Source organism: Cynocephalus volans, chromosome 13, assembly GCF_027409185.1.
Source record: "Cynocephalus volans isolate mCynVol1 chromosome 13, mCynVol1.pri, whole genome shotgun sequence".
NCBI classification, from domain to species: Eukaryota; Metazoa; Chordata; class Mammalia; order Dermoptera; family Cynocephalidae; genus Cynocephalus; species Cynocephalus volans.
Genome location: NC_084472.1, coordinates 73,311,757 through 73,455,935, shown reverse-complemented (window position 1 = coordinate 73,455,935; position 144,179 = coordinate 73,311,757). Strand labels below are relative to the sequence as shown.

General features: G+C 47.0%; 1 protein-coding gene, 1 long non-coding RNA gene and 1 pseudogene across 6 annotated transcripts; 1 reads left to right on the top strand and 2 right to left on the bottom strand.

Moving 5' to 3' along the window:
* Positions 1–41,035: 41,035 nt before the first annotated feature.
* On the bottom strand, positions 41,036–131,731 carry CTDP1 (CTD phosphatase subunit 1). Of its 5 annotated transcripts, none has more exons than XM_063076984.1 (13): positions 131,359–131,731; positions 114,374–114,457; positions 113,766–113,859; positions 111,487–111,615; positions 108,141–108,291; positions 106,694–106,784; positions 104,750–104,916; positions 102,505–103,530; positions 99,963–100,104; positions 98,864–99,073; positions 85,889–86,048; positions 66,109–66,296; positions 41,036–41,755 (listed from the first exon to the last, which is right to left on the bottom strand). In XM_063076984.1, exons 1-13 carry the CDS (start codon positions 131,670–131,672, stop codon positions 41,614–41,616), a joined length of 2,898 nt encoding a protein of 965 aa, XP_062933054.1. In that variant the 5' UTR covers positions 131,673–131,731; the 3' UTR covers positions 41,036–41,613. The 5 variants fall into 5 exon arrangements, with proteins under 5 accessions (XP_062933054.1, XP_062933056.1, XP_062933058.1 ...); XM_063076986.1 differs by having other exon boundaries at positions 131,610–131,693; XM_063076988.1 differs by lacking the exon at positions 113,766–113,859 and having other exon boundaries at positions 131,610–131,699.
* Positions 122,138–122,943, bottom strand: LOC134362117 (heterogeneous nuclear ribonucleoproteins C1/C2-like; annotated as a pseudogene).
* A 345-nt stretch (positions 131,732–132,076) lies between the features above and the next one.
* Positions 132,077–136,995, top strand: LOC134362034 (uncharacterized). The gene is made up of 3 exons (XR_010021515.1): positions 132,077–132,931; positions 135,700–135,844; positions 135,928–136,995. It is a non-coding gene; the product is annotated as an uncharacterized LOC134362034 (long non-coding RNA).
* The last annotated feature ends 7,184 nt before the right edge of the window (positions 136,996–144,179 follow it).

Sequence of the window (144,179 nt, the reverse complement as noted above, 5' to 3'; positions counted from 1 at the left end):
TGCGGCTCAGGTTCCTCATCTTAAACACATAGGGCTAGATTTCAGCTACCCGTAGGGTGGTCTGCTGATGGCAACACTCCATGGGGCCCTGTTAGAAATGCAGAATCTCCAGCCTCACCCAGACCCTGCAATCAGAACCTCCGTGTTAACTAGACCTTCGGGTGATTTGTGTGCAATTAAAGTTCGAGAAGCCTGGACTCAAAAATCTCTGAAGCACCTTCTGGCTCTGCAGTTATTGGATTCTGTGAAGGCAGCAGAGGCTTCTAAGAGGCTATAAAGGGACCGTGGAGCAGGTGAGTCTTCCACACAACGGTGCAGTGTTGATCAAGAGCTCGTTTGCTGATTTAATATTTGTATGGTGCAGATGCCCAGGTAGACAGGGACAGGGGTGTCCTAGGGCTGAATGTTCCAGCTGTGAGAGCCAATTGTTAAAATTTTGGGAGTTTTTGCAAGTGAGATAATATAGCCAGTATAAAAAATCAACATTCATAAACTTACGATTAAATAAATTACATTGAAGAAAAAAATTCATCAATTCCTAATTATTTTTCTACATGTTCTCATTATCTCTGCTCTTGAGGTTATCAGCATGAGTTGTATTTGAATAGAGGAGCTGCTGTGTGTGGACTCAGCCCCGGTGGGAGCGTTCACACCACAGCCCTCAGCGGGTGAGCGGATCAGCCCCAGTCAACCTTCCAGGCTCCCGGGCTGACAGTCCAGCCACAGCCCAGCCACTCCTACACCCTCTGCATGCTTGTGACCTCCAGGTGGAGGTTTCCACAAATGACCTGGCCAATTAAACTAAAGGAAGTGTTCTGGAAAGATTTAGGAACTCACAGACTCATCAGGAAGTGTAGCAGCGGCTATACCAGGGCACAAGAGAGGCCAAGAGGACAGCACGAGCTGCTGTGGCCTGAGCTACACAAACCCATGGATAACCTCGAAGACCCCAACCTCTGATGGATGATCTCGAGGACCCCGACCTCTGACGGACAACCTCAAAGACCTCGATCTCTGACGGATGACCTCAGAAGACCACTCCTGTGATGGATGAGGTCACAGGACTCCTCCTAGGATGGACGAGGTCACAGGACCCCTCCTTGGATGGATGAAGTCACACGGCCCCCTTCCACCTCTGATCCTGTCTCTGGTCTGTGGTTTTTGGATGTGAACATGCACCTGCCATGCGAAGGTCACAGGTCACAATCGGCCCCATTGCTGACACAAGGGAGGTAGGGGCCTGTGTCCCCAAAGGACAATCAGGGATGCCCCCCTCAGGAAGGCGAGCTGGTCTCTGTGCAGCCCGCCATGGGCAAGGACACGCCCTCTTCATTACTGAGTCTAGACAGACCAGCAAGCGACTCCTAACCCACATCCCCAGGTCTCCCTTCTGAGCACTTCCTGCAGAAGTCCAGATCCAACACACTTAGGATCAGCCTCAGAACTAACCCTATCACTTCACGCAGGCCTGTCCCGGGCTTGTCAGAAGCCGTGTCCCAGTGAGTCTTCCTTCCCTTGAAGCGTCCTGGTCCCCAGCGTCCCTTCTCTTGCTGCGGCACTGCGGAGAGGGGAGGTGGCCAGAGGGTGTTTATCAGAACCACACGGCGGAGCCGGACAGCTCTGATCGTGGGCCTTGGGGGCGCCTTTTCCACTTGGATGCAATTAGGACAACAAGTTTCCACCAGAATCCAGAAGAGGGCAAAACCTGCCCCAGCCGCAGGAGGACTCAGGCTCTGTGGAGCGCGGGGTCGAGGGCAGATGCCTCCAACACACTCTTACAGCTCCTTGTGTTCCCCAGCATGGCTGGTCACCTGTCGGGATGCTTGCTGAGGTGTCTGCTTCTCCCTATAGAACCATCTTCCTGAGACAGGCTGTGTGTCCAGAGCCAGTGACATGGACCAGCACCAAATGAACATTTGTTAAACACACACATGCATAAGAAAGCAACCTTCTTTAGTTGCTGAAAACTCTGCGTGTAGATTCTGAACTTACAGCAGTTACAGGGACTTCTTTTTAAGTGACGAGCAAGGATCCCAGGGCAGGAAGCCTCTGGCCCAGCACCGAATGACAGACACGTGGGGTAGGGTCAGCAGGACCCAGTAATGTAGGACACAATGTCCTGGCCAGACCAGAGCAGACGGTACCCCAGCCACACCTGGCCACACTGGAAGCTTCTACACAGTCCTAGTGTGTGCAGCATACAGAGATCTTCTGTCACTGAAAATATGTCAGCCATGCCAAGGGCAAGTGCTGGTCCTACAGGAAAGGGGTGGCTTAGGGCAAGAAAAACAATTGGTGCCTACTCTACATATGGGGCCCAGATTGGGGGTCAGAGGAGCCCCTGCAGGGGAAGAAGTCCTGGGGTGGGAGTCAGCCTGGCACAGAAGCGTGGATGGCTGGCCCCCGACCTGGCACCTGCCCTGGGCACCCAGGACGGCCAATCACAGACACCTGCTGCAGCATGCGGTGGCTCATCAGCTCAGGACACTGATGGAGCAGAAGATCAGGAGAGAGAGGGTAGATCCAGCCTCAGCAGGGAGGACACACAGTAGTCCTGGTGGGCTCTGGCTCCCCCAGCCATCTGGGCTCTGATCCCTTGACCTCCCCCCTGACCCCTGTGCTCGTCGGAGCTGAGGACCTGGGGACCAACTGACACGTGTCCTCCTGTTCTTCTGATGGCTTCGTGAAGGCTGGGCTTCTGCCTTCCTCTGTGGTGGGCTCATGGTGACGCTTGCTAGATGGATGACGGGTAAATGCCTGCTGGACTGGCGCAGCGCTGCGCTCTGCTGGAACACTGAGAGGGACTGCCTTCTACGGGGCATTGTCAAAGGAGAGTTTCATTGCTGCTGTAAGGGGCCGTGCTGCTCTCTCAACCCACCCACTGTATTTTTCTCAAGAGTTGGGGGAATTTCCGTAGAGAACTCAAAAGTAAGCCTCCTGCATATTTTCAGAGTCCATCACCAGAGATCTGCCGACCTTCCCCTGCGTGGCTGAGGGAATGGCTGGAGCAACTGAGAATGTCATTGATATTTAGTTCAAAACCATGGTGGACGACTAACACGTGGATCAATTAATAGACAGTATCTGCTCTGCTACTGCTGCATTCAGGTGGGGCTAGGGATGGTTTTTTTTTGCAAAATGCACATATGTATTTATAATGTCATATATGCAAACAAGATTTAAGTTCATATGTGTGTGAGTTTCATATTTATATCCTTTTCTGTTGCTGAAGTAGAAAACCACAGCTATGTATGTTTATATATACATGAATTATGTTATCTTTGGCCTATGTGCTTTTTATTTCTGGTCTCTTTAGGATACTTCAAATAACATGAATCTTTTCAAATGACAAACATTGGAACACAGACCCCTTCCTGCTGCTCCGGGGACGGTCGTTGGGTTTCCTTCATCCCCTGTGTCCTGTGGAGATGAAGAACGGCTCCTGAGAGGTGCAGCTCTGGGGAGTCCCCTGTGTCTGGACAACGAGCTGCGCTCAGAGCCGGGCACAGAGTCCCTGCCGTGGCTTCAGTGCTGCCCTACACCTCCTGGAGGTGCCCAGAGTGGGGACCTCTGTGGGACAAAAGCCACATGCAAAGTTAAGTGTTCAGTAAATTCCACCATCCTCATAGACGAGCCTTTAAGCAGGACTGGGTAACTCAGGCTCCACATCAAGGTAAGGGGGAAAAGCCCCTGGGCCACCATGCAGCTGTGTCATTGTCAGTAGAAACAATACACGCAAACACGGGTTCGTGCCATTGACGAACAGGAGCCCCTCCGTTTGCAGAGGCTCAGGATCCAGCAGCAGCGGGGGCGTGGAGGCAGCTCTGGGCTCCGGGCAGCAGAGATGCAGCCGGTTCCTGTCCAGAGAGTGCAGGGCTCAGCCTTGGCCATCAGCCCACTGTGCGTCCCGTGAGTAGCACAGACTTCAGGTCATTTTAAAAGACAAAGAATCAAGATCTGACAGGAGAAAGAGCTCACGAGATCCAGACCTTTTCCCCTTTGGGCAGATCTGGAGCCACCTGAGCCCTTCCTGGGAAGTGTCACCCGGACTTTGGCTGGGCCACAGGCAGGAAGGCAAGGGAGCTTCATGGCAGGCAAAGGCTGTGGAGAGGAAGAGAAATGAAAAGCATCTGGAGTGGGAGTCACCAAATGGAGCAGGGACAGGAAGAAGCAGAAAGACTAGCAGATCAGGCAGAAATGCCACCAGGGTGAGATCGACCCACGGATGCAGGAGCTGCGTCTTTTCTCCTGACAACAGTAACATTTTTCTTTCCCCAGGCCACACAACCCTGAGGACAGTTAAAGCTCGAATGTGAGAGACTGCGGTTTGGGGTTCACCCACTTCAATCCACTGTAGTGGATTGAATTATGTTCCCCCAAACACCCTGAAGCTTGAATTGTGTCCTCCAAGTCTTGCATATTAGAAACTTTTATGTACTAGAAACTGTGACTGTTAAAGAGAGTGGGAAATCCTATTATGATCATTGAAAGGTGGAGCCTTGAAGAGGTTCCTGGATTGTAGGACTGTGCAGTAGTGAATGGATTACAAACGGTGGTCAGGGGCGTGGTTCTGAGGGCTTTGAAAGAAGAGAGTCTGTCTCTTGCTCTCTCTGCTTCCACCATCTTGCAATGTGAGACACCTGAGTCACTGTCACCACCATCAGATGGACTTTGGACTTCCCAGCCTCAGAAACTGTAAGCAATAAATGTCGTTTTTCTTTATAATCACCCAGTTCATGTATTTTGTTATAAGCAACATAAACGGACTAATACACCCACCCCCACTGATCCCAACCCTGACCCCACAGACACTCCTTCACCCAGAAGTTCCAGGGCCCTCTCCATTCCCCGTGGCTGGTCTCATTTACTCCCAGCTACTGCCCTGCCCCATGGGTGCCAGTCACCATGGCTGCTGCCTTCATGCTCATGACAGACCCCAGCACGGCTGTCTCCGTCCTCGTGACAGACCCCACCACGGCTGTCTTCATCCTTCACTAAGGGCTGCTACCTTGGGCTGCCTGTTTCTAAGCTCCTCCATAACCCGGCCTGACGATGGGGCTCTTTCGGCCCCTAGAATAAGTCCCATTGTTGAAATCACTAAATATGCAGCCTCTAATTTAGTTTTACTTCAAGGAGTGTCAGGGAGAAGGATCGCACCCAGAGTTGCTCCTCTCCAGCAACGTTGGGCACCTGTCCTGGCTCTTCTGCTGGAGGCTCATGGGAGGCCAGGCTATGTCCTTTTCTCTGTGCCCACAATTGCTGGCCTAAGCCTTCTGCCCCGTCCATGGTGCCCCCGCCCGGATCACTGTCCAGGTCTTCTCATGTGCTGAGTACTCTTTTTCTTATTATAATGTCCTGGAATTCTCTAAGGGGCCTTGGTAGGACCTCCTCTTTGTCATATTACACAGATATTGTCACCACACCTACAGCCTGGGGCATGGGTGTGAAAATGTCTGTGTACTTTTTTTGTCATTGGGTGTCTTTAGATTTTTCACTGAAGAGTTATCCTCACAGCAATCCAAGCCTGTGCTTTGCCAAGAGCCAGCGAGGTGGGCTGGGCACCCACCCGAGCACACCACGCCTGCCTTGGCGTTGGAGATCCTGGCCTGATGTACAGGAAGTCCTGGAATGTAGAGACACGTGCTTATTACAGGTCTTCATCCATGCTGCTTTCCACGCACAATGGATTAAACACAAGAACAAGAATTAAAACTCTCATCTGTGTAATTCAGATATTGGGGGTGTAATTTTACCAAGCTCCAAGCAAATATGACGTTTATTTACTCACTTGGATAACATTTCTGAGGCTCTCCTAGGTGCTAAGGACTAATCCCGTTTCTTTCTCTCAGCCGACAATGTGCTCTTTGTCTCTGAATCCACCACCCTGTGTCACCAAGACCTCAGAGGACTGTTGCCAGTGGCCATGGACAGTGACTGAGTAGCAGGGACCCCCAAAATCCCCTTGCTCTGAGCAGAAGTTGTGCTGGCAGGAGACTGTGGCTCACGACCCCACTGGCCTGGTCAAGTTCTCTGAGGTCCTGTCTCCCCTTCCCTGTGAGGCCAATTCTGCCTGGCTCTCCAGCCACCGCCCCACCTGCCCCAGCCCCTCCTGTCATCCGGCCGGGTGCTGCCCTGAGAAATCTTTTCTTTGTCTCCTGGCAGGACCAAAATGAACACGTGTCTGCAGCAGTTTTGAAAGATGAATGTGCAACAGATCCACCTTCCGTCCCCCAGTCACCTGCTCTGCAGAGCAGAAGGAACCGCAGCCGGCGCCGGCGCCTGCCTCACAGCAAAGCACAGCCCCGCACATGGGGATCCACGCACTGCACCCCTGAAAAGCACTATCCTAGTCTCAGCATGTGTTCTAAAGAGCAAAGATTGTTTTCGATTGTTTGGTTGGAAAATAAAAGTTAAGGCCAATTATTATTACTACTAATACTATTATTATTACATACTATCACTACCATTATATATTTGTATAATTACAATATATTGATATTATATTGATACCATTAGTAATATTATAAGTAATTGCTGCTACTATTTGCTATTACTAGTATTAGTGGTCTTGTTAACAGGACATTAACTTGAGCACTAATATTTAGGAAGACTAATATTGGACGGCCACCTTAGGAGCTTTGTCAGAACTGACCACCGTGGCCTGAGGTGGCCAGCACTTTAACCAAAGGCTCAGGTGTGCGGAGTCATCTCGGCAGAAGCTGTGCACACCATGGAGAAGCTGGCGGAGAGGACCCCTGGAGCTCACGAGTTCCATGCTGGAGGGTGAGGGTCTTCTGCAGAGCAGAGCACGCTGCCTTCCCACAGAGGCAGCTTCTAGTTTTGTCAAGACAAGCATGTGCAAATCAAGGCACAGACCCAAGCTACACTATGGAAAATAGAGAGGGCCGACTCACAGCAATGATGACTTAGAATTCAGGACTCTGTGGTTGTGCTCTTCTGCTTTCTTATACACACATGCACACACCCCCTTAAACACACATACGCAGGTGCTGCAAAAAGTTTGTGGAAGAACAGAATTTAAAGATAATATGAATCCTTCCCTGAACTTTTTGAAGTACCTCATATACACAATATACATACAACACACACACACACACAAACCATACACATATACACAACATGCACGCAGGCACATATACATGCACACACACACACTCACATGCATACATACCACCGCACATGTGCCTATGGCATGTGTAGTGGCTTAGGATGTTCTGGAAGAACAGAAACAGTGTGCGTGCCACACACTCGGGTGAGTGAGCCTGCAGGGACTTTTTTCTACCCATTCAGCCAGCCAGTCCACGCCTGTCCTCCAGGCACCCAGCTGCTCTACTGCAGGTTTCCCAACCTCACAGTGCCAAGCTGTTGGGTGGGGTCTCTCTTTGTCGTGGGCATTCTGCAACTCGAGGGCCTCCAGCAGTACCCCTGGCCTTCCCCCACAAGGTGACACTTCCCAGCCCCAAGTAGAGGCCACTGGTGTCTCTAGACATTGCTGACAGCGCCTGAGGAGTATGCATGCGGGTCTACAGGAATGGCAAGAACTAGGCAACAGAAACACAGCCCCCGAGGGTGGGCAGAAGCCAAGTGGGGCAGGTGGTCCCAAGCACAGGGGTCCACTTATCTGAACAGAGCAGTACCATGATCACCTCTCCAGGCCTTGTGGGCTGCTCTGTGGAGGATGGACCACAGCAGAGTCGATGGAGAGGAACCAAGCACAGGGTACCGGGAGCTATCTGTGACAGGCAGCAGCAGCTCGGCCAGGGCAGTGGTGAGATGGTGAGAAGTGGATGGATGAGAACAACACGGGGTGGCCGGGAGGATGTCAAAGGACACAGAGATGACTCGGATGGGCTCACAGTGGCCAACACTGGGATGGTCGAGCAGCAAACTTCCAGGAGTTGTGGATTATGGTGCACAAAATAAAATTAGCACCACGAGTCTGTGCTAATATAAAAATAGTCACATTAATAAACAAAGGCAAGAGAAGAGACAGCTTTCTTTACGGTGGAATTTCAATTAATAAATATAGAGGGAATGATGAAAACAGAAAACCACCACTTGGCAGAAGCCATGGTCGCAGCAGGAATCCTCACCGGATGCTAGTTAGTGAGCCAGTGTGCAACGGGAAACGGGATTTGCAGAGTCTCAAATATCTCCTTCAACATACGTATTAATAACGAAGGGGAAATAGTAGGTTTGCAGGGGAGAAACCCGGCAGACCGACTCCGAGCAGGTCCACTCAGCAGCAGACGCGTGCAGACACCCATCCCTCCTGAGACCGTGCACAATGAAGGCGCTGGCACTTCCGTGGATTCTTGAAAAAGGACAAAACTATGACTCAAACCACGAGGAAACACGAGAAGAGCCCAAATCGAGGGACATTCTGAGCAGCACTTGTCAAGAGAGTCCAGGTGCTGACAAAGACAGACCGAGGATCTGGCTCGGATTGGAGGTGTGAGGACCAGGTGCAGCACAGACGCCGCCAGGTGGGGTCCCAGAGAAGGGCAAGGGCGCAGCGACCATGGGCGAGTGCCCGGTGCAGAGCCAAGCACAGCGTGTGTCGCTGCAGGGTACGTGCCCGAGGAAGACGCAGCGCGCTGCCCGTGTCCTGCATGCCACACAGGCGGCGCCTGGCCGAGACCGAGCAGCAGCCCCATCCAGAGCAGGCCAGCAGCTCGGCAGGTTGTCAGAAGCTGGCGTGCTGACTATGAGACACGATGCCCCCGAGAGTCTGACCCAACACCTCCCCTCCCTGGCTGGAATCTAGTCACCCAGCCAGGCAAGCTGGCTGGATGCCCGGCTCCTCACCCTTGCAAGGTGGAATTTTCGTTTCCTTCCTGGGATGCGTGTTTTAGAATCCGCTGGGACATGGGGCTTGCTGGGCTGAGGGGGTGGTTTTCTCCTTCATTCATTGAGTGCGTGTTGCAACGTCCTAGCAGATATGAACCGACTCGGTAACACCGTGTTTACCGCCAAGGCTTCAGGGTTGCCGACCGGGAATGTGGAGAGGAGCCCCTGCTGGAATGGGGCTGGTTTACTCCATTTGCATTTTCAAATCAATTGATTTTTCAGCAAAAAAGGAAGAGATAATGCCATGTTTTTGGTTTTTTATTTTATTTTTTTTAAGTGGTAGAAGTACCCAATGGGTTATTTAGGCCAGTGATTTCAAACACCACCATCCTCATCATTGTTATTACTTTTATCTGTCAGAGAAACGCCTTCTTCGAGCTGACCCCTGTGTGGCGGCCCAGCCCCTGAGCAGACAGAAGTGAATGGGGTATGTTTTGGGGGCTGAGCTTGAGGAGGGGCATCGATGGGGTCCCTCCTGCCCCGATCTGCCTCCTCCCCAGCATGCCTACAAAGGTCTCCTCTGAGGCCCTGGATCTTGGCTTAAATGCCACCTCTTCCAACATCCTCCTTTTATGACCCATTGTTATCTCCTGAAGCCACAGCACCCAGTCTGGTCATGGCTCCTACTCACGCATCCAGCAAATAGATAGTAAGTGCCTACTGTATGCCGGGTCCTGCAAGAGGTGGGCAGGGGAGGGACAGAGTGTGGGCGAATTGGGGTATTAGGGAAGTCGCCGGGTAAGCTCACGGAGCTCTGCGGTTTGAGCCTTGGCACAGGGGGAGGAACACCGGATAACACTTTAGGGCAGGGGCTGCAAAGCAACAGCTTGCTTCCAGCAAAGCTGCTAGATTTGGAACAAGGGTGGGTGGGGGCTCTCCTGGGTGTCGGGCCAGGTGCCTGGGCTGTGCCTTGGGGGGCCCATGTGGTCACCCTCAGCAGAGAGATGCAGCCGCTGCTCCTCGCAGAGCCTCCACCCGTGCCTCCCAAGGAGGAAGTGTCCTTCTTGTTCCCAGGTCTTGGGGTCCCTCCGTGACAGATCCTAAAGCGGGTGTCACGGTCAATGTCTGTCACGTCACCATGAGGAACACTGATCACTCACAGGGTGGGCTTTGGCCAGGGCTCCACTTTGTGGGAGTTGGGGTGTTTTCCCTAGTCTCCCCAAGTTTAGAAATAATTAATCTTAAGTACTCAGAACAGACCAGGCAGGTTCTAACCTGCTCTCAGTGACAGTTTTGGGCTTCCTGGATGTCTCTGGTGGGGTGGTGGAGAGTCAGTGTCACAGCAAGTGGAACCAGCTCCCCCATCCGTGGCTTTGCGGCCTGGGACAGGCACTGGTCTCACTGTGCCTCAGCTTTATAATATGTAAAATTAGGATTCTAGACTTGGATTTTGTCTAGGAGATAAGTCAGAGAGATGGTGGCACCCAACTGTGTTCCATGACGGTCGTTGTTATTGTTGTTATCATTAGGACTGGAAAGTAGGATGGAAAATTACAAATTTGGATTTGAGATAACTTCTTTTACTGGCACCCATAACTGTTCAGTTTCCCAGAGTAGCTAAATGAGGCACATTAGAACTGGCTGACCCTCTTGAAATAATCAGACTCACATCTCTGAACGTGAGAAGCTCTGCATGTGACCTGCACACAGGTGTGGGTACAAGCGACCGTGAGCTGCTTTTTTCCTCTCCTGAATTACTATTTGTTCCAGTAGGTTTGAGTTTCTGGGTATGTGTAAATGGACACACCAGAGAAACTGCATCTCTAGTGTAGAGAATGACTTACACTAATAAAAATGGCTCTGGATTAATTTCCCTCTTGTTCTTGCAGTCCACTGCCCGGGGACAGAATTCACAACACGTTCTCTGAGCAAACTCTGGCACACGGCAGGATCTGGTAGTCACTCACGCCAGCCCAGCGGGTTGCAATGACGCCCTCTGCACACACACTTACACCGTTGCCTGTGCCAGGGAGATGGACTGAAAATTAGGCAGCATCTTCATTCATGGGGACCCCTGGGAAAAAATCTAAAAACTGAAAATGCAGTTGAGCTGCAGTGTGTTTTTATCTGGTTTTCGTGACATCAGATGGCATGCAGGCTTTTGGTTTCATTGTTCTTGGTTGCCTCGGTTGGGCAGTTTTGGTGTCACCGGGAAGACTCAGCAGGAAGCGCACTCTCACCGCCACCATGTGTCTGCATGTAGTTCTGATCCGTAGTAATGAAACATTAGGTTTCTGGAAGTGCATTTAGGACCATACGGAGGAAAAAAAAGAAAACACTTGAAGCAGAAGCTGCAGTTTATGAATGTCTCGTTCTACGTTTCAGCTGTTCAGTGTGGGGGTCTCAACAACGGTGCTTCATTAAGATCCGGGAGGCAGTGAGTCGGGTCGCCTCACCGAGGTGACGGAAATGTGTTAGTACCTAACCCAGAGGCAGAACGAATGAGCCTGTGGCAAGGCAATCGCGTGCTCCCGAGTCTGTGACAACCGGTCTCACCTGCACTGTGACTGGCCAGTCGGCAGCAGCACCGAGTGAGCCCCGGGGAGGACGGACAGGAGCCGGGGCATCAGCGGCACCACATGCAGGCTGGGGTCCAGGCCGAAGACTCAGAGCAGGGCCTGGGGCAAAGGGAGCTGGAGCCCCCGCCCGGGTCCCCTGCCCACCGCCTCTCCCTCCTCAAATGTGCTCTGAGGAGGCAGATGTCCCCGCCGTCCCCTTAACCAACAGAGGAAGGGTCCCTGGAACATCACCAGGGAGACAGCACACCCCGAGCCACACCAGAGACGGGGACGCTGGGGCTTGCTGCTTCCAAGTCACTCCTCCCCAGGATGGCAATGACCGTTTTCACCCCTGGTTTGGCTTTGTATCTTCATTCTTAGTTGCTATTCGTTGCTGTTCTCATAAAAATTTTACCAAGTTGCAAACCTTAATTGCCACAGATGTGCTGCGGAGGCAACGTCCTCTGATTGACAGTAACGTCTAGTTCATGCAAATGTAGAGACCAGCAGACCCTGCAATGGTATCTGCACATCTAAAGTGGCCCAGAGCTGCAGTGAGAGGGTTGCTGGCTCTCAGAGCTCTGACCTTTGGGTAACTGTCGGGGTTGTCCTAGTGGCTGGGCTCTATCCGGGGACAGCAGAGTGAAGGGGAGGGTCTGAGAGGAGGGCAGGTCCATGATGACCAGAAAATTACCCCTGTCCACTGGGGATGAGGACAGGCTGGGAGCTGCTCCTTACCCAGGAGACAGGAAGGAGATGGCAGAGGCTGGGCTTGGGGTCTGGACCCTCACACAGGGTGCTCAGAGGTGACCCAGGAGATGCTCAGCAGGGGTTCGCAGCTCCATGCCTCCTGCATGCTCCCCACCTGATGAGGAGAAGGACGCAGCCTGTCGATCTACCCGAGTGGGCCTGTACCCACTATGCAACTTCCACAACAACCCCAAGAAGGGGACAGATGCGTGAGATGTTCATGGCAGGTCCAGGGAGCAGCCTGCCCTCACTGTCCCTTGTTCATTCTGGAAGCTGGCGGAGCTGAGCTCAGGAGCAGGTGGCTTTTACCCCCATGTGTCCAGTGTGCACATCCTGGGTTAGCAAGTCAGTGTCATAGGGAGAATTCTGCTCTGTGACAACAGGGGTCACCCGGGACCACCCCAGCCCAAAACACCCTCTGCTACTAATGACACAGGGCCAGGTGAGACTGCAGAACTGTCACTGCCAAAACTGAACAACAGCCCGAGAGCACAGATCCAGCCTGCCCTGAAACATGGCATATTCCAAGCCTTTCTTTTTATAGTTTTGGGAATTTTTATGTTGAGATCATTGTAGAGTCACATACGGTTGTAAGATGTAATACAGAGAGATCCTTTGTACCCTTCACCCAGTTTCCCCCAGTGACAATGTCTTGTAAAACTAGAATGCTCTCACAGTCAGGATATTGACACTGAGACCGTACAGACACCACAGGGACCCTCCCGTGCCCCTGGTACAGCCTCGTCCCTGCCTTCCCCCACTCTCCCCATCCCTCACCCCTGACAACCACCAATCCATTCTTCTCTGTAATTTTGTCATTTCAACAAGGCTGTACATGTGGAGTCATACGTATGATTATGAGACTGGCTTTTCTCACTCATCATAATTCCTTGGAGATGCTCAGGTCATTGTGTGTGTCAGTAACTCATTCCTTATCACTGCCGAGCAGTGTTCCATGAACAGACAGACCACCGCTGGCTTGACCACCCACCTACTGAGCGACATCCAAACAGTTTCCAGTTTTTGGCTGTTAGTAATAAAACTGCCAAGAATATTTGTGTTCAGGTTCTTGTATGAATAAATGTCCAGGACTGCACCTGCTGGGTCGTATGGTAGTTGCATGTTTTCTCGGGTGGCTGAGCCATTTCACAATGCCATCGGCAGGGTGGGTGACGCTGCTATCCCTCATCCTTGTCAGCACTTTGTGTCATCCCATTTTTATTCTAGTCATCCTGACAGATGTGTAGGGACACCATGGTTTTAATCTGCAGTCCCTAAAGGCTCATGATGTGAACAGTTTTTCACGTGCTTGTTTGCCTTCTGTTGTATGTCCTCTTCAGTGAGGGGTCTTTTGCCCATTTTCTAATTGCATTTTTTTTTAAACTATAAAGCTTTGAGAGTTCTTTATCGAGGTACTAGTCATTTGTCAGCTATGTGGTTTGCAAATATTTTGTCCCAGTCTGTAGCTTGTCTTTTCATCATCTTTTCAGGGTCTTTTATGGAGTAAAAGTATTACATTTTGATGAGATGCAATTTGTCAATTTTTTCTTTTATGATTCAGACTTTGGTATCAAGTATATTAACTCTTTTCCTAGTCCTAGACCTCAAAGATTTTTTCAATGTTTGTTTCTAAAACTTTTATAGTTTTACATTTTACATTTAAGTCCATGATTCATTTTGAGTTAATTCTTTTGTGAAGATGTTGTTTTGCCAACAGATGCCCAATTGCTCCAGCACTGCTTGAGGAAAAGCGATCCTTCCCCCTCAGCTTTTTTGCACCTTTGTCAAAAATCATTTGGACATATCTGTGGGGTCTATTTCTGGGTTCTCTATTGTATTCCATTGGTCTATGTGACTATCCCTCCACCAATACTACTTTCTTAATATGACAGCTAAATGATAAGCTTTGGTAGGAGGTAGAGTGATTCCTCCAACTTTACTCTCTTTTTAGCTATTTTAGGCCATGCATGTGCCTTTCTGTATGAGTTTTAGAATAAGCTTGTCTATGTCTTCAAAAAACCTTGCTGGGTTTTTCACAGGAATTCTATTAAACTTATGGATTGTTTGAGGAGAACTGACATTGTTACTATGTAGAGTCCTCAGATCCATAAACATAGTATGTCTCTGCAAGATCTGTAGTGATTTCTCCTGCTTTGCCCCTGATGGTGGCGATTTGTGTCTTCTCTCTATATTTTTGTCAGTCTCGCTAAAAGTCTATCAATCGTATTAACTTTTAAAAATTAGCTTTAGATTTTATGAATTTTCTATATTGTATTCACATTTTCTATTTCACTGATTCCTGCTCGTATCTTTCTGTCTTTCCTTCTGCTTGGTTTTGGTTTATTTTGCCCTTCTTTTTCTCATTTCTTGAGATAGGAACTTAGACTTTATTAATCTGAGACCTTTCCCCTTCACTAAGGTAAACAGTTAGTACTATGAAATTTCCTCTCAGCACTGCTTTAGCCAAGTTTCACATGTTTTAATATGCTGTATTTTCATTTCATTCCATTTTATGTATTTTTCTATTTCCTTTACACTGCCTCTTTGACTCCTGGATGAAGTTTTGTTTAATTAATTTTCCAATGTTTAGAGATTGCCTATTGTCTTTCTGTTATTGACTTCTAGCTTGATTCCATTAAGGTACCATTACAACACGGTTCCATGGCATTTGGGAAAAAAGTGTATTGTGGTGTTGGTTGATTGTGTTCACATTCTCTGCCCTTGATGATTTTCTGCCTAGTGGTTCTAGCAATTGCTGATGAGGACGGTGGGTGCTGAAGCTGTCAATTATAATTTTGAGTCAGTGTATTTCTCCTTTCAGCTTTATCAGTTTTTGCTTCCTGAATGTGAGGCTCTATGGCTTGGTACATATGCATGTAGGATTGTTACATCTTCCTGGTGGATTGATCCTTTTATCATTATGCAATGTTCTTCTTTGTCTTTGTAATTTTTTTTCTAAAGTCTACTTTTTCTAATATTTATATAGCCACTCCTTTTAAAAAAATGAATGTTTGTATGGCATATCTTTTTCATCTTTTTACTTTTTACCTTCCTATGTTGTTAAATTTGAAGTGAGTTTCTTGTAAACAGCATATAGTTGGGTTATGTTTCTAACCTACTCTGCCAATTTCTGTCTTTTGACTGGAGTATTTAGACTATTTTCATGTAAGGTGACTTCTGACATATGATTTCTGATATGCTTAAGTCTGACATTGTATTATTTGTTTTCTGTTTGATTCCTCTGTTTCTCATTCCTGTCTTTCTCTTTTCTTGCCCTCCTGTGGGTTAGTTGACCAGTTTTTAGGATTTCATCTTCATTTATTTATAGTGTTTTTGAGTGTATCACTTTCCATAGTTTTCTCAGTGGTTGCTCTGAGTGGTACTATATGCTGTACATAGACACATGTATGTGTATATGTGTGTATGTATATGTATATATACAAATATGTGTGAATATTCTATTTATATCCCTTTACTTTCCCCATTTTTAAATGTCATTGTCTTGAGTATCAGATGGTGTCATAATTCGTTCTTGAGTCATCAAATGTGACTTAGAAAACTCATGCTGAGAAACAGTCTATTGAATTTAGCCATATTAAGGCTTGCTTCATTGTTCTTTCTTCCTTGCCAGTGCCTCAAGATTCTTGTTTTTCTTATAATCATTCCTTTTCTGTTTGAAAAATCCCTTTAGCCATTCTTTAAAGATCGGTCTGCTAAGGACAAGGTCTTAGCTTTCTTCCATCTCGGAGTGTTTTTATTGCCCTTCATTCCTGAAGGATGGTTTTGTCGGCTGTCGGCTCTGTGGCTGGCAGTTTTCTTCCAGCACTTAACAAATGTCTGTCCACACTCTCTGGGCCTCTGTGATTTCAGAGGAAAACCCACTGTCATTTGAGGGATACATCCTTTCTTCCTGGCTGCTTTAAGAGTTTTTCTTCATCTTCAGTTTTCAGAAGCTTAATTTTAATCTGTCTTTTTGGGTCTATCCTATTTGGGGTTTGCTCAGTTTCTTGAATCTGTGGGTTTATGTACAGTCATTCTCTACATACAAACATTTTGGTCAATGACAAACTGCACATATGATATGGTTCTATAAGATTATAATGCAGCTGAAAAATTCCTACTGCCTAGTGACTTCACAGCCATCTTAACATCATAGCGTGACATGTCACTCACGTAGGAGGAACAGGCTGTACCATACAGCCCAGGCGCATGGCAGAGGCACCACCTAGGCTTGTCCCAGTACACTCTGTGATGTTTGCACAGTGACAAAATCGCCACACAACGCGTTTCTCAGAATGTATCCCCATTGTTGAGTGACTCATGACTATATTTTGCCAAATTTGGTAGGTCTTTGGCCGTTAGTTCTTTGACTACTCTTTCAGCCTATTTTCTTCTATCTTTCTGGACCTCTGAAGATACAAACATTGGGTATGAATATTTGTTCACTTTTATTCAGCTTGTTTTCTCTCTTGTTCAGACTGGGTAAATTCCACTGGCCTTTCACCTCCTCTCTCTTCTGAAACCCACGCTGTAAGGTGTTGTGTTGTGTTTTGCTTTGTTTTTTTCTGTGATTGTACTTTGCAGCTCTATAATTTTCATTTGGTTCTTTTTTTTTTTTTATAACTTCTTTCTTTACTGAGATTTAAAATTTTTTTCATTTATCTCAAGAGAATTTGGAGTTGCTTGTCAAATTCTTCTTATAGTGGTTGCTTTAAAGTCTTTGCAGAGTAGTTCCAGCCTCTGATTCATCTGAGTGGTGGCAGCTGGTTGTCTCTTCTCACTCAGGTTGTGATTTTCCTCCGTCTTATGATGACGCATGATTTTCAATTACATCCTGGACATTGGGGCCATTATAATGAGACATGGTGTTTCAAGTTTTTTATGTCAGCAGGTGGTCACCTGTTTAGGTTTGGCACCCAGGTCCTGCTCTACTTCTGTGGACTGTGTTCCGGTGACTGTCTGGTTTGCAGACTGTGTGATGTGCTACTTTGGCCTGCCAGGTGTGTCTCATTTGCTGGGGCTCCCACGGGTCCCTGTTGTGCCACCTGAGGGGGTGTTAGGAGCTTCCTGAGCCTCTAGTGTGGACGAAGAGGCTTGCGCTGTGGGGGACTCCCCCTGCCTATGGGGGATGGGCACCCCTGGCTGGTGTCACTGGCTGTGGGTGTTTCTGGTGGGGGTGGTGGGCATCTCAGGCTCAGTGGGAAAGGACAGCTCTTCCCCGACACTCACTTCTAGCAGGTTCTGCCAGACCAGCTGGCTCCTGGCTGTCACTAGGTTGGGGGTCTCAAGACGCCCTTACATGCTGCTCCTCCCATCCTGGGGTCCCGAGCCAGCCTGCCTTCCTCTTCCCATCCTCCAGAGCACCAGGGGTGGGCTGTGAGTGGATCTGAGTGGGGAGGGAGTTTGTCTGGCTCCTGCCTCTCCCTGGGAAGGGGGTGGATGGTAAAGGTCAGGGGAGTGAGTGGACCCGGTGAGAGAACCACCCACAGGTGTCTGTGCGCACGTGGGCAGCGAGGAGAGTGACTTCCGAGGGAGCCCCCTCCTGAGACACCCCTCCCGTTGAGGTCAGGCCAGCGGGGGAAGGGGCGTCAGAAAGGGGCAGACCCCGAGAGGTAACCACACAGCAAGCCGCAGGAGACACAGCCAGAGGCTCCGGCTCTAACACTGGGGTCTCTGCCCGCCTTGCCTCTGACGGTTAAACCATGACAGCGCTTCCAGCAACATCCTGCATCACGAGTCCAAGGAAAATACAGTACAACGGGTTAACCAAAACTGAAAAGACGGTCTTAACTGCAGGCTGTCAGTGAGGCTGAGGAGTGTATCAGGGAAGGGGGCTTGTCTCGGCTCTCACCTCGGCTGCACACCTCCCAGGATCTGCCCTGGCATTAGAAAAGCCACTGAATGGAACTGAAACCCACACAGTTTTTGAATCCAGTGCTTTTTGCCCAGAGGAGAGACAGAGTGTAAAGCCTGCAGGGCCCTGGGGAGGGAGGACAGGTCCCCTGTCCTGGGTGGCATCAGGGCAGGTGGATGGGGAACACAGCATGTCTTGGTGGCTGTGAGCCCCCAGCCTCTCTTCCTGCTGTCACTGGGGCTGGACAGGCAGTGTCCTTTGGGTTTCATTTGGGAGAGGGGTCCAGCATGGCCGTGGGAGGAGGGACGCCCCAGGCCCGCAGGCCTGGCCTTTGCACACCCTCACCTTGTGGCCCCTAGCTAGGCGGATGGCACTGCCTCTGCCACACCACAAGGTGCAGAGACTCTGGGGGGCTGAGGAGCGGGGGCAGGTCCTGCAGGGGACGGTGCTCCTCTGCCCTCCACTCCACGGCCACCCTGCCCAGTTTCTTCCTCCCATGTGCCTGCACAGCACCAGGCCTCTCTTCCTGCTGCTTTCCCGCCTGGGCAGGGTGGGCTGGTACCTGGGGTCTCTCTGGCCGCCTGGAGGCCACTTCCTGCTGATTCACCATTTTTTGTCCCAGCCCAGGACGATGCTCTCAAGTAGTGAGTGTGCAGCAGCTGCCGCAGGCTTCTCCCCTCTGCTCCCCAAGTAAATGCAGGGGGACAGGACCCCACTGTGGTGTGCGCCAGGGCAGGGTGTATCCCACCACCTAGCACCTACCTAGTGCTTGGTGGATCATCCTAATGGAGGCCTGGCCTCATCTGGAATGGAGACCACCTGTAGAGAAGCGGGGAGAGGCGGGGGGCTAAGGCGGGCAGACGCCCCCACCTTCTGCAGCTCTGAAGCAGGTGCCTAATTGGGGCCTCTCTGGTTCTGATGTAGACCCTGGCCTGTGAGTGCGCAGACATCTTGAGGGGATCCACAGACATCATCGAACCCCTTTGTGCCAGGCATGGCTTCAGGGCTGACTGGGCACATTGGGTGGCCTCCAGGAGGATGGCAGTGGCTGCCCTGGGTCCATCCTGACCCTCAGTCCCTGGGGCCACCTGCCCTGCCGTACAAGCACAAAGCCACGTCTTCCCATTTCTGAGTTCTCCAATCGCAAATCTGGACTGACTTTTCTGGAACACACTGTTGTCTCTGGGGAGATGGGAAAGTCAGGAAGCAGCAGTCCTAGAGAAATGTTGCAGAGCTCGTTCAAAGCCCTCTGCAGTGACTTGTCACATTATAACACCATCTGACTTGGGAGAATACACCTTGTCAGCTCTCATTGCACGGTACAGCTCAGGATTAAAATGGCATCCTAAGAGGACTTTCATTCTCATACAAATTATTCCATTCTGGGTTGGTGTGGGGTGCACCTCCCACCTGGCTCAGAGATGGGTTAGGACAGGGGTTATGGATGGGTTAGAGTTAGGGATGGGTTGGGGTTAGGGATGGGTTAAGATTAGGGTTGGTGTTAGGGACAGATTAGGGTATGGATGGGTTGGGGTTAGGTTTAGGGTTAGGTAGCCAGGTGGGTAACCAGCCAACTCCAGGGCAGAGTGTGTATGTGCACGTGTGTGCATGTGTGGAGGGGCATTCATACGACCCACAGGAGCTGAACAAATATTTCCATCATGTCCATAATTGGCTGTAGAACTAGAGATCAAATTCATGGCTCTGACCTCAGATGCTTGGGATCTGGGTGACTCTACACAGCAGAGAGGAGAGAATTGAACTGACTGTAGCATCATGGTGGTACCTGCTAAAACTGTGCTGTGGGTGCCGAGAGCCTTGGCCAGGGCTGGCCAGTCCCGGACAACCTGTGGGGGTTGCTGACCATCTGCCCCTGGCTCACTTCTGTAGAAGGACGGACATTTATAGAAAACACGTAACAGGTTTGCTGCAGCCTCTGCGACCAGGGTCAGGCCTTCTGCACTGAGCAGTGTCGACTGGCCTGGTACTCTGAGCTGGCCTGGTGAGCTGCTCATGGTGTGGGCAGCACGCTCCTCTCTGGCTGTGGAACCAATTCTGTGAACAGGCTTGAAAGTAAGAAAAAGCAAAACCTGGTCGTCACCATAGACTGAGAGACACGGGGAGCTTGGATACTTTGTGTTTATTCTTTGCTGCAAGAATAGTTACGTTTTTGTGTATTTTTATATATTTCACACCTACTCCTTGAGATTTTCAACCCCAGATGGAGACTATAACATGATAAATATGAGTTGTGTGTTGCTGGATTCCAGGAACAACATCCCACTAAATGTTTTCCAACCAAAAAACCAGAGACAGTCTTCATTGAAGTCAAACCACCATAGTGGGTGGGAATTTGTGGAGTGGCCAGGGTAGATCTGCAGATTAGTGCGTGCCATCAAGTGCTACGGGTGGTGTGGGTCAGGCAGGTGTGACCCCAGTCCTGGGAGTGTTGTCTGACTCGGGTCTGAGGCTCATGGGACTTCCCAGTGTTGGGACTGAGCTTTCCTCCCTCCCAGGCCACGTGCCCTCCTGTGGTCTGAGCTCTTCGTCGGGTGGAAAACAGGGCACGCACTTCCCTGGGGGATCAGACTCCCCGGCAGTCTCTCCTGACAGCAGTGCAAGGCAGTTCCGGAGTCTGGCATTCACGAGCAGAATTTGCCAGCCCCCAGCCGAGGCTCAGGCAGTCCCTGCTGTCCCTAGGGTGGTGGGTGTGAAAATGGCTCCCTCGTCTGCTGCCTGGGGGCTTTGTCCAGGGGTCTGGACAAGTGCAGGATGGTGTTTGCATCCCTTCTGTTTAGATGGCTTGGTGAGCAAAGGAGCGGGAGGCAGCTCCTCCTGATTAGGAGCTGCCGACCTTGTGAACGGATCAGCAAACTGAAGACATGTTTACGTGAAGGACAGAGCCATCGCCCCGCCCTGAAGCTGTCGAGTGCTCCACTGCACGGGCTTTCTTCCTAGCCTCTCCGTGCTCCTTGCACCATTAGCTTGGGCCGCATCGCCTGGCACTTATAGAAATGCAGATTCTCAGCCCCCACCCACCAGGTGAGTCAGAGCCTGAGTTTTAGTGAGAGCCCAGTGATTCACGCACATGCTGAAGTGCAGGAGCAATGCTCTAGAATCCACTCCTTTGAGCTGCTGAGACTGCAGTAAGCTAAGTGGAAAAGTAACTTTGTGGAGTTAATGTCAACTCTGAAGGCTCCTGGCTAGGGCAGTGGGTTGCTGCGACCCCTCCTACCGTAAGCATGCTGCCCATGCTGTGTGAAGGACCGTGTGTAAGTAAGCACACTGGCCTCACAAGGGCCAGGACATGCTGGTCCTGAGAACACTGCGGGCCCTGACAGTCTCACCCCCGACTGTGAAGTTCCAGTCTTGGCTGGTCTATCTCGGCTGGGCACCGACTCCGTCTCCTAGTGGCACTGCACATTGGGGTGTCAGGGACAGTGTTCTGATGCTGCGTGCCAGCTGTCTGGGGAGCATCCCTCCCACTCCCTCCTGCGGCCGCCCCAGCACTGGCCGTCCTGGAGTCGGCGGCAGCTCTGCACTTCACCATCAACTGGGCTTGTGAGCTTCTGTGTGTTCACCAGAACTCCCTAAATGAAGTGCTGCAGTTAACAGGGAAAAGCAAATGTCTCCCTGGGCACATCACAGATGCTGACGACACCAGCCCCCTGTCCAGATTCCGCAGGTTTTACTCAATAGGAAGCGCTCCGTGGAGGTGAAGTGTCTACCACCTGTCACTGGACAGCAGTGCCTGCCAGCCTGACTCCCCCCTGGGTGAGTCCTGAACTGTGTGTGCTCAGGAAACACCCCATGAGGGGCCAGTGGATACAGGAGGCAGAGCCCCACCTGGCGCCATGCGGGGGGACCATGCTCTGCCTCTCAGGTATGGAGTGTGAGGGGAGTTCTGTGTCCCCAGGAGACTGTCTCAGGCAACAACCTGTGGGGTCACCTCGAGGTCTCAGCACACTGTGGAGGAGGACCCAAGGCTGGGGAGCCTCCGACACTTGTGCCCAGCTGCTGCTCAGCCTGGCTGGCCCTTCACAGTGCATCTGTGTACGGGGGAGACTGTCCGAGGCTCCTCTGCTCCTTCCCTCGTCCTCATTCATCAGACCTACTCCCTTCCAAGGCCTGTGCTTACCGCTGGGCACACACAGCCTTCAGCTCCATGGTCCAGGCAGAAAGGCACAGGCTCAGGAGACACACCAGCTGGAAGTCAGTGGGTCAAAAGAGACAGGCACGACTTTTCCAGCCAGAGACAGAGAGAGCACCTACCTCATCCTGGGCAAACAGCACAAGAGTGAGTGTGACAGTGCGAAGGTGGACACGCACTGGGGAGCGGGCAGCCGGTGAGCCCTGGTGGGGTGGTGGTCCTGGAGTCTTTCATGTTCAGCTGGGACTTGTCTTCGTCCTCCCCAAGCGGAGTGCGGTGCCGAGGGTGGGTCACATACGTTAATCACAGGAGCAGATAACAGTTCTTGAGCACTTACAAGGAAGAAAATCTCATGAAGCATTTTTATCTCATTTGTTAGGACTGAGATGCACAGAATTAGATGACCCTTTTGGGTTAACTTTGTTCATGAATCATTCTCAGGGCTCCATGAATGGCCTCACTTCATGATCTCAATCCTTAAGCAACTCACTAACGTCAGTCTCATTACTATGTTCGTTAGGTAGGCAAGAAAATTTGGGCAGAATGTTGAAGAATGTGCTCCATGTCACGCAGCTGGAGAGAGCGGGACTGGGACCCAACCTCCTCCCCCTCTCCAGCCACAGGTGTGGGGGTGGCATCCCCCATGACCACTGCCGTGAACTCACCAGTGCCACAGGGCTCCGGGATCACCCCAGCCCCAGAGTCAGTGACAGCAGCGTGGAGTCATCTCATCCTCTCTCCTTTACTGACTACAAAGCCACCCTGAAGTGGAGTCCTTGAAGCACTCAGGAAGATGGCAGGAACGGCAGCACATAAGGCAGTTATCCCTTTCTCTCCCTCCTTTCCTGACTCTTCTAAAACATCCCAACTTTTCCGGAAAATTGTCCATTTAAAGAAAGCCTGTTAATTGCCCCTGACAAATACGTGACCCAACCCCAAGCATGTTTATCTTTGGCTAAGGTGGCTGACCTCTGAGCCACCACACCCCTGCCAGCCTGACCTCTGAGCCACCGCACCCGTGCCAGCCAGCCCTGTCCCAAAACTCGCACAGAAGCGTCAGCTGAGCGCTTGGCCTTCCGGCCGCGACAGCATCTCCCTCTGCCTGCTGGGGTCAGGCACTGACTGCTCCCTGACATCTTTCCTTCTTTCTTCACTGCACTGCAAAGTTTAAGATATGAAACTTTAGAAGCTAGCTGCAATAACAACAACAGAAATAATCCTTGGGCTAAAAGTGCCTGGTTTTCCTCTCTTCAGAAGCCCAGGACGTGGGAGAGCAACCTGCATTCTGGACACTGGGCTGTGCTGTCTCAGCCATCTTATTAATACCATTGTTTTTCCAAAGACGTAAGCTCACACCATTTGGGCAGTCCTGATTCAGAGAGCTCTGTGGTCCACCCCCACCTGTGCTTGGTGATGGGCTTCCTGGGTCCAGGACAATGACCCCACCCTCAAACGGTGGTGGCGGGGGGCCCTAGGGCTAATTGTGGGTGCATCTGTGGTCACTTGGTGACTGTCCATGTCTCCAACAGCTTTGTCTCTGGAAGATGGGCAGATGCACCCCCAGGTGTAGGAGCCTCTGGACAGATGAAAATCAGGGCCAGACGAGTGAGTCACAGAGCACACGTCAGGCGTGGTGTGCATGGAAGCTGCTTTCCAGCATTTTCCTGTGTTCTCAGCCATTCTGGTCTTGAGCGAGGGCCCCCAGAGCCCCCAGTGAGTGACAGGATCGTCCACACACGAGGACCTTTCCCTGTGCTGTGGTGGTCACTCTTAGAGAAAGGCAATAATTAAAATGTCATTCCATCTGCCATGGACATCAACTTGCCATGAGCTTCCAGGGAGGCTGGTGACAGTGCCTGGACCTCCACATATCTGTAGCTCTGTAGGGTTTCAGAGCATTCTCTCCACAAGGGTGAGTCCTGCCCTGCGCTGAGCAGTGCTCATTGCAAGGCTGCCCTTCACATCCCTCTGTAGCTGGACACACCAGTTCCAATTGTACTGAGCAGCCGGCTAATCACGTGAGGCTGCCCTGTTGCCCAGGCTTCCCGGGAAGGAGAGTGTCCCATCACACTGGTTTTGTACTCAACAACAGAGGAGGAGCTTCCGCTGAGAAGGAAGGAACTGTGGGGAGGAAGCCATGGGCCCCATCTCACCTTGCTGGAGGAAGAGTGGGTTAGAAGAACTAACTGGGAAAACTAGCATCATCTAGCAAGACTGGACTGATGCATACCCTAAATCCCAGTAATCCTACTCGTGGGTGTTTAGCCCTGGAGACTTACTCACGAGTGGACCAGGAGATACGTAAAGAACGTTCCACACAGCTTCACCTGTGCAGCAAGAGCAGGAAGCAACATAAATGTCCACCTAAAGAAGAATAAGATTTGGAATATTCCTGTAATATGGAATATTTGAAAGCAGAGGACATTAACGAACTACAGCTACATGCATTGACATGAATTTCAAACATGTAATGTTAAGTTAGAAAGAAAAAATTCCACTATATAAAGATCAAAAACAGGCAAAACTAAAACACACAGTGCTTAAGGAGGCACACATACATGGTAAAATTACAGAAAAGAAAATCAACGATTAACATAAAATTCAGGATTTGGCTGTCTGAGGGTGGGTGGGTGGGAGTGGCACACCAGACATTAGAAGCTTGGAGATCGCCCCATCTCCTGAACCAGGTATTGGGCCACCAGGGGGTTATTTACTTTAAATAATTCTTTCATTGAGAAATAATTCACATACTGTAAAATCCACCCCTTAAAATGTACAATTCAGTGGAACTTAAGTACATTAACAGAGTTGTTAATCATCACCACAACCTAATTCCAGAACATTCTTATCACCCCAAAAGAAACCCCACACCCACTTGCTGTTATTCCCGACCCACTCCTCCTGCCCTAAGCACCCACTAATCTGTTCCTATGGATCTGCATATTCTGGACACTTCCTATAAATGGGATCATACACTGTGTGGCCTTGGCTCCTTCCACCAAGCATGGTGTTTTCAGTGTTCTTCTGTGTTGTAGCATGTGTCAGAGCCTTGTTCCTACACTGGATAAAGAATATTCCATTGTTGGATATGCCATGAGTGAATCTACCCATTCACTCATTAATGGACATGGTTGTTTCCACGTTGGGGCTACTATGAGTAATGCTGCTGTAAACATTTGTGCACACGTTTCTGTGTGGATATGTTTTTGATTCTCTTGGGTATATGCCTAGGGGTGGAATTGATGGGTATGTTTAACTATTTGAGTAAATGCCAAACTGTTTTCCGTAGTGGCTGCACCTACATTCTAACCAGCAGTGTGTCCTCACCAACACTTATTGTCCTTTTAATTATATTTATAATAATCTAACTAGATTATTTATTTAAAAGATATAACTCACATACTTTAAATACTATATTTATAATAATGATACATAATTATAATCTATATATATAAAAATATGATAAATTAAAATACAAATTATACTATATATTATATAATTACCTATCGTCTGTTTTATTACAATGGGTGTGGCTTTGATTTGCATTTTCTTGATAACTAATGATGTTGAGCATCTTTGCATGTGCGTGTTGGCCATTTGTGTATCTCTGGAGAAATGTCTAAATCCCTTGCCCATTTTAATACTGGATTGTCTTTTTATTGTTGAGTTGTAAGAGTTCTTTATATATTCTAGACACTACTAAGCCCTAATCAGATATATAATTTGCAAATACTTTTTCCATTCTGTGCATTGTATTTTCATTTTCGTGACAGCATCCTTTGAAGCACAAAAGCTTGTGATGGTGAAGTCCAGTATATCTTGTTTTTTCTTTGATCATTTATGCCTTTGTTGTGACACCTAAGAAACCTGTGACCGATCCAAGGCACAAAGGTTTATATCTATGTGTTCCTCTGTAAGTTTTGTTGTTTTAGCTCTTAAATTTAGGCTTGTGGTCCATCCTGAGTTAGTTTTTGTCTCTGAGGTAGGGACCAATTTCTCTCTTCTGCATGTGGATGATATTCAGTTGTCCCAGCTCCCTCATCAAAAATCGCTTGGCTGTAATGTCAGGGTTTGTTTCTGGGCTCTCAATTCTATTCGATAAATTGTGTGTCTACTATAGCTTTGTAATACATTTGGAGGTCAGAAGTGGGAGTCCTCCAACTTAGTCACTGTTTTTCAAGATTGTTCTGGCCAATCTCGTCTTTCACATTTCCATGTGAGTTTTAGGATTAGTTTGTCAATTTCTGCAAAAAAGGCAGCTGGGATTTTGACCAAATTGCCTCAAATCTATAGATCGGTTTGCGGAATATTTGAAATACTAACAAAAACAATATTGTCTTCCAATCCATGAACACAGATGTCTTTCTACTTATTTAGTTCTCCTTTAATTTCTTTCAATGATGTAAATAGAGTTATTTTCTTAATTTCATTTTTGGATTGTTCATTGCTAGTATATAGAAATACAATTGATTTTTGTATATTGATCTTGTATCCTGCAACCTTGCCAAACTTATTATATAATAGGTTTTTAGTGGGTTCCTTAGGATTTTTTACATACAAGCGATGGAATCTGTGAACATAGTTTTACTTCTTCCTTTCCAATCTAGATGCTTTTACTTTCTTTTTCTTGCCTAGCTGCCCTATTTTACTTTTATTTTTTAATGAGCATGCACATTTTATATATTCTTTTATAAATATTATTATATTTGACATTTAATAAAGTAAAAAAGGTAAATATTCTTAAAAAGTTTTCTGGCTAACAGTCCCTGACACAGCCTCTCCAGTCTCCACCTAAAATAATTATGAAGACACAGAGGAAGAAATCAGAGTAACACCAAGACCTGCTGTCAGCACAGAAAGGGATTTCCATTAGCTACAGGTGCACCCATTCACCCTTCCTCCCCACTGCCTTCTACCTGGCGAGGACATCTGGGCAAGTGCGGTCTTGGTAAGTAAAGCACTGTTACTGGAGGCAGAGAAAGAAAGAACTTGGTGGGCAGCGTGGCATGAGAGCAACCTGAAGAAAACAGGGAGTCCTAGAGCGTTCTTGAGCTACGGAGGACAAATGCTGAGAGGCTCTGGGACTGAGAACCTTCATTTATTCATTCAACAAGTTTTTGTTGAATACAGATTATGAGTCAGGTTCCGTGTTGAGACAGAAGCTCCGTCAATCAGTCAAATGGTATCCCTGCTGTCCTGGAGCTTAGTGTAGAAGAGTCAGACAAAAAAGCAACAAAATGAAAGAGTGGAAAACAAACAAACCGAGACTTGGCAAGGGCTGTGATAAGGTGGGGAGGAGACAGGGTGGTCAGGAAAGTCCTCTCCAAGGGTGGTGTATGCTCATACGTGGCTGCTGAATCTGGGTCTGAGCAGCCACATGCTGGGAGGGGAAGACTTACAGGCAGAGCAAAGAGCATGAGGCAGGGAAGACCTTGGCTGCTCCGAGAACTGAGAGAGGGGCTGGAGCACAGTGGTGAGGGCTGTGCATGCAGCTCTTGCGGCAGCCAGGGCTGCGGCCCATACATGAGCCACAGCTGGGACCGTGGATCTCACCTAATGCAGCAGGCAGCAGTGAAGGAGCATCCAAAGCACTCTATCCTGAACCTGGATAGACCTCTCTTCCTCTGAGGATGAATAAATTTTTTAAAAAAGATAAATCTTAACATGGGGCTTTTGGAAAATATAGGATAAGAGAAACTGTTTTTAAAAATTATAAAATTCAAGGGGCTGGCCTGTGGCTCACTCGGGAGAGGGTGGTGCTGATAACACCAAGTCAAGGGTTAAGATCCCCTTACCGGTCATCTTTAAAAAAAAAAAAAAAAATTATATATATATATATATATATATATATATATATACACACACATATATATATAAAATTCAAGAACCTCCCTGAAGAAAATTTCAGAAGAGCGGTATTCTCAGTAAGGTGCAACAAAGCATGGAACAGAAGCAGAAAGTGTTGCAGAGAGCAGGTGCCGAGGGCAGTCAGGTGGAGCCGGAGTTCCTGTTCATCACCAGGCCGACCCTCAGGACAGACTCGCTGACCAGGGCCCAACCTGCGGGGAAGGGAATTCCCAACTCCAGCTCCTCCAGCCGTCCCCCAGGGGTGGAATCTGAGAGGCACTTGTGAAGTTCTCAGCCGAGGGCATGGACTCATGAGAGGCTGAGACCTAGTCACGGGACTGCGGAACACCTGCCCTGTCCCCAAACCTCACCACCACACACAAAGGTCTGTTCCTTTTACCTAGTCCATCATGTCTGGCTACCAAGAAAAAATGACAAGGGATACCAGACGTCAAAAGACACAGTCTAAAGAGACAGCAAGCATCAGAACCAGACTCAGATATGGCAGGAACACTGGGGTATCACACTGAAAACGTAACACAACTTTGATTAATATGCTAAGGCCTCTAATAAAGTAGGCAGCATGCAAGAACAGATGGGCAATGTAGGCAGAGAGATGGGAATTCTAAGAAAGAGTATGAAAGAAATACTAGAAAAAAAACCCCACTGTAACAGAAAGGAAGCATGCCTTTGATGGGCTCATTAGTAGACTAGACATGGGGAAAGAATCTCTGAGCTTGAAGACAGGACAATAGAAACCTCCAAAATTGAAGAGCGAAGAGAAAAAAGATGGAAAAAAAACCAGAAGAGAATGTCCAAAAACTGTGGGACAACTATAAAAAATATAACGTATGCATAATGGGAATACCAGAAGGAGAAAAAAGAGAAAGGAACAGAAGAAACATTTGAAACGACTTCAAATGAGAATTTCTACAAATTAATATCAGACACCAAACCACAGGATTCAGGAAGGTCAGAGAACACCAAACAGGACAAATGCCAAAAAGCTGCACCTGGGCACATCATAGTCAAACTACAGAAAATCAAAGATACAGAAAATACCTTGAAAGAAGCCAAAGGGAAAAAACACCTCATCTACAGGGCAGCAAAGACAGAATTACAACAATTTCTCCTCAGAATCATGTAAGCAAGGAGAGTGGAGTGAAATAGTGTTGAGACAAAACCCACCAACCTTGAGTTTTGTAACCTGTAAAATTATCCTTCAAAAGTGAAGAAGAAATAGACTTTCTCAGACAAACAAAACTGAGGGAATCTGCTGCCAGGAGACCTGCCATGCAAGACACTTTTAAGGAGGTTCTTCAGAGAGAAGGAAATGATACAGGTCTCAGACCGACACACAGAAAGAAAGATCACTGAAGAAGGGATAGGTAAAGTAAATTAAAACTTTTACTTTTCCTGTTCTTAGTTCATCTAACAGATAGCAGTTCATGCACAATGAACAATTTGTTAATGATAAAGGGGTCAGTTCTCCAAGAAGACATAACAGTTCTGGATGCGTGAGACCCCAACAACAGAGAGTCTAAATATGAGAGGCAAAAGCCTATAGAACCGCAAGGAGGAACGCACGAACCTGCTATTATATCTGGAGGCCTCAGCACTGCCTTTCTCGAAATGCACAGATCGAGCAGGCAGAAAATCAGTAAGGACAATGCTAAACTTACAAACCTCATCAATCAACTGGAGACAGGGGACATCTATGGGCCACTTCACCCAATAGCAGCAGAACACATATTCTTCTCAAGCTCACACGAAACACTCACCAAGACAGACCAAATTCTGAGCCATAAATCACACCTTAACAAATTTAATAGACTAGAAATCATGCAACCTCTGCTCTTAGACCACAATGGAATTAAACTAGAATTCATTAACAGAAAGAACACTGGAAAATCCAAAATATATGATTAAACAATACCCTTCTAAGTAACATAAAAGTCAAAGAAGAAATCTCAAGATAAATTAAAATATATTTGAACTAAATGAATAAACAACTTACAAAATTTGTAGGATGCAGCAAAAGCAGTGCTCAGAGGGAAATTTATGGCATTGAATGCATAAATTATAAAAGAAGAAAAATTTAAAACCAGTAATGTAAGCTTTCACCTTAGGAAACGAGAAAAAGAAGAGCAAATTAATCCCAAAGAAGCAGAAGAAACAATAAAAATTAGAGCAGAAATTGAGAACAAGAAATGAATAGAGAAAAACCAACAAAATCAAAAGCTAGTTCTTTGAAAAGATAAATACAATTGATAATCCTCTAGCCAGGCTAACTATGAAAAACTACAGATCCTCCTACAGCCATCAAAAGGATAACAGAGGCATATTAGGAACAACTCTGTGCCCCAGACTCGGTGACTTAGATGAAATGGATCCTTTCCTTGAAAGACACAATCTGTCACAACACACAAGAAGAAAGAGACAATCTGAGTAGATACTGAAGAAATGTAATCAATAATTAATAAACTTCTGAAACAGGAAGCACCAGGCCCAGATGATTCACTGGTGAACAAACATTTAAGGAAGAAATTACACCAACAGTCTGCAATCTCTTCCAGAAGATAGAAGCCGAGGGGACACAGAACACTTCCTAACTCATGCTACAAGGCCAGCATCACCCTAATACCTAAACAAAGACATTATAAAGGAGAGCCATCTCGCACAAACAGAGGTGTGAGATCCTTAATAAACATTAGCAGATCAGGTCCAGCAATGTATAAAGAGTTATATACCAATGCCAAGTGGGATATCTTAGTCAGGGTTCTCCAGAGAGTCATAACTGATAGGACATATACAGAGATACATGAAAAGGGATTTATTAGGGGAACTTGCTTATGTAATTATGGAGCTGAGAAGTCCCAGGACAAGCCAGGTGCAGCCTGTAGAACCAGGAAAGCTGGCAGTGTGGCTCAGTCTACATCTGAAGGCCTCAGAGCCAGGGAAGCTGATGGTGTAACTCCCAGTTTGAGGCCAAAGGCCCCAAAGCCAAGGCAGCTGCTGGTGTGAGTCCTCAAGTCCCAGGACCAGAGAGCCTGCAGTTGTGATGTCCAAGGGCAAGAGAAGGAAGATGTCCTGGTTATGCAAGAGAGAGGGGCAAGGATGCACTCTTCTCCCACCTTTTTGTTTTATTAGGGCCCCTAGCCAACTGGATGGTGTCCCCCCCACCCCAATTGAGGGGGGAATCTTCCCCACTCAGTCCACAGTTCATTTGCCAATCTCCTCTGGAAACATCCCACAGACATACCTGGGTCAACCCAATCATTCTACTCAAATGCCAAACCATATGGGCTTCCCTTTCAGTAGCAGATGGTCAGGTACAGTGCCTACTGAAGCACTGAGGATAAAAAAATGCTTTACCAGCTATCTGCTTAATCCAGTCATGCTGACACCCAAAATCAAACACCACATGGGATCTATCCCAGGTATGCAAGGCTCGATCAACATTCAGAACACAGTTAATGTAATATATCACATCAACTGGCTAAAGAAGAAAAATCACATAGTCATATCAATAGATGCAGAAAAAGCACTTCACAAAATCCAACACCCATTCATCATAAAAACTCTCAGCAAACTAAGAATCGAGAGGGGCTTCCTCAACCCGATAAAGAACATCTACAAAAACCTACAGCTAACATCACACTTAATGGTGAGAAATTGAAAGCTTTCCTGCTAAGATCAGGAACAAGGCAAAGGTGTCCCCTTTCATCAATGCTTTTCAACATTATAGGAAGTCCTAGCTAATGCAGTAAGAAAAGGAAATAAGAGGTACACTGATTGGGAAGGAAGAATAAAAAAACCGTGTTTGTAGATAACATGATCATTTATGTAGAAAATCAGAAAGAATTGATTTAAAAAACCAAAAAATAAACTCCTGGAATTAAAGAGTGTTTATACCAAGGTTTCAGGATATGAAGTTAATACATAAAAATTAATTGCTTTGCTTTTCATAAGCAACGAACAAGTGAAAATTGAAACTAAAAACATATTGTCATTAAAATTAGCACCCCCAAAAGTAAAATACTTAGGTATAAAATGAACAAAGTATGTACAAGATCTATAGGAAGAAAACTCCAAAGTTCTAATGATAGATATAAAAGAACAATTGCTCCACCAAGAAGCAGGCAAGAGAGCATGCCCAGGGTCCTACACAAAGAGCCAAGGGCTGCAGCATCCTCTGCCCAGAAGCAGGCAAGAGAGTACACCCAGGGTTCTAGGCAAGGAGCCACGCGCTACAGCCCCTTTCACTAGGAAGCTGGCAAGAGAGCATGCCCCTGGTCCCAGGCAAGGAGTAGCCCCCTCTGCCTGGAACCTGGCAAGACAGTATGCCTGGGGTCCTAGACAAGGAGCTGAGGGCCACAGTCCCTGCCCAAAAGCAGGCAAGAGAGCACATCAAAAACACCACTTCCAGGCAGGTGGCCCACCATAGCTACCGCCACAGTCACAGCTGCTGAAAAAGTGGCTCAGTGTCATAGCAACAGCCACAGCCACAGCCACTGTGCAGGTGGCCTGCTGAACACTCAACTGCATTGACACAAGGAGAGTCACCAGCAGAGACTGGAAAAAGAAGAGGTCATCTCTTTCCTCAAAGCCCACTCCCGAGTAACAGAAGAAGCAACTGCTCTACCAGATGACCGGACATCAACATAGAGATACTAGAAATATGAAAAAGCAAGAAAATATGACACCATCAAATGAATACAGTAATTCTCAAAAATCAGACACTTTAGAGCAGGAAACCCTTGAAATGCCTGAAAAGGAATTCTGAGCAACAATCTTAAGGAAACTCATTGAGATACAAGAAGACTCAGTTAGACAACATGATAAAGCAAGAAAAAAATATCCAGGTGTAGAGGGTTAGAAATCTTGATTATTTGATAGGGTTTTTAGGTCCTTGGATAGGAGGCAAGAGCCTACAACAGCTGGGGGGGCAAGAGCCCACCAAATCAATTTTAATCACTGTTTATGTAAGAGATTGTATACACTGATTGTTAATGTAACAGGTTCATTGGAAGATTTTGTGAGAAGGAAACCCACACAGGTCTAAAGCCTTTAATGTGAACAAGAGAACTGAAGCAAAACAGGAATTGTTCTGAGGGCAATAACCCTTAAATGATGGGAAAATATGTGAGTTAAGATTTCCAAGGATGTTCTGCTAGATTAGTTAGTACATGAGGGTTGTTCCACATTTTGATTTAAGCTGTTTCTTTGAGTTTCTCAAGAAGTCAGGCACTTTAATGATTATCTTATTGTTTCTTTTGCATGTCACATAGCTTAGATTTATGACTTTTTTGATGGTATATTGTTTAAACTATTTTGAACCATGCATGCTTGGATGAAAATTGTTACATAGCCAATTTCTTTACGTTCTTACTGTGATTGATTAACCACCTGTTCTTTTCCCGTAATTTCCTTGTCTTTACAATAAAAACCGAAGCCAAAACTGACTTGGGGCTGTACCCAGTTTCTCTTTCTAACAGATGAGTTGCTGAGGTGCAGTTCCTTTGGGCTTCTCATCGCATTCATGTTGCTTTGAGTAATCTTTTTGCATCTCTGTCACACAGCGAGAAGTGTAACATCCAGAATATGAAAGAGGAAATTTACAAAGAGATTAATACCTTAAAAAATAATGTAGCAGAACTCATGGAACTGAAAGGTTCACTCAATGAAATAAAAACCACAGCTGATAGCTTAAGAATCAGGCTAGAACAAGCAGATGAAAGAACTTCTGATCTTGAAGGTAGTCTTTTTGAAATAACCCAGGTGGACAAAAAAAAAAAAAAAAAAAAAAAAAGAGAGAAAAAATAATTTTATAAAATGAAGAAAATCTAAGAGAGCTAGCAGACAACCTTAAGTACACAAACATTTGAATCATGAGTGTTCTAGAAGGGGAGGAGAAAGGGAAAGTCATGGAAATCTTGTTCAATGAAATAATAATGGAAAATTTCCCAGGTATAGGGAGAGACATGGACCTTCAGGCCTGGAGGTTCAAAGATCCCCAAACAGATTGACCCAAGAAGATCCTCTCCAAGACACATTATAGTCAAACTGGCAAAGCACAAAGACAAAGAGAGACTCTTAAAAGAAGCAAGAGGAGAGCATCAAGTCACCTATAAGGGAACTCCTATCAGACTAACAGCAGGCTTCTCAACAGAAACTCTACAGGCCAGAAGAAAATGGGACAATATACTCACAATACTAAAAGAAAAAACTTGCCAGCCAAGAATACTATACCCAGCAAGGCTATCCTTCAGACATGAGGGAAAAATAGTTTATTTTCCAAAGAAACAAAAACTGCAGAGTTCATCACCACATGACCAGCCCTACAAGAAATCCTCAAGGAAGTCCTGCATCTGGAACCCCAAAACACAATAATTACTACCATGAATACACAAGAAAACAAAATCTACTGGTAGAAAAAAAGTGCAAGTGAGAAACTAAATCTAATATCCACAAAAAGCCATAGAGACAATGTAATAATGTCCCTGCTTTATTTCTGATTTTAGTAATTTCAATCTTCTTTTTTCTTGGTCAGTCTAGATAAAGTTTTGCAAATGTTGTTCATCTTTTTACAGATCAACTCTTGGTTTTGTTGATTTCCTCTATTGTTTTTTAATTCTCTATTTCATGTGTTTCTGTTGTAATCTTTGTTATTTCCTTATTTTTGCTTTTGGTTTAGTTTGCTCTTTTTCCATTTTCTTAAGGTAGAAGTGTATATTACTGATTTGAGATTTTTCTTATTGTTAATATGTGTTTACAAGTATAAATTTTCCTGTAACCACTGCATGAGGTCTGCATCCTATAAATTTTGATATGTATGTGACGTTTTGATCTTTATCTCAAAGTACTCTATAATTTCCCTGTGATTTTTCTTTTTACCCATGTTTATTTAGGAGAGTGTTGTTTAATTTGTGAGTTTTCTAAATTTCCTTCTGTTATTGTGGTCAGAGAACATATTTTGTATGATCTTTTTTTTTTTTTTTTTAAAGGAAAAATTTAAACAAAACAAAACAAAAAACATCATGGAAAGATTTCCATTTTCTTTCAATATTATTTTTCCATGAACTTTTTGAAGTGCCTGTGTGTTTATATTCTGTTTTATTGATTTTTTATGCAATTTATCTTGCTAAAATTAGATATTTAATTTCTGTTCTTGATTTCTTCTTAAGTGGACTTTTTGATATGCTTAGAAATTAATTTGCCTTTGAAAAGTTTGTTCACTCCTCTGTTGAAATGTATTTAATATCTGCATGCTTTTGGAAGACTTTTGAGAGCTATTTCAAATAATTGTAGAGATTATAAAATGAAATATGTAAATTTTAATATTTTCCATCTTCAGTTTTTGTGAAAAAGTGAAGTGCTACTTTCTATAGAGTATTTTATTATTCATCTGTTATTTAGTTTATGTATCTGTTATTTGAACAAATGTGCATATCCATAAGAAAAAGAAATATATATAATCAACTAAATAAATGGAGAGATATTCCATGTTCATGGACGGGATTCCATGTTCATGAATTGTCAAGATGTCAGTTCTTCCCAACTTTATCTACAGATTCAATATAATTGCAATAAAAATCCCATCAAGTTATTTGGTGGATACTGACAAAATGGTTCTAAAGTTTACACGGAGAGGCAAAAGTCCCTGAATAGCAAACTCAATCAATATTGAAGGAGAACAAAGTAGGAAGACTAACACTACCCAACTTACTATAGAGCTACAGTAATCAAGACAGGGTGGTACTGGTGAAAAAACACAAATAAATCAATGGAAGTGAAGAGAAAGCCCCAAAACAGACCCACATAAATACAGTCAACTGATCTTTGACAAAGGAGCAAAAGCAACACAGTAGGGCAAAGTAGTATTTTTAACAAATGGGGCTGCAATAATTGGTCATCCACATGCCAAAAAGTGAAACTAGATAACAGACCTTAAATCACTTACAAAAATTAACTCAAAATGGATCACAGTCCTAAATATAAAATGCAGAACTCTAAAACTCCTCGAAGACAACACACTGGAAAATCTTGATGGCTTAGGTATGGTGATGACTTTTTAGAAATAACACCAAAGGCACAATCCCTGAAAGAAATAATTGATAAGATGGACTTTATTTAAATTAAAAACTTCTGCTCTGTGAAATACACTGTCAAAAGACTAAGACAAGCCACACACTGGAAGAAAATATTTGCAAAAGGCATATCTGATGAAAAATTGTTATTAAAAAATACATCAAGAACTCTTAAAACTCAACAAGAAAATGAATAACTTGATTAAAAAGTGGGCAAAAGACCTGAATAGACACTTCACCAAAGACGACATACTGATGGCAAATAATCATACAAAAAGATGCTCCACATGATATGTCATCAGGGAAACGCATATTTAAACGACAATGAAATACCACGACACGCACATTAGAATGACCACAATCCAAATCCCTGACAACACCAAATGCTGGCAAGGATGTGCAGCTGCAGAACGCTCCTCCATTGCTGGTAGGAATGCAAAGTTTACAGCCATTTTGGAAGTCACTGTGGTGGTTTCTCACTAATCTACACACTCTCACCACAGATCCAGCAATCACGCTCCTTGGTATTTACTCAAAGGAGTTAAAAACTTATGTCTGCACAAAAATCTGCATGTGAATATTGATAGCAGCTTTATTCATACCAAGACGTCCTTCAGTGAATGGATGAAAAGAAAAGAGCTATCAAGTTATGACAAGACATGGAGGAGACTTAAAGGCATATTGCCTTAAGAAGAAGCCAATTGGAAAAGGCATCAGACAGACTGTGTGACTCCAGCTACATGAAATTCTGGAAAAGGCACCCTGGAAGCAGTAAGGAGATCAGTGGTTTTGGGGGTTAGGGAAGAGTGGGTGAAGCACAGAGGATTTTTAGGACAGTGGAATGATTCTGTATGGTACTGTGATGTGGATACATGTCTTATGTACCCGTATGAGGGTATAATAAACTTCAAAAAATTCCAGGAAAGATTCGTATTATCTTTCAATTCTATTTTTCCAGGAACTTTTTGAAGTACCCTTGTTTTGTCAAAACCAACGAAAACACCAAGAGTGAACCTGGGACAGGTCCCTGGTGGAGATGCCTCAGCCCCCCATGCTGCTGGGGTTCTGCACCAACAGAAAGTGCCCTCACAGGTTAGAGCTGCATGGTCGTTTTGAAAACTTACTATGAAAAACTCTGATTGGATACCTGTTTCTCAAAAAAGTAAAGGAAGAAAATTTCATTAAATTATAACTATTATAGATTTTTGAATGAGTATAAAGAAATGGTCTAAAATTTATTACCTTTTTATGCAAAGATGATTTCTCTTAGACTTCAATGAATTATCTCTTTAAATTCTTGATCACAAATTTCCTTATAGTCACTTTAAGTATAAAACCTGACATATGTATGGTAAACATCCCTGGTTCTCTGGTGCAGAACACACATCACCATTCTCGGGGATAGCCACAGGTGTGGAGGTGCTGCCCTCGGCAGCCTTTCCTGAAGGGAGCACCACTGCATGGGCAGGGCCAGGGCATCTGCTGGGTGGCTGAGCCTGGGAGCTACCCCAGCCAGGGCTATGAGAGGACACGGGCTAGCCAGACAGAGGCAGGAGCTGAGGAAGGACATGGGTCCTCAGCAACCTTGCAGTGGGTCCCCCACAATACCCAGCTCTCCCTCTGCACCGGTCCCTGGTTCCAGCACTGCTGTGCAAAGGTGGGCCAAAACGGAGGCAGGCAAGAGAAAGTCAGATTTTAAGCAACTGGTGTGGACGTGCTCCTGCATGAAGTCGAAGGTAAGACCATGAGCGCAGAGCCCCATGTACAGTACCACCCCTGCTCCAGGGCCTCAGGGATAATACATGACACAGCCCATTGCTCCTGCAGGAACTGAAGCCCCTCGCTCCTCTACCCCGCCTGCTCTTTCTCTCTGTGGGGAGAAGTGTTTGAGTCCTCTTTGCTAAAACAGACACACAGGGAAGGGGCAGCAATGCACCTTAGCATTGACACAAACGCCAGTTACCACATGACCAGGTGAGGAGACCACGCAGGAGGGGCCACACCCAGGAGATCCTGTGTGGTGACTGGGCAGTGGGGGTCACACTGGGCCACGGCCCCTCATGTCCCCAGGCCCTGCCTTGGCTGGCCCCTGCACCCACCTGTGTTTTTTTCCCTTAAAGAGCCCTCACAGCGTGAAACTGAACCTCCTACAGCCACAGCTCACTGCGATGGCCAGACCCTTACACATGCCGATGCTTGCGGACATGCTGCACATGGAATAAAGTCCAAGTCCTCCAAAGAGAAACAGCCACTGAGCAGAAAACTAGATACTCCCGAGCCGTTCCCAGGTTTTACAAAGAATGGAACCCTTATCCGGCCTCCTCTCCTAACCAGCAGGCACTTATTACTCCTCTTTTGTTCTTCATCCCTGGAACCTAATGGCAGAAAACTTGTTTTCTCTGGGATATCAATTGTAAACCTTTTATTTTTCTGCTCAATTCATCTTAGATTTTGGCCCTCTAGTGGCAAAACGAACATGCTTGAGTCAGCAGCTGGCTTCTTTCCTTGGACGAGGAGCTCCCTGGCCAGCTCTGGGCATCCATGTCCCCGGTGACTGTGGGCCCTGGAGAGGTTCACAGGAGGGAAGGGGCGAGGCTACTGCCTCACTCAGCTCTGCAGACAACCCAGTCTCTACCAGAAATGGTCACTCGGGGCTGGCAGGTTAGGGAGAACCGGCCTTTCCGTTGGTTTTTTTCCTTCCAAGTCCACTGCGTCATCTTGCTGTAACCTGACTAGTGCACTTGGGAAACCCTGGAGTCCTCTGACCACCGAGGAAGTCCCGCTCACTGACCTCCACTGGGACCCCATGGGAAAGGGCCCTTTGCCCCGAGATGGCTGGAGCCTTGAGGTCCCGCAAACAGGACGACTCCTGCCTCTCCACCTTTCACGATCAGGAGTCAGAGAGTAGAATGTGCCAAGAAGGCATAGCCCCCAACCCGCCAGGACCTGCAGTTCTCAGGGCCTCAGCATCCCACACAAACAATTTAAAAAATTAAGACAGACTAATACTGTGAGAGAGATTTAATTTTTAACACTTAATGTTTTCAGAAATATTGGACTAAGAGCCTGTTTCATGTTTTTTGTTTCTTTATGCTTGGTCACCTTGCTTCTGTCTTATATATTTAAATATGAAATCTTGAGAGTACTCATGTACTCAGTCGTGTTGCTTCCAAGTATGTCCTTCTAATACAGACCCATCGGTAGAGGCTTTTCCCCCTTCTGTTTCATAGGAAAATTCTAACTAAAAAACATGGAGATTATGAGTAGAGCCACTGTAGAGAGTGGCAAATGACCCCCACTGTGACTGTTAAGAGGGTTGGAAATCCTATTACGGTGATTGAAAGGTGGGGCCTTGAAGAAGTGATTGGCCTGTAGGACCATGCTGTAGTGAATGGATTAATAATGGTGGTCAGGGGCGTGGTTCTGAGGGCTCTGAAAGAAGAGGAGAGTCTCCCTGCTCCGCCACTTTCTACCATGTGAGACCCCTACGTTGCTCTAAAGCCTCCACCAAAGACGACCCTCACCGGATGTGTTCCCTGCAATGTGGACTTCCCAGCCTTCGAAACCGTAAGCAATAAATTTCATCTTCTTACAAATTACCCAGTTCCATGTATTTTGTTACAAACAGAAACAGACTAATGTAGCCACGTTGCTATTGTTTTATATGTTTAAAGATGAAATCTTGAGAAAATTTACATCCCACAATTCTGTTGATTCCATTTCTGTCCTAACAGACCCATCGTTAGAGGCTTCCCCCCTTCTGTTTCACAGGAAAATTTGTGAGTAAAAAATATGGAGATTATGAGTATAGCTGTTGTAGAGAATGGCAAATACATGTACTTAGACACTTACCTCAGTGAGGAGAATGAGGCATGGGCTTCACCTGGTCCTTGGACCTGTTAGCCTCCCAACACCTTTTCCCTGGGCCCACGTGATACCTCTGTCCTCTCTCTGTCCACATCATTAGGAGTGTGGATGGAGTTTGACCATCTTAGCCACAATGTGGAGAAGCCCACCTGAGACTGACACCAACAGAAAGAAAGGCCAAACCACGAGGAGGGTCCAGGTTCTGATGATGTCTGAGCATCTGAACAACTGATCCAGGCATACTTGAATCTCCATCCAGGACTTCTCAGAAGAGACAGTCAATACATGACAAGCCTACTGTGATTCTGTTACTTGCAACTGAAAAGAGTATGGATAGTACATAGCCTTAGACAAACACTTCACTTTTAATTTGGTAATTAACCTAGAACTCAGGAAATAAAAGGTCTGTGGTGCTGCTGATCAGTAACTCAACGAAGGCTTTGAAGAAAAACTCGCCCTGGCTCCAGTCCCAGAGCTGGAGCTTCTTCACAGATGGAGCCAGGGCATTGGCTACAGCACCACCGACATGACACGGATTCTGCATTTCCTCCACCCACAGCCCAAAGCCCAGCAGGGGTCCACTCACAATGGAAGGTAGACGCCACTGACCGCGCTGCTCTGTCCAGAGGTCTCAGGATAACACCACCTGATGACAGAGGCCACTGTGTGCCTGACCCTGACAACCCTGTGAACCACTGCATGCCACGCTGTCTGGCACATCCTGCTCTCTGTGGCAATGAGCTCCTGGGGCACAGCCACCTATATCTTCAGTGTCAGAGACTTAGTTTTTGTAAGTCCAACAGCTAAAATAATGATCCTTTGTACTCTTAATGTTTTGGTACAACCTTTTGAAAAACTTCCCCCAAATAATAGCAAGAGTAAGAGCCACAGAGAGGCTGAGAGAGTAAGTGCAACCGTTTCTTCTTCTGGCTAAACCCCTGAGGCCCTGGTAATGCATGGACGCCTCTTTCCACATGTCATGTTTTCTGTCCTGCATGCTTTGTGGAGGTGCCACCGCCAACAGTGTGTGCAGCTGATGCACTGGATCCCAGCAGAGGATCCCAGAGAAAGGGCCGCTCACTGTGGCAGTGTACCAGGAGAAGAGAGCTTACAAAAGGACTTTTATTAAATGAAAGAAAAATCTGTTTGGTGGGTCAAATATGAAACAGATATACAAAAAATTTACATCAGATCTCTCAAAGAAGTAAAGGCCACCAAGAAAAGCGACGCCCCTCACATCGAGCCGCCCATGGTGGGAGGAGCGGAACCTGCAGGTCATGATGGGCCCAGCGGGGGCCAGAGGTCTCTGCTGGTCGCTGTGCTCTCAGCACATGCACTGTTCTGCTCCGTTTAAAAATCCTTTAAGGCTCTGATGGCCTCAGCTGTGACACAGCATGACAAGACCTCCAGGCTCTTACTGCCTGATCTCTACGTCCTGTCGGATCCCCACAGTCCTCACCCTGAACAATATGCTAGGTACTTAAAGGGAAAAACCCTGTCCCCCCTCCCCCCATGACAACAAACCACAACCAGCCCAAAGACCCCTTTAACACTCTGTCAATTAAAAAAGTAGACTTTCTTGTAGTAAAACTTCTTAAAAACACCTATTTCTGCAAAATAATGTGTTTCTGTATGTGGAGCTCTGCAAAGTACTCAGGTCTTTCCAGGACCCATGGCGCAGCTGGGTCACATGAAGCCGCTGAGCTCGGCCTCCAGCGCGGCTGCCATCTCGTCTGCCTCGGAGCTGCTGCCCTCCCCGTCCTCGTTGCTGGATTCCTTGCTGGACTCACTGGCCGCATCCTCCTCATGCAGCTTTCTCTTGTGGCCCCTAGAGAAAAGCAGACTTGGTGTGAGACCCTTGCAGCACACAAACATACAGCGCGCACTGCTGTCCTCTGTGATCCGCATTCGCAAACGGGCACCCGCGGTTTCAGTGCAAGAAAAGACTGGGATCTTGAGGTCAGGAACACACACGGGCCACGCCACACACTCACTCCCTTCTCGTCGCTGCCAGGCTCTGCATGCTGAGATGTGGGTGGACAGCAGAGGCCCATCAGCACTGGTGAGAAAACTGCCCAGCACTCGGTCACACCCAGGACATCCTGAAATCACTATGACAAAGGGATTCTTTATGTAACCCCAAGATATTTTTAGGTAGATAATAAAAAAAGGAAACAAGGTCAGAAAAGTATGATGAGAAGTATAATGATACACTTGGTACTCAAAACCTGTGCTGTGAGCTACTGGCTGGCACTGGTTCCAAACCTGATTAGAAGGGACATGGGGCAGCTGCCACTGGAGGCGTCAAGAACTGGCCAAGTAGGGCAGCGGAAGCTCCGTGCTCCATACGGGAGGTGGCGTCTGAGCAGGTTTCGCTGCAAATGGAAAGTACCCACTCCTCGTCAGGGTGAACACTGGGAAAGGATGCCAGTGAGGGCACCAGGAGGAGTTACCGTACCCTCTCGGCTACCTGCAAGAGCTTTCTGCTTTCTGACGAGGAGGTGTCGTCAACATGCAAACAGGCCACTGCGCATTGGTTAGGTGCACAGTGGCTGTTCTTCCATCTGCAGAGCTGAAACAAACCGTCTTCCTTTGCTACCCCAAGCTCCAGACAGTGCCAGACTTTGATTAGCATAAGAACAGGCAAATATCCACATATCAGCAAATAACGAAAAGCCCATAAAAACAGGTCGAATCTATTAGAGTAATTGTCAGTGTTGTGTCAGCAACAAAAATATGGGAGATGTCTCAACACAGGTGCGTCCCCAGGAAGCCCACAGGCCCATCACATGGTCCACCACCCCAGAACTCGCATTTCTTCAGGCAGTCGCTGAAAGTAACTACTTGGATACCAGCACTTTACATGACCAGCAATGCTACTGCACTCTAATCATTACTAGCCACTGCAGATCAACCCCATTCCAGTGACATTTGCAGACTTGAACTGATATTCCAACCAGCTAATGGCCTGCCTGACATGCTCCCTCTAGTGTGGGTGCAGGTGTAGGAGGTCTTGCTGCTCTGACGAAACTCAGCTGCAACCTTGAGAATGGAAGCCCCATCAAACCGTACCATGTCCTATTTGATTTTGCCCCGACAACAGGGTAACTGAGAAGCACCTATCTTAAATTACAATCCCCAAAAATCTCCTATAATGTGCTGTGAGAACAGTAATTATATGTGAATATCTCAAAGACATGTTTTTGGCTAACACACAGACAATATAGCTAACACACATGTATGTGTATATATAACACGCACTTATGTTAGTATAAGCACTAACATACACAAACTATAGCATAGTAATAATTTGAAACCACTAGTATTGGTATTAGGAAAACCTTCTAGTTATTTATGAGACAAAAGGAATATCATCAATATGATCAGATGGAACCAACAAAAGATCTTTGCTTTGGTATCACAGAAAAGAATGTGCCCACAACACATCAGTTTCCAACTGTGTTACAGTGAATACAATGTAAGAGAAACACAACAGCTCCGTAAACTGTAAACCTCACCAGGGCTACCCGGTCCCTCTTTTTAGCCAGCCTGCTCTTTGTGCCACCACCCCACATGTGAGATATTTCATCTGTACACTGGGACTCCCATATCCAAGAGATCATTTTATAAAAAGCTAAGCACCCCATCAGTCTAAATTTTAAATAAACACCTCATTTTTGTGTCAAATAGAATGAATAGTATTTTCTAGTAAGAAAAAAATTTTAGTTTTAATTGTTATACAAAAGTGAGGGAGGGGTTCAGCTTGAAACTGATGTGAAAAGTATAATTTCTCATGTCAGTGTCTAAAAATTAAGACTGTAAGGAATGCAAGTATAAATGATGTGAAAATGATGAATGTGGAATTTAATTTCCCCACTAAAATATGGAGTCAAGGGGGCTCCTGAGCACAAGAATTTTTCATGGCAATTATTACAAATACCAAGACACATGGCCCCAAGGTTACAAACGGTCCACTTCTACACAGCAGCAGGAACCCGGTCGAGCTCAGCTCTGAGGGGCCCTCCACGGCACCTGTGGCTGTCTCGGGCCACGCTAGACAAGGCACAACGGCTGCCATTGGTTTGTGTGGGGTTTCCATCCTGCAATGAGGTTTTGCCTTGAAGCTGCACAGAGACCTCCCTATCTCGGCCACCAACGGTGCTCTGAGATGGATGTAGGAATATATATATAAAAACCCATGATTTGGGGAAACCTTTTGAATTTAGAAAAGAAACTCCCAACAAAGATGTATTTAGTTACATAAAAATGAATATTTGTTTGGCAAAAAACACCCTAAACAAAGTCACAAACACTGGACAAGGAAAGCCATCTGCAAGACACAGTACACACGTAGCATGTGAACTATAATATAGGAAGAGCTTCTGCACACCAGTAATACCACGAATTATCTAACCGGGAGAAGCACTCCCAAAACAGAAAAAGGCAACTGACAGAAGAAATTCAAATAGGCAGTACACACAAGCAGTTACCAGGGAAATGCAAATTAAGATAGTAATCAGATGTTGCATCTCATGCCCAGGCAAGAGACGTCCAGTCCTAGCAGAGGTGTGGGAGAAGGAAATTTGTGAGCTCCGAAGCTGTGATGCTGGGACAGCCTTTGGGAAATGAGTCTAGCAATATCTATTAACATTTAAAATACACAGTGCCTTTAGCCTAGCAACCCCATCTGTGGGAATCTATCCCATAGAAACAAAAGCATCTATATATAAGAACAACATCCAAGGACATTTGTCATTAAGTCTAGTTCATCCAAGGTGGGTGCAACTGAGACCAGTTTGGTGACAGAGGGACAGAAGGGGACAAGAGGGCGTCTCCTCCTCTCTAGGATGCAGGGGGGGCAGCCATGGGCATTTATAGACTGTCTCCCAAAAACTGACTACTAAATTGACAAGCTCTCTCAGCCTGAACACTCCACCAGCTTTGCACGTCTTCTGCTTCCATGAGTATGATTCAGCAAGTAAACAGTCACTGTCTTCCCCAGACTGCTTCTGACTCTGGAAGGCCAGCTCAACACAGAAAGAGCCTCTTGCCACTTCAGTTTTCTTCAGGTACCAGTGAGCCACCCTTCATCAAGGACTGACCTTGATCTATCACGGTAACTCGTTACTATGAAACGGTTAATTGCAACTTGATTACCTGCACAACTGAGGAAAGCTTTCCTAATCTTTCAGTGACAAAATTGGGCCTTTACCAACAACTGCTTTGTGTCTGTAAAGGAGAAAGTTTTTTTTAATGGTTTTCCCAAAGAAATGAGAAATGATTAATAAAAAGAAAAGCCCCTGATCGAATAGTAAATCCAATAACCACCCTCGCAGGAGCATAAGACATGGAAACGACAAACGTTAGCACGGCCCTAGGGCTCTGCCACAGAGTCATCCAAAAACCTCCAGAACAAACTGGGACTTAAGAGCTAGTCTTGCGAGTCACAAAATGCACACAGGGTATCATTGGCATTTTTAGAATTACCAAAAAACTAAACCAAACCCAAACCAAAACCCAACGAAGGCTAAGTAAAGCTCATATGCACTTCAAAGTGTGCCAGGGAGGGCGGCCCGTGAGAGGCAAGTCTGCAGCCTGAGGACTCGAGAGGTGGGGAAAACAAGAGACCAGAGAGTGAGGGACAGCGTGTGAGTACACACGAGTGGGAAAACAGGCTGATGCAGGAGTGAGCCTCAGGTGGTATATCCAGGGGAACCAACAACAGGATCCCAACTCAGAGCCAGATGACGGACACGGAAGAGAAAAGCTGTGGACACTTGGGCTACTCCATTGAGACATGATCGTTACTCCGGGAAGCGCCCGCCAGTCTCAGGTCCTAGCATGGCACCGAGCAAGTCTAAGGACAATCCACACTGTTGAACAAAGTGTCTACTGACTCAGTACCAAACCCATTTCCCAAATCTGGGGTGCGAGCATTGAAGTCACCTACCTCTGGATCCAGGAATGTGTTTCCACGTGCCATCAGGCTCTTTCCTGTCAACACCAACCCAGCAGAACTGCTGCAGACAAGTTTGGCACTGCCACACAATGCCTACTGTGTGACCCCACCAGGTGAAGGTCAACACAGCCTAGACCACCGACCTGTTTTGAAGGGCACCAGGTAGGGCCGCAGCATGGGGAGGGGACGAGATGATCATGAACATGGGCGTGGTGGCTGCAACCTCTCTGGGCCTCACTTTCCTGATCCGAAAAGTAGGAATAACTGTAGTGATTACTGCATAGGGCTGTCGTGAGGATTAAATGAGTTACTGTAACCACTAATACAGGGAGGGAGTGAGGGAGTCAGTCCAGATACACGAGCAATTAGTCACAGGGAGAAAAAGAATTAGCAAACAGAAGGGTTCTTTAGAAACAGAACATCTTACAGAACAACCATGTTCATAAGCATCTCTCTTTGGGTGTCAGCGCACATATGTGGCCGTGCACAGGCACGTACTCTCTGCTCTCAGGAATCTTCCAGGTTCTTTTTTATGCTGACCACTGCCTGGTGCCCAGTCTGGCCAAGCCCCTCCTGACCTCCGGCGTGTGTGGGGGGCCCACTGGACAGGGGCAGTGCTGGCCAGAGACACAGATCCGAATGAGAATGGACAGCCACATGGTCAGGAGGTGGGCAGAGGCTGTTAATAAGCCTCAGTGATTCTGAGTGGCCAGACTAAAGTTTTCTGGGACCAGTGGAAGAAAACTCAAGAGAATATTGATGTATACAACGTGTCTTTCCCGCTGTCTCATTTTTCTGCTGCATCCAGCCCCACCTCAGGGTTATGGTTCAATAAAGAATGCAGCAGGGAGTATAACAAGTCCGTTTTCGTATTTCTTCATTTAACAGCCATTTGTTTTCAGGATGTGTTCAGAGTGTTCTCCGCTTATACTAATAATGTAGAAATCCACAAGAAACTCAACTGGGAATGCCTACGACAGGACACAACACTGTCAAATCGACGACGGTCTGTCTGCTGATCATTGCAGGAACAAGCTCATCTCTGACACGAGGTGATGGCTTTTCCAAGGAACCCACCACCCTGTCTCCCATCAGGCCTCCTCCCACTCCAGACCCTTTGTCTGAGAGCGTGAACAGAAAGACTGTTCTGCAGAGGACACAGTGTGCTGCCACGAGCACGCCGCATCCAGCTGAAGCTCAACCTCCGCCCGTGGAAAGTGGGCAAGGGGAGCAGGGGGGCCCGGCAGGACCCGGGAAGAGCAGGAGGAAGGGGAAGTGGGGAAGGGGAAATTAGCAAGAGGCACAAGAGCCGGTCCCAACGTTCATTCCTTTCTCTCTAAAATCAAGCCGTGAAAAGAGCTCGTGGCAGACAGGAATTCTAGTGGTGGTGTGCAGAACACAGAGAATGGAAAAAATAACAACCTTAACTCTGAGTTTGAACTTTAGAAACATACTACATTTTTCCCCTCAAAAGACTGAAAAGGCTGATTTATAACACCCAGCAAAAAACAAAAACAAAACCCCAGCCCAGCAGAGTGCAGCCAGCAGCAGGATGCTTTCAGAAAAGCCAGAGAGTGACTTGGAAGGGCGTCCATGGGACATGAGCGAAGTCTGCGGAGAGGGCCATCTACCTCCTTGCGGGTATTCTGTGCACACGCATCCATACGGCACACGCCTCTGCATCGCGACACACCCTGCCTTAATGTCTAATTTATTTTTCCTTCCTTCAATTCTATCTCACCATCATGGACTAAATAGGAAGTCCACATCCTGACGTACAGTCTTGACATGGAGAGTGCAGAGAAGGTAGGTTCTGGAAGGTCCTGGAGACCCTCCCTGAAGCCCTGCTGAGCCTGGGTGGAGTGGCTTGCCATGAGCACAGGAAAGATCTGCACATGAGTACAGCTCGCTGCTCTCCAAGAACATTCGCCTCTGAAACTGTACTGAAGGGAAACTCAATCACAATATTTTTTAAAAGGAATTTATTTTTAATTGAAACATATTGAGTGTAATTACAATATTTTAACATGAAAAGATTTAGCACTTTATTAATAAAATTTAAAGATTAAAAAAATTAAAAAGGCAAAGAAAGAAGTGATCTCTTTGTTCAGCATACTGAAGACACTAAAAGCTCCTGATTTTAACTCCACCACTGTTGCCTGGGTGTGAGTCATGCATGGTCCAGCCTCTGCACTGCAGTGCTCGGCACCAGGGTCTTTACCTCACAACATGACTGGCTGTGGTCAAATATGTATTAACAATGGTCTGGGATAACTTCCAGTCACGCCAACACAGTAATAGTGAAATCACAGGACTGCTCCGGAACTTTAAATTCAGTCCCAAACTGTAATTGAGTTAGGAACTGACTCCCGCTTAATGTGAAAGATTAAGAATGGAATGGCACTGAGGGCGCCGTTCTCCTACCCCGCACCCCATACTCCTTTCCTCCCACCCCGTGCGTGCGCTGTGGGGTCACAGTGCAGGAAGTGCTCACGCCTTCCCCACGGTCAACACACCATGGAGACCCACTCTAAGATGACAAAACACGTCCTGGCTGCAACTGTGGTGTTTTTTGATTTTGTCAAGCATCTACTGTTAACACAAAATGCTTAACTGTTTGAAAGAGGGGTAGGGAAAGTAAAAATAAAACATTTTTCTGATCTTATCTTCAATCCTTTGGAGGTCAATTTGATTTTTTTAAACCAATTATTAAGAGGTGTGTGGAAAGTATAAGAAATCAGGAGATAATCAGATTTGGAATACTATTTTGAATAGAAAACAAAGTCAACTGAAAAATTATGTTCAATAAAGATATTAGAAGTTACAGGCCTCTATGTGAGTTATCTTTCAAAACAGACATTTCAGGGTGCTGGCTGTTAGCTCAGTTGGTCAGAGTGCGGTGTCAGAACACCAAGGTCAAGGGTTCAGATCCCTGCCCAGACAGCTGCCAAAAAAAAAAAAAGACATTTCAGTGACATTTGTGTTGACAAAATCTTCCTTGAAAACCTTCTGAACAGGAGCACATTTGAGACACACGTCAGCCGTCCTGCTGGCTGTGGCCACCTGCACCCAGGCAGGACTCACGCCATCAACAGTTCTCATGGACGCAGTGGCTATTAACACTGTCTTCTGAGTGCTGGTTGTACTGGGTGCTATTTCCTTCAATTCTCACAAGAAACCCACTAAGTGGGTGAGGAGATGAGCCTCGCAGACAGACGCCAAAGGACAGGACCCTGCCAGAATGTGCAGGAGGCAGCTAATAATGCTCAGGGAAACGGTTTTTATGCATTATTAGAATTAAATAACTTTTACTGAAATACAGGGGTCAGCATTTTGCAGGAGGATATGGGTCCAGGAAATCATTTCAACAGCTCTCAAGAAACTCTGAGGGGCCAGAGCTCGGGTGAGGCTCCCCACACGGGTGCCCAGTGTTAGACTTTTGTGATAAAGTACAGAACATGCAAAAAACCTTTACTCTTGGTTAAACAATATATGGAGTATAATATTTTAAAATACAGCACAATTGAATTTTAGTAATTAAAAATTGCCTCAAAATTAGAAACAGCTGCAAGTCATGGTTAATAAATCTCTGTAATTGACTCCAACTTCATTTCCTCTTAGCATAACATGCCATATTTCTATTTTGTTTTTAAAACCAGCTGCACAGCTCCGTAGAGAAATATTAACACTCAATTTTGGAAAAATTTAAAGCTTAAAAAATCGTCTCAAATTCGATGTGGAATAAGGCAGGAATATGAATACTATATATGTAAATTTCCTCCCATATTTTAGTTTTCTGAACACACTGTTGTCATAGTGCACGCGGATTAGCACCTACAGTTTACTATCCAGAAAGATAGAGAACTATGTTAGTAAGTATGGCAAATAAACACTATGACTTTATATCAGCATCTAAACCAAGGAGAATCAACAATCCATAAAGCATACATTCTTCAAGTCGCGGGTTACAATCAGCTTGGTTTGACTGGAAGAAGGAGAGCAAGCGAGCGAGCACTGCACACAGTAGGGTCCTGTCTCACTTAATAAAACCGCTTTTGTGGTGTGGGGACAGGTCTGTGCATGCCACAGCAGCAGTGAGAAGTGCTGAGCACCGTGGATCACTTCTCAAATATGCTTACGGTATGGCACGAGCACGGTGTGAACAGGAGGAGGGAAATGCATGGCCAGGGTCGGCAGCTGGTATTTCAGTAGGATTGCAGGGAACTTGCCAGGCTCCTTGAGCAGGGACCCAAATAGTTAATCACCTAAAACACAAGGCCAGGTTCTGCCAAGGTAACAAGCTGGCCAGAGCAAGCCTGTGGCAGAGAGCAGCCAGTGACCCCCAATTCAGTGACCCCCAGGCCTCTCTGTGGGTATCCCCATGATGGCTTCAGTGGTGACCAGCAGTTCTGGGCATGTTCTCCTTGGGAATCTGATAGCAGCAGAATGAATCTGTTCATGTGCATCCTACACACACGAGAGGAGCGGGCAGCAGAGGGGCTCACCCCCCAACACCAGATCTTCCCCTGGCAGGGCTCTTCACAATGGGAAGGTCAGCATGAGACTAACTATTGAATTGGGGTAAGAACTGCTGCTTCACACACCAGACATAAAAGGACCAAAAAGAAAAAAAGAAAAGAAAAATTGGCATCTCTCACTTAAAAATGGGCAATTACCAAAAACAAACCAAACTTTGATTTGGCAGCTTCTTGCTCAAATTCCAAACGCGTGCCCTAATGGAACACGTCCTTGCAAGGCATGTGACAGCTCTCCGTTGCACGCTGAACGGACTGTGGGTCCTGAGGTGCAGGCGGGCAGGGCGGGGCTCCTGACCTGCCCTAGTGACATGCACAGCAAAAGGCTCTCAAGCTTCTCCAGGAGAGGCACTGTTGACCGACACAGCTATGAGAACACTAGAAATGAGTCTTCACACGAAAACTAAGAGCTGTGTGCTGAGAGGACACACCCTCCACCATCTGAAGCACGTTCTAGTGGCAAAGCACCCGCAGGCCGCAGTATCAGAGCGCATGCTTAGGGACCCATAGCGGGCCTCCAGAAGACAAGCCGGGCACATCTGCGACAACCGTTCTGAAAAGTCTGCACACCCGCATGCAGCTGCGCATCACAGGACATCTTCTCATTGAGGGAGCACTGTCTGCACACCCACTTGCAGGAGAAGAGAGGCCCTCATGTGTACCCGACACCTGGTTTGTTTCTGTACTGTTGGTCCCTCCCACTAATGGACGTATCTGTCCCCATGCCAGCACATTGTCTGATTACTGCGGACTCACAAGAGTTCTGAAAGCAGCACGTGAGCATCCTCCAGCTTTGTTCTTTCTTAGGACCACCCTGGCTGTTCTGGGTCCCCCTCATTTGCACATGAACTTAAGGATTGGTCTGTCTACTCTCTTGGGTAGAGTGTCCTGTGGCCGGCTGTTGGGTCTGGCTGTGTCTGCGGCATTGCTCAAGTCTTCCATGTTCTCAACCAGCTTTCCCTTTTTTAAAAAAATTAACTATTATTTTTTACATTCTAAGATGTTGCAGAGCAGTTGGGGGGAGGGGGAAATGAAGATGGGGATAGGGTGGAAGAGGAAAGAGGGAGGGAGGGTGTAGTTGAGGCCCATGGCACCCCCCTCATTCCAGCAGGGGAGCCCAGGGGGCTTCTGGCAGCAGCTCAGTCATGGCTGGGCTAGACGTGGACTTTAGGGGAGCGTGGCTGAGACCCGTGGCCCCCCACTGCACTGGCTCGGAGGTCATCACCAGCCTAGATGCAGGTGCGTGTGCGTGCGTGCGTGCGTGTGTGCGTCTGAGGCCCTCGGGCTCCCCTCATCCTGGCTTGGGAGCCCGGGAGGCTTTTTGGTCCTTCTGGGTTTCATAGGTGTTCTTTGGCAGTGTTAGACCTTTACTGGTTAATATCAAACTGTGTCTCTGATCTGTGGGTATTTTGTTTTTCTTTCAGTTCTGTGTTGGATTATTTGCTGTTCCTACTACTTAAACTCTGCACTGGAACTAATTTGTAGTCCTCTGGTTACTTCTAAAATAGGGGAACTTCCTGTGGGGACCAGCACTTGAGCCCTGTGGTTGAGCTAAATTGCTTCACTGCTGCTGATTCCCTGGGGAAGGCATTTTGTGCAGCTCAGGGTTTTGTTTTGTTTTTTAATAAAAGATGACCGGTAAGGGGACCTTGACCCTTGACTTGGTGGTGTCAGTACCACGCTCTCCCAAGTGAGCCACGGGCTGGCCCTTTGGTGTTCTTGTTTTAAAGTCTATCATTGTCGATATTAATATAAATACTCCAGCTTTCCTATGGCTGCTATTTAATATATGTTTTGAATCATTTTATTTGAACCTGTTTGCATCTCTGAATTTGAAGTATGTTCCCTGTAGACTGCACAGATGGATCATGTTTCTTCACTGAGCCTGACAACATCCACCTCTTGACTGGGTTACTTAGTCCACTCACACTTAGCATCACTGACACCCTGAATCGACACCAGCCACTTGACCTTGTTTTTCAAACATCTCGTGTTTTTGTTCCTCTCCCCCTTACTGCTTTCTTGTGTATTAAGTGAATACTTTCTAACGTAACATTTTAGTTCCTTTAATGATTTCTTTCACTGCATGTTTTTGGAGTTATTTCCTCGGTGGTGCTCCAGGGCTTACCCTATGGGTCTTACCTGATCAGAAACTACTTGACATTTGCAGCAGTGGAACTCCAGGTACATGCAGAAACACAGCCCTGCTGCCTTTCCAGCCAATTTATTCTATGACTGTTACAACATTTGTGTACTATAAACTCAGCAACACACTGTTGTAATTATTAACTTATATAATTTTGTGTCTTCTACAGAAGCTGAGGGGAGAAAGGACACCAGGCATGTCCTCAGAGCGTCTGATCTTTACCGTTTCTGGTTCTCTTTCCTCTCTCCCTGTGTACTTGGTGAACATTTGTGTCATCTTCTTATTCCAAAACAACTTCATTTCCACCTGCCTTCTGTGTGCTGTTAATGGCAAACATGTTACATTTCTATGTCATGGGCCCAGCAACACAGCTATATAGTTTTATGCTATAAAACTACGCTGCTTTTAAAATCAATCAGGAGAAGGAAGCAGAAGTACCATGTGTCTAGACTGTCTAAAGTAACTACACAATCACCTTTCCTGGAGCTCTTTTTTTTTGTTTGTGTGAGCGCACATTTTCATCTGGGCTCACTTGCTTTCCCCCTGAAGAACTTCGGGCATTTCTTGGAAGGCACCAGGTGTGGTTTATCTGGGAAAGTCTTGCCTTTATTTCTGGAAGACAGTTTTGCCGGATATAGGATTCCTGGTTGACAGTGTTCCTGTGAGCAGAGTGAATGTGTAACCCCTGCCCCTGGCCCTCGTGGCTTCTGCTGAGAAGCAGTTGTGGCTCTGCTGGGTTCTCTTGCAAATGCACTGCCTTCCAGACCATCTCGTCTTGGGCTCTCGGCGTCTTTACTGTGATGTGTCTGGGCGAGGATCTTGGTGCTTATCTTACCTGGAGTTTGTTGAGAGACATATAAACTGTTTTCCACCAAATTTGGGAAGTTTTCAGCCATTATTTCTTTGAATCTTATTTCTGCTTTCTCTCTCTCCTAAAAAGCATCTTGCCTAGGTTAATAATCCAAGTTTGAAAACAACTTTTACATGTGAGTGTCTCTGGAGCACTGTTCAGCATCGACGATCTCTATGTCACAGTGGAGGCTGGTGTACCTTTCCTAAAAGGAGGACATATTTTGGGAGGGGCCGTCCCAGCCGTGCACACACCTGCAGCACATGCAGACTGCACACAGAAGGGGGATGGCTGAGGAAGGACTGAGGCCAGTAGCTGGTACTGGTGTCAGGAAGTTAAGCCTATAAAAAAGTGTTATTTCCTTTCCTTGTTTGTCACTGCACCAGCTGGGACAGGAAACAGTGCCAAACTAGAGCATCTGGCATTTGGAGAACAGTCTCTGGCTGCCATTACTGTCAACAGACAATGGAAAACTGCTACCCGATCCTTCCGACTTTCTGTAACATAATTGTTACTGCAACGTTATGGTGCATTTTTTGGCAGTTAGTTAAACATTGAGGTTTTCACCTCTCCACTAACTCCAGCAGCCATCGGAAGGAAGAGTCTCATGATGTACTGTGAAGGCACCTTCTGTGCTCCACGATCAGCTCCCACCACTGGAAGCGTGAGGACCAGAGCTTGGGAAATCCGAGTGCAAAAGGCGTCATGGTCTGTGTGGCCCCACTGGTTTATTCTTCATTTGCACTGATAGTGATAACGACAATGTGTGCGTGGCCTTCTAAACGTCTGAAGATATCTTATCCAGGCAAATGCTTTTCGAATATGTACTCGATTTTCATCTGAGGGATTTATTCTAAGAAGTGAAAGTTCCCAGCAAGCTGCCATGTACGTAGCAGGCATTTGATGTTTGTTGATCAGAGAAAAGAATTCTTGGTAGACAAGTAAAAATTACAAACTTCCTCCTTCTGTTAAAAATCATTTGAGTTCAAGTGATATTTAGATTCTGCAGAACAGCTTGATTGTGTGAAATCTGCAAGATGTACTGCCAACCCAGTGCTTACGTGAAAAACCAAACCTGCATTTCAGTATGGAACGTACGCTGCACGCGAGAAAAAAATCATCATGAAACCTAAACGTTCCACATGAAAAAACAAGACCCAGAACTCAAAACACAACTTACTTGATTTCAAATAAAGATATCATATGAAAAATTTCAAAAAATTCATATTTCTAGTTCTATTCCCCATACATAGGAATAAAACATAACTGAAATCCATATTCTCCAACTTCCCTTCAAAAGAAAGGAGTGAAACCCCCAAAACCTGAGAGTCACAAAACTGACAGCTGACAGGAGCCTGGGAACAGACTCCAGCTGCAAGCTGACCTTCCCATTGAGCCTATTGAGGCCTGCAAGTGGCTGCTGGGCTGTTTCTGGCAAACATTTAAGCTTTATGATGGTGGCATGTGCACCAGACAGGAGAAGGGACAGATGCACGGTAGGAATGGAACCACTGTCTCCATTTATCATGAACCGCTCCTTGGTGACAAGCTTTGTAGTAGGTAAAAGATGCAGCCGTATCTTTATAAAACAGAGCTGAATCTGACTAAACGTTTAGGATGCTTTATTCTTGTAATCTACAATTCCAAAACCTCCAAAGTCAAATAAATCCCTGTAACATAAACTGCAATCATAAACAGTGATTATAAAGTAATGGTCTCAGTCCCTCCTGCCTGAGGAGTCCGTAAATGGATGGCATGGTTCTTCCGAATGACAACCTAAGAGCTCCCTGCAAAAAAAAAAAAAAAAAAAATCAAACTGTTAAGGGATGCCCCAACCCCTACTGACCTTAACATATGCATTCTGCTTCTGTACAAGTCGTTTGCTAAAATAAATGGGGGAATAAACAGAGTAGCATGGCCAACGCTATTTTAGGCGGCTCTGCCATTTTAGCCTGAAAAGTCCCTATGGGGAATCCAGGGTGGGGAGGGGCTACAGGGCTACCCACAAAATTAGCTTATGTATCGCTGGCTTGCTTGCATTGGCTAGATTGTGTCAGGTGCAAAAAATTCCCGCCTAGCTAAAAATAAAAGCTGGGAGAGATTTCAATTCGGGGCTGCGCACTTCGATTGGCCTGCGTAGCCCTGGCTGCCAGAAATAAACTCTTTTCCTTTTCCTATCACCCGGTTCTCGTGGGCAAATTTCTTTTACCCGTCAGACGTTGGCCATAACATTTGAGTGCTCGTCCGGGATCCCTTAAGCCTCTCGAGAACCATCCTTTGGGCCGTGGGACTTTTTGGATCTCTAGGGGGGAATTTCTGAAAAGACATTCTTCAGCCCCAGAGAGACAAACCCCACGGCAGGTGCCATTGAATTTGGTGAGTCGACTCCTTGGTTGGGAAAAAGGCTAGGCTGGACACAGCCATAGACGCCTCTTTCCCTGGATCAAACGAGACATCGTTCTGATCCGCTGGGACCTTTTTTAGGTCATTGGGACTTGCATTTTGATTTTAAAATCTTTTATTATATACGTATCGTTTGTTAGTTTTGGTCTGTGTTTAAGTCCTTTTGTTCATCTAGTTTCGTTTTGTGTTGTCTGTTGTAAGTGTCGTTTTGTGTTGTCTGTTATAAGTGTAGCTTGGCCATTTCTGCTCCACAGGACATCGTGGGACAAGGATCCTCCAGACCAACTGTCTTCCAATGTTTTCTTATGAACTTTAACACCTTCCGAGAGAAGGTTGCAGACTTTGGGGCCTCCGTGGACCCCGAAGTCTTGCGAGTCCTTTGTGAGATTGATTGGCTGGCCTTCAATGTTGCTGGCCATCAGAGGGCTCTCTTAGCCCCCCATTAGCTCAGGCTGTCAGACGGGTCATCTTCGAAAAACCCGGACACCCTGATCAGATACCTTATATTCTCATTTGGATTGAAATTCTGTCTTACCCTCCTCCTTGGTTAAAAAGATGTTTTCCAGGGTTAAAGAAAAATGCTCGCCGCAGAGAAACTGCCGCCATTCTCCTGACAAAGCTGTGCCCTGATTCTGCCCCTAAGCAAGTTTTATAAACCGCTCCAGAGGAGCCGGACCTGATCTGCCACTCTCCACCTTACACAGAGGACCCCACCCAAGTGTCTAACCCACTTATCTCTCCCCCACACCTGCTCTGGGGCCTCTTATCGTCTCCAGAGTCCCGCCCCACCAGTTTCCTCTCCTTCCTCTGCTTTTCCCCTTCTTCACCTTCCTCAACTGCTTCCCCTCTGGGACTCTTCCCCTTGCGTGAGGCCGCAGGGGCAAACGGCCCTTTTATGGTATATGTTCCCTTTACCACCAGTGATCTTTACAACTGGAAAAACCAGAACCCTTCCTTTTCCACCGAGAGGCCCAACGGGCTGTCCTGGGCCCCAATGGTCTCCCCACGATGACCCTGAGCGATTGGCTGCTGTTTTCCCTACCCGCCGCCCTGATTGGGACCCAAATAGTAATAGAGGTAAGGAGGCTCTCAATCGGTTTCGCCAGGTCCTGTTATGAGGGGTTCGAGCTGCAGCCCGAAAACCCACAAACCTACCTAAGGTTAGTGAAGTAACCCAACAGCCCGCCCAATCTTCAGGTGCATTCTTAGAGTGCCTCCTAGAGGCATACCGGATCTATACACCCATAGACCCGGAAGCACCTGAAAATTAAAGGGCAGTTAATTTGGCCTTTGTAACTCAGTCTGCACCCGATATAAAACGGAAGTTGCAGAGATTAGAGGGATTTGAGGGCAAGGTTCTTTCAGAGTTGGTAGAAATAGCCCAAAAGGTTTTCGCAAATCGCGACCCACCTGAAGATAAGCAGCTTAAAAGACTAACTAAGGTTCTGCTGGCCACACAAGGCCAACCCAAGAAACCTCAGGCCCCTAAAGGAGCAATCAACATGGGGGTGAAAAAACTCCCACCACTGGATAAAGACCAATGTGCCTACTGTAAGGAAAAAGGTCATTGGAAAAAAACTTGCCCCTGGTTACAGTAAAAGCCTGAAAAGACTAATACTGTGCTTCATTTGGGTGAAGACACAGAAGACTGATGGGGTCAGGGTTCCATGCCCCTTTACCCCCAGGAACCCAGGCTAACTCTTCAAGTAGGGGGCAAACCAGTATCATTTCTGGTGGACACGGGGGCTACCTACTCTGTACTGAAAAAACCAGAATTGCCTAGTAATAAGGCCCCCATTGCCATTCAAGGGGCCACACGGAAAACTAAATTTTGTTCATGGACAGAAGGGCGACTCACTGGCTTAGGCAAGAACACAGTCACTCATTCGTTCATTTTAATGCCTGACTGTCCAGTGCCTTTATTGGACAGAGATTTACTCCACAAACTGGGAGCAACTATCACTTTTAAGTCACAGGCTACTCCACTAAGCTTGGAGCAACCTGCCACCCTTTTGGTGACACTGCCTTTGTCCGAAGAATATAAGCTCTTGCCAGAACAATTGCAGGAGGATAAAACCTCCAACTATCCAAGAATTGCTAGCTTATTACATGGAACTTGTGCCCCAGGTCTGGGCTGAGTCTAATCCCCCTGGGCTGGCAAGGCACCAACCTCCAATAGTGGTCCAGCTCATGGCAACTGCCACCCCCATCAGAGTAAAACAATACTCTCTTCTGTTAAAGGCATGACAAAGGATAGAACCTCACATCAATAAATTAAAACAAGAAGGGATACTAGTGCCTTGCAAGTCTAGCTGGAATACTCCCCTGTTACCGGTCCAAAAGCCAGGGACAAATGACTACAGGCTTGTCCAGGACCTCTGGGAAGTCAATAAGAGGGTGGAAACTATCCATGCAACTGTACCAAATCCCTATACGTTGTTGAGCCTGGTTAATCCCCTCCATCAGGTTTATACAGTGTTGGATTTAAAGGATGCCTTCTTCGGTCTGCCCCTAGCCAAAATCAGCCAGCCTCTGTTTGCCTTGGAATGGGAAGCCCCAGATGGAAGCTACTCTGGTCAACTAACATGGACTAGACTGCCCCAAGGATTTAAAAACTCACCTACGCTGTTTGATGAAGCGCTGAGCCGAGACCTCCAAGATTTCAAGGTAAAGTGGGGATCAAATATAACACTGTTACAATATGTCGATGACTTGCTATTGGCTGCACCCACCCTGGAGATTTGTAAACAAGCCACAGGGGATTTATTAAAGACCTTACAATACCTAGGATACCGGGTATTCGCTAAAAAGGCCCAACTTTGCTCCCTGATGGTGACATATTTGGGATATATCTTAAGCGCAGGGGAAAGGAAATTGTCCCCTGACCGCATAACAGCCATCCTAAATATACCAGAGCCAAAGACTAAAAGGCAAATTCGAGAATTCCTAGGAGCCGCAGGATACTGTCGCTTATGGATTCTCAACTTTGCTGAAATGGCCCAGCCCCTCTATGAGGCTACTAAGGGACCAGGGGATCAAATTATTTGGACTTAGAGACTCCAATTGGCATTCAACAACATAAAGGCCGCTCTTACGCAGGCCCCAGCCCTGGCACTGCCCAATCTAGAAAAGCCTTTTACCTTATTTGTAGCTGAAAACAAGGGCATCGCAAAGGGGATGCTAACCCAAGATCTAGGGCCATGGAAACGACAGGTGGCTTACCTGTCACGCAAGCTGGACCCAGTGGCCACTGGCTGGCCCACATGCTTACGAGCTACAGCTGCAACTGCACTCCTAGTAAAAGAAACTAATAAGTTAACCTTGGGCCAGCTCCTAAATATTGTTACCTCTCATGGGGTAGAGACTACACCAAAAACCCCACCAGGAAAATGGATTTCAGATGCAAGGTTAACTCATTGCCAGACCCAACTGCTTGGACCCGAACATATTACATTCTCCAACCCAGTTGCCCTAAATCCAGCCACCCTGCTCCCTGACAGTGACCCTGACCGCTGCGAAGTCACACATGATTGCCTTGAAATCTTAGCCGCCTTCCAGGGCACCCGACCAGGGTTGCAAGACACTCCTCTCAAGGAGGCGGAGCTAACTTTTCACAGATGGCAGCAGCTACATGGTTGACGGACTCAGGTATGCAGGTGCCGCGGTGGTTACTCCTGAACGAGTACTATGGGCAGAAGCTCTCGGGTCCCAGGCCTCAGCCCAGTGGGCAGAACTTATCCCTCTCACAAAGGCCCTTCAGCTTAGCGAAGGTAAGACTGTAAATATCTACACTGACAGTAGATATGCCTTTGCTACTGTACATGTACATGGGGCCCTCTACAAAGAAAGAGGGTTACTCACTTCAGAAGGAAAGACAATTAAAAATGTTCCTGAAATTCTTGCACTATTAGAAGCTATTTGGCTTCCAACCAAGGTTGCAGTTATTCATTGCAAGGCACACCAAAAGGGAACAACTGTAGAAACTCAAGGAAATAACTTTGCTGATAAGACTGCTAAAACAGTGGCACTCCAACCAACCGGAACATCAGTCATAGCACCTTTGCTACCACAACCTTATTTACCACTAAAACCTGAGTACTCTCCAGAAGACGAGGAAAAGGCTGAAACATCGGGATACCAAAAAAAACCATAACCACTGGGTGGTATGAATCAAAGGACAAAGCCATATGGCTACCAGAAAAAATGGGTCAACGCGTGGCTCATGAAATTCACCAAGCCACCCATTTAGGGAAAACAAAGCTATTAGAATTAATTAGACAATCATTTAATTTTAATAATGCATCAAAAATTGTTGAATTATTAACTAACCGATGCCTTGCATGTACTCAAGTAAACTCTAAACAGGTCACTCATCGATGGTCTGGAGTTCGACAAACAGGTAATACTCCAGGAGAACACTGGGAAGTTGATTTCACTGAAGTTACGCCTGGAAGGTATGGATACAAATACCTGCTTGTATTAGTAGATACATATTCTGGATGGGTCGAGGCATTTCCTACCAAGTCTGAAACAGCCTCTATAGTAATAAAAAAATCAATGAAATTTTACCCCGGTTTGGGCTACCCACAACCCTCGGGTCAGATAATGGACCTGCCTTTACGGCACAAATATCCCAACAATTGGCCAAATGTTTGGGAATAAAATGGAAGTTACATTGCGCCTACCGCCCTCAAAGTTCAGGACAGGCTGAGCGCATGAACAAAACTTTAAAAGAAACCTTGAGTAAGTTTCATTTAGAAACTGGCGAAAACTGGGTAGAACTCCTTCCCTTTGCACTATTAAGGGTAAAAAATTCCCCATATAAACAGGGATATACACCTTATGAAATTCTTTTCGGTCGCCCACCACCCCTATTACCCAGGGTGCCAATGGAGGTTGACCCCCAAAAGCTGCCTGCCCCTATTTTGGGGGAACTTCAAACCCTACAACAGATTTGTTCACAAATCAGAAACAAACTAAATGCTAACGCTTCCCTTCCAAAGCAGGAGCCACCCGGACCCATCCCTCAACCCGGGGACTTGGTGTACATAAATAAGTTAACTGCCTCGTCCCTCCAGCCCTGCTGGACTGGACCATACCCAATGATCCTCAGCACGCCCACAGCTGTAAAGGTTGCCGGAAAGGACGCTTGGATACATTGGACTCACATCAAACCGGCACCGAACTCAAACCCCAACACCAACTGCTGGAGTGTCCAGACCACCGACCGCCCGACTAAGATAAGACTAAAGAGACTTTAACATACTTTTTAAAATTCAACCTCTAAGATAGCAATGATTTGCTATAGCTACAACAGCAGTGGGGAATGTTAAGGGACGCCTCAACCCCTACTGACCTTAACATATGCATTCTGCTTCTGTACAAGTCGTTTGCTAAAATAAATGGGGGAATAAACAGAGTAGCATGGCCAACGCTATTTTAGGCGGCTCTGCCATTTTAGCCTGAAAAATCCCTATGGGGAATCCAGGGTGGGGAGGGGCTACAGGGCAACCCACAAAATTAGCTTATGTATGGCTGGCTTGCTTGCATTGGCTAGATTGTGTCAGGTGCAAAAAATTCCCACCTAGCTAAAAATAAAAGATGGGAGAGGTTTCAACTCGGGGCTGTGCACTTTGATTGGCCTGCGTAGCCCTGGCTGCCAGAAATAAACTCTTTTCCTTTTCCTATCACCTGGTTCTCGTGGGCAAATTTCTTTTACCCGTCAGACGTTGGCCATAACAAAACCACAACTCAAAGTCCACTTGGGTCCTGTTTGTGAACACCCTCTACCCATGCTGTTATGCATGTGAAGACACCAGTAACCCAGTTCAACTCTAAAAAGCTTCTCGTTACACGAGGCAATTTCTGTCGAGAACCCTCCCCACAGCAGTTACCTCCCCTCGCTGCACAGTGCTGAAAATGGAGACGGAGACGCGAACAGCACGGGACTTGCCAAGACCCCAATCAGCGGGACGGAGGGCTGGGACTAAAACCTCACCTGCCCCGGGTCTCTTCAGAAGCACAACTCCCCCTTCCACCTGGGAAGCAACCTCCCGGCCCTCATCAGAGCACACGTTCTTTCTAACGCAGTCCTGACTTATTTCACTTGTAAATTTCAGTCTGCCACAGGCAGGCAACAATAAAGTAAGAACAAAGGAACAACGGGGACATCCACTCTGGCCCAGAATCTCAAGTCCCTTCAGCCCTAAAGGTCAATCTGCAGAGCTCCCAGCCTCTGCCACATGTCAGGGACTGCAAGGACAGCCACGCTCCGACCGTGTTAGTGGAAAAACACTTTGATTTTCTTTTTCTAAATTTAAGAGAAAATGGTATCTATGAGTCAGGTAAGCAGATACTGCATATGTCAGCAGCAAACAGAGCACAGGGCCTGTTCAGCTCCATTTACCCGCGAGGTTCTTGAGGTGGTGGGAGTGTAACCCTTGGGGAGCCTACAACCCATGTGCTTTGGCTCCCACCCCACGCTGCCGCAGAGCTTCACGCAGACTGCATGGGTCCTTGCAGGGATGAGGATGTGAGTCAGTCAGACAACTGTGTGATTTAGGCGAGAAGACCAAGGCTTATCACCACCCAACACAGAACGTACAAACCTTGCTAAAGCAACTTAACACCACTTCAGCAAAGCCAGAAAACAATGCTTCATGACTGATAAACACAGAGAGTGACTGCTTTGAGAGAAACTATATTCCTTTTCCTGCTAAACCTCAGAGCTATAAGTCAACTTACTTTCTCTGAATAAGTCATAAAAACGGAGCAATGACCACCTGGTCCTCTGTCCGTTTGCTGACAGAATTTCTGGCACAGTTTTGTTTTGTAACTGGATGGCCTGAAAAAGCTATACTCTTTTCTGAAATGTTGTTTATTCACCTACAGAATGAGAGTCAGACCAGGGAGTGAGCTGATTCAGCAGATAAAAAATTTCACACACAAAACTCGATTCCTGCAACAGTGCTGACAGACACTGCTGTGTGTGTCACCTGGATGTGCTCGATGAAGCTTCTAGTAAGCCCTCGAGACTGGTATCGCTCTTACCCCTCATTCACAGATGAGGAAACTGGGACACAAAGAGGTAAATAACCGGCCCTGGTCCTGAGTGGCCGAGAGAAGGCTCTCGAGACCAAGTTCTCAAGCCAGACCTCTGGTGCACGTGTCTGCACTGGCCTCCCCGCCCACTCAGGTCTGCTCAGGCTGTGCTGTGACTGGCTGTAGAACCAAGGCTACTGTAGTGCTCCTGCTCACAGCGCCAATTGTCTAGCTCTTAATCCTGTTCGTGATGCCAATTGTCTAGCTACTCAACCACGCCAGTTGTCGGGCTCTTTTACTTTCTGGTAATCCTGCCAACTGGGCCAACTGTTGCACTAGGGCTGGGTCTGGAGCTCACAGACCCCTCAAGCCCATTCACAGACTGGGTCACAAACCCTTCACACACCAGGCTGGGTCACCAGTCCCCTTACACGCAGGCCTAATGAGCTAGGTAACCAGCCAAAGGGTCCTTGGAGCCATAGGTTGGAAAGCATGGCCGCGCAGCATGGATGCCCAAGGCCGATGCCTGCCCGCCTGCCTCACCAACTCTCTCTCTATCTCAAGAACACAAGAATAGCAACAAAACTCAAAAGACACATTGGCGCACATGCACACTAACTCCACACACACACACACACAATTTGCTTACAACGGATGTGCTAAACCACACCCCACTGGACCCCAGCGAGGGCTCTAACCAAACTATTCTATTTTCCCAACACTGGTGCGTGCGAGGTGTCTGCGACATCCAGCAGGGTCACACCAGGTACGTCACAACATCAACAGTGAAAAAAAGGTCCCCAAAGGCATTGGAGAGAAAGGACAGCACTCAAAACAGCACCAGGCCTGGAAGCCAGACAGTGGTGGAGCAGCCTTGGCAATTCAGAACGAAACATTCCCATGTGAGAACGACGTGTCCTGCCCAACTGCCAAACGAGATGTGGACAGGTAAGAGTTTCTTACGTGCAAAGATCATTTTGTCGCCTACTTACACTCTCTCAAGAAGCTTCTGGAAGATGTGCTCCACAGAAACGAGGGAAATAGGGAACACACCAGAAAAGTGGCGCAGGAGAGCAGAGGGGTGGCTCTGCGAGGGAGGCTTGGGGACAAGCCGAGAGTTAGCCACAGGGGCTGAGAAATAAGAAAAACGAAAGCAGCAAGGCAAATGAAAAGTGAAACAATTATCAAATCCAAGTAAAACAAAAAGATGTCTAAGAATGAAAACATAATTATAGAGTACTACTGATTCGGTAAAAACAATTGACAGTCATAACAAACACTGAATAATTCCACAATCTGAAATTCTGAAACAATCATACTGGCAGGACTAAGAATAAAAGTTAGTAGCACTGTCTTCATTGTCCACAAAAGAATTCACCAGAGAGCACCCAAGCACACGGCTGAAGACGTGCGGCCTGAGTGTCCCCATCACTCAGAAATAAGCAGAGATGTGGCCGCCTCTGGGTGTGAGAAGGAATCAGACGGGGCAGGTACCACAGGGGATTGCTACTTCTCACTGTAAGCCTTTTAGCACTTTCGGGTTTTATGCACGTTTGTGCATCAATCTGATAAAGCAAAATTTTAGAAGCAAACAGACTTATTATTCTTTTTTTTTTTTCTGTGACTGGTAAGGGGATCACAACCCTTGGCTTGGTGTTGCCCGCACCGCACTCAGCCAGTGAGCTTACCGGCCATCCCTATATAGGATCCGAACCTGCGGCGGGAGCGCCGCTGCACTCCCAGCTCCGCACTCTCCTGAGTGAGCCACAGGGTCGGCCCGCAAACAGACTTATTTATTATACACACACAGAGACCCCCTTCCATCTGACAGCAGCTCACAGTGAGATCAACAGAACAAAACAGAAGGCCCATGAAGTAGACCTGGACATGCGAAAACCTGATTCATGATAAAGACAGCATTCTAAGTCACTGGAGAAAGATCATTTAATAAATTGTGGTAAGACTATTAGTTACCCATTTAGAAAAAACACAGTTAAATCCCTCTCTTATTCTACTAAAATAAGTAAATCTTAATTTACTAAGATGTAGATGTAAAAAAGTCAAACCATAAAAGTATCAAAAGAAAACATGGGGGGTTATTTGAGAATGCTGGGCTAGGAAACACTTTTGTAGCAAAATTCAGACCCCAGCTTCTTAAATGGAGAGAGGGATGTCACCATAGCATGAGTGAATCTCTGCACGGCACAAATATCGTTGACAAGATGAAAAACATGATAAGTCGGAGGAAAAATGTGACAGAGATGCTGAAAGTGATCACCTCCTGACATGAAGATGACGCATGCAGCAACACGAAAAAACCCGACCGATCCTCACGAGAAGGGGCAGGGTGTCTCGAGCACATCCCTGCCTCACACATGAGAAGGATCACAGGGCTTGCCTGCTTCACCTCTGCCTGTGCACCGGGACAGGAACACCTGCCCCAGGATGAGAAATTTAGCAACACTCACCTCTGCTGACATTTATGATGACGGCCTCCGCTGACCAGCAGTCCCCCATGTAGATTTTACACACATCTGTACAGACTGTGCACGCACCTGTACATGCACCTGCACACACACATGCACATGAGAAGATGTGGGGTAATCATGGTCTCTAAAGACGACCCAATGTCCACCAACAGGGGCTACTGAACAAGACGTGTTCGTGTCACACAACAATGTAAAGGAGGAGATGAATTACCATGTGCTGATTACGGCATCATCAGGAGCGACGAGTAGGTAGGAATGAGGTGGAGAGGCATGAGCAGCGACTCACTGAGGTGTTCATACCTGGCACCTCCACCCACACCCCGTGCGGATGCGGTGAGCTCCAGCACACACCCGGCAAGACATGTATAAGTGTCACCAGTGATAACTGACTTTCTAAAGGGGAAAAGATTAACACTGCCCAAGTAATCACTGAAATCATAAAAAATGTGATAAAAGTCCATGTTACGATGACGAATGCAATGTTTTGAGAATTCTAGTTTGAAGAATCAGTTACGTGACAAGAGTGACCTTTGCCCTCTGAGGACCCCCCAGAGGGCACCTGTAGGTTTCTCCTCCTGCTCTCTGCCGCGTGTGAGAACAACACACTTGAAACCTTGTCCGCGATGATAACGTGTAGGAACCAGAACACGACAGCAGCGATTGTTCTGTGATGGCTGCTAAAAGACATGGTGGTAACAACGTGCTGACAAGGACATGTCTGGCCCCCCAGCCACCCAACCCTGGCTACTAGCCCTCACCTGGACCCACGGCCAGCCCCTGCGCTCCTCTCACTGTGTGACGATGACTCCATGGTCTGCTCCCTCTGGGCCCCCGGGACCTGCGGCTTCCTGGGCAGAGGGGTCCCCTCCGGCTCCTCCTCTGGCTCCTCCAGCTTCTTCTTCTCACTGTCGCTGTCATCGCTGCCTTCTCCTAGAATGTCGTCAACCTGACAAATGGCCAAGAGTCAATATGCAACTGACCAACTTTCTAAAGAACCCCCGCCCCCGTCCCCACCCCCCACCAGGGGGAGTGAAGAAACCACCGCAGACTGAACCAGCCACGTAAGGGAGCCACAGCATGAATGTGCCAATGGCTGGGTGTTTAGTTAGTTCTATTCTGTACCTGAATAGCGGAGTCTGAAACCAAACCAATCCTTAAAAGCAGCACTAAGGGATATGGATACAAGCACGCAGAAAAGAGTGATGGGAAGCGTGCTGGGGGACCCACCACCAGCAAGCTGCTGGTGCGGCCATGCAGGAAGCCACAACAATAGCTTCTTACATTTAGTTACATTCCTTTGGTGCATTATTCTAACAGAGATTTTATTTCTAGCATACTGACAGGTTTTATGAATAATCAGGGTATTCATTTAAAATCTCAAGATCAATGAGACTCATACCATAACCCCTGAATAACACTGTTTCCCTGGAACGTGGGAGGGGGTAGGGCTGGCAATAGCAACACTGCTTTCTATCCAGGGTGCCTTGTGTCTGGGACGTGCCAGATGGGAGAGCAGGGGGAGCAGCTGAGGAGGGACATGCACAGTGGGCTGGAGTGCAGGGGCCAGAAGCATCTCCCCAAACCTTGGCCCCAGGAAGCTGGTGCTGTCACCATCCCTGTGCAGGTGGGGGTCGAGATCAGGGTAAAGGCAGTGCAAGCTCTGGGCCACAGACCTCAAGTTCTCACCTCCTCTGCTGCACTGCACAGAGATGGGAAGGAAAAGGAGTGCAGAAGAGAAAACGCACACGCGGAAGGCAGGGGCCTGGTTTAGTGCTGCCACTGGAGGCGCTCACTGTATTCCCAGCACTGATCACGTGGCAGGGGGTGGGGCTGCCCATCCGGGAGCAGCCAGGGCCAAGCGTGACAGCCCAGGGCCAACCCTCAAGGCAGGGCCGCCCCATGCACCAGTGAAGCCCACCCAGGGCTGCTGATGGGCTCTCCCAGGTGGAGGGACTGCCTGTGAGAGACAGGCGGGATGTGGTGGGTCAGCCTGTTCGATGTCGCCCAGAGCAGGCCGCTTCCTACAAGGGGCCTGGGCACATACAACTGGCAAGGGTCTCGAGATGCTGCGAGGGGCTTCCCACCACAGAGCTCCGCCTCTCAGCCCTACATGGGCCATGGAAGGACATCCATGCTTCAACGTGGGATGCTGTGAAACAGCAATGGTGCAGGAAGCAAGGCTGGTGACCAGGATGAAGGTACAGAGTTACAGTCACACAGAAAGAGTAAGTCCTGGTGCTCTAAGGTGACAAGAGTTAATACTGTATATTTCAAGAGAGCCAAAAAAGAGGATCTTGAGTGTTATAACCACAAAGAAATGATAAATGTTTAGGTGGTAGACATGCTACCTCTTCTGACTGGATCATTATACAATATGTACATGTACTGAAGCAACAAACTGTACCCCAAACACGTGCAACTACAAAAAAAGCACATGAGCAAAGCGTCCGCAACAAGAAGGGCCAGTTTTCTAGGAAAAAATCAAAACAAAACACAAAACAAAAACCTCTGATTAAATTTAAAAGGGAGAGAAGTTCAAAGTACAGCAGCTTTTATCAGAAACCAGCACACCCAAAAGTGTACTGATGCCAGTTCAAATACATCCACGTGCAGTCTAAAAATAACAAATACATCCAACCTTAAATATGAACAGAAACATTTACATCAACAGCTAATTAAATAAAGTGGTAGCTTTATTATTAGGTCAGTACAGTGACCTTTAAATGTAACACATTACTGAAAACACTCAAGCTAATGCACTTAATAAAAAGCACCTGGTTAATTCTAAGAAGTTGCTGACATTTAGACTTTGGTGGTATATTCAAATAGCTGTATTTATTTTGATAGCAAATCTATTAGAATATTCCATTAAATTTTATTCTGAAAATGCTTAGGGTCTTTAACTCTGCATCATAACTTTTCAAGAGAAACAATGGCATTGGTAAAGTCAGTTACTTTAAATCTGACAAGCAAAGGACAGTCTCGGCAACGCAGGGATCTCGAAGGGACCTCGGCATGGTTGGCACATGTGATGCGTCTTGACCCAAAAAAGGTCCCTTGCATCCTGGCTAGCACGTGGCGTGGCAGACAGCAGACCAACATGTGCATTTATTCCGCTGGCTGTTTGGAGGACTTAGAGAAATATTTTTTGCAGCCAAACCACACTCACAGGTCAAAATCTGACGGTATCTAAACTGTGCTTAAATTCGCTCTCCCTCACTCTGCTGGGCTCATATATAAACACCTGTTTGAGAATGACATGTACCTTTCCAGGGCTTTCTTTACCAAAAATAATAACTGCCCTTTTTGAAAAATAGTTATTTGTAATAAACAATTTATTTAAAAGATGCTAAGGTAAATTTTTTAAAATCTTAAGGAAAAATTTAAAAGCAAGCACGTAAAAAGAAAAAAACTAATTTATAGTGAATTGACTACTGAAACCTCCACCAAATAAAGGGCTCCTGGGTCTTGTCGACACATGGAAAACGAATGTTTCTATCAATCTACTTTTGAGACATGGCATCTCCACAGCCTCTGACCCATGTGAGTGGGACAAGACTGCTAAGAGGGGACGGGGGGAGGGAACGTGAGAGAGAGACAGAGTGGCAGGTGGAGCAGCAGGCGAGGAGAATCCATGTGGCATCTGACACAGGACCCAGCCAGCAGGTCTCACGGCTTCACCTGGCCCGTGGTTCTAGCAGTGCCCCCTCCCCATCTCCCAAGCCACACGAGAACCTTGGGAAGAGAGTCTCTTCCTGTCTTGCAGAAATTAATACTCTACAACAGCCAGTTGAGATTGGAGATGGTAGTGCATGCAGAAACCCCAGAGAATGAGTTACTCTGACTCAGCTTTGGCAGGTGACTCGAAGGCACCTCCTTTAAAAGGCTGTCATTCCAATCACCACAGCCTGAATTCTAAGCTCTACCCTCAAGAAATAAGTTTCGATTAAACTTGAAATTACACCACCGAAAGGTATTTGCAGCCAACATAAACGTATTCCTCTCCTTGGCCTGAAGCACAGACATCCCAGTCTCTCTCCTTATATCCTCTGTTAATAAAACTACAAGCATTTGCAGTCACGTTAAAGCTGACTCTCCCTTACGGTGGAGAAGGCACTACAGGTGACACCGTACAGAAATGCAAGGGCTCTAACCTCACAGCAGAGAGTGCCAGAGTCTCCTGCTACCCGTCTGCTCTGCTGACCATGGGGTTGGTGCTTTATGGGGAGAAACACTGGCATGGATGCCACTTATGGTGGGCACCCTGGGGATGCCCCAGAGAGCCACACACTCCTACAACTGTGAACAAAGGAGGAACCTGGGACTCACTTGCAACTCACAGAATTCAGCAAAGGTGAGTATGTCGCTCCCGGGACAACGTCCCGCTTGTTCCATGAGGCTTTGCTGTGGCCAACTGCAGAGGACTCCTGCGGCTGTGAAAGACCTCCTGTCACAGTGGGAGTTGCCTCTGGGAGTGGAGGCCCCGGCTCCACAGCCGCAGGAACTCAATCTGCAACAACCAGTGAGCAGCGTCCCCACAGGACGCTGGGATCAGTGACCATTACCCCGAGCCCAGCCTGAGACCCCGCAGACACCCCACTCCCAGTGCTCGGATCCCCACCCATGGAAACAAGTGAGGAAAGAAACAGGGGCTGTTTTAAGCTGTTAAATTTGTGGTAATTTGTTGTGCAGCAAAGAACAGCAATAGGGTGGTTAAAATGTTTTAAAGTGGAATGATGTCAGTTGAGAAGATGTTTTTATGAAAACTTCAAAAGCCAAAGAGGAACTTTAATGGCATATGGAAAGAAAAACCCCCAAAGTTGGAAAACAAACTCGAGGCAGTCCACACTGTGTCTCAGAGAAGCCAGGCTTCAGTGGCAGGATTCAAACTCCTCACTCAGGAGCTGGCTGCACGCCGCACACGTTCCCAAAACAACTTTCGCAAATAACATGCTCCAAAATTCACTTAGAAAGTTCTCTATTTAGAGGAAGAGCATGACAAATCTTTTACAAAACAAAAGAGCTCTATAATTTCTTTTTTACACATAGATTTTCACAGCGTAAAACTTTAATTCACTAACACTTCCGTAACTAAAGCTTTCAAGAAATAAATATTTAGAGCCCAAGGAGAAACATAAGCAAGCATTCTTGTAAACATTTATCAACTTAAAAGAAAAATCAAAACCAGGCCTAAATACTTGATCTAAAAAGGAGGCTTTAACCCTCTAAAGGCTTTAACCGTTTTCAGGCTCAGCTGTTACTATTTTTTCTTTTCATCAATTGTCAACGACTTCTATTGACTAGGTCATATGGTCTACAAAAATAATTCATTCTTTAAAGGATTTTAAAATTTTATGAGATCTAGTCACAACTGTGGTTAAAAACCACAAATCAGATGCAGAGGAAACTACTACTGCTCTTTAACAATAAAGTTCCCAGACACCACCTGAATACGCATACAATGTATATTCTGAACCTCATCTTCAGATTTCCAAGCAGCATGCTGGCTCTGTGTCCTCGATTCGAATGTGTCATTGGCTTTTGTACAGAATTTACTGTTCCAGAGTCTGGGAGAAGACTACATGTTACATGTTAGCAGGTGCCCAAAACTTACTGGACAGACGTTGAGTTCAATAACAGACTTAACTTCACTCTAACATTTCAGGTTATAGTGTCACACAGACGTTCTATGTGGTGGATTCACACTCGGGGTTCAGTTCTCACCACACCTTTCTCTGGGTTCACGGGCTCTAGGAGCTGTCTCTGTGAGGAAGTGAAAATGGACAGGCAGGGAGTCAGCGTGGAGCCTGCACTTCACCTTGGCAGCTGTGCTGGTGGCTGTGTTGGTGCCTGGCTCCGGCAGGCCGTTCATTCACCTTTTCCACAGGATGCTGAGGCACCTGATCTTTCTGCAGCTGACTAACCTCCCTCAAGGCGGTCGCTCAAACTAGCAAAGTCCATAGACAGGGGAGAGAAGGAAATAAAATAAATGGTAAAATACATGTCCCTGTTTCATGGTCATAACACTGAAATGGTATTTTCAGGCATTATCTTCCATCTTAAGTTTTTTTTTTAGCAAGGCCAATATGTGTTAATTATCTAGATACCTAGAAAGCCCTTAATAGTAACTGTACAGCTACCTGCTTCCTAAAACAAAAAGACAAAACTACCAAGACATACAGGATTCTTTAATCCTGATTTTTATTCTGAAACATAACTTTGGACAGCCTGCATGCCCCACAACTTGGTGCATCTCAACATTTTATTATTTCATTAGCTGGTCCATAAGCACCCCACCCAAGAGTGACTGACTGTGTGTAAGCAGAAAGGAGTGTGGCTGTCTGTACCTACTCAGTCTTGGTTCTGGACACTAATCCCAAGAACAACGCCGATTTAACATGCATTATGATACTGCTCAGACCATGCAAAACACAGAATAACATGGTGAGCCTGGCTAACCAAAAAAGGTGGAAGATTATGTACAAAGAAATGTTTCAAGTCACGAAAACAAACAAGTTTGCAAACACCTACTGCTTATAAAATATGCATAAAACACACCAGTATTAGAGTCTCAAAATGTTCCAGCCTCAAATGAACTCATAGGATAAATCCCAACCTTTCTCCTCGGTGCAGTCCACGTGTCAGTGGGAACACTGCAGTCCCATCACCCAGACCCTTCCTCTATGCACCTGCTGCAAAGCTCCCACTTCTCCAAGACCCTGCTAAAATGCTACCTTTCCACAAGCCTCTCTGACCCCGCTGGAAAAGGAGGTGCATGTGACAGAGGAACACAGCATGGCTCCGTTCTTAGGACACCCTGCAACTGGCCAAACTAGCCGGTACACAAGGAAGCAACACGTTTATGTCTTCACCACGTTTTGCAAGTTTTCAGCCATTACTTCTCCAAGTGTGTTTTCTGCACCACTCTCTGTTGGGATGCCACAACACCAATGTTAAACTTCTGACACTGCCCAGAGGTCCTTCGGGCTCTGGTCATTTCCTCCCCATCTGTTTTCTCCCTGTTCCTCAGACTGGATGATTTCTGTAACCGTGTCTTCAAGTCCACTGTTGTTTCTTGGTCATCTCCACTCCAAGGCACCCGCCAGTGAGGTTCAGTGATGGTATGCTGGGTTCTTCTCTGAAGTTCCCATCAAGACTGTTTACCCTTCAGCAAACATGGCCATGTGACCTGCTGACATTTCTGTCTGATAATTCCAACATCTGGGTCACCTCAGGGACGGCACCCATTGTCTTTTCTGGGAATTTGTCACATTTTCATTTTTTGTATGTTGAGTGCCTTTGGGATTGGACCCTGGACATTCAGACTACTATGCTGTGAGACTCTGGTCCCATTAAATCCTCTGGACACCACTGACCTGTGCTTCAGCCGGGGTCAGCCCAGCAAGATGCAGATAGCGAGTTTTGCCTCCCCTCCTGTGGATGGCAGTTCCCATGTGTGTTTTCAAACCTTTGCAATGCTGCGTGCCTGCCCTGTACCCTCTGGGTGCCCTGGGCCATGATGTGTACCCTAGGTCTGCTCTCACGGCCTCTGGCCTGCTTCTTTGGTTCTGGTCAACATCTGTGCTTTTGTGACCCACACAACACTACGGAACCCCTCCCCAGGCTCCTCTTGGAGTCTGAGCCCCTGAGCAGTCAGCAGCTGCCGTTCTGTGTGACAGGGCTGCCCACAGGACAGAGAGGCAGGAGATGAAAGCAGTAAGTGTCTCTCCCACATTCCTCGGACAACAGGTCACCTCTTCCAGGTTCCTCTGGCTCAAGACAAGAGTTCCTGAGTATGAGGAACCTGCACCACCATGTGAGCTGCACTGGACAGCTCTGTGACAGGGCGGCTGTGACAGGGACAGCTCTGTGACAGTGGCTGGCAAAGCCAGTTAAAAAAAGATAAAAAACCAACCCAAACAGAAGATGGGAACTCCCCCACACTGTGGCCGCAGCTCACCCCTACTTCTCGGGCCACACGGGACTCTACTCTCGGAGAGCCTGTGCACCTGCTGTGTAGGCCTGTGACATGGCCTCCCTGGGTTGGGCTGGAAACGCAGGGAGAAAAACACCAGGAACCCCCTACAGATTGCTGCTTCCTGTCTGGACCCCATCTGATTTGGCTGCACATGTTCACTTTTCAGAGACCTCACAGCAGCTGTTTTCTACTCAGTGCAGAGATTACCGCTGCTATGAGTGGGGGCTGTGGGGCTCACTGCACCTGGGCATCAGAAGCTGCCATGAGTCGGGGGCTGGGGACTCACTGCATCTAGGCCTCCATAGCTGCCGGGAGTGGGGCTGGGGGACTCACTGCACTTGGGCCTCCAGAGCTGCTGAGAATGGGGCTGGGGGCTCACGGCACCTGGGCCACCGTGGCTGCTGGGAGTGGGGCTGGGGGACTCACCACACCTGGGCCTCCATAGCTGCTAGGAGTGAGGGGCTGGGGGACTCACTGCACCTGGGCCTCCAGAGCTGCCGGGAGTGGGGCTGGGGGCTCATGGCCCCTCGCCCAGCACAGATGCTGGTCACCGCTTCCCTTCCTAACATCTTCCTTTCACTGATGGAAACGTTGTTTCTCAGGAACAGCATCACCTTATTCTTTGATTACTCAGGGCCAGTACGTAGTTATCTGGCTTTACAAACAAATTTTGTGTTAATATGATATCAAGCTTTATACTTGAAGGGTGGAATTGTCTTTTGTTTTGGAGCCACGAGCCACAACCCACACATCCCACCACAAAAACTTATCAATCTCAAAGATGATAAACATAGATGAATCAACAAAGAAATAAAATGATCAGAAGGAGCAAAAAGGACACCAATTTCTAACTAACAGCCAGTTAGAGAGAGATCGAGAAAGTGAAGAGAACAAATTAGAGAGCAGCAGTGGAGAGTGGAGATGAGGCAGGCGTGGGAGGGTGGTGTTCACACACGACGCAGAGGAAAGTGGTCGCCCCTGCACGCAGCCCGGGAAAGAAATCGCACACATGCACGTGCTGCGATGGGCGGGCGAGAAGGGACGCAGCAGCTCCAGCAGCAGTGGGTGCCCTTCCCAGGGCAGTGGGTGGTTCCTGCACCTGCTAGGGCTGAGCTGCTGTTACCGTCTTGCGCACAGGCACTGGTGGCGGGCTGCTCTGCCCCTGGTCCGACCTGACCTGACCCTGCAGGCTCCAAGCCCCCTCCCTGCCTCCTCCTCCGCCCTATCTTTCCTCCCCTTTCCTGCTTCCCACCACAGTATGATTTTGTTCACTGTATTTATCTTCCATCCTGGGGCACAGCAGGCCCACCACCAGCACCTGTGAGTGGACGATGAAAGCAGCTCAGCCTTGGCGGGCCAGGGGACACAGGTGTGGTAAGAACTCACAGAGAGCACCTCTGGGCACTTTTCTGGTGGTTTGCCTCATAAAGTGTAAGTGGGTGCTAATGAATCGATTACCAGTGAAAATATAATGCCAAAATAAGACGTCTACCTCCAGAAAACGGCAATTTTAAAAAGTCACAGATAGAATGAAAGACTACATTAATCATAAGAATGAATTTGAGCAAAGAATCACAAATGCACTATTAACAGTCCCGACCTAATGAACACAAACCACAATACCACCACGAACACACCTGCCCCAAACGGGTCCTCCATGGCTTCTGCAATAAACTTCCTTCATCTCAACATTTTGCAGACCATGAAAAATGTGCCTATTTTGCTCAGAACGTAATAATTACACGTCTTATGCAGCTTGTGAGTGAGCGCCGCACACTGGTGGATGTGGGAAAAGCATCACGAGAGCTTTCCTGGGCCATGCCAGCCCCAGACTGAGCGCAGTCACACCACTCACCAGGGAAAAGGTGGTGTGACATCGCACCAAGTCACCTTCACAATGGCGCCCCAGGAACCGGGGAATCTCGGAGCAGAGCAGACACCAGCCCTGCAGGCTTGGGGCCTTTGTGGGACACAGCAGTCGCAACCTTAGGTGAGCTCATGACAACCAACTGACCTCAGACTAGGTAACAAAAGCATGCCTCAGAGTCCTCCCTCTCTTTAATTAAATGTTGTTAATTCACACTAATAAGAAACAGGGCACAAACTCACTAAGCTCATAGCTCTTACTGATCCTAAACAAATTTACAAATTAGATTGAAACAAAACTACCAAACTGTAAAATAAACAATCTAAACTACAGTGGTAGAAGATGTCACCTTGCTGAAACTAGAGTGGCTAACAGCATGTGGGTGGGTGAGGCACCTTCAGGGGCAAAAAGGTCTCTGTGCACAGGCAAAAACACGAACACACACGAGCACATCGGACCTCCTTATACTTTCATAATTCTTTGAAAAAGTAGATACCAGATGCTGGTGTGCTGCCTGGTATGTGCAGGGACAGTGGTCTTGCTGAGGAATACTCCTAGAGCATGGCCAGACATGCTTTCTGGGTGGGAGGAGCTGAGTTGTGCTCAAGCGGTGGCCCTACCACAGATCCACGAGGGACCATTGGACCAACTCTGCCAGTCCATGTGGCCCTGGCCTGTGGGCAGAGCTCCCTCTGATGGTCTCAGCACAACTGCAACAGCAAGGAGCACACATATCCCAGGATCTCAGAACTGAAACCTGGAAGGCCCTGGCCGTGCAGAGATAGCAAGCACGTTGGGCCCTGCACAGAACAGATCACATGGTTGCTGGAACTTAACCACATCGGAGACAGATACTTTCAGCAGAGAACCCACTGAAGGAATTCATGCAAAAGACGCTTTATCACTCAACTGAAAGAAAATTCACTGTGAAGGTAGAATATGTGAACAAGAGGCTGTTCAAGTTAGAAAAGTCTCCAAATGCATGTACATTTCTACAGAAATCAGAATGAAGCTGAACAAGCAATCTATCCTGAATTATTGCAAAAGAAATAAGAATCTATACGAAAAACAAAAATATCTCAACAATTCCAGTGGAGATACAACAGCTTTCTGTTATAATCTACTTTAGTTTTCAAGAAGCCTTTGGGGATTTCTCCTAAGATTCATTTCAACATTAGCCTATCAGCTTAAACCTCTTTCCTTCCCTCTGTTCTCAGTGGAGGAGATGCTCAGACTCTGAGCCGCTGTCTTTCAGATCAAGGTACACTGAGAAATTTGCATGTAAAGTGAATAATTCTGTTATTAATCTTTACATGTCCCCCATCTTCTAATGGTTTTTACTAATTCTCTCCTCCCAGGTGAAAGCTCCAGGGTGAGGACAGAACACAGGAGCTCAGGCATCCCTGCTGAGACCACGCACAGCAGGAGCTCCAAGAGCTGCACCCGCCGCCTGCCCTGGAGTCTCCCCGCCTGCCAGCCCAGAGCCTCGCTCTGCAGATAATCTGGGACTCTCTCTGAGCGTTCCCTGGCTGCGCTTGCCTGTGGAACACACCAGGTGAGGGGAGAGAATGCTGCCACTGCCGGGCTGATGAGCCCCAAGCAAAGGCGGGTGGTGAGGCCCGTCTCGGGTGCAGCAAAGCCCCTGCCCAGCAGGTGTCCATGGTTCCGACAAAGAGAAGCGGGGCTCAGAAAGCAACCTATTAGGACAGAGGGACTTGAGCACTGCACTATTAACTGACGGGGAAACGGATCACAGCAAGAAACACGCACTCCCAGGAAAGGGCATAGAGTGTGGTAGACGCTCCCGTGGCGTGCAGGAAGCAAAGACCTGACACCTGTGAGCAGCACTGTAAATACTTCCAGATAACAGAAAAGAAAGAGATGAAAACATTACTTGCAAAAAACATAGCTGAAAGTGAACGTGTGGCACTTTCAATAGAAACGCAAAACTTAAGGGGGACTAAATTTTTACCTCCTGCCCTCAATTACTCCTCATGTGTACTGGCATGAGCAAGGATTCAGTGGCACTTTAACAAAAATGGCCACAGAAAGGCGTCCACAGCAGGCACCTGTGGCGCTACAATGTGCTTCCCACCTTCCCCATCATCTGGGTTCTGACCTCAGGCCTCATTCCCAGCTCTGAGCTCCCATCCCCACTGCGTCTGTGCTGAGCTGTCCTTCAAGGTCCAGACACCCGCCTCCTTTCTGCCCCAGCAGAACAACAGCAGGTGCACCACACATCAGAGGCTCTGGGAGACATGATGGCCACACGGTTCCCTTACATACCCATCAACCCCTCAACACAGTTCTGTGACAGTGGCTGGCAAAGCCAGTTAAAAAAAGATTAAAAAACCAACCCAAACAGAAGGACGTGGCTAGGGGCAAAGCCCTGACCACACTGAGGCTGAACCGCTTGCTTTACTCCTTCCACTGGAACAGGAAGAAAGAGCACCCAACGCACACCCTGCTTTACTTGCTGACATATATCAGGCATTTTTGCAACATTACTCAAAATACAAATCTTGAATTTTAAAATTATACCCATGAAAACGAAAGTATTTCAATTATTATGGAAGTTAAATTTATAAAATAGCCAATTGTTTTTAAAAAACTTATCATTAGAATTATGGTTAATGTAGATTTTTCTTGAAATAGTTAACCTTTATGTCACATAACTACTCAAATTCTGTTTATCTGCCAATCCCATAAGACAGTTATCCCAACTACCCTGCAAATAGGGCAACGAGCAGCTACGTAACTAATGCATAAAAACAACAGCCTGCCAGAGGGTATAGGCCACAGCAAGGAATCTGTACTTTAACTGGCCATGGAAATAAACTTTGCTGACGTGGCTGTGGATATCTACTTGATGAAGGGTGCTGGGGAGGCTGGCTGCTCTCCACTGATCCAGCACGAGGGAGCACCCATGCTGCATGGTGCAGGCCGCTGTGGAGAAGCCGTGATCTCTTCACATTGCTGCCTGGACCCCTGTCCTCCCCAAACTCCCCAACCAACCAAGAACAAATCCAAAAAGAAAACCCAAAATGTTGCACCAAGCCAAGAGGTGTTAAAAACAACCCCAAACCTAGACTGTTGATGACAAAATTTCTCAGTCTTCAAGTACATGCTCATGTGCGCAAGGCGGCAGTAAAGCCTTGGCAGATGAGCCTGGGCACATGCCAGTACTTCTTAACTTGACTAATACGGAACCATGCCACAGACACACTCATGGAAAAGGGCCCAACACCACAGAAGAGCCAACCTCCGTCCTCATGGAGCAAGCGCTCCTGTCCTGTTTCCCACACAACTAGGGCTACGCAGTGTTGATGTGTTTGAGAATGTCTGGAGAGCAGGAGAGACTGCTACGCTAAGCTATCGTGATGACTAAAGAACACACATAAGTTTCAGGAGAAGTATCTCTGCAAACAGTGAAGTCCAGGCAGGCAAGGAGCTCCCTGAATTCAGGAGAAGAGACTGCAGTGAAGTCCAGGCAGGCGAGGAGTTCCCTGAATTCAGAAGAGTCTCTTCAAACAGTGAAGTCCAGGCAAGAGAGGAGCTCCCCTGTGCTAGAGAGATGCACGCGGGCAGCTCTGAGGGCATCTGCCTCCGCTGCAGGTGCATGCGCAGCCTCCAGGTCACGATGGTGTGATGTGGCATTGCACGTCCTTACATCTGGCAAGATGTGCACGTGTCTCCATGGAGGACCCCTTTTACTGTGCCTCTCCCTGAAGGACACAGTGCCTGTGAAGCATGGGGCAGCCACTGAGCTGCTCCCAAGAAGCCTCATTGCACCTCAGCTGTGAGCGCCAGGGAGAATAGTCACTGGGGACACAAACTCCTCCAGCCTGGCTGCCAGGCAGCACAGAGCCCCATGTGGGCCCACCTCTGGCTGCTGGGTGCACAAGGTGGTCATGTGTTAATAAATCTTACCAAGAGCAAAGATCTCCCTGGTCTAAGCTGCTCGTTGGGGCTCCCTGGGGATGCTGCTCTCTCTCCACAGTCTTAGGGACAACTGCCCAGGTCTGCTCCAGACAACAGGACACACACTCGTCTGGGCAAGGCAGGGCCAGCCTCCACCTCACTCACCGTGAGCCCTCAGCCCCCCACTTTCCTCAATAGCTTCTCAATTCCCATAATTTGTAAAGTGAATTCCACCAAATTGGATTTTAAGATTCATTTTGGCCAGGTGAAGGTATCTTCACAGAGTAAAACATTTAGTAGAACACACAGGTCTACGCTTACTCTTTTCCCACCCAGTTTACCAACTTTTTTTTGAGAATAGTACAACCAGAGACTGATGCACCTGATACCTGCCTGATTAATCACCTGAAGAGATGATAAGTGGCCTGTCACTAAAACAGGGACAGGGAGAATCATGGCATTGTGGAACTGAACCATCCACACTTACTGTAAAAAATAAGTGACTTATATTGCATTACTTTCAAAGTGAAATACAGCTTACTTTCTGAACACAGTCAATCCTTGCTGTTCGAGGTAGTTCTGCTCTTACAAAGCCACCGGGAACAGGAGATTGTGAATACGGAGCCACCGCTCCTGGGGAAAGACGGGGTTAGGTTCCTGTGAGCCTTTGGTCACAACAATGTCATCAGCCAACCCCCACACAACCCTGTTTGATGTAGTTTCTGTTTACAGAACCTTATTTAGTGTCTCTTGGTGACTCATTAACACTGAATGCACAGCCAGCAGCACAGTAGCTTGTGCCTGGATAAGGCTGACGTGAAGCACCTCACCGTCTTCCTGCACTTAGGAACATTGGACAGCACGTCAGTACTGAGCTCGAGGGCCATATCAAACACCAGAATCACTAACAAAAGCACAAAAATGTGAAAAACACAGTACTAAATAAATAACCACGAAAAGGAATGAAAAGACACAAGAAGGTGGAGGCTGCCCCAATCACCCTCAGCTGAGACCACTCCCCCGTCTGCATGTGTCCATGAATGACACAGGTGTGGGGGGTAACTGATGTGTGGACTACAGATAAATTTCAGTGAGTACGTAGACTTGCAAGTGCGGAATCTGAACAATGACAATCTGGGGGCTGAGTATAATTGTCACGATCACTTCAGATGCTGTTTGTTAATTATAATTCCATATAACAAGGAGCAAATATTCCTCAGTCTAAGACAGTATGAAAGTTTGATGCTCAGCATGCTAAGGGAGACAGGTAACAACCTGCCAGGCTGAAGCACATCCTTCTGATGCAATCAAAGCTCACCTGGCCTCTATGAATGTCCTAAGTCGAGCAGGGCAGAGGCCAGATTTGACTCTGCAGCCTTCTCTGACAGGCTCCCTCACCAGCAATGAGGAAAAGCAGATGCCACTGCTTCCCAGCCCCTCCACACCAGCAATCCCAAAGCTCGGGGAAGATGCATGACAGCCCTCTCTTATCCTCAGAGGATACCTTCCAGGACCACCAAGGGATGCCTGTGGATAGTACCAAGCCCTGTACATACATACATACACAAATACATACATACATACATACATACATACACATACATACACATGATAAAAAAGAATTAATAAATTAGGCACAGAAAGAAATTAACAATAGCTAATAATAACATGGTATAATAATAACCATATACTGTAATCAAAGATACGTGACTGTGGTCTCTCTCTCAAAATACCTTGTCGTACTGACTCACCTACTTTTTGACTGAGGTTGACTGAAACTATGGAAAGCAAATCCTCAGACATCACAGTGGGCTGCCTGATGCGACTTCTTGATTTGGTGTGCCAACCTTATTTAAAGCAATGGCTGAAAAGATGGCTGTGACTGCCACAATGCAGACTCTGAGCACAGGAATCTGCCTTTCCCATGTCCATGGAGAAGCCGCCAGAAGCAACACAAGCACATGCTTCACCTTAAACAGAAGTGATTTCTACAACCAACCCCTCGCACTGAACCTGCAGGAGCTATGATTTCAAAGTTCTATTTGGTTTCCAAATAAACCTTGCAAGAAAAACAGGCACCAGATAGTGTTGGGAGATTGGATACGCTATGGTTTGAATGTCTGTCCCTTCCAAAAGCCATGCTGGACCTCAATCCCCCATGAACAGTATTAAGATATTGAGAGATGGGGCCTTTAAGAGGTGACTCGGTCACAAGGGCTCTGCCCTACTGAGTGGATCAATTCATCCGTGGGTTAACAAGCTAATGGGCTATCACAGCAGTGTGAGTTATCACAGGAGTGGGTCTGTTATAAAAGCCAGGTTGGCACACTCTTCCCCTCTGCCACGCAGTGACACAGCTCAAGGGCCTCACCAGATACAGCCACTTGGCCTTGGACTGCTCAGCCTCCAGAAGTGTGAGAAATCATTTTCTTTATAAATTACCCAGTCTGTGGTATTCTGTTGTACAACAGGACGCTAAAAACAGGCCTCTCCCATAATGGAATCCCAACTCACAGCAGAGGGATGGCCCATCTCGGGCAGCAGTTCCTAAACCGGGCTGCAGTCAAAGACCAGCTGAGAACACTACAGCCTGCCAGTCCTGTCCCTGTTGTGTTCTTGCCCTGTAGGAGTCATGCTGTCAATGCCCAAGGTCTGTAGCACAGCACCTGGGGCGTGTACAGGCTTCACTGGTGTGTAGCGTTAGCACAGCTTCACCTGCATGCTGCACACCTGGGGTCCAATGTCACCACAGTCTGTACTGGCTTCTCCAAGACTCCCCAGTCTTTTGAGGGTGTAAGGACTCACAACTAAAGCAACCTGAAGCAAACGGAGCCTTGGAGACCACCCAGCCCTGTTCCAGGGCATCTGGTCTAAGAACAATTCAAGCCCTATGGACACCCTGCTGTTGTGCCTTGAGCAGCTAAAACCCAGGAACTTCTGGAGGTGGGGGTGGAACAGGTGGCCTCCTTTGGTGCTGGCTCCATGGTCTCCTTGATCAGGGCTGGATGCACCGCCTGCCACGTGACCCAGACTGCTTGCCAGGGTGACCGCAGCCAGGATCATTGGGTCTTGAATAAAACACAGAGGAGGAAATCAGGGTCCACACGCCCTGGCTCCCTGTCCCAGCTAGGCTCTGTTCCATCAACTGAAGACCTGTCGCTCCCTTCCAGGGACACACGGGCTGAGGACAGCTACAGCCAGACTGTTCCTTCTCAGCAATTCTTCCTCCAGCATCCTAAGCTCAGATGACATTGGACAAAGGTTTCATGGGAAGTGGACCCTAAGGGGTCGTTCTGACCACAGGTCAGGCAGACACAGGCTTGTCTCTGAAGTAGATCACCGAGACAAGGACCCCGGCTTGTGAGAGAGTTTGTGTAAGGACCGGCCATGAACCCACCAGCTTTGACCAACACTTAAACTGCCAAATTCACATTCTTTTTGTAAGAGAGTTGAAAAGTCCGAGAAACAGAAACAGGCATTTGGGGAGCAGCATAATGTACTGGCAGCACTCGTATCTGGAAGGGGACAGTGCGACACAGGTCATAAGTCAGACGGGCCAATCACAAGAACTTGGGGGTTCCCGAGGCCTCTGCTACAAAGGGCGACACACCACGTCATGGCTTCACAGCACTGGGGGCTCCAGAGGAGAACCCCTTCCTTGTCTTTACCACTTCAAGGGGCCCAGTCCTCAGCTGCTGGCTCCTGCACACTTCGCCCCCCTTGACGCCCTCCCCTTCCACTACATGACTGTTGTGATCACAGAGGGCCACCAGGACAATCCAGCACAATCTCATCTCCTTGAAGTCCTTCAGTTAATCCCTGTGCAGAGTCCCCTTGCCATGGCAGTGATATGATTCAGCCCACCATGATCTCTCACTTGCTCTGTGGGCGATGAGGAGTAACCTGTGGGTTCTGAGCAGAGAATGCATGGCTGGAACCATGCCTAGGAAGCCCGAGTCAGCACCTGGAGTGAGGGAGATGGGAGATGGGAGAAGGGGAAATCCTCCCACATTGGCAGGGAAGGATGGCTGATCTCTGAGTCTCCTCCTTCCTCTTTGGCCAGCACTGGGCAGAGGTGGCACATGGGGTGGGAGCCACAACAGAGAAAAGGCATTTACATTAAAAGATAAGTATAAAAATAGTCACCCATGCGATGGGAAAAAGGGACTAAAATTCTCTTCCCTAAAGTAGAGCCTTTCTAACTTATCAGGGAAACTAACAACAAAAGACAGGTGTGATATGCACATGTGTGTTTTTCTGGGGAAAGAAAGAGAAAGCTCTAAACTTCTGTAAAGTCTCGTGTGACAGGTAAATTGTGTCCCCAAAAGAGGCACAGAAGCGCTGACCCCCAGTAGCCACGAATGTGACCTTACATGGAAACAGGGTCTGTGCAGGTGTGACTGTTAAGATATGGTCCCCTGAACTTGGGTGGGCCCTGACCCACTGACTGGTGTCCTTGTGGGAGAGAGACAGAGACAGACATGGGGAGGATGGAGGCAGAGACGGAACAAACACAGACAGCCATGTGCACTTCATGTAGAAGTGAATACACAAGATGTCCAGTGGTTTCAGACTCTGTTCTCGTGGGTCCTCAGTGGTTCTAGAGTGAATGAAAGTGACGTGAATTCTTCTGTCTTGTGACACTGTGGCCTCGCCTTTTCTCACTCAGTGTCTGCACCACCTGCCCTATAGCATGACGCAGTGTATGGTCCCTGGCCCCCAGGAAGAGGAGCTGAGGGTGGAGGGACCATGGCCTCAGCACACGGTGGCCTGTGATCCATGGCACTTGGACAGCAGGAGCTCAGAGCCACCGGGCGTGCCTCTCAGGTTACAATGGTCTGGGTTTGGGTAAGTCCTGCCCAGGCTGTCAGCACCTCAAGAGTAGGTGCTGTTTCCTCTTGTGGGCCCAGGACTCGCTGGAATCAACAGGTGCTAAATCTTCACAGAATACAAACCCTCTCGTCTCGCTCCCATTTATAACACAACAGCCACAACATTCAGCAGAATCCACAGCTGGAGTGTTTCCCTCTTTAATTACCACTTGCTCCTGAATAGACAAATCTGAGGTTTTTAAGGTTAGTCTTTTTCAGAGTGACTAAAAGTTGCTGCATGTATTTAGGACTTTTGTTTCACATTAAGATTTCAATCCCCTTTAATATCGAATGAGTAAGACCCAAAGCTTTCATTACAGCCTAACAACCTGGGCTGCACGTCTGCAGGGGAGACAAACTCGCGGCCCTCCACAGCCCTGCGGGAAAGACCAGAAGGGAAACCATGATGTGTTGTGCAGGCCACATGGAGACAAGTATGTGACAACCAGCTGTCTCCTCCCATCCCCACCCCTTGTCATCCATCCTAGATAACAAGTCATCTGGGCTTAGAGGTAAGAAAGTAGTGGTTGAGGAAAATGTGTTTGAAACAAACTAGCCAATGTTTAAAAGGGCAGAAAAATGGCAGAGAAATTCAGCACACCTGAAGAAAGGGTTTAATCCTCACAAGATAATCTACCACCTGAAAAAGATACTCCGAGTTACTGGTAAGAGTCTATCCTGAATGTAACCATTCATGTTCTTCTGTGATTGTTGAAAATGAATGAAAACTGTCTTCCTCAAATGCTCTCCGCTGCGTTCTCAATGGACACAAGGTGATTTCTACCTTCGTGGCACAACAGCACCAAATGGAAGAATGACTGTGGCTGGCTGTTCGTAAGAGAGAAGGAGAGCAAGTGTAGGACAAAAGCCGCCGTCCTCAGCCACAGCTGAAGGAGGCTCTCTGCAGGAGCCGCTTCCAGTGCACATCTGCTGAGGGATCTCTCTCCACCACGGTCCTTTTAAAGAAAGGACTGCCGAAGAACGATGTTGCACAAATTACACACCAAAGCCAACGACAGGTGTGAAACTTCCTATCAGAGGCTTGCCCGTGGCCAGAGAGGATGGGTGTACAGGGCTGAAAGGGCCCTGGAGGATGCGGGAGCCATGCAGGGCCACGCTGGGGCTACCCCATGGACATCCAACCACACAGTAGCAGGTTCTGCTGTTTTAAAGGATGAAACCTGGAGACACACAATATTAACTTATAAAATTATTTTTAGTTCAGCTTTGACCTAAGGAAAATCCCCACTGTATTTAGTCTCCAATTCAAATGGATTTGGAGTCCTAGTATCATTTTCCCCACAATTAAGCATCTGAAAAAACAAACTCCACCTATGTTGCCTAAAACTATTTAGTCGTGTAATAAGACACTGTAAGAGGTTACCAGTCATAATGTGTGTGTGTGTGTGCAAGTTTGAAATGGATGGTCAACTGAGAACACAAGAATCCGGGGTTTCTCCACTTGAGCTCTACTGACCTGGGCTGCCTGCCCTGTGTGGGGGCCTCCTGTGCACTGCAGGGGCCGAGCAGCATCTCTGCCACTGGGTGCCTGAAGCTCCCCCCTTGTTATGACACCTAGGAATGTCTGCAGACATCGCCACATGTCCTCGGGGTGGGCAAGGCGCAAAACCAGCTCTGGGCAAGACACAGGGGTGCTCTGACAACCTGACTCTTAGGGTGTTCTTATTGCAAACACTGCTGATGCATCACTTGATACTGCTACAAATCTCTTTCAATAGGAAAATTCCATGAGAAACATGTGCTAGTGCAAAACCACACACGCTCCGTGAGCACAGAAGTCTAGCCCCCTTGGCGTGCGCGTGTGCACCTTGGGGCCTGCTTGCATGTGTGGCTGTGGCGTGGTGCGGCCCGTCGCCCGGCCCGGCTGTCGGCTGGCTCACCTCTTTGTCCATACTCTCTAAGTCCTCCTTACAAAGAGTGTACAGCGGCATTGTCTCTGACATACTGGGCTGTCGCTTTCTTCTAGAAGGGCCAGGCTGCTCTCCATCGTGGGAGTCGGGCAACTCTTCAAACATCTGCTGCTGATGTGGCTGAACAGCTCTGAAAGGAATTTTATAGGTCCCACATGAGGAAAAGCAGTTTGAATCGCACCTTTTAGCACTGAATCAGATTCCTGACTCTTGGACTAGGCAAACAAATACATGCCAACAGAGAAACTTCGTTAAAAAACAGGACGCTCTGTCAGTAGTGCCCACTTGTTATGCTCATCAGAGTTTATTTAATACTTTCCATTCTGCTGGCTGAGACAGGCTGAATGTCAAGTTGTGCTGATGCTCAGTCCTGTGGACGGATGGCAACTACCTTCCTTCATCATGCCCACTGCTCGCGGACCGCATCGACTGGCTCTACTCATTTTTGGACAAGGGGCAAAACGGGAGGGAGAGGAGCAGTTTCCTGGAAGCCATCACAAGTGCTATTTGCCCTGAAAATAGGGTCTAGAGATGCAAACAGAACAGAACAAAAGCAACATTTATGTCCTGTCCAGGCTACAGAAACAGGCACCAAAAACGTAATGGAGAGTTTTACAAACAGACTTCAGGGGGCTGAAATAAAAGTAATTTGTGCATAAAGGACAGAAAAGGATCACTTAGGATCATGTTTTTACAGTTCCATTAAACTACTAAATATTAACGTGGTAAGTCAGCTGGCGAGGACCGATCTACTCAAGGGTGCTAACTTCCCTGGCACGGTCGGTTACAGCCATAGTTCCCTTGGAAACCATCTCTCCTCTACAGGCACACTTGAATCTGGATGTGCAAAGCCATCAGGATCCAAGGCAGGCTGCTGTGCTGTGACAGTTATGTCCTCCAGGGGGCAGGAGCCCCGATCATCACACTGTGCCCCAGGACCTCCCTGCCACTCACGATGGACACTCAAGACAAGGGTATGAGACCTCACTACTGTGAAGGAGATGGGGGCATAAATGAAAGTCACAAAATTAAAAAGCAGCAGTTGCATCAGGCCACCAAACACCACCTCATGAAGGGGAGACTTTCCACCCAGAAGTCTATAAGATGCTGCTCTCTGCAATTAGGAAGTGGAGTCCGTATTCCTACCCTTGTCAAGATCCGATTCATCACAAAGCAGGAAGAGCCTTGAGAGCTCACACCCACATCTGTCATGACAGTCCCCAGCCATTCACCACCACGACCCCACAGCTTGATCACGAGTATGAAAAAGAGCTCAAATGCAGAAGAGCATTGCTTTTTACTAAAAACAAACATATCACAGACTTCCTTCAGAAAAGTTGTTTAATATATTAACCAAAGAGGAAGTGTAAAAACAAGAGTGTCCTCTCTACTGAAAGCTGATTGGGAAGAAGTGCTGATCTTCAAAGGAGCACGGGCTGAGGCCCAGGCACCAGGCCCAGGAGTGATCCCTGGAAGACAGGCTCGGCACACAGGGGTCGGCTCCGCAGCTCCAGGAGACTGTCTGAGGGGTGCTGGCCACTAGGGTGTTAAGTACTCGCAAAAATCACAGCTCTCTTCAACTTGTAAGACATTATGGTCAGACGCCAAACTGAGGGCTCCCCAAGACCCTCTCAGGGCACCTTCCAGTGACACATCTGGGGGCCTGACCTCTTGCTGCAGTTCCACCAGAACACCAAAGCACAGCAGGCCAGCTGCTGAGCCAAAGAGATCCACACACTGCAAAACAAGCTACTCTTCTTATTGTATTTCTCTTCCATATGAAAAAGTTACTTTTTATTAAAACATGTTACTTGTGTTGGCATATAATGGTTTAATCTTGCTACTGTACTTTAAAACAAACTAATAAATGTATTTGCTCCATGGCAGCCTAACACTGGCCAAAGACCCTGTGCCCTGCTGGCACAGCCTCAGGAGGATGGAGGGAGCAGGTGGGAACCTGATGTCCCCCCTCCCTGCCAGCAGCAAGGCCCCTCCCACCCACACAGGGCATGTCAGGACTTTCACCACTCCCAGGGGCAACGTGTCAGTGGTGACTAGCACCAGCAGACACCTCCCTCCCCACCCCAATCTTAGGTGTCAACAGAGGTGAGTGGGGACCTGGACTTCTGCCTTCACCTGTAGTAACATGGTGCTGCCTCCACCTGGGCTGCTGTGCAGTGTCAGGACAATCAGTTAAGATGGAAGCATTAAGTAGGACCCAGAGTCTCACAACGTGGCGTGAGAGTGTCCGGGTTTTCAATCACGGGTTTTAAAGTCACGTCACACCAAGAACCAGGAAAGTCTCAGAGTGAACGAAGAGAAGACAGCCAACAGGGCCAGCCTGAGATGGCAGGCGCGCAAGACTACAGCAGAGCCAAAGCAACCACAAACATGCTCAAAACAAGTAAGAAAACAGAAGACTCAGCAAAGAAACACAAGATATGAAGAAGAGCCAAACAGAAATTTTAGAACTGCAAAATATAAAAACTGAAACCAAAAAATGAATAAACAGGCTCAACAACTCATGGAGGAGACAAGAAAAAAGGCCAGTGAACAATCCTGGTGCTACTGGAATCCCGAGAGGCAGAGGAACCCCTCCCGAGAGGCAGAGAATAACAGCGGGAACATTCCAGATGTGGCAAAGGACACAAACCTCCTGACTCAAGAAGCTGAGTGAATCCCAAACAAAATAACCCCCTAAGATCCACACAAAGACACAACATCATCAAGCTTCTGACTAAAAACAAAGAGGAGGAGCTCACCTATAGGGAGAAGCAACTCAGATGACAGTGGGCTTCTCGTCAAGACCACGGAAGCCTGAAGGAAGCACGACATGTTCCAGGCGCTGAAAAAAAGCACCATCACTCCAGAATCTTCTATGCAGCACAAAGACTCCTCGTGAATGAAGGGTGGTGTAGAGGGCCTGCCTCCAGTAGACTGACCCTGCAGGAATGCACGCAGGTTCTTTAAAGGGAGTGAAAAGGACGAAAATGAAATCTTGAAGGAACCCTCCTAATAGGAAGGAAGCAAGAATATAGGTATAGGTAAATGCAGTAGACTTCCACCTCCTCTTGAGTTTTCTAAATTATGTTTGATTGCTGAAGCAAAAAATTCTAAGAAATAAACCCAAAGCAAGCAGAAGGAAGATAACGAAGAGCAGAAATACGGATAGAATCGACAAACCTCTACAAGACTGACAAAGAAAAGAGAACACAAAAGTTACAATATCAGGCATGGAAACGGGGACCTCACTCCAGTCCCTGCAGACAGGTAGGGTGAAGGCGACTACCAGTCAATGCCACCCTCGTGAGTTTAACAATCACACTCAGGGGGAGCCAGTCTTTCCAGAACACAAACTGCCACAGCTCACCCAACACAAAACAGGCTAACATGGCCTGCAACTACTGAGGAAAATGAATATACGATTTTACAACATCCAAAAATGCAATCCCCAGGGCCAGATGGTTTCACTGGAGAGTTGTATCAAACTGTTTAAAGAGAACACCGATTCTCCACAATCTCATCCAGGGAATGGAAGAGGAGGGAGCATGGCCCAGCTCACCCAGGGGAGCTGGTCATGCCCTGGTGTCAAAACGGGATGAAGATGACAGAACAAACACAAAAACTGCAGGCCCCAGGCCCATCCACACAGACACAAAAATGCTCAACAAGAATGTGCAAGAGTTATTACACACCGGAGACAGTGGGCTATATTTTAGGGTTGCAAGGTTGTTTCAATATTCAAAAATCAATCAATGTAATAATCTATCATATTAACAGGCTAAAGAAAAAAAGTCACATGATCATTCCAGTACACATAAAGCATTTGAAAAATACAGCACCTGTTGGTGATAAAAAATGACAGAAAATAGGAATAGAGGGGATCACCTTCGACTTGATTAAGAGCACATACAGAAAGCCTGCAGCTAACCTGACACCTAAGGATGAGAGACGATGCTCTCACCCTCACATTAAGAAGATAAGAAGACGTCCACACATCAGCGGAACTGAAAGAGATCCCTGAGGCAGACCCTGCCAACAGGCTCAGGGGACTTTGACAAAGGAGCACAGGCCAGCCAGCAATGCGGCTGGAGCCGAAAGATGAATCTCCACCTACGCTTCACACCTCATACAGAGATGACCTGAAAGCAGATCATGGCGTGAAATGTAAAACCATAAGCTTATGGAATAAATCAGAAGAAAAGCTCTTTGGGATCCAGGGCTGGGCTAACAGTTAATAGACTCAACAATAAAAAGCAGAATTCATACAAGGAAAAATTGATAAACAGAACCTTTTGCTCTGTCAAAGACCCTGTTAAGAGGATGAAAGGACAAGCTACGGATTGGGGAAGGTATCTGCAAGCCACATATCCAACCAAGGACTGATCCCTAAAATACACAAGGAACTCTCAAAACCAACAGTAAAAACCAGACAACACAATTAGAAATGGACAGAAGACCCTGGGGGAGGACACGCAGGGGAAAACAAGTACAGGAAGAGCTGTTCAACGCCGCCACTCACCAGGAAATGCAGGCATGAGCCCCGACGGGATCGGTACGTGCCCAGCAGCATGGTTAAAACGAAACACAGTGTCAACCCCAACCCCCCCACTCACCCATGGCTGGCGAATGTGAGATGGTTTGGATATTCTGAAAACAGTTTGGCAATTTCTTAAACAGAATACACACCTGCCATACAGTGCAGCAACTGTGCCCCTAGGAAGCCATCCCAGAGAAAACGCTGGAAACCACCCAGATGTCCTCCACAGAGCGAATGGCCAAAAAAACTGTGGTTCATCCACCCGCCATAGGATACTTCTCAGAAACAGAAAGGAATCAACTGCTAACACAGCAGCAACCTGGATGGACGTCCAGGGACTCATGCTGAGTGAAAAAAGCCAACTGCAAAAGGGTACACAGTATACGATGATTCCATTTACAGAGCATCCTCCAAATGACAGACTGTGGGAACAGGAACAGACTAGTGTGGGGAGGGAGCAGGTGGGTGGCAAGTAGGTGAGGTGATGAAAGGCGACAGGGGGGGTTCCTGTGGTGGTGTACATGTGTCTGGACTGTGTCAGTGTCCGTGTTCTGCTACTGAGATGGGTCTACAGTTTGCAACATGTCTCCGTGGGGAGAGACTGGGTAAAGGCCACGGGGATCTCTCTGTACTATTTCTTACAACTGCATGTGAGTCTATAATTATCTGAAAATAAAATGTTTAATAAAAAAAAAAAAAATCAAACGTTCGTAATTCACTGCACAGAGGCACATGCTAGTTGGAATCTCAGATGTTTTCCTTGCAGGAAAACATGTTCTGATCTGCAACGCCTGCAAGCTAGGCTCCATCGTGGGAATGTTTCTCTGCAGGGAATGTGCTCCCTTCATGTCACGGCTCCTTGCTGGCACCATGGCCTCAGGAAGCCCAGGGTTACAGCTACCTCCTCCTGCATGGGCAGCAGGGTCTGCATCTCACCACAGCCCACAGCCTGCTCTGTCTTGGCAGAGTGAACCCTGAACCAGTGCCGGCTGAGAAGGATGGCGGCCACCAACTGGACGCAGCTGATCCTTGAGCCCACCACATGCAGGCTTCTCCAGAATGTTGCATGCAGGCCAGGCCAGGAAGACTCCACTACACACTCCCCACCAGGCCCCCAAGCCAGCACCTAGCCCAGAACCAAAACTATCAAAGCAAGAATTAGCAAAAACATGATTTCCAGAGCCTGAGGTGAGAGGGAGCACGAAGGAGCAAGAAGCTAAGTGCCCAGGACGCCCAGTGCCCGTCACAATGGGGCCTGGGCACAGAACAGGGCTGTACTACCATTCTCGGGATGGAAGAGAGAGGAGCTGGGGCTCAATTCTGCACAACTGCAGCAGACACAGGTGTCACCGGATGGACGTGGTATGGAGACTCAGGCAGCAGGCCAGCAGGAACAATGGGCTACGGCATGGGGGCTCCCGAGGGTCCACAGGGCATGAGGCCTGAGTGCCCAGGGTGTGAGGAGCGGCAAATGGAGCCCCACTGTGGTTACTTTGCATTTGCAGCAGTTCTGACTGTACAACTGAAGAAGTTCTGCAGTGCTTGGGGTCCACATATGGAGACATGAATTAAAAATACACATTTGCTGAGGGTAGGAGACTTGGCAGGCAAGACACAAAATCAAAGGAATAGGGGAAGGCTCTTGGTTTAAATTAAAAGGGAGCACTTCACACTAGCCACTGAGATGAAACATGCTGCATCTTCTCATCTCCGAGAAAAGGCAACGTTCCTATGACCTGAGTCACAGCAGCATCTGAGCAGGACTGTGACCAAACACACACAGGTGTAATGCCTCACTCAGCAAGAAAAGCCCGTCAGAATGCTCCTCTCGTCCCTGGATGTCATTTTCCTCAGATTTCTAGTGCTGTGTATTGACTGGGAAGAGGTAAGAATTCCTTTTCTCTTATATAGATTGGTCATTTTGTCAATTTTGAAAACAGAACCATCAACAAGCAGTACCAGCACTTGTTAATTTTAGAACACATAATTTCCTATATACACAAGTGAGAGGAGAGAAACAGAGAATGACTAATTTAATGTGACAAAGGTTACCTAGATGCTTTTGTGATAAACCAGATTTGAATAATAGCAATGCTACTTTCCACTACAACATTTATAAGATTAGTGTGGCTTAATGAATCATATTGATATCCTCTTGTATATCTAAATGGGCTGGTAATAACTTAATAAAATTAATATGGCACAATTCATACTTCCACATCCGAAAGAAGAACATTTCATCAAAGTCAGCTCCACAGAATGAGCTACAGCCCAGTGTGTTTTCCTCAGAAAAGACCAGCACAGTGAAACACCTGCTCCTCGGCAGAGCATCGTGTGAAACTGGACTACTGCTGTTCATGTAAATTACACACAATTCAGAACAAATATGTGGTTGTCTGTTGCCATATTATTAGTGCTATTCCAGTAAAGAAGGGTCCAACTTCATCCCAGTTCTGCTTACCATCTGCAAGTCTGTTTTCAGACCAAACTTAACTACTTCTTGCTCATCTTACAAATTCCTATTCTACTGATACTTCAAGCAAGGCTGAATAATTCAAACACCGATATTGCACCTAATTTTTAACTATTCCACATCGTTTAAGACAATGTGTTCTTGTTTTCTATACACATCTTACACCAAGACCGCCAAGAGCAGTGAAATCAACAGAGGGCACAGCACTGTTCTCACAAAATGGAAAACAGGACGGCACAAGACAGAAGAAACTAGGAAGCACCAGACTGCATTTCCCAAAGGGATACTGTCTCCCAAAACACGTCTTGGTTTATTGTCAGTGCACGTGGCTGCAGGTAACACACTCCTCCTTGCTGACGCCCCTCGTTGAGTGCCCTGGCCGCTCCCTGACAAACTCCCTTCTCCCCCTGAACCGTAAAGGCATGAACTCAGGACCACAGCATTCCCAGTGCAAAGAACAGCACCAGACACACAGAAGGGGCTCAAAAAGAAAAGAAAATAGAGAGTAATAAAAACACCCTTTTCTATTCCAGCAGGCTATTTTCCACGGGAGTAAGTAGAATACGTGGTGTTTCCACCTGCTAGTAGTCTTCCCAAAGTCAGAGTTCCCAAGCCCGAGCCTGGACCCTCCAGCCTTCAGCAAACACGCAGCAAGTGCACCTAGCTGAGGCTCCTCTCAGGACGTCACTAGCCAGACAACATCTTCCTCTGCTTATGATAAGGCTAATTCTTTTCAGCTCTTGTTGCATCTCCCAGCACAGGCACTCCCTGCTTCTGGAGGGAAAGCCCAGCCCGCCCGCCCCAGGAACTGTGTCTCGACACTGACTTCTGCCTTTCTTTCAGAACACAGAGTCTTTGCACTGAGCTCCCTGCACTGCATCCCCTGTAATCTGAGCTGTCTCAGTGTCTGATGCCTTTGGTGGGCACTGACCCTGCAGGCAGTGCTACAGACAAATGTCAAGCACGGCTGCTGCACGGAAAGCCGGTCCTGATTTGATGTGGAATCTGTGTGGAGAGACCTAGAGGCACTCAGCCTGTTCAGGCCCATGGGCTGCACACGAAGAGGCCATTCCAGCACAAGAAAGCCCAGGTAAGGCAGATGGTGTCTGCATCAGGTGACAGTGCAGCCACAGGAGTGGCGCTGTGGGCACTGTCTGTCCCAGGACAAGGGTACAGTGCAGATGGATGTGCAATCTGCTTGTACAGTGGAGCTCTGGGCGCAGGGGCATGTGCACTCTCCTGTCTCCTTGTCCCTGTCCTTCCAGACTTGGCCAGGTCCTTGCCGAGGTCGTCCTGGCTCCCGACTTCCTCTGGTAGGTGCGCGTTGTCCCAGTCAATCAGCATGTACCAAGTGCAGCCCTGCAGCACCCGCTGTTTCATGTCATTAACCTCATCTCCACAGCCCTCACAGAACTAAACACACAGCTTGCCTTACTTCTGTCTCATTTGTGGCAATTAAAAAAACAACCAGCCTTAAATTTTTGCTATATAGAAACATTAAAACTTAAGAGGTAGAAATGATCTGTATTACAATATCTTCTACTGCTTAAAGACTTATTTAAAAGCAATTACATGCGCACTGTATCAAGTCACACAATTCAAAGTATATAGAAAAAATTGGTAATCCGTGGACGGCCCTTGCCCCTCCCAGAGCAGAGCTGCTGATGTTAGCGCTTGGTGTCTGCCCTCTGCCCACACCAGCTCTGAACACCAGTTGAGTTTTCAGTAAGGAAGAGTGGGGACCCCTTACATGTCTCCTTCCAGCTCGCTGCTGTCACTTAGGTCTCTTTTAATAGCTGTGCAGATATCCCACAACTTGTCAAGCCCCCCACACTGGACAGCGGGTGCCGCGCCACGGCCACCACTGATAGCACTGCAGCCATTCACACGTCTATGTGTTCTGGGCTGCTTTTCTCCTTGTAGGTCTGTGCTTCCAACCACCAATGCTTTCCTTAGTCTGAAGAATTCCCTTTAGTATCTCTTGTCCCAGGCCAGCGGACCACATTTTCTCAGACTCTGCCTGAAAGTCTATCTTCGCATTTGAAGGTGACTTTCACCAGGCACAGAATCCTGTGCGGCTGAGCAGTGCTGCTCTCTGGCACTCTGGCTGCCTTCTGCCACTTGTCAAGGTGGGAGAGCCAGCCCCGGAGTCTTAACGCTTCTCCTCCACAGGAGATGCACTGTAACTGTTCTAGCTGCTTGGGATTTTCTCTCGTTTTTGGTATTTAAAAAATGTATTCTGATTTTCTCTAATTTATCCAGTGTGTGGTTCACTGAGCTTATGGATTCTGTGGATGTGTTTCTGGCCAGTTCTGGAAACTTGGCAGAGATGAAGTCTTTGCACTTGATTCCTGGCCTGTCTCTGCTTGCTCTGACTGGGTGTGCGTGGCAGCCTCTGGATGGCCCTTGTGTCCTGCTGCTGTCCTTTCCTGCTCTTCTCTTGTGTGCTTCTAGTTTGGGTATTTCCTAGGGACCTGCCTTCCAGTTAACTTCCAGTTGACTTCAGACACTGTACCTTCAGTTCTAGCAAGTCCACTTGACTATTTTTTATAAACTGTGATCCTTTGCTGAGATTTTCCATCTTTTCACCCATGCACCCACCCTTCACTTTACTGACCACACTAATTATAACTACCTGAAGGCTCTCCTACACCCAGCTGCTGTTTGGGCCGAGGCTCTCCAGGTCTCATAAGCACACATCTAGCTCAAGAGCCACAGGGCAGCCTATGCAGTCCTGGGCTCCTCCAGAAGGTCCCTCCCTTCTACGGTTTTGCTTCTCAACTCCAAACCTCGGTCTCCCAAGCCCAGAAAGACACAGCCTCTGCTCGGCCTCCACCTCCCACACCACAGCTGGGTAAGGCCTGGGGCAGGGGTTGGGGCTCCTTAAGGCATTCACACAGCGGTTCTGTGTATTTTGTCCACAGCTTCATGGTTATCTTCAGCAGGAGGCTGAATCCAATAAAAGCTGCTCCTTCACACCAGAACCCAAAATCCTCCACATGCAGACATAAAACCTTAGACTAATGCTTCCATTTCTAGGGGACAGACTCCTCAAGTGTGGCCGTGGGTCAAAGGGCATGTGCTCTCAGTACACAATGCCGAGCTTCCTCAAGCAAAACACGAGTATGCTTGAGTCCTTGAATTAACAGTTGGCATTGGAACGATCACTTTTAATTTTCTGCCGATTGGACGTGGAAAAATGGTAACTCCACAAGAGGGTGAATGTTTTACTTGTGTGTTCTGGGCATGGGGTCTCCTCTCCTGAGAGCATCTGCTTCTGCTTTCCTCCACTTGGAAGGCACCTGAGGTGCTCTGTCAGGTGAGGCTCTGTGCAGCCCCCCGCCCCTGGGTGTCCAGCTGTTCCCGGCCCTGTCCCCTGTCCCCCAGCGCTTCTATCACACATGAAGGACACATGGGCAGAGGCTCTCGAGGTCTGCATGTTGGTCTATGTTGCTATGGTAGCTTTGTTTTGAGCTGGTACCTCATAATTCTAACTCTGTAAGTTTTCATACTGTTTGCTACAGAACTCTGTCAGAAGATTTAAAATCTGCTAATCCTGATCCTGTCCTCCAAGGCCCAACCGTTTTCACCTCATGAAAACACAAAGATACATGAACAACCCTGTAGGCAGGGTAACTGCCGCCCCCACAGTGGGTTTATTTCCCATGTTGCTGCACACATGTGTTGTGTAGTGGAGAAGCAGAAAGCAGCAGACGTGAGCCCACGCGTGCTGTAGCTGGAGGACCAGACCACCCTGGAGAATGAAGGGATGCCATTAGTACTGCTGGTTTAACGCAACATTTGCCTTGAACCTTGGTTTCCGAGCTGCACGTTAGAATCCGCAGACTCTAACAGCTTTCTCTGCCCCACGCTGCTGGAGGACGCTCCTCATGACGGGGCAGTCCTGCAGCTGTGTCCCCTGCGCGCTTGTCCTGGAGCACTTTTAAATACCTACCAAGTGAGGATGGCCTCACCACTCTAAAGAACATTTCAGCAATAAAAATCAAGGCACACAACCTATAAACTATGTGGCAGTAAATAAGTACACAGAATCTATCATGAGCAACTGAAAATCCACATACGTTATAATTTTAAGAAAGGGGACAATAGGACTAGGCTTACAAAACCAATCCATCTCTGAAACACTTTGGGACAGTAATTTTTCACTGATAACACGAACTGGAATTATTCTGAAACGCTGAAGTAGTGCTTCAGTCCTTTCGTTACACCTGCCATATGCCACATGAACGTGCTGTGCTCCAGCCCAGTCTTCACCCGCTTAGCTCCTTCTCTGGCCACAGGGAACGTGTCCAAAGACAAGGTTCCACTTTTTAAAAAATACATAGAATTCACCCCCAAAATATTAGATCACCATAGAATTTAAAAATTAGCGAGCAGGGGTTTTTGGGTAGTGTTGTTCAGAATGGTTCCATTGTGAGAAAAATTACAAGAAAATTTTATAATGAATGCTACATAGAACTTAACTTGACAAACATTGTCTATAAATGAGCCAAAGACGTTAACTGCAGAGAAAAACACCTAATGCTCCACGCTGTGTAGAGCAGTCCAACAGGAACACGAGAACGCCTGCCAACACAGGCACCTCCTCCTGCCTCTGAGCGGTTACTGTCTTCTTCAGAATACTTTTTTAACCCACGGTAAGCACTTCCCAGAAGGGAGAAGGCAAAAAAATTCAAATCTCAATAGAAAAGAAAGGATAAATGAAAGATATGAAAAAGCAACTCAGTGCAGCAAAATCCAAACAGCTGCTCCGTGCTTGTGCGAGGCTCACCTGGGCAGCAGCCCATTAATGCATCCAAGTCAAAACAGGGTCTCTCTCCATCTGCAAGCCTGGTGAAGTAAGCAGCCCATGGATGTGAGACATATGCACACACCATGTCACTCATACATGCACGTGCATGGCATGATGTCCAGCGACAAGACGCAAGCAAGGCAAACCCCTAAATTTTTGTCAACCTAACTGATCCCGCCTACTAAAGCTAAAAATGTAGATGACCTTTAACTCAGAGTCCTACTTTGGGAAAGTGATTTCACAGGAAGGTAAGCAGTAGCACGCAGGCCACAAGCCACCTCTGTAAATGAGTAAATACTATATTATTGAAAGAAAGTAGTTTAATGAGTGATGACGCCTCCAGCTGCAAGTAACAAAATAGTGAGGAACAAAAGCCCACCTCAAAGGGCACTTGCGGGTTCCCACCTGGAGAGCTGGCAGCAAGAAATGGATACCTGCCCAGTCCTGGGGCTGTCCCTGAGGGCTTGTCCCCGTCCAGAAGAGGGGGAGTCTCCCTCCACTGGTCCTCAACAAAGGTCATGACCTTATCTCTGACTGAGCCAGAGAAAGGCCAGAGGGTGTGGTCTTGGATCCAAGTGACTGCCTACCCCTAAAAGCACTCAGGGCCCACTTGGAGCTCAGGGCGAAATGCACACCGCTCTAACTCCTGGGCTACTCACCATGTGGGTGGCTCTGCAGGAAGGGCCAGTGTTCTCAAAAAGGAAAAGGGAAATGGACAAGTGACCACATGCTTATCACGGGAATTTCAAAGCAATGGCCACTGTAAAAAACAGTCAAAGACTCCTTGTTCACCTCAAAGAATGTCCTGAGAGTATTTACAACGTGGTCTGCGTGGCCTCAATCTGAGTCAGAGGTCAGAAGGAAGGAGAAAAAGGCACAGGAACTGCCCTTCACTGGCCACTGACCGCTATCCCAAGATAGCCCGAAGATTGGATCCTAAATGCTTGCTGGTCCAGTCAGGCTTCTCTTCCTCCCGATCCCATGTGACAGGACAGGGCAGCCCAGAGTAGCCTTTGCCCACACCCATGCACACTGCGGGTACCTGACACGGTCACCCTGGGAGGACTAGAACAGCACACTCAGAACACTTCAAATGACAGTTCTCGCACCATTATGTACCTGAAGGAGGAGGGCTCCCCGTGGACAGGCAGGGAGCCAGGGGGTGCTGGGCCAGGGCCCTGGGCACCCGTCCTGATGAGTTTCCCCGTGTTGGAGTCGTAGATCCGAACCTCAGGGCCAGGCTGGGCCTTGGGGTGCATGGGCGTCGGGTGGAACAGGGCAGGGGGAGGCACACCCTGCCTCTCGGGAAAGGCTGCCGGGCTGTTTTCCCTGGGGAGAAGAGGAGAGGTGTGAGGTCAGCGCTGGCACCTACATGGGACAGGGACAAGGAGATGCAGGGGGACGGGGACATGCGTGCACGGACCAACAGCACCCAGTCCTCATGCACATGAACTGAAAGCTCCTTCGGTCCCTGACTAAGCTCATCCAGATGGAAGACCAGCAGTTCTCACAAAGCCCAGAGCGCAGTGATGTGCCGCCTCTCATCTCAAGCCTCCCTGGCACCCAGGCCAGCGTTTCACTGCCAGACACACATAAATTTCAGAGAACAAACAGCCTTTCTCATCACAAACAGGTGTCCTCACTTCTTGCGACCCCCCACGTGACTCTCTCCCCATAAACACATGAAAGATTGGAATTAATGCTTTTTTCCTAGACAACCACTTTTGCATATCTGATGTAATTCTGCAAACTTGCCCCACGGTTCCTGCCTGGCCACCCTCTTTCCTCGGCCAGCCACTATTCCTGGCGCTGCCCTGGACCTACGGCAGCTTGTGTCTAATTCAGGTGCCTGTTCCCCAGCCCTGAGGAAACACATGCAAAAGAAGAGTTACTACTAGGAGCTGTGTTGTATTCCAACAAGCAGAAAAGCTGTTTCCCTTCTTTTTTATTCACTTCTTTTTTAGACATTGATGGTTACACACGTGCTTTTTAAGTGAGTTAACAGTATCTGGAGAACCTGGAGGTCAGTGGTCACATTGCTGAAGGACAGGTGGAGGCGAGTGTACAGGAAGGGACCCCTCTCCTCGGGAGCGCTGCAGCCTCCAGGCCCACGCCCCACCCCTGCACATCTGCTCCCATCTGTGAATAGAGACCAGGGACTTGTGCTGGGGCTGTCGTGAAGGCTGGCGCGTGCTCTGTGCTCCAGGGTTCACCTCACCTCTGCATTTTGGCGCAGTCGTCCTTGAGTGGGAAAAGCTGCTCCTCCACCCTGTCCCAGCGCTCCAGGCAGCTCCACAGCCAGTCGGGGTTCACCACGTGCAGGTGCCCGCACTCCAGTGCCTGGCGCACCTTCTCCGTGCCTGAGGGGAGACCACGCATGTCAGGAACAGGGATGCCAGGGAGGGGCCCTGAGGAGCAGGGCGCGTCTCCTACTCCACTAGTACAATTTCTGGATTTAAACAACCACGCCAGGACCTCAAACGTACAGCTTCACAGCTCTATGACTTCTTCCCACCACACGCCATCTGGACCCTGAGCCACACCCCCGCCCCATCTTCAGCAGGGCCTGTCAATCCTGCTCAGCCAGAGCTGTGGCTTGCCCCCTCTCTAGCTCTGCCACCCCACCCACCCAGGGCCACCATGCATAGGACCACAGGCTTCCAGAACCCACACCTGTGCTGTACAACCCATGTCCCACCAGACCCTGCCCCATCCTCACCCCCATGAGGGACCCCCTGCCTCTGCCACTTTCGCCTCCAACCCCCCTGGCCCCGAGGCTTCTTGACCCCAACCCCCACCACTCACGGCTTAGGTTCCAGGTGCAGCCCTGTGTGCTCACGTGCCTGCATTCCTTCAAAGCAGCTGTTGCTGCTGTTTACGATGGTACACAGTATACTTCCCATGATCCCAAAGGCAGTGAAGCTCACAGAGGCCAGGACCTCACAGGCCCCAGCACAGCAACCAACTCACCACCACTCCATGAACGGACATGCTGCACAGCCCAGCACCCACCCTCCTTCCCTTCTCGACCTCCTCTTCATGGAATCGTTCCATAGCCATAGACCCTGGGGTCCCTTCAGCCACATCCTCTAAGCCCCCTTCTCTTCCTCCCATGCCCCCACCCTGCAGCTGCCTGAGCACGCCTGGGCTGTCAGTGCCCGCCTCAGCCTCCCTGACTCCAGCTGTTCTCCTGCAACACATCCTCCCAGGACCTTCCATCACCCCTCAGAAGCCTCCACAATGCCCCCTTACCACCATGACACCCAGCTCCACCCACCATGACCCGGTCCCCAACTGGCCACACCATCTCCTAGACCAGGGGTAAGCAGCTGTGGGTCAGGGTCCTCTGCCAAACCTGAGAGTTCGGGAAAGGTATGGAAGTCAGGAGTCAAGAAGGCAGTGCGTGGAGAATGAAAACGAGGTGCCCGGCACAGCACGACACAACACTGCTGCCGAGCACCCTGTGAGCTGTGTCCTTAGGAGAGTCATTTCTGAAGACAAAGCCCCCTCACAGTAAGAAGAGGACCATGGCTGTCTGGCCCACCACGTCTGAGAGGCTCACGCACAATCACAACCATGAAAGCAAAAGGGAAGCATGAGCTGCTGCTGTGGCTGCCTCAAGCTGTGCCCACAAGGGAAGGAGCCTCGGAACCAGGGAGGTGGCGAGGGGAAGGTCCGGGTCCAGGCTCCACACGAGGCAGGGCCATGCACACCAGACCAGCCGTGTGTGAGGTTCAGGAGAGAGGTGCCCACTGCCTGTGAGGGCCTGAAGGCTTCATTCTCTCTTGGGATGGAGGATCCGCTGGCCCCATGGAAGGCTGCTGCTGACTTCCTAGCGAGGGTCTTGCGGGATGTCAGTGAGATGGGACCTTCTGCTTACCCATACTCACACACGCTACCAAGCATGTATGTTTCAGCAGGAACTACAGAGTCTAATGACACCTCCACCAAGCCTTCACGGAGCCTCCTGCACTCTGGAGGGGGTGCCAAGCACCTGGAAGCCCTCGGGTGATAAAGGCAGTCACGGGAGAAACTGCAATGGGACAAGCAGAACCTACAGTGCTCAGGCAGTCCTTATCGGAAAAATCGATCTGCTCGCAAGGAGCACTGCTAGAAAGTAATTAGGTATTTGGTTTTTTTAAGCAACTGGGCCTAAGCCTTCCTTCAGGATTGGCCCTAAAACTGAAGGACTCTGTTTTATTCGGCCGAGGTCTCGGACATGAGAGAGGACGCACAAGGTAGACTTTACCCTCTGCAAAGAGACAACATCCACATCTCCCACTTCCACAGCCACGGTAATTACCCTGCAGTCTGTCTGCTCCAGCTGAAGTCTCACATTTACTTTTCTAACCCAGAGGGTTAGGCAACCCTGCGCCTGCTACATTGGCTCCTCTCATCCCTGCCATCACCACTTCTGTCCCCACAGGCAAACCTCACCCTGGGAGAAGCTCCACCTTGATGCACAGCACACCCAGGTGACAGTTCAGTAGCCCAAGACACCGTGCATAATATGCACACGTGAGAGCGCACAAAGAGGCAAACATGAAAGCAGATTAGAATTTCCCCAAAATGTCATCACCCGTCTATTCTTAAAAGGTAACAATACTGGAAAATGTTTCTTAAAACTCCACATGAAATAAATGGCAAGGCAATGCTGACTTCAAGTGTACAACCACAAGCAGCCCCCAGATGCACGCATCCTGTGAGCACTTCCACCCAAACAGCGACAGGACAGGCAGGAGGGGGCCTGGTGCACTCACCTGCCCGTGCGGCGATCAGGTGGGTGGCCTTGTCGGAGGCATCTGGGTCCAGCACCAGCTGCGTGAGGATCTTTGCCCCAAGGGCCGAGGCATGATAATGCTCCCGGGTCTTCTCTATGGGGAAGTTTGTTGGGTGCAGCCCACTGAATATGATGGCAACGTCCGCCAACACTTTGCTCTTGAGTTCCGGCACGATTTTCCGTATGTCTGGAGCCTCCTCGACCTCCTTGCTGAGGTATCTGTCGTATTTCGCGTAGTAGTCGGTATGCACGCGCACGAGGATCTCCTCAAGGTGGATCAGGTGGTCATCGTCATCCGTGTCCTCCTCCACCTCTTCCTCCTCCACGCTCTGGTCCAGGGACTCGCCTGCGGTGATGCCCGACTGCTCGCTGTTCTGCGACTCCGTCTCGGCCTCCTTCCTGTCGGTGCAGCCGTGGCCCAAGCTGCAGGGGCTGTCCCGCCCGCCCTCCTCTGGCATGTCCGGGTCAGGCCCCGTGTCCTGACTGGCCCCTGTGGGTTTCCCACTACCCATGTCAGCAGGGCCTCCCTGCAGCAGTGTTCTCCCTCCGTCCTGGGTGGCCTTGGGCTTTTTCTGGCCCCTCTTCCCCTCATGTTCCCTGTCCGAGGCCGTGGGGAAGGAGGGCTTGCGACCCTCTGACTCGCTGTTGCTCTCGCTGTCACTGGACAAGTCGAAATCCAAGTCTGTGTGCAGGGTGCCCCGAGGCATCCGGCCACCCTGTCCACAAGACTCTGGGGTATCAGGGGCTTCTGCTGGCTCATGGCTGCCAGGGCAGTTGGCAGGGGGGCCCTGTGTGGGGGACCAGACATCTGTCTCGGTGGCCTCACCAGGGCGGAGCAAGTCCCACTGGGGAGGAGCCACCGGCACAGCCTCGCCTCCGTTCAGTTCCCGCACAGGTTTCCCAAGGCCGTTACTCTGCTCCAGGCCAGGAACATGTCTCCCTTCCTCAGGGTCTTTAACAGGCAGGGCTTGTTGTGAGACTTCAGCACCTTTGGGAGAATGGTTTACTGAACAGGCATACAAAAGGGAGAGTTACCATTATTCACCACTCCATAACTCTCAAAATCAAAGCAGCACACCTCTCCAAGACCGCTTGAATTTCACCACCCTCTAGGCCAGGCCTTTGCAAACTTTTGCTGTAAAAAGCCAGATAGTGAATATTTTAGGTTTGGGCCACATGTGGTTCCTGTACTTTTACAACACTTCAAAAATGCAGAAAACACCCTGAGCTCACAGGATGCAGGCTCAGCCTGTGGGCCGTAGCTCACCAAATCCTGCTGGAGACACAGTCAGGGACCCCCCCCTCCAACCTGCCCCAAGAATGACTGCTGTTCCATTTTCTCTGGCCTTGACCCTAAGTTCTACTTTAGTGACTACAGTAGTAACTAACTGCCTCAAAATATTTTATTTAAAAACTAAAGATCATCAGTAACACCTAAAACCAAAACTTCGAGTTTCCTTAAGACAGACTGTGGCCACAGACAGGTCCTGTGAACCGAGGACAGCTCTTACAGATGTGGCCACCACATCCCACAAGTGTGCTCTCCAGAGATGCTGCAGCCAAATTCCCAGTGTCATGTCTGCTTAAGGAAAACTGGGATGAATGTCAGTATTCAGATGCACAGCTGACCCTGAACAACATGGTTTGAACTGCGCAGGTCCACAAATATGCAGATTTTTTTTCAATAAGTATACTGGAAAATTTTTGGTTAGGTGTGTCATAGATGCATGCCATAGCTAACCAAACAGTTAAGCAGCCTGCCTAACAGTAAGCTATCAGTAGTTAAATAGTTCAGTGCTGAGGGGATCACAAGTCACACGTGGATTTGATTGTGCGGTCAATCAGTGCCCTAACTTCCGTGTTGTTCAAGGCTCAACCATATTAAGTCAAACAACATTCTTTTTAAAAATTTTTTTTCTTTTTTTTCCGTTTCCCCCTTTCTTTTTATTTAAACAGCATTCTTCAGTCTTTACTCGATTGTAAAAATGTTTAGGTTAATGCTATTTTTTTAAAAAACCAAAACTGAAACCAAATAGTGTCTTGCTTTTTTTTAGTATTACATAAATAAGCCCAATAATCTCTATATCTATTGAAATATAAATGAAAAACAAATAAAGTGAATCCTGAATTTATAACAGACAAAACAGAGATAAGAAATAAGATATAAACAATAAAGCAAAAAGCTAATTATTTCTTTTTAAAGGATTAGGAAGGAGGCCACCCACCTCTCCTTCTCATCTGAGATTCCCGGGACCCAGGGGGAGCATTCACATCACCTGTGCCCTGGAAGTACACATACTTCTTCACGGTTATCAGGTTAGGGGCAAACTTCCAGACATCTTCTCGGTCATCAATTATGCAAACCATTGAGTCTCCACAAGGAAAGAGATTTCTATAAGTGAAAATGTACAATATATAGAAAATAATTAAAAGTTGTAATGAGCTTTCATTTTGCTAAGGATAACAATTTAGGATTCTAATCTGTTTGTAACTAGCAGATAGCAGATTAATCAGAAATAGATGCAAACTATACTAAAGGGCTTTTGGTTAGCTCTTATTCAAACTCTGAATATTTACAGAGAAAGTAACATTAAAATAGTTATACATTTCTCCACTGTTTCTAATTCTCTTTAAAAAAGGAGTCAGCAAACTTTTCCTTAAAGGGACAGATGGTAAATATTTTACTCATGTTACTATTATTAATATAATATACTGTAGGCCACAGGGACACGGGAATGGGGGCAGCCGCGTTCCAGTATGACTTGACCTACAGCCCTACGGCCAGAGTTGGCTGCCTTGGAGCAGACCCGCTCACTTGTGCAGAATTTCCTACGTGGTCCCACAGCCGTGTCTATGCAACCCACGTGCCCATCACCTGGGCCTAATCGAGTGTGCCCCCATTCAACTCTGACATTCTTGTTTTCAAGTAGATTTCCCCCTAATAAATCACTAACACTATATCTCCTTGTCTTTTGCCTGCACCAACCTGTTCATGCCGACACTAACTAGCACAAGGTCTAGGTCTGCTTTTGAAGTAAATGCCCTCAGAGTCTCCTCTAGTTAATGTTAAGCTGCACTGGTTTCACAATTTGCGTGGACTCCCTAAATTTAAAAATGAAATGTTTACTTGAGAGTGGCCAATATGAGCCAAAAAACGAGCTGGAAGCTGTTGCTGTCCACATCCTGTTAGGATCCACACCCCTGAAAAGCAGCTCTACTTGATACGGTATTAGGGGGCACGAAGGACCTTTCTGAGCAGAAATGGGGAAATTCCTTGTATAGAGTGAGCAAAAAATTTCCAAGAACATACAATGGCTTCTTGAGGAGGAGTGGGGAGAAGGTAGCCCTTTGTAAAAGCTAAGAGGAGACAGTGAAATGGGGGCATAGAGCTGGTGTAAAGGAAGAAATGAAAACAGGGAAAAACATGGATGACATGGTAATTCAATTCAGGATTTTATAAATTATTAGAAGGATTAATAGCACGCAAGCCTTAAGAAAATTATAAATCTGAGATGCCAATGCTGATGTCAAAAAACCCCACAAAAACCTTAAGCCAGTGGCTCAGCAACACTGCTTCTCTTGCATGTTAGGTGAAGTTATGAATGTTCATTTGACCACAGACTGGTCTCGCCAAGCCAGAACCTTCAAAATGCTGTTTCCCACACACCCGCCCCTTTCCCTCTGCTGCTCTATCCTCCTGGGCTCTTCAGGAGCCCTGGCCACTCCCTGGATACTCAGAGGGAAAAAAGCCAATGACTTTAACACTGGATTATCATGGGAACACACATATGCTCCCTGCCTCTCCAGCCACAGGTTTTAGCAAGACAGGTGTCTGAACAGGGAGGAAAGTGTAAAGCTAAAGGGAACAGAGTTATCCCCTGAGCCAGGTTTGCTGAGCAAACAGGCACAGAGCATCAATCAACATAGAAAGTCATCTGGCTGGCTAACATAGCATCTGTGCTGACCGCCACCACCTGCGGCAGAAACAAAGGCCCAGGGAAGAGCAGTTGGGAGGAGCTGGCAGGGCATGACCAGCCTGGGAGGTGGTGGCTGAGGCTAAGTTCCTGGACAGCCTTAAACACAGAAGCATCACTCATTCTCCAAATGCAGCTTCTGAAAGGGAACTGGGCAGTGAGCTGCCTCCATGATGAATCCAGCCCAGCACCTACCTAAGGTTTCCTGTTTTAGAAAACGGGTCAATACACTCGTCCCTTGATAGTATTCGATGAGAAAAAAGCTTCTTCTCAGGGTCTAAGAAGCCTTTAAAAAGAAAACAGGACACAGGTTGCAGGTCTGAGATGCAGTTATGACACACTTTGAACACAGTGAAGCCTTCAGTGTTTCCTTGTAATCACAGACACAAACACGTAAATCGACACCAAACGCTTTCACCTTTTCAGCTAAGACTATCATTCACTCAGTGCTCCTTTTCTCTTATTGTTAATTGGAATTTCTCAAAAACAAACCATGTTTGTAGGTATCCATAGTTCTATTGGCTTGAAACGATTTGTAATATGCTATTGAACTGCTTATTTACAGTACAGGGATAAAATTACGGAAGACACTTGCACAAGTAAAGCATGCAGAGTTCATTCTAGCTCAGAAAACCATGGCTGAGCCCTCATGACCTAATCACTTCTACAATCCTCATTACAAACACTTAGAGCATAGCAAGAGATTATTTATTTACTGGTTTGAGAACGTCAGCAATGCTATCCTATTACATAATTATCTTAGTTTTCAAATGATGTATCTCAGGAAGACATACAATAGCTATCTATAATATTAAAGGCAAATACATTGAATTCTAGTTACAAGATGAATTAAATTTAATACGCTGCTTACATGTTCATGATTAAAATTTCCTACAAAGACATCCCATATTGAAAACAGATTTGAAATTCATTTCTCCATCAACACAAAAAACCAAGACCAATCTGCAAAAACCTTTGAATTTTACAGTACTTAAACAATCTCTACAACTGACACTGAGGAGCTGTGACTGAGCTACACTGCCACATCCACTGATGGATCAGACAGTGAATATGGAGCCCACTCTGTCCCTACGTGTGGTGGGTCCTGTCTCTTGCACTCAGTCTCCAGCCAGGGCTGCCATCAGTGGGCACTGCTGCCTGGTACAAGGATTTCTATGCCCACACACTGAAGAGGGTAGCCAGCACAGAAACTCAAGGTCCCTACCAAGAGAGCACATGCAAACGCTGTATGCTAGGTCACTAGGGAGCTCACTTACAGGTAAGAGAGGCCCATCCTTTGTCTGCAGTGACAGCATTAAGTGCAAACAAACAAGTGTATATTGATATAAAAAGTTTCTGTCTTTCCACATAGCTGTGGCCCTGACAAGCTTCCAAAGTGGCCTATGTAATACATACCTGGCCAGGGCGACAACACCCTACCCCTCAGGCCACGATGGCAGAATTATGTTACCTACCCACCCCCTGCACAACTGCCAACACTGAGACTGAAACTGAGTTTCAGGGAGCACTTCTTCATCTTTAAGAAAACATCACTGACAACAATGAACACGTAAAACCTGCTGTCCACATATTAATGTATTTAAGTTCCAAACACTGCTCAACTCTGCTATGGTGAACTGACCTGCAATGGTGTGCGCGTACAGCCGGCTGCCAAAAGTGAAGACGTGCAGCTCGTACAATTTGGCGATCTTCTCCAAGAAGTCCTTACAGTGAGGACGCAAGCGGGTGTGCAGCATGGGCTCGCCCCGGCCCAGCTGGAAGTGGAAGATGCCCTGCAAAGAACAGCCCAACCGTCAAAAGAGGCCATGGAGAGAGCCCAGGCAGCACTCCCAACCTGCGCCCCAGAACAGGAGTCCCAAGGACAGTGTGGGCTGTCCTGCAGAGGAGGACGGTATCTGAGCCTCCTGGGGGTCAGTCATGGCAGCCACATGCCTTCCACACACCCTGCACAGGAGCGAGCACAGCCATCCCTATGATGGGAGTGTCCTGAAGACTGACTCTGACAACGATGCCAACTATCCGTGATAACTATGATAACCACCTACAATAACTACCTATGCTAACCACCCCTGATAACTATAACTACCTACAATAACTACTCCTAATAACTAAGTATGCATGATAATTATACTACAATAACTACCTATAAGTACCTCTGATAACTATGCTAACTACCCCCTGATAATTATAACTACCTACAATAACTACCTATGCTAACTATCCCTGATAACTACAATAGCTACTCACAGTAACTATGATAACTACCCACAACTACCAAATCCATAACTACTTATTACTACTCATGACAACAATAACTACCTCTGGTAACTACAATTAACTACCCCAATAACCATGATAACTACCCAAGATAACTACCTATAACTATGACAACCACCTATGATACCTGTAACTATTTATAACTACCTATAACTACCTCTGATAACTACCTATAAGTATAACTATAATTATTTATGTTAACAACCCATAATGACTACAATAACCATCCCCGATTACCTATGACTATATTTATGATAACTATAATGAAGACCCCTGGTAACTACCTATGACTTTGATAACCACCTATGGCAACAATAATTACCCCTGAGAACTACCTAGAACTGCCTGGTTACAGGGGCTTTACTAAAAGGGTTATAATGATGTCGTGGAGTCTCACATTTTCCTGACTCTCTTATACATACAAATCAAGAAACAAGGATTTCTAAGCACTGTCATTTATGTCCCTGTTTCTTCAAATTCTAGTATTTGTCAAGTAGCAGAGCCACATTATGACAATGTTTTTCTGAGTCATGGATGAAGATAAACCAAACATTCCCAGATAAGATCATCTATGACTTGGGTTAAGATACAGCTTTGTTAATTTTACAAATATAACACAAAAGCTGAAACAGTGTTCTAATTCATCTTTAACAGAGAGATGAAATTAGTAATACCAATTTGCTTTCCTTAGGAAGTTAAACTTTGATCCTTTTAATCCTGTTTATCATTAATTTTCTCAGTAAAAATATTTATTCTTAATGACTTTAAAAAAAAAAAAAAGGTAAGTGACTTAGGCCCAGTTAAATTTTTACTAGCTCTAAATTAGTCAACCACCCCCCCCGCCCCCCATAGAGCTGTCCTGTTAAAAGATTTAGAAGGGTGAAATTTTAGTAACAACTTTCTACCCAACAGGAAAAAGCCCAGTAGTTGCATCTTTAAACTTCCTTAAAGATACAAGTCTGGATCTCCACAATGAAGAATTAAATGTGTCTTCCCACGTGTCGCCAGCAGGTGTCTGGGCGTGGGCAGGTGCAGCTGGCTGGCATGTGGGCGGTGCTCCTGAGCCCTGCAATTATGCTCCCAGGCCCCTCAGAGCTCCACTCTGGGTGCAGAGTGCAGGGTGCACCAGACGCTACTAATATTAAACCACCCTATGCTTCACCTTCCAGACCACACAAGTGAGAAACAGGCTTATTATAACTGGTCCAAACTGTCTTATAAAACTAACTTAAAATGCCCCACTTCAAAGGCACAATAAAAGCCAGAAATAGCAACAGCAGTATATGCAGGTACAGATGTGTTCAAAGTATTTTCATGATGTCCTGGTACCCTTCGAAACATTTAAGTAGAGTAGTTGGTACAAATGAAACAATCAGAACATTTAGTAGCAGCTTATATCACACAAAAGAATATAGTTATTCCTACATAAGATCCCATGATAGACAAACACGACGAATACAACTAAAAACACAGCCTGTGCCATGGGTGACAGGACTGAATTCCAGCCATGAAAGAAATTCACACTCCTCACCCCCGTACTACTGGCAGTGTAAGTTAAAGAAGTGATTTTGCCACCTAAGGGATCTGTGCAGATCATATTTGCACCACCTAGTTTACTTAATAAGCCAAAATTAAATGACCAAACTTATTTCACATGAAGTTTGTAACAAAACTTTAATTATATGTAGTTGTCATTAATTTGATTTCACCAAACCTCCCACGTTACGGTTATACCCCCAGTGGTTCAGCTGCGAGGGACACCCGGCCCTGCAGCAGCCCCTGGACAATGAAGCCCACTCCTAGGGCTGGCCACCACCACAGGGGTTCCGTCCTCCTGTGTCAGAGAACACCTGCCTGCAAGGCCCTATCAATACCTTCACGCTGTGCTCAGTAATCTTTAGGAACTGATAAGATCAACAGACTCTGAAAACCCAACATCTAAAATAAGAGTCCACATACTATCTGTTGTGGAGCAAACATTTTTTAAAAAAACTATCCTTGGTGTTGCGGAGGCAGCCCTTGCTCAGGACAGCATGCGGGGTACAGGCCTTTGGGCCAGCCAATTGTAATGGGCAGTAACAGCCTTCAGCTCTGGAAATTCAACTTGCCTAGCTCCGTCCTGAGAAAACAGTGGAAGTGTGGAGAAAGGCTTATGCACACCCAAATCGGGCTCCGTCCTTGCCCCTTCATTGCTCACCATGCTTTCCCTGGGGAATTCACCTCTCAAGTACAGACCCAGGTACCCACCCACCCTGAACATCCCAGCAACACAGAGGCATCCAAAATCAATGCATCCTCCCACCAAGACCCTCCTCTACTGAAGCTCTCCATGCCGTCCACTGCAGTGTCCTCTCAGGTCTCTGAATCCTTATACTCTCTGCCTGACACACACACGCACGGACCTGCATACAAAGTCTGCAAGCACCAGCAGGTGCACACATGCCCACAGTGCCTCCTGATGGGGCCAGACAGAGCAGAGCAGATATCAACCCGAGACTGTGGCTCTCATAAAACAGCCCAGGCCACCAAGCCACAGATAAAGAGGCCAAGTCTATGGCTAAGTGGTCTATTTCCCAAATCCAGGCTGACCTATGGAAAACAGTAAGAAAACAAGACAATGTACATCTGCAGGCACTGAGGCATCTGTGGCTTTGGGGATGCCCTCCCGAGCATCTGCTGACACTGCTTACCTTGTTGGACATCTGCGGGCAGTGCTGCTCTGTCGTGTGAATCAACGTCTGGTCCAGGTCGACCATAAGCACCAGCTTTCTGTCCCGATGCAGTCGCTGCTGGTCTTCTCGTCCTAGCTGCTCAGCTTGCTGAAGTTAAAAAGAAAAAGAGAAAAACGGCAAACGAAGTATGTTTAGTTCCAAAATAAAACTAAATTTTATTAAGAAAAACAAAAGGATTCTGATATGTTCTTAACACCCCCCCCCCGCCTGTGCACTGTGGGCCTCCACTGTGTGCTGAGAACACCATGACATCAACCAGCTGTGCACATGGGCTGCCCCCACTGGCCTTGCTGCATGCTTACCAAGAGCTGGCTCTGTCTGGTCCAAACCTATTGATGGCAGCCTGAACTGTGACCATAATTCTGAAGTTTAGTTAAATATATAAACCAATGATAATGGAGGATGAAAAGAAAGTGGTTGTTTCTATAAAAATCCAGTTGGATGTTATGGAGCAATTTAATAAAAGTGAACTGCAGAATCAACAGAGATAGGAGAGAATGCAATCACAAGACATGGGGGGCACGGGGCAAAGGTGGATGAGGACTCTGTACTCAGACCCTCCCAGGCTCAGCCCCCTGCACATGGGGCTGAGACAGGACTCTCCTCAGAAAACGCCCTGGCTGCCCTCACATCCTAGGGCACAACAGGAATTAAAGCAAACACTCAAAAGCGAACCGGCACTCAGTTTTTCACAGACAGACTCCTGGTCCTTGTGAGGCTGGACGGGGGACTTCTGCTGGGTTTGTTCCCAAAAGGGACCATGCACCGAGGCCAACAGCTACTCTGCTATAGCAGGAACAACAGGGGAGGCTTCTTTCTCTTTTCATCCCCAAACTTCCCAGTTTTGTTTTACACACACGTTTGCATCTGTTCAAAGTTCAGTAATTTGGAAAAGCCAGAATCGCATGTCTGGCATTTTGTTGTTTCCAGAGAAATAAGCTAGAGTTGGTCAACATCCCTGAGAAGCACAGATCCAATACAATCATAATACTGAACAATGTTCTGCCTACTTACAAAGACAGACAGCCCTGAAGCAGTCTTACAACTAAGAAACCAGTTTTTTACCTAACTGTGAAAATGCTCCAGCACTCCAATGCCCAGGTATAAAGCAAAACAAAGTGGTGGCAAAGAGCCCTGAGCTATGAAAACAATGAGACGTCAGTGCCTCTGACCAATGGAGACTCACATGACTCTTGAAAAAGAGTAGGTTCTTGGGGTACTGGTTCCAGGACCCCCTGCGAATACCAAAATCCATGGACACTCAAGTCTCTTACAGAGAATGGCGCTGTACTTGCATTTAACCTATGCACACCCTCCCTTCTGCTTTAAACTATCTTTAGATTACTAATAAACAATACCTAATACAATGTAAATACCATGTAAATAGTTGTCACACTGTATTGGTTTTTTATTTGTGTGACTTTTTATTCTTATTTTTTTCCCAAATAGCTGCGATCCACAGTTGGTCGAATCCACAGTTAGAGAACCCCTGATATGGAGGGTCAACTGTACATAAGTAGCAGCAGAGGTGAAAGCCATTCTTTCAGATGGTCCCCTCCTCAGTCCCATGTGCTTGCTTCCATCTGCGGTGCACACAAATACTCTGCTCCCTGCAGTCCACGTCCACTCCATTGCTCTCCTGCCAGTGGCACCACAAATGCCACCTGGGATCCCCCACCTGTCTCCTGGTCCACCTGCTCTCCATGCAGTATGGCTTGCCATCAACACCAAGAATAACATGGGCTCCTGGACGCCAACAAAGCACCACCTCCTTTGCCAATCGCCACCCTGCTGGTCTCCCGAGCTCCTCACTCCGCTTGCCCCCCACACGTCCTTGGCAGCCCAATCGCCCCGAGCTCCATGCTGTTGTCTGTCACATCCCACCCTGCTAGAACATGGCTCGAGGGGAACCCAGACTGAGGCCGTCTGTTCCCAGCTGCACCAGCAGCACCCAGGAAGGTCCTCGCCTGGCGAGTAATGGAGCTGTGGGTGCCTCTTGGCTTGTGCAGATATACTTGTTCATGAAGAAAAAAAAGAAAACAGAAAGAAGTGCAGCTGTCAGTGCTTCAGGAGGGCGACATCCAGAGTTCCAGGGACACTGCACATAAATTATCTGTCTGATGAGCGGTCACTACAGAAATAATGATGATAACACATCACTACTCTCTCCAACTGTCCCTCCGTGAAACACACAGTCTCCTCAGATGCTCTGACTCTGCGCCATGTTGCGGACTCACCTCGGAGCTCACCATCAGCTCTGGCACGCTGTGCACCATGGACACAGTCGCGGTGGACAGCGGCACTTGCTGCTGTCCATTCTTACTCTGCAGCCTGTGGAAGCAAGTGAGACGGGCTGAGACAGACACTCCCCACGTGCTGCACACAGCACTTTTAACTGCAAGTGACAGGGCATCAACCTGTGTTTTAACTGACACACACTGCACTGCACTCTCAGTACACCAGCAACAACCCACACTGCTAAGCTGACACACGGGAGTCACCAGGGGGTACCAGTGGTGAATTAGCCCAGAGTATGGGAGAGGCAGGACTGCGAGGGAGGGGCCCCTCCAGATATGATGGGTCTTCAGTCCTCACAGCCAGAGATAAGAAAACAAACCCAGCCCTCTAGCGCCTTCTCACCACACCAGAGAGCAGCATTAACATTAAAGAATAAACACAAAAAGGACTACCTTCTAAGGAAGCTATTGTGACCTGTGTATGGCTGAAGGGAAGGGGACACATGCTGTTTGAGGTCGGGGCTAACCAGCTGCTCCCTCTGCGCCCTCACATCAACTCTCGCCATACTCCAAGTGGCGCTGCGTTCTTGCTGCCGAGCGCTACTTACTGGGTCAGGTCCTGGCCGCACTCAGCACACAAGCCTTTCATGACAACGGGGTGGCTGCATCCTTCTAGTCTCACCAGAACTGTTCTATAAAAGACCAGATGAAAACAATTACAAACTACAAAGGGAAGAAGAACACTTTTAAATCTCTTGGTTCATCATTCTGTGCTAGAACAAGCACTTGAGTAGAATAAAAATCCTGCGTTCTTGTACCAATCCTACACTGACTCGTGTACAGTTTCAGGCAGGTTACTCTCCAGGGCTGCATTTCTTTGTCTGTAAAACTAAGGGACTTCTCACCTGCGGGTCTTTCTCATGTATGACAAAACAAAACAGTCCTCTGCTTTAGCGGAAAAGCTAAAAAAAAAAAAAAAAACTAAGGAAACTTACTAACATAAAAACTGTCTCAAAATAAATATTTTAATATTTATTTGTATGTGATCCTTACATTTCTGATAAAAAATTTATAAAAACTAAAGCTTTGTTAACTTAATATGGTAACAAGTTAGCATAATCCCCTAAAATAATAAAATTATCCTCTCATATGTTATTCCCAGTATAGAGAGAGGCTAGGATTCATCTAAATTTTTCAGACAGAATTATTACAATATTCCTAATTTCAACATGAGCACAGAAACTATTTTTCTTTCTCTGCCCAAACACGGGCCATCCAGCAGTAGCCACAGAAGGAGGGTTTAGGGCAGATGAATCTCAGAGCTGCAAAGTCAGAGCTCACAGGCGCATGCCTGAGACCACCGCCAGCCGGCGCCCAGAAGGTCTTGCTGACCCCCAGGGCTATGGACCCCACAACAGGGGCTGAGGGGACTCCTCAAGGCAGGAGGGGGACACGCTCTCTAGAGCCACGGCCACCTTCCAGAAAACCAGCCACTGCATCTGTCCTGCTCCCCTCTGCACAACCTCCTTCCCAGTACTTCAATGCCACTGCACAGCAGAGACCTTCTGCCATCCCATCGTGGAGGGGGCGTGCACACCAGAGCACTCTGCTGGGACCAGTGTCCCCTGACCTCCAGGACACTGCCCATTGCATGGGCAGGCAATGCACATGTCCCTGCCAGGGCAGAATCAGCTGACCCACAGAGCACCTCAAAGACAGTAAAGGGGGAGAGAGGGCAGGGCCGGAAGTCAGGCAGCAGGATGACACCATGAGGACAATGCAGAGGCCACTCCGCCACACCCACCATCACTGGAATGCCACACGCTGAAAATCACAGCTCCCTGTGTGTGGTTTCCCTGTAGACTGGGTCTGAGTTCAGAGCACAGGGCTCCCTGTGTGCAGTCTCTCTTCAATGGAGGGCTAGCAGGAGGCTCCTGCCGCAGCAGGAGAGACCTGGAAGGGGGTGGAAGGGAGCTCTTCCCTGTGAGGGAACAGGATGGGTATGTGCCCATCAGCCAGGGCAATCAGCAGGGTGGGAAGGCGGGCTGAGGCGGGGCCTCAAGTGGAAGCAGGGCACTCAGAGGTGCTCCAGCACCCACCAGGGACAGGAGGAGTGCAGCCAAGCTGGGTGCACAACGGTCAGAGTCCAGCATCTGAGTTCCCACTGGATCCCTCCCAGCAACCCTACTCCTGACCCTGCACCAGCCCAAGCAGGGACAGAAGCGACCAGGCCGCCTCTGCAGCCCTGCTCTCACCAACCTCAGGACCCACAAGGCTGGATTCTGCCCACGCTCCAGCAACCAGGTGCCAGAGGAGACACCACCGCCATGTGGCATGGAGAAGAGGCTGTGCTCCTGACACCTCCAATGAGCCCCTCAGGAGGAAACCCAGCCACACCCAAGGTGAGGAGCCTGGCCAGGCGACAGGGGCCCAGATCGGGTAGGAACAAGAAACAGGAGAAAACAGGTCATTTAAAAATCATTTAACAGAAGGAACTCTGTCCAGAATGCTGAAATCCACAATTCTCAGAAACATGCAAAACCACTTCTTTGAAGCAATAAGAATCTAAATTTTTATGTATCAGGTTTTTTAAAAACTTGATGACACAGTGGTGATGTTTTGTCTCTAAAAAATGTGTTGACCATTTTAAGGTGACAAGTATGATTTCTTTAATCTTATCAAAATACTTTACAGTCAAGTTCTGCAACTATTCTGCCCACACAACCAGACTTAACACAAAATGAAACACTCCAGCGGAGGTTGGAATTAGGATCTGCAAGTAGAAGGGGAAGTATAAAAACACTTCAAAGATAAAACACGGAAAATAAACAAACATTTATTTATTTAAAGTCAGAATTCTAAAAAAGCACAAATACCATTTAACGAGACCATGGCCATAGCAAGTGCAAAGAGCGGGCGTGGGAAGGACCAGAACGAGCTCCCAGTTGCCTGCTTGCTTTGTAAAGTTGGTGCTGACTGGACGCAAAAGCCAAAGAGAGTATGGCCAGAAGAGAACACTACAGGGCTGTATCTCTGGATTCGTGACAAAATTCTGAGCCAACTGGGAACCCAAGGGCACTACCTCCATCTGACAAAGAGCACCTATGGAAAGCCCACAGCTGCACACACTTGGGATGAAATACCGAAGCCCTCCCCTAAGGTCAGGAATTTGCAAGGAAGTCCACTCCCCAGACACTCACCCAGCTAGAGCCAGTTCAGTAAGGGAGACCAACTAGAAAGGAAGAAACAAACCTCTCCCTATTTGCAGATGACACGACTGTCTATGTAGAAAATCCCGAAGAACCTACAAAAGACAAACTCTAACAAGTGCAGCTAGGTTGCAAGACACAAAATGAACACACAAAAATTAATAGCATTCCTGTATACTAACAGTGAACACACGAAGATCAAAATTTAAACAAACAGTACCACTCATTCCAAAGGTAATGAGATACTTAGATATAAAACTAACAAAACACACACAGAATGTACATGCTGAATATCTAAAACAGTGATGCAGGGAACCAAAGCTCTAAATAACAGGAGACACATATAGCATTCATGGACTGGAAGACTCAACACGAAAGATGTCAGTTCTCCAAATCGATCTACAGGTTTAACACAAATCCTATCAAAACTCCAGCAAGGCTTTCATAGGCACAGGCAAGCCTGCTCTAAAGTTTAGATGAAAAGGCACCGGCCCTAGAACAGATAAAATGATTCTGAAAAAGAATAAAATAAGAGGAATCACTGTCCCTGATTTCAAGACTCTCTACAGAGCTGCAGCAATCAGACTGTGGTACTGGTGGAGGGAGAGACCTGTATAGATAGATGGAACCTCACAGATATGCCCAAGAGGTTTTTGTGAAGCAAGTCAGTGGAGGAGGATAGTCTTTCCTACAAACGGTGCTGGAGCAATCAGCCATCTACAGGCAGAAAAAGAGCCCTGACAATCTCACACCTCACACAAATAATTAACTCAAAGCAGATGATGTACCTAAAGGTAAAATCGATGAAACACACCTCACCAAAATTAGAAACGCTTGCTCTGGAAAGACCCCGTGAGGTTGGAAAGACAAGCTGCAGACAGGGAGAAGATACTTGCTGGAAGCCGCACTCCCACGAAGGACTAGCGTTCGGCACAAACTACGCCCAACCACTCGCTGAGAACACTGGGTCAGAGATTACCTCTCCTTGCTGAACTTCCACGGCATTTTTGTGGACAACTGACCAGTCGTGTATCTGTGCATCTGCTTCTGGGCTCTCTCTTCTGTTCCACATGCTTATCATGCATACGTCTGTTCTGACACCCTACCTTCGCTGCTGTGGCCTTCTAAGAAATCTTGAAATCACATAGTGAAAGTTCTCTAACTCTGTTGTTTTTCAAAATTGCTATTGTAAGTTCCCTGCACTTCCATGTACATTTCAGAACCAGCTCAACAATTTCTACAAAATCTTGCTGAAGTAGCTGTGGGTGTGTTTAGTCAGCACTTCCCAAGCACTCAGGGCAGCCCTGCCCCACACCGGCCACTCCTGCCTGCAGAGGAAGATGATCCACAGCCTCCTGCCCAACCTGCCAGCAGCAGACTATGTTCTGTGAGCTGGTTAGTATAACATCAGAAACACGGTGGTTCTTCTAACCCTCGACTGCCCTGCCTGCCAGCCTGTATCGAGAGGAGCTGCTTCCAGTGGAGCCTGCCTGCCAGTTGTCCGCTGCTCTCGACCTCCCACTCACACAGGGAAGCTGTGTGACACCTCGCATGGTGGTGCAGAGCTGCATCGAGGACAGGGGTAGACATGGCACATGAGAGGTCTGCTCCAAGCACAGGGCTGCTAATGAGGCCAAGTGCCTTCACCACAAGCACAGTCCAAAGCGGATTCGAGCTGCCTCCCGGGGGTGGGGTTGGCGCCAGCAGTGCTTTCTCTGACACATGGAGCTCCCCAGGGCAGTCGGCTCAGCTCCAGAAATCTGAAGAGAACAGGCCACAAACTGAGCTGCTGGGGGGCACTACGCTGCTCTCAGAGGCCCACCAAGAAGCAAAGACTCACACCACTAAACACAAGTCACACAAGAGCACGGGAGCAGAGGTCGCACAGTGTGTGGCATTGCAGAGCTGCGGCACTGCAGAGCGGCGGCACCGCAGGTGATGAGTTCTCCCTGAGGCATGGGGAGGCCTCCAGGACGGCGTCAGGGACAAGGCAACATCTGGGTCTGGACAAGGCAACATCTGGGTCTTGACAAGCGAGGAGCACAGGCGAGGGTGGAGGGTGAAGGGGCGAGAGGCCAGGTGCATGGCAGAGCTGGAATGGCTGCTCCTGGCAATATGCACCTAGCACGTTCCTTCCCTAAAGACTCTTTCACATACCCATTACCCGCAAGAGCCATGTGATTTTCTGCACCTGGGGTCAAAAGGTTTTGCCTATCTTATTCCACAGTGTGGATTCTGCTCCCCAGGATGCTTGGCAGTGTCTGAACACACTTCTGGGTGTCATGCTGGGGGGAATGCTACTGTATCTACAGGGCAATAGTCAGGGATGCTAATAAACTTCCTACAATGCATGGGACGCTGACAGTAAGAAGTCATCTGGCCCTGGATGACACTACATGCCAATGCTGGGAAACCCTGGTTCAGACAGTAAGCAGACGGGATGTCGGCTTGTCAGCTCTTCCTGGCGGACTAGTCCACCACTACATGTGCCCCAGCCCCATGTTCTCAGCACTCTGGAGACAGCCATTCCCCAGTTAGGACGGCTGTTAGCCAGGAGACAGTAAGCCACACAAAGAGCTCCTGCAGGATGCTGAACAACTTAAATCACCAAAAAATCTGAGTTTCACACCAAAATGGGTATTGTGCACAGCCTCCAAAAGCATTTACTCTATGGTGACTCTACGTGCATGTTTGCCGTAAGTGAACCGCTTAAGGACGTGATGTGTAACTCACAAATCAACTTAACCCCTCATAAAATTCCTTGATTTAAAAACCCAGTATCTATTCTCCTTGACATACAACCTTATTTCTACCTGAGTGTTAAGAATACAAAAGTGCATATTCATAAAAATATTAAAAGAAACATTTACTAAACTAAACCTCCATTCTCCAACTTCAAGCAACTCCCCCACCCATCATCCTGATGGACTCACCACAGGCCAGCACCAAGGTCCTCTATGCGCCCTAACCCTCTGCCCGTAGTCGGTGTGCATCATGCACCCCAACCCACCCCAACAGCTCTGAACACACATGGCCACGAACACTGGGCGGCCCACTCACTCAGAAAGATCTGGGGGGGGGGGGTGGTTGTGGGTATATGTAAAAGTAATAGAAAGCAAAATAAAACGTCATACAATTTTCTTAGAATATCAATGTTAGAAAACACAAGGGTGCTACAATCTAGCAAAATGGTCCACAATATCTCAAGCCCAGGTAACATATTTAGAAATCTACTGTACAGCAAGAGAAATCGATGTGGAAGGCTAATGCTACAGCTGCCAGTCTATGGGGAAAAGGGTGATTAAAAACATAGCACTGGCTGCAATCCAGAGCAGGAGGAGTCCTAAGACTTAACAGAGATGAATATCACACTTTAGACAACACCTGCTAAAGATAAAGTAAAAAACCTAAACACTGTTGCTGAGGCCTCAGTGCCTGTGTCTACACACCTGAAGGTCCACTGAGCCCCAATTTATGGGGTTTCTACAGACCAAGAGAGGACAGCAGGAGAGTCCTGGACCTAGGATTGAGGCCCTAAGAATGCAGTGCTGGGAAATGCACAGACAGTCCAGGGGAGAATATAGTCGTCTCCCTTATTCATGGGCTCGCTTTCCACAGTGTCAGTTACCTGCAGTCAATCATGGTCTCAGAACATCAAATGGAAAATTCCAAATGTAAGCAGTTCACGAGTCATACATCGCACCATTCTGAGCAGCGTGATGAACTCTTGTGCCATCCCACTGTCCCGCCCCATCCCGCATGGGCTGTAACTCATCTTTTGTCCGCCATACCCATGCTACACACACTACCTGCCCACAAGTCACTCAGTAGTGTCTCAGTCATCAGACTGAAAAGCACAGCATACACAGAGTCCAGTACTGTACATGGTTTCTGGTATCCACTGGGTGCCCAGGAAGGTGTTCCTGTGGATAAGAGGGACTCCTGCTTCTTGGACAGTTTTTGACCTTCACAAGCTTCAAAAAGCCTCAGATGTGTAGCCATGCCAGTAAACTGTTTGCCCACCCCCGCTAATAATTGCATGTAGCCCACTGTACAGTACCCCAAAAGCATCAGTGTTAATTAAAAGGAGGGGAAAAAGAGACTTTATTTTCCATCAACACTGCCCTTCCTCCTTCCTCCTTCTTCCATCACATTTTCTCCCACTTTCCCCTCTCCCTCTCCATCCCAACTGCTGTGCAACATTATAGAATGTAAAAAAACAATATTAATAATAAAAAAAATCATTCAAACTGTCTTGAGGGTCAGAGCTAAGTGTGACACTATCCCAGCACGTTTTCTTCTGCACGTGTGCATGGGCTACAAAAAATATTCTCAGAGTGATGGAATGGCAAAGAGAAAGGGAAAGGAGATTAGGGGAAAATGACAGCAACATCTTTTTTAGTCCAAGACGTTTCTATCTTTCATCTTTGCAGACACTGACTAACACAGAGCAGGGATAAACCGCACTCAGTAAATCTCAGTGTTTCTGGCTTCAACCCTCCAAATAGATGGATATCACCACACCTTAGAAAGAAGAGTTATGCACTGCGCATTCTTCTCTCCTCCAAATTCCTGGCTTAATAAGGACTTGTTTATTTTGAGGAAAAAATATCCCAAATATCAGGCTGTTCATGAAAACAACCCACAATACCAACTTTAGAAAACACATCTTAAGACTACTGCACTAATTCTTCTTCTAAAAGATGCATTTGACATGCCAACTCTCCTTCACAAAAATACACTATTACGTGTGTTTAGAACAGCCCCCCACAGCACTCTTATGTGGGTACAACACACATACCTCCGACTGAAAGCTGCTCTCAGGTGCCACTCACCTAAATGAGCTTTGCAGCTGGAGGAGCAACTACTGGACTCTTGTGGGAGAACTGTGCTCCCTGCACAATGAGAGATCACTGTAGAGACAGTTGATAAAAACCACACATCCTCTTTACTCTTGTTATGAAGAGATATCAGAAGTAAAAGCAAAAATTACACGGTAACACTTAAAACCACTAGGAGTGTCAAAGGAAGAGAAAATGGGACCAGGAGCAGGGCAGCATAAGGATGTGAGTGAGCATGCTCTGAAGATACCAGGGGAGAGATCTGGTGAAAAATTTGGTCTTAGGCAAGCACCTAGGTAAAGAAATAACGGGGTAAGTTTCCTCACTCCATCATGTGCTTAACAGTCATCTTCTCTCCTTCCTCAGCCTCCTGCTCAACATCCTTGGTCACCCCATCGTCACTAGCATCGTCTTCTGTAGGCTGTTCCTCAGCACTGTCACCTGCACCCCCAGGCTCCGCCTGCACAGATGGACGACTCATCCTCCACCAGTGAGTGGCTGCTTGGCTCCTGCGACACACTGCTCTTCATCTCTCCCTGTTTGTTCCTTCTCAGTTCCTTCCAGGCTTTCCAGGAGAGAATCCACTTTTTGCTTCATCCGGGTCAACACTTCTTAGTGGTCTGAAGGTCATCTCCTTTCAACTTTCCGACATGAAAGAAGACCCTTGCTGTCTAGTCTCAGAATTGAAGCCACTTCCGCCCCTTCTCGAGGGTTTTCTGACATGCACTGTCACTTTGAGGGCACTACAGCCCAAGCAACAGGAGGAGGAGGAGAAGCACGTGCTCATAAGCCCACTGGAAGTCCAAGTCGGAAGAGGAGCTGCGCAGAGGGTGGAGAAAGGTGCTCTGGTGCTGACCTGCAGTCTCCACTGCAGGCTGTTCACACTCACTTTTCCCTGGTCTCTCTTGGCTCTGCAGCCAGAGTGACATCTAAACCTGGCTGGCAACCATCCTGCCATCCTCTCCTGCTACAGCTGCCAGGGCATTTCTCCCATCGACACACTGAACGAAGGTAGAGCTCTTATGAACAGGGAAACCCACAATTCTGCCATACTTGGAGAAGACTGCCTCACAGCAGACGGGAGTTCATGGAGCGAGGATCTGTCTTGTTGGCAACACTACTAGCCATTGTGTTGGATAAAAAGCTGAAAAATTTGGCTGAAGATGAAAAAATCTCACAGGAGGGGAAGAAAAGAGATTCAATTTGAATATCCTGCTCCCAGGTTCCACTCAAGGTCAGCAACACAGTCGCAACTGCTCAGTCTTTGTCTCTCTGTGAATCTGTGAATACTAACACTCCAACAACCGCAAAAATGCTAACCAATGAGACCAGTCCAGGAATGTCAAATCAGTCACCAATAAATACTAACTTTTCAAGTGTGTCTCAAAGGAAATCATGAAATGCAATTTCTAAACAAGTTATTTTCCCCAAAATATACAGACACAAAACTCTACTGTGTTTTGGATTCCCAGCTGTCTAATGGAAGCTCTGAGGACATGGGGCACATCAGAGAACAGCGTGTGAGGGACCTGGAGTGTGGAAGCATTACTACCAAGCGCTTGGCTCTGGGCAGGCCTGGCCTGTCCCCTTCCTTTCATAGCATCTCCTATAATCTAATATTCGGAGTGTAGAAGTTTCCTTGTGGGGAACAGATTGTATTTTTTTGCACCTAGATTTTGGTTTCTAAATGCCATTCTCCACTAGAAGGAAAGAAAGAAGCAGAACTTCTTGGAGAAATGGTTGATCACAGGGCTAGGGCTAGGGCTAGGAGAGAGAGCAGGAGCCCAGACGGTGTCAGGAAATGAAGCAGTGCTCGGAGACAGATGGAACCATGTCACAGGAGCCAGGCTGAAGGGACTCCCCCCTGCAAAGCATCAAGACAAATAATAGTAATGGACTATAAGCCACTGAATAAAATAATGATCCATGAGTCTACACTGTGAAATAAACACACTAAGTAGTTATCCTTACAGGAGAAAGCCAACCAAAAAATGCAGAAGGGATGCTGGAATTGAGAGCATCCCTACTGGATAACCAACCTAGAAATTATGAGATTCAGGCAAGGATCATCAACAGATGTCAAAAATGGTGGGTCAAAGTCTGGTGAGAATTTAATGTATTTACAGAGCAATAAAGTATCTCTCACTGGATACTTAATTACAATGGGAAAATGAATAACTTTCCACTACGGAAACCTAGCAGATACCACCTCAACCAGGTGACCAACATTTAACATCACCTGATAGGCCAAAGTGAGGGCACATGTCTCCTGACCTCTGTGTCAGTCCCGCCCAAACGCAGCACCACAACCTGACTGAAGGACATTCCACAAAACAACCAGCCAACAGCACTGAAAGAAGGAAAAGACAGAGGAGCTGATTCAGGAGACAGGACCTTGAGTGCCATGCAGGCCCAGGGTGTGCCTAGCACTATCAGGGAAGTCCACAGAGCAGAAAGCAGCACTGCACTGACGCTAACTTCTGATGCACTAACTGCACAGTGGTTATGCAAGAGAATATCTTCATTTTTAAGAAACCTAAATATAATCATATCAGCAAGTAACTTTCTGACCCTTCCGAAAAAATAACATGTGCCCCTGAGGAGAGGGAAAGATGAAGCAAATGTGGTAAAATGTTAACACGTGGGGGACCCAGATGAAGCCCACTCGAGAATTCTTCACACTATTCTTGCAACTTTTCTCTGATTCTGAAATTATGTCCCCCAAAAAGGAAGAAGAATACTTGTTTTGTCTGTAAGTAATCCCAGGGATGATGGGGTGCTGGATCAGGACCACCCACTCAACCCGCAGCCAGAGAGCTAGTACCAACAACAGGGTCATCGGGCTGGCATTTATGCTCGGCAGCTGGCTCAGAAGTCACCCAGAGCCCAGGACTGGACCATCCTGGAGAACGTGAACAGGTCAGGCTCTGGCAGTGTTACCAAATCTGTGGCTGTCCAGGACAAAGTCTAAAGCATCTGAGGAAGGAACTAAAGAACAGCTAGCCCAACTCCCAGTACCCTCAGAAATCTACGCAGAGAGGTAGCCATCAAGATTCAACAAAGGGATTCTTCACAGACTTCTCTTAAAACTGCACACATCGCTACTGTGGCCTAGAGTGATTTATTTGTCAAAACTATTTCCCTAACGTGTTTCAGAAGCATATGGAACTACACACACCACACCCCCAGTCTCTGCTGCCCTCTCTGCTGGATAAACAGAACTTCAAGGAAGTGTCTCACAGTGCCCTGGCCTCGAAATTTCAACAGACCACGGAGAGCCACAATTTTAAATGTCTCCGGCCTGAAAAAGCAATAGCCATCACTGTGGCATGCTCAAGACAAAAAGCCAACACTGTGCTGCGTCTCAATCAGTCAACTGCACTAAATTAACTGACTGCAATACTCCAACTTACACCCCCCACAAAAAACGCATCAAAATAGCATGAAGCCAGCTTTACTCACCACTCAAGGCACCATGTGAAAACTACTGCAAATCTTTTAAAAGCTACTTCAGGATATAAATGTTAAATAAGTTAAATTTTAGCTCAAGTTCTTCTTGAAATTATAAGGAATTATGCACATACACAATGCTAAATATATAATATTTAAAAGTCCAGTAAGGTATCTTTCTATAATTTTTAGGAAGTGTATCTGAATTTTATAATACTACATGAACACTTTGAAACTGACCACTCCATTCTATCTTCTCTCTTCCCTAAATATAAAAAGCACTATTTTTGAGACAAAGGACTTCACTGTTTGTTATTTTTAGCTTTGATATCAACATTTGCATATTGTTTTAAAATACATATAAAATTGAAGATTAGCCCATTTCTCCGTACCCAGATATGATGGTTTTATATAACCCACTTTAAAAGTAACCTTAAAGAAAACATGAAAATGAAGATAAATCTGATAACACACAATTTCTTAAAACCTACATACCGCTTTCAGGCAGACACACTCCAAAGCCCACTTGGTTCAAAGGCTTTTATTTAAAAGATCAGAGACACTTGGAAATCTGCAACAGAGGTATTCAGTGGATATGACATGCACACAGAACTAGGGAAATAAAATGGCCCAGTGGTTTTCCATTAAGTAAAAACTAGGAAAAACACAGCAAAGCCCCATCTGAAGTACAGATTAACTAAACTTAATGGGTTCAATTAAATGAAGTGACAATTTCCCAAGTTTAAGACAAATGTCTCTGAGTAATATTTAAATAGTACAGATGTCAACATGGAAGATTTAACTAAAAGAATCTACCAATTCATCAAGATTCTTAGTATCAGAGTGAAAAAGAAATTTTGTTATTTCCAAGGCAAGACTTTTGTAGATGACTATTTTAGTACACTGACTGAACTGTGTTTAGGATTTTAAAAACCTCTTACTACCTAGTTTTAGAACACTAAAATGAGGTAGTAATCTTAGGTTGAATTCTACTCTAAGTTTCTTTATTATAGTTCCCCTAAGATTTTTGATTCTAAAATCTACAAAGCAACAGAGATAGTAATCCTGCCATCGTTGGGATGATTTTCATTATATTTAATCATGTTTCTCCCTGCTTTTCAGTGGTACCCTCACACCCGACACAGGCGGAGGCACAGTCTTCCTGCAGACAGGCCGTGAAGGCACTTGCCCCAGCCTCTACCTGGTAGTTCTGACCGGGTCACATGCATTCCCTGATTATTTCACATATTTTCCTCTTTCCTTAGGGACTTTGATGTCTCTCCGTGAATGACAATAACAACAAAGCCAGGGAGATCTGTAGAGAGAAAGGAAATCATCTGATAAACCAAGTGCTCACAGATGTGGGTTCCGAGAGTGACTGGTCAGAATATTTTCATTCAAGATAATTTTTAATCTACGTAAATATCACAAAAATTGATACATACTACTATTCTATCTACTTCTCGCACTCTGGGAATCACTATGAATTAAAGCCTAAGAGGAGAGATGGAAACTCTCACAATGCCACACACAGTACACATCACAAGATGCTGGGCAGGTCAAAACTTTTTGAAACCTCATTTCCTTCCTGTATCTGTACAGCAGGGATAGTTCCTCCTACGTAACAGGATGAAGTGCTATCAGAACATATAATCCTACTACAGACCAAAAACGACAATCTAGAGATTTTAACTATACTCAAATACAGTACTTTTAAGTTCCTAGAACTGTTCCTTATCTAAAAATAACCACTGGTCAGGATGAATGTTACCGACGGCAGCAATGACGAAGGCAACAAGGACCACTCCAGCCACGGGTGCCTGGCTTCTGTTGGCGCTCTTCCTATGCTTATCACACCTGCTCTGTATACATGGAGGCTCTCCTGGGCTGCCGGTCCCACTACTGTTACCTGTCTCTGCAGTGCTCACTATCACGTACCGATATGGGATTCCTTGCTGTCTTGTCAACGTTTCATGTTGTAAAGAGTTTTTTACAATCAAGCTATAAACTCCATATGGACAGGATTATACTCTGTTCCCTGTGCACCTGTGAGAATACGCTGGTGCCGGGTTACGCAAGTGTCACCCACACCTCTCAGTTCCTCACACATCCATTCTCTGCAAGAAATTAGTTACTGCCAAGCAACCTGTGTTGAATAGGGTCAAGACAGGGCCACCTGGGCTAAAGTGAGTGTCACAAAGTCCATCCGCTGGAGCTCAACTACATCACACAGTCACTCAGGCAGCTGCCAATGTCTATTCTCTGAAAGGTCCAGTTTAATGTTTAATGATCTTTCCTCAAAAATACTGTGCTTCATCTTCAAAATTTTAAAGTATCTTTACAAGCCCAGTGAGAGAATCAAAATGAAGGAGCAATAATGAGTAGGAAACTCCTGACACGATGATGCCTGGACCAGAAGCTGGCACACAGTCCCCTGTGGGCGGGGAAACTGATCCTCAGAAGAGACATCACATCCTCAACAGTGTCCTCAACAGCACTCATGGGGAAAATCTGTGAGTGGCATTTCCTACGACTTTTTTCAAAGGTCCCTTGACAAGTCAGTAATGAAGGCAAGCAGAGGTTCAGCGAAGCCTGTGAGGGGACAAAACAGCGTGGTCCACAAAGCAAGGGCTCGGAGGGCCTGGCCTCATGCACGCACAGACTCCACACCATTCGTCTCGGTGGCTGGATGACCTGCACATTCCTCAGGCAGCCCTCCAAGAATTCCACTTCTGACACCCGAGTTTCTGACTAGTCAGCACAGTTGGATGCTGTTCTCTGACAAGAGAGACAGGTTTCGTCGGTTTTGTGAGGTTGGTGTCAAAGGGGAGATTCTTTTCAGCGTGAGCCCATGAGCAGATGACCCCCCGCCACATACACACAGATGAGCTGAGGGTAGGGCCAAGATTCTCCTCAAAAACAGTTGTAAACTCACACCAACAACTGTCTGTACAAGTGTATGTGATCTACATAATGTAAAGGGGGTTCTCTAAGGATCGACACACAATAAGCAGTCTACAAATGTTTACAGCAAACATACTCTCGCACATAAAGACCTCAAGAACTCGTAACCTCAATCAAACTTCCTGGAGATTGTCAAAATAAGTCAGTAATAAAATAGCCTGAAGTGTGACTGTGGCATCTGGGGCTCTCGAGCAGAAATGCCGACATTGTCTGGCCACAGTGCCTGTTCCCTCACATCTTCGCCATCCAGCCTTTACCTGGTGCAACTGTGAGGCTGCAACTGGGAAGGGCCACAGTGACAATCAGAGAAACAAAGAAAAACACAGGAAAAACTTTCCTACGTGAACATACTGTGGCTAGGATCCTAACAGGCAGCAAGACAGCTCTTCCCAACCGATGCCCAGAAGTGTCAGGGAGCCGGTGACTAAAACCCATGACGGTCTCCTCCCAATATCAAGATGGAATTATGTCCAATATTCTCTACCTAATCACACAGGGACACATACAATCTACCTTAGAAAGACTTCCAATATGATTAAATTGGGGCTACAGTGAAACTCAGATGTTGGAGAAATCTGCTACTGATGGACTGTAAATTGAACCTGCAGTTCTCTATGGACAGATGCCAGCAAGGCCACCACAAATCTCTACAGCAGGAAGGGTAATGCCAAAAAACTCACTAGCAAATTGTCTTTTTACACAATCTCTGTCAACAAGTGACTTAATCTGGTGATTTTCAAACTGCATCCCACAAAGGTGCAGCAGGCGTTCTGGGAGAGTGCAACACACAGTGGCTCCAGACTGCAACTCCCAAGAGCCAGGGCAGCTCCAATCGGACTGCACTTCAACAGCTCAGAACTGTTAGCAGCATTGAACTTCTGCTGCAAACACATCTGTGGAATTCAACTAGAGAAGGCAACTGGAAGCCATGAAACTTATTGCAAACAAATAATTATGACTGCCAGCAGAAACATAAACAGGGCTTTGAACTACTACTTTTGCTAACTACCACTTCCTGGATCCATCACACCCATATCACCATGTTCATGTGCAGGCACACAGTAACACCATCAGAAATGTTAATGTCACATCACCACAACACTCCCTGAATGTTCACAAAAACTCCTGTACACAAATGCACACAAGTTCATGGAAACAAGGAAGGAGGCATTTTAAGTTCAAGGTGATATTGTTCGTGACTTTCTCTAAAACAGGGATCCACCTGCCATCCACAGATTGGTGGTACAGGGATCAGTGAGCTTCTCGGAGTTACAGGAACACCTTTGGTGCTACCTAGATGCTAAATCTGAGGAGAAAACATATAACTCATCAATTTCCCAAAGAGCTATGTGACAAACCACCGCTATAAGATACCCCAAGATCTCAAATACCAAAAGAAAAAAAAAAGATGACAACAACTGACTGCTGGGGTCGTGTCATCAAGCCAACTGCCTGCTGACTTGTTAGATCAACATGCTGGCTGGTTTGACTCACTAATTAATTTGAACACGTAGTTTATTTACTAACTAGCTATGTGACCAAGTCACTCACTTGTCTGGGCCTCACTTGTCCTTTCTGTACAATCAGAAAGCTCTTCAGTTCTGGGGCTCTCTAGCCAGTGAATACACCAGCGCCGAGCTCTACACCCACAGCCCAGAGGCTGACAGACTAAACGCTAATCAGGGCCCAAGCAAAGGTCAAGTAACTTTTCTGATGTCTGGCAACAGTGCCCACAGAGCCCACAGCCCTCTTGTTCTAAAGGAAGCCATGCAGACAGCTCCTACAGAGGACACAGCCCCGAAGCAGAACGTTTTCTGTCTGGTGACCTCCCATCCCCACCCACCAGCATTCAGTGGGTAGGAACAGGCACCTGAACCCAAGGACCCAGGCTCTGGCTCAAAATGATGCGCTGAAGCCACCTGTCTGTCTCCTGGGCTGTAAGGAGAAGACAGTCCTGTCCTAGTCCTCACTGCTGCTCAACAAAGGTAAGGTTGGCACAAGCCAACGGGAGAGGGAGTGGAGGCTGCACGAGGAGGGCCAGTGTGGGCAGTCCACGGAAAGAGCGACATCCTTCCCACCGGGGACACACCGCAGGCAGCAGTGCTCACCTCTCCCTGAAGGTTCTATTCCCCACAGTCTAAACCACCACAGCTGCGTGTACACGTGTGCCCACGCGTGAACCACATCTCAGAACACAAGGGCAAATTCAGTCACAAATCAGACACTAACATGCTCAGTGCTTCATAAAAGAAAACCGACAGCTACGGAGTCCATCGCATGACAATGCATCACCTGTCACCTGGAGGCGGCCGCGACGACGCCCTTTGTGTCAGCCGGGCCGCTGCGGCTCCTCAGCCGCGGTGCACAACTGCCCCGTTTTACAACCGCGTTTCATAAAGTTTACAAACACTTAAAGAGGAGCACACGCCCAGCAGGTTCTGTTTCAATAACAAGTCTGCAGCCTGCCTGGTTTTTCTCGGCTGACAAAGGCGCATGTGTGGGCCCGGGGAAGCCGTCTGGAACCGAAGACGAGAAGCGAACGCGATCGTCCCCACAAAGACAGCAACTTAGATCCCTAGAACGATTTTTCTTAAACTCAAAATGCCACCCAGTTAGTAAGATCACAAACGGTGACGATCCATGTTTGGAAAGACGCGCAGCTGCCTGGGTCTCCCCTTCCCAAGTTCTCACAGAGCCCAGCCCCTTCTCTCTGGCTGGGTGCGCGGCCCAGGACCCGCCTCCTCCCCAGACCCCTCTCCAACCCAATACCCCTCCCCGGACCCGGGACTCCTCCTGAGGAGCCAGGAACCCCTCTCCAGACCCACGACCCCCTCCCCGGACCCCTCTTCCTAGGTCTCGGACCCAGGACCTCTTCTCCGGAGCCAAGACCCCCTGTCCAGACCCAGGTCCCTACTCCCGGGTCCCGGAACCAGGACTTCCCCTTCCTGGAGCCAAGACCACCTCTCCAGAACCAGGACCCCCTCCCCGGATCCAGGACCCCCTTACCCCGGGTCCCGGAGCCAGGACAACCCCTCCCGGGAGCCAGGACCCACTCTCCAGGCCCAGGGACCCCTCTCCCGGGTCCCGGGACCACCCCCTAACTCCGGTCCAGCCCGGCCGGCCACTCACCCGGGTGCCACCAGCTGGCCCGGATGCACGCACAGCTCCCGTACCACGCCGGCACGCTCCGACCGCAGCCTCCGCTCGGCCCGGGCGGCGCGCACGCAGCCCCCGGAGGCGGCGCGGACCGGGGCGAGCCCGGCGGGCGGCGCGGAGGCGGCGGCCTCGCACACGGCCAGCACCGAGCCGATGCGCACGGCTGCGCCCGCGGCCACCCTCCACTCGAGCAGGCGCAGCGGCGCGGGGCCCGGGCAGCGCACCTCGGCCACGGCCGCCGTCGAGGCGCCCTCGGCGGGGCTGCGGGCCGCAGCCGGCGTCTCCATCGCGCTGGGGCAGGCGGCTCCGGTTCGGCACCGGTTTCACCCGCCGCTCGTCACGCCGACTTCCTGGACGGCGTGTGACGTCACGGCGCGCGACGCCGCGTACGTGCGTGCGTTGGGGCCCGCGTGCCAACACGAACGCCGCGCTCCGGGCGGACGCCGGAGCCGCCCCAGCGCTGAGCCCGTGGGCTGGGCGCGGAGAGCCGTGCGACCGCATCCCGTTCATCCACCGTTCGGGTACACCGGGCCCGGCTTGTCGCATGGCCGCCGTGCCGCGGCCCTCGTCACGTGCCGACGCTCACGTCACGGGATGACGGGTCCCGGCATGCAACGCGGGCTATGTCGCCGCGCTCCGGCAGGCGCTGCGAGTCCCGGCATGCCTCGCGCCCCGCGGGTCTTCCCCTCACGGGCGCGTCGCTGCAGCCGCGGGCTCCGGGCGGGCTGAAGGGAGCGGCGTGCTGGCGGTGCCTCGTGCTGCCCCGGGGTCCTCCCGCAGGCGTTTCCGTGCCGGGGAGGTCGCCCGCCTCGCTTCCATTCTTTCGGCGTCTGCGAGGGGCGTCCCAAAGTCCACGTGACGCTCCTCTTATGTTTTGGCAGCTGGCGCCGGGACCGAACCGGGCTTGGCGTCGCGTGCCGCGCACTCGCAGGAGCTGCGGTGGTTCTTTCTCGCACTCGCGGTGGTCAGCGCCCGGGGGACCAAGAGGGCCGCGGAGGGACCGGACGCGGCCCCCGGCCCCGGTTCCCTCGGCGTCGTCGTGGTGCCGGTTCCCCCTCCCCCGGCGCCGTTCCCGCACCACCCCCTCTGCGCCGTCCCCCGACGTGGACGGGCTCGCTCCCGCGACGGTGCCGGTGTTTACTCCCGCAGGCATTGACAGAGTTTTGTAAAGGCGGGAGGGCCGTGCGGTGACAGAGACCCTGACACAGATGTCGACAGGCGTCGTAATTACTGGGTGGTGCCCGTGGTGTCGGCGTCAGTTCACACCGGGCGGGCCCGGCAGAGGAGGCTGAGACAGATAACTTCTCCGTGTTGGAGAGAAGCAGCCGCTCCGCAGACGGCGAGGCCACAGCCCCTCAGCTCGCAGTCTCAGCCTCAGGCGTGACTCGGAGTTGTCCAGGTTCCAAGACAGCATGCCTGCGTGGACCGTGTGGCCCGGCAGCACCTCCACCGAACACAGCGGTATCTCTGCAGCAGGACGTGGGTGCAACGAAAAACGCCACGCACGAATAGCCGCATGTCAGCTCAGATCAGGTTCTGCGGCCAGGTGAGTGACACCGAACTTCTGTGTTCGCACCTTTTGGATTTGGGAACTGTAACGTAGTCACCGTCGTCTAGTGACCGATGGGAAGAAGGAAGCCAGCTGTCCTGAATTCTAGTTCCATTTACTTTCCCTAGATCGGTTTTGTTCAAACATCAAAGGATTATGTTGTCACTTTTCCTTGCCGGGTTATGTTTTCTTTAAGCTCAATGGTGTTATTTGATGAGCAGACCGGGGTCGGTGCTGATGAGGCCTAAGCTGAGAAAGGAGGTTACGGGGAAGATAGGGCAGTTGTAGGGATGGGAATACCACCTAGGAGTGGTATGACATCTCTTGGGCCTGTGTATGTGAACATCATCTGCATGTGTATGTGTCTATGCTTAAGTCCCTTTAATTGTTTCATAGACCAACATGTGGCCCTCAAGAAGAGCTGTGAGGACTCTTATCTTACACGATATACAAAGATTAACTTGAAATGGATTAAAGACTAATCTTAAGACCTAAGAGCATAAGATTTCTAGAAGAAAACATATGATGTTAGATTTGGTCATTATTTCTTGGATATGGCAACAAACACATAAGGCAGCAGAAGTAAAAATAAGTGGGAATATGTCAAGCTTAAAAACTTTGGTGCATGAAAAGACATTCAGCGGAGTGAAAAGGCAGCCTATGGAATGGGAGAAAATATTTGCAAATTGTGTGTCTGATAAGGGGTTAATATGCAGAATATATAAAGAAATCCAACAACTCAACAACAATAAAACAACCTCATCTAAAAATGGGCAAAGGACTTGAGTAGACATTTCTCTAAAGATGATGTATGTACAAATGACCAACAAGCATATGAAAAGATGCTCCTAATCACTAATGAGAGAAATGCAAATCAAAATCCCAATGAGATACCACCTCATACCCATTAGGATGGCTACTATCAAAAGTTTTGGCAAAGATGTGTAGAAATTGGAACCCTTGTGCATTGTTAGTGAGAGTGTAAAATGTTGCAGCTTCTGTGGGAAACAGTATGGAAGTTCTTCAGAGTTACCAAGTGATCTGGCAATTCTGCTTCTAGGTGTTTAACCAAAAGAATTGAAAACAGGGATTAAAAGAGATATTTGCACACCCATGGTTGTAGCAGCATTATTCACAATAGCCAAATGGTGGAAGCTACCTGTGTCAGTTAACAGATAAATGGATAAGCAAAGTGTGTTATGTATATACAATGGAATAGTATTCAGCCTTAAAAAGTAATGAAATTCTGGGGCCGAGCCCGTGGCGCCCTTGGGAGAGTGCGGCGCTGGGAGCGCAGCGATGCTCCCGCTGCGGGTTCGGATCCTATATAGGAATGGCCGGTGCACTCACTGGCTGAGTACCGGTCATGAAAAAGACAAAAAAAAAAAAAAAAAAAAAAAGTAATGAATTTCTGATACATGCTACAAGATGAATGAACTTTGAAGACATTATGCTAAGTGAAATAAGCCAGTCAAAAAAAACATACTCTATGATTCTGCTTCTGTGAGGTATATAAAGTAGTCAAATTTATAAAAACAGAAAGCAGAGTGGTGGTTACCAGGGCGGGGGGAATGGGGAGTTATTGTTCGATGGGTATAGAGTTTTAGTTTTGCAAGATGAAAAAGTTATACAGATCTGTTGCACAGCAATGTGAATATAGTTGCTACTAAGCTGTACGCTTAAAAAATGGTTAATATGGTAAATTTTATGTGTTTTCTTTACCACAATTAAAAAATTTAAAAAGAAAAAAGTGTGAGAAGCCCTAACAGAATGAAACCAGATGATTATTTTTCAGACTTATTTTAAAAAATCACTGTGCAGTGTCCTGGTTAATTTTTGGCATAATAAGATAAATATTAGTTTTTCTGAATCAAATACTCTGAGAATGTGCTTAATTCTTGTTTCATAGTGTAAATCAGAATCACTTGAAAAGCATGACAATAGGTAATGGGAATTCGGTACATGAGAATCCCAGGTCTGTTTAGATGCCTTTTAAAGATTACTGCCTATGACATCTGTTTCTAAAAGTCAATGATTTCTAGGCAAAAAATAAATAAGAAAATAAAATGTTAACCAGTTTCTAATCTTGATTAATTTTTTTTTTCTTACTCTTCTTTGTGCTTTTGTTGTAAGTTCTTCATAACTTCCCACTCAGGCCAAAATCATGAATAGCTTTAGATTTTGGTTATACTGTGAATCTTCCCCTCCCACACTGGAAAAGTTTTTATTTTTATTTTTTATTGAAACATAATTGATTATACCTATTTTGGGGGTACAGAGTTGAATATCAATACCTGTGTTAACTGAATCTTAATGTTGAAAATATATTTACCTTGCCGAGGATCTCTTCAGATGATGATGATGGTGCTTGACAGTAGGGTGGATGACATTTTGCCAGTTGCTGTACCCAGTGCATCCCAGAGCCTGCTCTCATTTCACCTGCACCATAACTTATTAAGGTGGCTGCTATTACTAGCCTCCCCATAGATGAGGAAGGTGATGAAGAAGTTGGCTAGAAGCTCAGAGCTACACAGCCAGGAGAGGGCAGGACTGGAATCCCAAAGCCAGGTACCCAACTGCTACACTGCTCTCCTAACCTCCACTAGAGATCTTTGCTTTCTAGGCTAGTTAACAGGCTATCAAAATAAAATTGGACAGCTTTTTCAATAAATACTGTTTATCCAAATAATGTAGAAATTACTAGTGATGGATGTAAGGATATATTTGATGTTTAGTTTGATATTTTATTTGTTTCTTTTTATAAGATGATTGAGCAGGAAGGGACTGTGGCCACCAGACCGGTCCAACTTCAAGGACAGTTGAGAATGATGACTTGGATCGCGTTTGAGGTAGCAAGTATCACAGCCCACTCCCAAAGCACCACAGGAGCAGGGCACAGGCTCAGATAAGGTAAGGGTTGGTGCTGGGGGTGGACATGGCTCCTGCTTTCCTGCATTTCACAGAGACTGATGCTTCGTTTTTGGTCTTGGCAGCCATTTGAAGTAAAATGTCAGAGAAACAAGGAGTAGTGAGCTCCACCTTTCGCTTGTCAGGCCTCACGAGCTGCCATGTAAGGCAGCAGTTCTGCCGCTCAGGGAGCTGCCTCCCTTGGGCCTGAGGTCAGGGTCTGAGCTCTGACATTCAGACTGTGTGGTGCTGGGGCAACCTCTCAGGCTCTGCACCTGAGCCACGGGGACTTGGCGTCAGACTGCCCTTCCTTGGAACTAAGAACTCAGCACTAGATTTGATCTTTGGTTAATTTTTATATATATTCATATCACATATGTTGAAATTGAGCAATAATTCTGCGCAATCCTGCTCCAGCTGCCAGTTTTTCAGGATTCCCCACCTGAGAGGAGAGAAAGATTCTCTCCACCCACCCAGTCACTGGAGCCAGGAGCCTGTGATCCTTCCTAGACCCCGCTTCCTTTCTCCTAAATTTGGCTCCAGAAACAATTCTTGAGCACTTACCATTTGCAATGCATTGTATTTGACCATGTGGAGGTACAGGGAACAAGAAACAGCTCCCACTCTGAAAAAGGCTACAACTCCTCACAAGACATGATCACCCTCCCCTGCTCCTGTTGCCAGTGCCTCCCTCTTGTGCCCTACTTCAGCCTGCAGCCAGACCTCAGGGGCATTGGGGCCTCCCTGGCTCCTGCACTTCTGATCCTGGCTCTGGGGTGAACTTCCTAAAATGCCAGTCTATTCATGTTGTTTTACCAGCTGATTCAGAGTGAATCACAGTACCTCCCCCATCTGCCCTTGCATCCCTCTTAGTTGCATCTTCCACATGGTCGCGGCATCTCCCAGAGTATGGTACAAACCATGCTGAGATGTTTACAATGCACTGTGATGCTGTCCTCTCACTCTCTCTGGTCATTGCCTACAGTCTAGAGGACTTTGCTCAGGGGCCCCTTCCTCACTGCAGGCTCCCCAGATCTCCACCCGGGTAGGTTCACATTCTCTCCCCTGTGCCCTGTGTGTTCTACACACTTTCATCTCCTCGCTGCACTTGTTTATAGTTCTGTGTCTCCCTGAAATAAACTCCTAAGAAATAAGGTTTGTGTCTGACTTATTTTTGTTCCTGTTTGGCTTGAGTAGCACCAGATACATATTAGGGACCTTGCAAGTAAAGAGGATGTGTCGGAGATGACTAGCTCTTCTGCCAAATCCAAGTTCTCTTTATGATACATACGCGGATTGCATTTCCCAGCTTTCCCATGCAGTTAGGTGTGGCCAGCGACTGAACATCAGCCAACAGAGCAGGAATAGAAGTGGCACGAGCCTCCTTCAGGCCAGAGGGAAACACTGCTGCGGCATTCTTAAGAGCCAGGAAATGACAGCGGCAGACCCTCTTAGTGGGGTCTCTGCATGATCACGTGGAGAAAAGCCACTTGGCTGGTGTGTTCATGCACCAGGGCTTCTGAGAGCAGAAGACAAATGTCTACTGCACAGAGCCGTCACATGTGTGGGCCAATTTGTTACTGAATCCTGTCCTCCACTAAATAATACACTTGATTTATTTCCAAAATGCGTTACCATTTCTTATTAAATTTCTCAGAGAAAAAATAATCTTTGTGAACATTAAAATGGTTGTTTATAAAATAGGAGCTTCACAATTTAGACTATTTTTGACTCATTCTATCTCTAAGTGAGTGCCATGCATCATATACATTTTCAGCTTATATTTTAGGTACCCAAATCGATAAACTTGTGGTTATCAGTAGAGAATACTGTAATTCAGAATTAGTAATGAGGTGGTCTTCATGATATTGAAAGCCGTTGGCTGCTGAGAGGAGATAGTGAATTTGCTGGAAGACGTGGCTAGGTAATATAGAGGACACTTTTCATTAAGGGTAGCAGCCCAAGTTAGACACATTTTAGTTATTTCCTATCTAGTTTTTTCTAGTAGAAAGGAATTAACCTGTGTGAACGAAAGGGATCATCCTGGCCATGGAGTGAGGAAACAGCACTTGCTAATAAATTTGACGTTAGAGGATGGGAGAGTGTCTAGTTGTTGCATTTATTTGCTGCAATAACTTTTCATTCATCCATAGAAAAAAAACTGATGTCTGAATTAAAAGTAATATGAGTCAGACAGTAAGAGGTCCTATTTTAAGCATAGTTATTTAACTCAGTATTTTCATTCATATAAATGTTGCAAGGATACTATTTAGATGTGGATTTCCACTTCTATGATTTAAGTGGGAAAGAAGATTTTCAAAACTTTTGAAGAGAAAATATTAACAGCTAATGTTTCATTAGAACCTTTCATTTTTAACAGTTTTACTACTAAAAAACTTGGAAATATAGAAGACTATAAACCTAAATCCCTCATAATGTAAACCTAGAGATAATTTTGGTATTCTCCCAGCCTTTTGATTATGCTTATGTATTTTAACATATACTTATGTATTTACTTAAAAATTTTAACCTGGGGACTTCCAGAATGGCAGTGTGAGGAGCTTGGAAAAAGTTCTCCCTAGAGAAACATCTATGAAACTGGTCAAAATTGGCAGACAACCAAAATCTCTGGCTGTTTACCAAAGGACTTACAGCAAGTGAGAAGTATTTGACAAAATCTGTGAAACTTAGTAAGAACAGTGGGAAGTTGTGGAGTGTGCCAACTCCTTGTTGTGAAAGAACTATTCCATCAGGCTCACAGCTGGGTGGGGATCCCATCTCCCCAGCTATTCCGGGGGGATCTGGTGAGCATCAGTAGGCCCTGCTTGCCCCAGCTCTGTGCAGTGGAAGGTATACGCTGGCAGGTTGTGGCGGCCAGTGGTGCCCATTCCCACCTCCGGCTCCTGCTCCATGGCACAGAGTTTCTGCAGGAGGAGGAGCAGTGGCCAGGGCAGTCCTCAAAGACTGGAAGGGACCTGGACTTGCCCGAGATGCTTATTGGGATCAGACTGTGGCACAAGACAGTCACTTGAGTCATAGAAAAACACCTAAAGAGTTCAACCGAAGATAATTATGTAGGTAATTATAAAAGACAGTATAACTACATATTTCTTCTTTCCTTATTTGTAAAGTTTTTATTGCATCAAAGTTTCGTTATTGTGTACCAAAATCTATAAAATTGTATTGGGCCTATAACATATAAATGTAATATATTTGATAATAACCATACAATGGAGGAGGGTGGGAGCAAAGCTGTGCAGAGTAAGAAAATGACTCCAGATGGTAACTTGATCCAGAGGAAGAAATAACTGGATTTGATAAATAAGATTAATGTAACAAACTATAAACTTATATATTTGCTTTCTTTTCTTCTCTCAGCTTCTTAAAAAGACATAGACTACATAAAGCAACTCAAATGTTCATCAGCTCATGAAAGGGTAAACAAGATATGGTGTATCTGTACAATGGAATACTATTTGGCCATAAAAAGGAATGAAGTTCTAGTACTGGCACAGCATAGATGAAACTTGAAAACTACAAGTGAAAGAAGCCAGTCACAAAAGACTGCTCATTATATGATTTCACTCGCACGCATTGTCCAGAATAGGCAAATACAGAGGCAAAACGTAAATTAGTGGTTACCTAGGTCTGGGGACTCGGAAGGTGGGTGGGCAATGTGGAGTGACTATTAAGGGTACAAGGTTTCTTTTGGGGGTAATAAAAATGTTCTGAAACTAGATTATGGTGATGATTGCATAACTAAATATATTAAAGCTATTGAATTGCATACTTTGAGTAAATTTTATGATTTGTAAATTATATCTCTACAAACCTGTTAAGAAATTTAAACCACATTTCTCATTGAAAAATTTTGGGTGATGCTAATGTAAGCTGATGCTTACTGTAAGAGCATATCACTGCTATGTGTAAATGTCTTGAATCCCAGTGCACACTGGGTACAAATCAGAAGACATAATATGTCCCTCAGGATTAACCTGTGAGAAACATCTCATTACAATACTGTGGGTACCTTCAATTTTACATTTCACAACCAGGTATTTTATTGGTGTAATTTTTTCATTTATTAAATGTGAAATATTTTAAAATAAAGATTACAAAGCTTTCTTTGCCTGGGCACATTCCTATAAAGCCCTATCTATACCTGAGTGGAAGGTGGAGTAGGAGATCAAATTTTGACCAGGGTACACTGACTATATTCTAAGTAATTTGATTTATAAATAATAACTTGTACAGCACAGTCTCCCTTTTCCTAACAAGCACATGTAATTCAGTTTCAGCTGCCTGCAGAGGTCCTACACTATTATAAGATTCTGAAATGCCAGCAGCAATGGTGCATATCAGTCTGGAAATTCCGCACCTCCCATGCAGGGCTACCTGGAAACCCAATGAGGCTCTAGTGGGCAAGAGGGGAAGCAAGAGAGTGAAAATGTAGGCTCATTCACCCTGCATGATCCTGGTTATGCTATGGTAAGTGAAGGGCCCACTAGGATGGGTGTCAGGGATATTACGGAGAGGATCCAAAGGTAAATAAAAGATTTCAGCCAGATGACCTCTGTTACCTTCCAACCCTGAGAGTCTGTGGCTCCATGCAAGGTGAGACTCCTTCACTGTGAGCTGAGGAATCAAACCCTTACATTCTCCAATTCTAAAACAAGTGCCAACAAGCAAGGGAATACTTGTTCCAAATTCTCAGGCTTTTCAGTGTTATTAGAAAGGAATATTTTAAGTACTTCAAAAAGTAGCATTAAATATGTTTATTATTGGCCATATGGTGATAATTTTGAAGCTAGGTGATGGCACATTGGGATTGATTATACTAATTCTGTTTGAAAATTTCTATAAGAAAAATATTTTAAAATAACCATTAGATGATGACGTAAGGGCATCAAATGAAAAATTGAAACATAAGAAAACTCTCATGCTCCTACAACCTAACACTTTTTTTATTTGTATGTATTATGTTTCATTGTAACCACATGCATGTATTTTTCAAATTATAATGATCTTTACTTCTAATTTTGTATCTGAAGTATATCTTGACAAAATAATTTTTGCATGTAATTTCCAGTATCTACTTCTAATTGAATTTTGAATACTTTACAATTTAACTATTGATATTAAATTTTTGACCTTCTTGTCAGTATTTATGATTGACAACAAATCAAGCTATGGGATATACACAAAAAGAAATGAGAAAGGAATTTAAACATTTCACTACAAAAAAATCAACTAAACACAAAAGAAGACCTAATGCAGGAAATGAGGGACAAAAACGCCATAAGGCATACAGAAAACAAATAGCAAAATGACAGGAGTAAGTCTGTCCTTATCAGTAATTAACTTAAATGTAAATAGATTAAATTCTCCAATTAAAAGATATAGATTGGCAGAATGGATAAAAACACATGGTCCAACTATATGCTGTCTACAAGGGACTTGTTTTAGATCCAAAGACACAAATAGATTAAAAATAAAAGGATGGAAAGATACATTCCTTGCAAATAGTAACTGAGAGAGCAGGGATGGCTGTACTAATATCAGATAAAATAGACTTTACATTTAAAAGGTTACAAGAGACGACATTATGTATGAATAAAATTCAATACAGCAAGAAATATAACAATTATGAACACTTACACACCCAGTGAGAGACCATCAAAGTATGTGAAGCAAAAACTGACAGAACTGAAGGGAGAAGTAGACAGTTTTGCAATGCTAGTTGGAGATTTCAGTACCCAACTTTCAATAATGAATAGAACAACCAGACAGAAGATAAGTAAGGAAATAGATGACTTATCACAATAAGCCAGCTAGATCTAACAGGCATAGACAGAACGCTCCACCCAACAACAACAGTATGTATACTCTTCTCAACTGCATATGGAACATTTCTGTATGTTAGGCCACAGCTTAAGTCTCAATAGATTTAAAAAGATAGTTGTCATACAAAGTATCTTCTCTCACCACAGTGGGATGATGTTAGAAATGGATTACAGGAGTAAGTGGAAAATTCACAAATTTGTGAAAATTAAACAACACACTGTTGGGCCGGCCCCGTGGCTCACTCGGGAGAGTGCAGTGCTGGGAGCACCAAGGCCGTGGGTTCCAATCCTACATAGGGGTGGTCGGTGCGCTCACTGGCTGAGCGTGGTGCAGACCACACTGTGCCGAGGGTTGCGATCCCCTTACCGGTCAAAAAAAAAAAACAACAACCAAAAAACAGTATTAAACAACCAATGGATTGAAGAAGAAATTGGAAGGGAAGTTAGAAAATACTTAGAGATGAATGAAAGCAAAAACAGCATACCAAAACTTACAGATCACAGTGAAAGTAGTATGAAGGGGGGAATATATAGCTATAAACTCTTACTTTAAAAAACAAGAAAGGTCTCAAATCAACAACCCAACTTTACAACTTAGGGAACTAAAAAAATAAGAATAAAACTACACCCAAAGCTAGGAGAAGGAAAGAAGTAATAAAGGTTAAAACACAGATCAATGAGAATAGAGAAACAATAGAGAAAGTTAAACCAAAAGTTGGTTCTTTGGAAAGATCAGCAAAATGGACAAACTAAAGTTTAGCTAGATGGACTAAGAAAAAAAGGGAAGACTCAAATTACTACAATCAGAAATGAAAATGGTGACATGGCTACAAATTCTACAAAAATAAAAAGGGTTATAAGAGTACTAGGAACAACTGTACACCAACAAATTGGATAACCTAGATGAAATGGATGAGTTCCTAGAAACAAAACCTATCAAGACTAACTCATGAAGAAATAGAAAATCTGAGTAGACCTATAACTAGTAAGGAGTTTAAATCAGTAATCCAAAGTCTCCCCAAAAAGAAAACTCATGGACCTGATGGCTTTACAGGTAAATTCTGCCAAACATTTGAAGAACTAATAACAATCCTCAAGCTTTTCCAAAAACTTGGAGAGAAGGAAACACCTCCCAAGTCATTCTGTGAGGCCAGCATCACTCTGATATTAAAGCCAGACAAAGATGCTACAAGAAATGAAAACTACAGACCAATATTTCTTATGAACATTGATGCAAAAATCCTCAACAAAAGACTAACACAGTGAATTCAGCAGCATATTAAAAGGATTGTATACTGCAACCAAGTGGAACTTTTTCCTGGAATGCAAAGATGGCTCAACATATGAAAATTAAAAAATATAACATACCACATTAACAAATGAAGGAAAAAACCAAGATCATCTCAAATTGATGCAGAAAATCATTTAACAAAATTCAACACTCTTTAATGATAAAAACGCTCAATAACTAGGAATAGAAGGAAACTACCTCAACGTAATAAAAGCCATATATGCCCACAGCAAATGTTATACTCAGTGATGAAAGATTAAAGCTTTTCATCTAAGATCAGGAACAAGACAAGAATTTTCACTTTCACCACTTCTATTCAGCATAGTAGTAGAAGTTCTAGCCAGAACAATTAGGCAAGAAAAGGAAATAAAAGACATCTAAATTGGAAAGAAAAAAGAAAAATTATCTCTGTTTTCAGATGATATGATCTTATATGTAGAAAACTATAAAGATTCCACACAAAAAGCTGTCACAGCTAATAAATGAATTCAGCAAAGTAGCAGGATACAGTCAATACACAAAAATCAGATCCGTTTGTATAGACTAACAATGAACGATATAAAAAGGAAACTACAAAGACAATTCCATTTACAATAGCATCAAAAACAATAAAATACTTAGGAATTAACCAAGGAGATGAAAGACTTGTACAATGAAAACTATACAACATTATTGAAAGAAATTAAAGAAGACATAAATAAATGGAAACACATCCTTTGTTCATAAATTGAAAAACTTAATATCATTAAGATGTCAGTACTACCCAAAGAAACAGATTCAGTGCAATCCCTATCAAAATCTCAATGACGTGTCTTGCAGAAATAGAAAAACCCATCCTAAAATTCATATGGAATCTCAAGGGACCCACAAATAGTCAAAATAATCTTGAATAAGAAGAACGAACTTGGAGGACTCACACTTCATGTTTTCAAGACTTACTACAAAGCAACAGTAATCAAAACAGTGTGGTTCTCGTATAAAGAGAGACATACAGACCAATGGAATAGAATAGAGATCTGAGAAATAAACCCTCACATGTGCAGTCAAATGATTTTTGACAAGGGTGCCGAGACCAATCAATAGGAATAGGCACAGTCTTTTTAACAAATGGTGCTGGGAAAACAGTATATCCACATGCAAAAGAATAAAGTTGGACCCTTATCTAATAACATATACAAAAGTTAACTCAAAATGGATCAAAGAC

Coding starts and splice junctions, on each gene's coding strand:
- CTDP1 (XM_063076984.1), bottom strand. CDS start 131,672: ATGGAGACGCCGGCTGCGGCCCGCAGCCCCGCCGAGGGCGCCTCGACG. Junction 86,049..98,863: donor GGGGAGCCCTCCTCCTTCAG/GTACATAATGGT, acceptor AATTCCTTTCAG/AGCTGTTCAGCCACATCAGC. Junction 66,297..85,888: donor TAGAGAGTATGGACAAAGAG/GTGAGCCAGCCG, acceptor GCCATTTGTCAG/GTTGACGACATTCTAGGAGA.